General features: G+C 45.4%; 1 protein-coding gene across 2 annotated transcripts; it reads right to left on the minus strand.

The window, feature by feature from the left end:
- Positions 1-11,789: 11,789 nt before the first annotated feature.
- Positions 11,790-87,761, minus strand: Uxs1 (UDP-glucuronate decarboxylase 1). Of its 2 annotated transcripts, none has more exons than XM_028865818.1 (15): positions 87,543-87,761; positions 66,030-66,057; positions 64,294-64,357; positions 63,965-64,008; positions 55,715-55,775; positions 49,230-49,410; positions 41,821-41,925; positions 39,934-39,993; positions 37,064-37,185; positions 29,506-29,625; positions 23,286-23,329; positions 19,812-19,872; positions 18,340-18,397; positions 16,546-16,649; positions 11,790-12,622 (listed from the first exon to the last, which is right to left on the minus strand). In XM_028865818.1, the coding sequence occupies exons 1-15, from the start codon at positions 87,634-87,636 to the stop codon at positions 12,491-12,493; spliced, it is 1,278 nt and encodes a 425-aa protein (XP_028721651.1). In that variant the 5' UTR covers positions 87,637-87,761; the 3' UTR covers positions 11,790-12,490. The 2 variants fall into 2 exon arrangements, with proteins under 2 accessions (XP_028721651.1, XP_028721652.1); XM_028865819.2 differs by having other exon boundaries at positions 11,908-12,622; positions 64,294-64,342; positions 87,543-87,686.
- Between the last annotated feature and the right edge of the window lie 56,418 nt (positions 87,762-144,179).

The raw sequence follows: 144,179 nt of genomic DNA on the forward strand, positions 1-144,179 counted from the left end.
TTGATCCCCATCCCTCATTAGTGGAATCCCTCATTTGAAAGACCTCATGGTTTAATGTATCCTCACAACGGCATTTGGAGGTGGCAGGTGATTCACTCCTGTTCTTATGAGTGTGTTGAGGCCATCAGAAGAGTGGCACATTGTCCTCTTTGCTCTCATACTCTCCCCTGCTCCTCTGCCTTCTGCCACAGGATGCAGAAGCAAGAGGGCCCTTGAGAGAAGCCAGCTCCTTGAGCTTGGACCTCCCAAATTCCCCAGAACTGTAACAAGTAAATCTGTTCTTTCTAATTTCTCCATCTCTGGACTGAGACAAGGGACATCTGGTCTAATTCCTGGAATATATTTAGAGTGGGCACTTGCAGTCATTCTCAGGATAAAGATGCTGTGCGCTCTTGCTTGTCTCCAGCTCCTCCATTTTCTCCATTCCTTACTTTGTATTACAGCCATCTCAGCTGTTCAGTCTCTCAACATGCCATGCTAGCGCTCACTGTTGTCAACATGTCTCAGTGGTTCATCTTTCCAGCTTTCTCTCTTGCCTTGAGAAAGCCATGTGTCATTAATGTCACCGGTGTCTCTCACCATGCTATATGGAGACCTTCCTGACAGGGTTCACACCCATCTGCTCACTGCTAAGTCCTCAGATTCCAGCTCTCTTTAATATGTGCAGAATGGCTTGTGGCTACATACAGAGAGGAAGAATTGTTAGTCTCATTGTTACACATGAAATTTTTGGCTAGAGAGATTAAACAGCAGAAAGCTCCTGGGCTATCAAATGAGTTAGAAATAAAATAGCCGCTTCCCATACAATCTCATTCCCCCCATTCCATCAGGCCATGTGGGCCATGTCCATCCATCTATTCCTGATTGCTGAGTTCTAATCCTCCTCCTAAAGCATATTCATCCTCAGCTCTCAGCTTCCAGCTCCAGTCACCATTCCTACCTGTGGCCATGCTTTTCCCAGCATAATGGTGACGGACTCATATCCCTCTGGAACCATAAGGCCGAGGAAACCTTCTTTTTCTTGCCAATGGCATGGGAGGAGAACAGCATATTGCTGCCCTGTTCTGAAGCTTCTAGCAGTTACTGGAAAGAAGCAGACATGGCAGCTTTAAAGAACAGGTGGAAACTCCCCTGCTGCAAAGGACATGCCCCTCCAGGGTGACTTGGAGGCCTGATGCTGCTGCTGTTTCTGAACTGAGCTTGCCTGTCCTACCATTGTGATTTTCAGCTCCTTTCTTCTTGTTGAGAAACAAACTTTATAAAGTAGGAGACAGGATATTCTAAATACCACTTGTGGAAGGGGCCCCACTGCCTACTCAAGATGCTCCGGCAGGAGAGTGACCTGAGCCCATGGGGTTGAAGCCAGTCTGGACAAAGAGAAAAAAAAAAAAAAAGATTACAACGAAGAATGCCAAGATGCTGAGAGGAATCCTGCTGAACGCGGCTGCACTACACTGGCAACAGATGAATTTTAGCTCAGGCCATCTGATACAGAAGCTGGAAAAGAAATTGGATGAACTGTCAAATCATGAACTTCTGGTGGGCCAGCTGACTCGGGAGCAGATCTGCTCTGGGAAGTAATGAAGAGACACACCATCGCCATCATTTCTCTCCACTGGCATCTTGTGAAGCTTGGTGTCAGTCACCTTTCGTCATTTTTAGTTTGGGTCTTTGTACTGGATATTTTTACGCCAACGACACAAGCTAAAGACATCTGAGAGGAAGAAACGTCAGTTAAGAAAGTGCCTCCATAAGATTGGGCTGTACACAAGCTGACAGGGCATTTTCTTAATTAGTGATCAATGGAGGAGGGCCCAGCACATTGTTGGTGGTGCTATCCCTGGGCTGGTGGTCCTGGGTTCTATAAGAAAGCAGGCTGAGCAAGCCATGGGAAGCAAGCCAGTAAGCAGCACCCCTCCATGGCTGCTGCATAAGCTCCTCTCTCCACGTTTCTGCCCTCACTGCTTTTGATGATGAACTGTTCATATAGAACTGTGAGCAAAAAAAACCCTTCCCTCCCCAAATTGCTTTTGGTCATGGTGTTACATCACAGCAATAGTAACCTTCACTAAGACAGTCTTCAATGTCTTACATCATAACCTGGGGATGAGTTCGTTCTAGTGAGTGTTCTTATTCCTCCACTGTCAATGCCTACTAAAATTCCCCCTTTGTTTAAAAACTATATTTCAAATTTGAGTTTCATCACAAGGATGACATATCGCACACATCACAGGTAATACAACTGGAGTATTCAACATGATTGATTCTTCAGCATCCGAAAAGATCATGATGAGGCTTTTTTTTTCTTTAGCCTGTTAAGATTGGATGTTGCATTGTTAAAGGCTTTCAATACTGAATCAGTCCTACATCCCTAGAATAGACCCCACTCGGTGATATCATATAATTCTTTACTTTTATTTTGCACCTGCATCTGCGTTGATGAGTGTGTGCTCACACGATGGCCTGAGCGCAGAAGGCAAGGAGGGATAACTTGCAGGAATCAGTTCTCCCCTCCGATTTTGTGGGTTCTGTGGACCAGACTTGGTGGTTGCTTTTACCTGCTGAGCCATTTCATAGCCCATCATATAATTCCTTTTATATATTACTTTATTCCAGGGGTTCTCAACCTTCCTAATGCTGCCGCCCTTTAACACGGTTCCTCATGCTGTGGTGACCCCCCCCCACCACAAAATTATTTTTTATTGTTCTTTCATAACTGTCATTTTGCTGGTATGAATAATCTAATATCTGTGTTTTCAGATGGTCTTAGGTAACCCCCGTGAAAGGGTCCTTTGCCTCCCATGACCCATAGGTTGAGAACCACTGCCTCATTCAATTTGCTGTCTTAATCTCCTTTCCCACTGCCGTGATAAAATGTCCCGACCAAAGAACTTAAAGGAGAGTTTGTTTTGGCTCAGTTCAAGTTCATCATGGCGGAAAATCAATGACAGTGACCGGAAATGAAGCACCTGGTCACATGGCAACCGCTGTCCGAGAGAGAGGAATGGATACCTGTGCCAGGCTAGCTTTCTCTGCTTTTGGAAGTCCAGGATCCCTGCCCTGGGAACAGTTCTACCCACAGTTAAAATGGACTTTCCTCGCCGGGCAGTGGTGGCACACGCATTTAATCCCAGCACTCGGGAGGCAGAGCCAGGGAATCTCTGTGAGTTCGAAGCCAGCCTGGACTTCCAAGTGAGTTCCAGGAAAGGCACAAAGCTACACAGAGAAACCCTGTCTTGAAAACAAACAAACAAAAAACCAAAAAAAAAAAAAAAAAAACGATTTTCCCACATGAATGAAAAAAATCAAGGAAAATCTCTAAATGAGATTCTCAGCAGTTGACCTAGATCTAGATAATCCCTCATAGATGGGCCAGAGGCCTGTCTCCCAGGTGATTCTGGAGTCCTTCACATCGGTAATTAACATTACTTATCACACTAGTATTTCATTAAAACTTTGGCATCTAAATTATTATTGGCTTGCAGTTCTTTTGTTTGTTTGTTTGTTCCTATATAATCTTTGGCTTTAGGGTACTGCTGGGTTTATAAAATAAATCGGATGTGCATCCTCCTTTCCCACTTACTGGAAGAATTGTATAGGATTGGTATAAATTACTTTCATGTTGTGGGATATTTTGAATGTTACAGTTATCACACTGTAACACTTCAGACTGTCAATAAAGTTTACCTTGAATCGGACGTGGAGCCAACAACTAGCTGACTAGAATTAGTCATAGAGAAGGCAGCAATTTGGATAAAGAAGACACACAGGAAGGGAAGGGCAGAGAATAGAGTTTGAGGTTTCTTTTTGGTTCTGGGACAAGGGGAAGGATGTGTCTCTTGCGGTGTCTTGGGCCAAAACGCAAGGTCAGCTACTTGCATCTGGGCTTCTCTGATCTAGCGGGGTTTTCACCCCCACATCCGACTCCTGAGTGAGTTTTTGTTGGTAGATAGAATGATAGAAACTTAATTTAAACCTACATATTGAGGCATCAGGGACCGGAAGCCCCGCCATGCTGTGGCCACCATGGGCGCTGACTGTGGGGCTGTGGGGTCCTAGATGATAATGAAAGTATCATCAATAGGATCAATCGCAGCTTCTAAGCTGACAGAAAACCATCATTTTTGTATCTAGAGAATTCTTCAGTGACTCTTTCTGGGCCTGGAACTTTCTTTTCCACTGGGTTTTAAATCACAAACCCAGTTTCTAGTGACTATTCAAATTGTGAGTTCCATTTTGAGTGAATTGTATAGTTTGTACTTTTCCAAAGATCAGTGCAATTTGTCTAAGCTGTCAAGTTTATGTAAATAGAACTGTTGGGGGGAATCAACATTTTTGTGTTGGAGAAGTGACATCCCTTGGTTTGCTTTCTGTTGTCTGTCATCTGGGTCAGCCTCCACAGAAGTGTGTGAAACTGGCTGATGTTTGAGAACAGCTTGCTGGTCCTTGTTTTCTGTGTTGAGCTTTCCTCCACTTCCTGTTGGGCTCATATTTTGAGTTTCTGGTGCTGAGAGCTCGAGGTACTGATTTAATGCTGCTTGTTTTTTTCCCCCACTGACTTAAGCATTTCAGTTCTACTTCTTTTCCTTCTAACACATCTTTGACTATATCCCACATAGGTTGATACATTTTCACTTTCAAGGAGCTTGGTATCTTTTTAAATGTTTATTCTTTTTTTTTTTTAAACAACATATTTTTATTCATTATTTGGGAATTTCACACAATGCATCCTGATCACACTTGTTTACCATTCCTCCCAGGTCCACCTTCCCATCCTTACGTCCCCGACTCCGAAATACACCAAGTACAATTTGTGTTGCTCATATACTAATTAGAGCATGGTCAAATTCGCAGTGACCAGCCTCTTAAAGGTAACCATCCCCCATCTCCCAGCCAGAAGCCATCAACTGTGAACAGCTATACTTCAACATCTTTATTACAGCTTTTAAAGACTCTCTTCAATGCCTTCCTATCTAGACTGTTTCTTATTTTCTTTTTTGTGTGTGAGGGTGAGGGAGAGGTTGCCGCAGAAGCCTTGAATGCCTCTCATTCTCAATTATGAGTCTGGAGTCGTCAATACCACTGCAACCAAAGCACCCTTGTCCATAACAGCCATCAGCAGTTCAGATCATGGACTTCCACATGGTTTCCTGAGGCTGCATAGACCATGGACATCCACATGACCTCTGGCTGCACCATGGCAGATGGACCTCAACATGGGCCCCTTAGCAGCACAAACGTCCAGACATCAACACTGCCCCCAGCCACAGCATGGATCACAGACATCAACATAGTCTTCTGTGGCAGCCCTGATCATGGACATCAGCATGGTCTCTGGTTGGCAGCACAGACCACAGATATCCCCAGGGCCTCCAGTGGCAACACTACAGACATTAAATGATTATTCTTGAGGGCCCGTGGGGGAATAAACTGTGATATCTTCCTGTTATCATTCTGTTGAGGATTTCTAGCTTGTTCTCATTATAGTCCTATTTGTCACATTCCTGTTCTGAGTTTTGTTTTACAGCACAGTGTATGTCTGCAGTATTCTAACAAGAGGAGTGTGCTATAGGTACCAACTGAGGACTGCCAATAGATGGTGTTTAGAGTTCATCTTTACCTGACTCATTTTCTATCTAGGTGTGCTTTCATTGAGAAGGATGCTGCTTTTAACTACAGCTGTGGACCTATGCAGTTTTCTTCTCAGGTCTTTTGTTCTCACTTTGTATAGTTTGAAGCCGTGTTACTTGGTGCACACACATTCAGGAATGCTGTGTCTTCTTGGTGGTCTGACTCTTCTATGCTAATGCACTCTCTTTGACTGGCAACTGCTTTAACTCAGAAGTCTACCCAATTTGATGTGAATGCAGTCTATTTTTACAATCTTATTTTGCATAATTCTTCCATTCTTCTTCCCACCTTCATATATTGCCTTATCTAAGTGCATTTTTAAAGTTCCTTATAGCATATAACTAACCCCCAAAAAACCTGTATCCACCTGTTTCTTAGTTTCTGTCATTAGACATTTACATTTTTTCTGCTTATGTTAAACTTCAATCTGCTACTTTTTGTCATGCTCTTTCCTGTCTTCCTGTGGCTAGAAGCGTTTGATTGCAGTTTCTGAATTCTATATGTATCCATGAAACTGTTCACTCCTATGGTTCTCTTTCTCTCTCTGTCTAGCAAGTCTATTTCTTCACTGGCATTAGGGCCTACTTCGTTGAGATTCTGGCATTATATTGAAGACTAGCTGAGACATCTAGCCTTATACTGAACAACTACTGGATTAATTCTTGGACCTTCCATTGGTAGATAGCTATTGTTGGACTAGCTGGACCAAGCCTGCAATCAATTCTAATAAATTGTGTGTGTATATATATATATATATATATATATATATATATATATATATATATACAAAATTATATAATATATAAATTGTATATATATATATATACACACACACACCCCAATGGAATATATATGTGTGTGCGCACGCACGCGTGCGTGCGTGTGTGTGTATGGAGCACACATTTTTGTGCTTTAAGTTCTGTTCCTCTGCACAATCCTGACATACACAGGGTCTCATTTTGCCCTGGCTGGCCAGGGACTCTGTCAACTGGGCTGGCCCTAGACTCATAGAGATCCTGCAGGACATTTTCGAAGGCTACAGACAGAACTCTAGATTGATAGTTCTTTTCTGTTTCACATGAGAAACTACAGTCATTCTAATAGCTTTGCCTCTGGGGGTCATGTACCATTCCTCTAGGTTGTTTTAGGGATTATCTCCATCCTCTATTTGGTTCCAGGCCTAGCTTGACAGTAACGTGGTAGGTATGTATTTCTTGGTAGTGTTTTGCTTAACATTTTTATTCCATTGGCTGCTTTGCCTTTCTAAATGTGGAAACTTGCCAGAACTTTTGAGTTGTCTTCAGCTCTGTCTTCTTTCCGGGGCTCTGAAAACATGGCAGGTCTGTTCTGAGAGTTGCATGTTGAACCCACCAGCAGTTTTCGATTTGGTTACCTTTTCAATTAAAAAATTTCCTTTTTACAGATGTTTAAATTTTTTTAAAGTATGCTTTTTTTTTTAAAGTATGCTTGTGTATCAGTTATTTTTTGCCACTGTGATAAAAATACCATGGTCAAGGCAACTTATAGCATGACTTATTTTGACTTATGGTTCCAGAGGGCTGAGTCCATCATGGTTGGGAGGCATGGCAGTAGGCAGGCAGGGTGCAGGAGAGGAAACCTGAGAGCTCACATCTTCAAATGCAAGCATGATGCAGAGGGAGCAAGCAGGAAGCAGGGCAAAGCTGTGAACTCCCTCACAGCGGCATCTACCTACCCCCCCCCCCCAAATAGTACCACCGACTGGGGACCAAATGTTCAAATGCCCAAGGCTATAGGGAACACGGCTCATTCAACCCACCACAGCTTGTAACTCCGGTGGCTTTTAAACAGTCTGGCAATGGGGCCCCCTCAGTGCCACATCTGCTCTCCTGTCATTTAGTTTGGGATCTTCTTATGGCTTGGCAGTGACTTCTCATTGAAACCGATGTTGTAAGACCCCGGGTGTGGTCTGAACACTGGCTTCAGCAGCTTCCTCTGACAGGGCTCCAGGGTTGGGGTAGAAGTCCCAACTTTCCCAGGCCTCAGTGGTGACATTCATCTGGGAGGGGCAGATGCCTCTTCACTCTTCCCCTGGCTTCCATGGGTTGCCTGTTGTGATGACAGCCCAAGCACCTATAGGGCCACCTTGAGACACCGCTCTAATGGGAAGAGAAAGGCCCCCCCCCCCAATGAAAGTCTAGGGTCCCGTGAGCTCTCTGATAGCAGTTATTACCAGCCAGCAGACACAGGTCGGATCTCATGTCTAACTAACCTGGCTTCAAGGCCCGATACAACATGGTGGAGAGTTGGAGGGGCTGAAGACCACACCCCAGATAAGCAAGGGTCACCAGGACTTGCTTGGTCCCGCCCCAGTATGGGAGGGGTGAATAGCGTTTTAAGCACTATTTCATTCTAGCAGAACCACTGCAGTGAAAGCACTTTTCTCCCAGGCTGCATCCTTCTGGCACAGTGGCCACAGAGAACAGGTTTCTGTTGCCGCCTCCGCTCCTGCCCCCTTTTAAACTGCCTTGTTACAATCCTGGCTTGTGGGTTTCTCCAGTTTCAAGACTTGGATTCCTGAGACAAAAAAAGAAAACCCAGGGAGCTTTCCGCGAATGCTACCTTGTTTAGGGTGACTATAGTTGTAGGTGGCTTAAATAACAGTTAATTTTCTTGCAAATCTGGAGGATGGAAACTCAAGATAGGCATAGGCAGGTACCAGGCATAGTAACGGCTATAACCCGACATTCAAGAGGCTGAGGGAAGAGGGTCATGAGTATGAGGGAGATTCTGTCTTTAGAATAAAAAGAAAACTGCCAGCAGGCTATTTTCTTCACATTCCCTCCCCTTCTTCTCCCCTTGCCTGGGTTTATACATGGCGGTCTTGCTGTGTTTTCACAGGGCTGATGCATGGTGTTTAACCTTCCCTTCGCAAGGTCACCAGTCAGACTGGATTAGGGCCCACCCTGAAGACTTCATCACAACTTAATCAACTTTATAGAATCTATTTCTAAATTCTGGGTTCCTGAAGTAGACGGGAAAGTTTAGGTCACAACATGAACCTGGGACAATGCAATACAGCCTCTAACACCAGTATGTCTTTCGCCGAGTCCTGAGGTCCCTGGGCAGGCTACCACTTCTATTCACACAGTCTGATACTTGTGTCATAGTCGATGTCCAAAATGGTTTACTGTACTTAGTTAGAAGCCTATGAGGAATATACCTACCTTGATCTCTTGCAAATGTTTCTTCCTTGCTTTTTAAACATCTTAAATGGAGGAGAGTCAGGTATTTGGATTTTTATCCTGGGTCTTTATATCACACTAGCTTAACTTCAAACAAATGTACATAAAACAAAACACACAGAATCTAGCAAGGACCCAAACAAGACTGTTAAAAACACTGACGTTTGTATGAGTCTTTTGTTACTATACCAAAACAAAAACCTGAAGCAGGTATAAATTTTCTTTAGTGATGTTTTATGCTGTGAAAATACTACAGGCTTGGGTACCTTTGAAGGAAGAGGTTTATTTGGACCCATTCCAGCAGTCCTAAGTGGCTACAGCTGCTCAGAGCAGTGGTCGATGGCTTCAAATGGTGACAGGGAACATCTGCATCTTCTGCTGTCTCCTCTTGGTCACTGGAACTCAGGCATGGGGCGTGTTCTGATGACCAAACCCTAGTGAACCCTGGATGACACCACCCTGGGGCACCACCTTAGGCCTGCGCTTCTATCCCTCTCAGTACCTCACGAAAAGGAGCTGAAGTTTTATCACATGAACCAGTGAGCTCCATTCCAGCCCCACCCACAGCACAGCTCAAGTTTCCTGATAAAAATCTGTATCTTCCTTCTTGCCACACAGCTGTGAACGAAAATGCAAACAGGACACAATCAAGAAAACATGTGGGCTAACCTTGGATGTGAGAACAGCAAAGCCGTGTTGCCTCCGGATACTGTGGTATCCAATTCTCAGAACAACAGAATTCTCTAACACCCCCGCATCAAAGGTCCCGATTAACCACCAAGAAAGGGTGGGTCAACTAAACCAACTCTTTTGATAGATACATGGAAAAGTTAACTCACAAGTTCTGTTTCAGTAGAATCATCAGAGGACCTCCAAATCCCCCCCCAACAATCTGACTAGACAAAACAGACAACAACCATAGGAGTAATACTCTACTCACCCCAGCTTCTGTCGAGGTCACATGACCGAGGACCACCATCCAGGATCAGGGTCAAAATCAAAGACAATGCTCTGAGGTTCCCGCTGGCTGGGGGGCCGGGCTCAGTATTCAACTCCACAGCTGCAACCCAGTTCAGGCTACATCGACCTTGCTCAAGGCTGCAGGACTGTCACTAAAGGAACAAGAGAACTGCAGCAGTCTCTCCCCGATAAGCCACAGCAGGGACACCGCAACAGGGGACCACTTCCAAAACGCAGGTTCAGGTCGCTCTAACAGCATGCTATAGATTCGGTAGTTAATAAAGAGTAGGAAATCAGCGCGCAGAGTTCTGAGGGCTCCAAAGTCCAAGATCAAGGTGCTGAGAAACTTTGGTGTCTGGCGAGGGTCCCTTTCTAGTTCACAGACAAGTGCCTTCTCAGAGTCACAGTAAAAGGCAAGCAGAAGCCACTGGCACTCCTCCAGGAAAGGTCCCCATCTGACCTCATCACTCTACACAGACACCTCATCTCTAAACACTAGTGCACTGAAGAGTAGGTACCTAAACCTGTAGATCCAGAGGGGCTGAAACATGTGGACCTCAGCAGACATCACCTATCCATCCCTCAACTTCATTTCCCTCTCGGCTCAAGATACTCTCATGCTTAATTCAAAGCTCATGTTTTCCTGGATACATGACCCCCTTAGGGGAAATTGTACACATCTGTTTCTCTTCTACTACTTGGAAAATGTTCTATGGCTACCCAGAAGAGTGAGTCTTATGAAGGAATTTCAGATATTGGCTTATTAGTAATAAGCTAAGAGAATTCTGGGTCCTCAGGCTACTGGATACTCCCAGATTATACTGGCTAGCTTAGCAACACAAATAGCTCCGAGCTATTTCTGTCCACATTCTTCTTTGGTCCAGATGCACCATCATTAATTTCCAAGCAAGCTTCCACTTGCCCACCCCACCTCTCTAAATGATGTATCACTTAGTTCAGTCCAAAATAATGGGAACTAAAAATAAGAGGATGGGGGGTGTAGTCAGTGACCGATTAACCACATGTGGATGCGGGTATGCGTGCGTGCGTGCGTGTGTGTGTGTGTGTGTGTGTGTGTGTGTGTGTGTACGTTATTTCTGATATTACATCATGCTCAATCTTAGCCCCAGTTCCAGAGTCTTCTGGTAAATTTATCACGACAGAGTCACAGCACCTTTGGCTGGATTCCAGGGCCTTTCATTCAAAAAACATATCCTATTTTTAAAAAAGCCCAACGTGGTTTTGAAGGACAGACATAGCTCAGCTATCACAGGTGCTCCTGTTTGTGGATACTTCTACCACCGCGTGGGCATCTGTTCGGGTTTCTGCTGCTACCACGCAGGATCAGTCTGCTTGGAGATAGGCTGCTTTTGTGCACTGTGCTGTTCTTCCATTTATTTTAAAGGGCAAAATTCAATCCTAGCACAGACTTTGGGAGAGTTCTTAATGAAAATGTTAACTCCTGAAGTTTTCATTTCACTCAGCAAAACTTGCTTGAATTCTACACCAGAAAAATGAAGAAAGCTTTTGTTTCATCGGGTTTGTGATGCTACAGGATGCAAAACCTCTCCTAACCCAGGCTGAGCTTTGAGAACTTCACACCATAGTTAACAGAGCCTGAGTGCCTCTAAATTCCAAATCCCCAGTGCTGAAAGGGCACTCGGATTTCAGACTTCAGAACAATTCAGGTCTGGGATTTATGATACCCAAACTATACTCTATGAAACTATTCCCAAGTTAAACAAAACAAATTCTGAAATTTGGAACATTTGATCTCAAGCATTTCAGATAAAGACACATACAGTATGTACCATATACATAGATTCAGCCCAAGTAGCACACAGATGATTCTAATGCCCACACATGAAGTTTAAACCAGATGTTCTCAGAATTTCCTCAAACTAAGATCTCCAGTATTATTCTCAGCAACCCAACATCTGATGCAAAGTCGAAAGCCAACTTTGTAGCTCAAAGTCCATGACCAGCGAGTTTCAATATTTTATTAAAATAGCATATTTAACCATGGTTAACCAAGAATACGTTAACGTTGTTCCCCGACCTCCCCACCCCAATATGCAGCACAACACAGTAGTGATTTCAAATATCCTTGATCAAGAACCAACAGAGATGTTTCAAAGTCAAGTTTGCAACTAAGAACCAGACCTTCAGAAAATTCTAAATTAAAAAAGAAATAAAACTTTCCAACACTTTTCATTTATCCCCAAATAAACGGTGGTGCGCCGCCCCCCTGACAATACCACTAGGATTTTTACTCCTTATGCATAGTGTAACGTCTCATTTATAAGTACCCACTTTTATAAATAAAATTGGCATTTTCCACCCCATTTAATGTTTCTTTTCAGCTTCACAAAGAAACCAGTAAATAAAACTGTCAACGACAGTTACAGCATACACTCTAACAGCAAGATAAAAAACCTGAAAATAGCAGAGATGCATCTAGGCTGTTGTACATAAAAAGACAGATTTCAAAAGTGCAAGGCAAAGTCTGCAGGTTTTGAGGGAGCTTTTAGGCACATCCATGTCTTTAAAGCAAGCTTCAGAATGAAATTCCAGTTTGTTCTTCATGACACCTGTTTAAGTCTTTAAAAAAAAAAAAATCCCACAAAAGTTCATTTCATTAAATGTAAAACGGAGTCTCATGTCCTAAGGGTAACTCAGCTGTGGCGCGTCCGGCCCTTCTTCACTCTGGCGGGCTTAGGTTTGGGGATGTACTGGTTATTGGCCTGGTACTCTAGCTCCTTCCGGAAGTAGTGGATGGCTTTGTTCAACCCTTCCTCCAATGGGACCTGTTGGAGAGAGTGAGAGAAAGGGACAAGGTCCCATCAACAGAAAGGCAAACAGCGAAGTGCCCTGGAGATGTGAGTGTGCAGTCAGCTGCCCACTTCATGAGGACAGACAAACCTCACTCTGGCCACGAGTCAGTCTATCAAGGCCACTTCGGAGATGCCCGAAGTTCTTCAGAGCTACTTTTGGAAGACACGCTGCAAGTTAGCAAGTGACACTGACTATCAGTGACCTCGAGTTCCCAAGGCTCCCGAGTCCCCTCTTGCAGGCATGCCTACTAAAGCCAGTTGCAGAGACCATTTCTGAAATGTATGTGGGTCCACTCTTTTGCGGAAATCCTCCATGAACTGGAAGGAAGATGCTCCGAGGAGGCGGTCTCCACCTGCCTCACTGGGCCTCCCCCACAACACACTTGCACTCACACGGACGGTGACGACATTTAAAGCAATCTTAACCTGGGGCTGGAAGCAGGAACCAGAAGTGTGCTGAGTCACACAGGCTAAAGAGAAAGCTGTGGAGAGCGAGGCATTGCCAAGAACTACCGTCAATTTGCTGGTGTTATCTGTCCTAATGACGGTGATAGTGTTGTAGGTGTCAGAATACAACAAAATACACCCTATTACATGTTTTAAATATGGGCATTTCACTATATACGCATTACATGAGACGCTGAAAGCAGAGGGAACACAATTAGACAAATCGATTAAACTAAAAAGCTTCTCCCAGCAAAATAAAAAGCAGGCAGAGAGAACCTACAGAACGGAAGAAAATACTCGTCAACTATGTAGCTGATAAAGAGTTAATAGTAAAAACATAAGGACCACAATTTTAAAAAACAGATTTAAGTAGGCATCTTTTTCAAGGGAAGGCACAGAAACAGCCAATAGGTTTATGAAAATGCTCAGGATCACCAAATATTAGGGGAATGCACATAAAAACACCTCTTCACCACGTTAAGATGCTTTCTCTACTTAAGTTGCCCATACTCACATGCATACACAATTATGTTTGAGATGTCTAGGTGTCTTTGGATGAGACTTGCATTTCCTATCAATTAAGACTCCTATTACAAAGAATCCAATGGCAAATGTTCTGTATCTCCGTGTCTTTCCGATGATGTCTGATAAGCTACAAGTTCTAAGTACATATCCTGGCTGTACATGCACCTCTAAAACCAAGAGTATGTATTTAGTAAATACACATTGACTATTTTCCCAAAACATTTTGTTTGAAACACATGCTTTGGGGACAAAAGGACAAATGACAAATTCTTGCCCAAAGCCAGAGAACCTGGAGCTGCAGAGGCGGCTGAGCTGTTGAGATCATTTGTTGCTCTTGCAGAGGCCCTGAGTTCAGCTCCCAGCACCTACACTGTGGCTCACAGACATCTGTAACTCCAGTAGCAAAGGGGCTGATGCCCTCTGTGGGCCCTGTATGCACGTGCCACACATGCATACAAGCAGGTAAAGCACTTACAAATATAAAATAAATGAATTAAAACAACAAACTCAGAGACCCTGGACCTCTGCTTCCACAATTTGCTCTGTTCGGATGGGATTCCTAGATTTTAAGTCTGAGCATATTCATTTTTCTTTACTAATTTTCTGTCCTTCAGTGGATCTCTCAGACTCAAGGTTCTGTACAGCAGCACGGGAGTTGGACTAAAATCCTAACATTCCTTCAGAATTCTTCATCACTTTAGACTCTACCTCCTCACATTGACCATGCCATGCCTTTTCAACAGGCAAGCTGAGCATGGGGCAGCACTCTGCCTCCTGGTGGGTTCTCTACTGCTCTCACGGTGAGGCAGCCCCACCTGCCCTATGTTTACCTTCCACCTGATACGGTTTTGCTTCTGCAACAGCTGTTGGGATGGCTGCCATGCTATGAGGCCACATGCTCTACCCAGGGAAGGTCACTTCCAGAGGAGCGCAGCAAAGAGCCAACGGCCAGACACAGTAGATGCAAAGAGGCATCTCCCTCCTGCAGCCTGGTGGGCCAGGAGAATATTCTATAAGGAGGTGAGCCTGTAAAGCACAGACACTTGAGGGGCGACTGTGGTGATATTGTGTCCCCCAATATATTGTGCACCCTAATAAACTTATTTGGGGTCAGTGAAGAGAACAGCCACTAGACAGACATAGGGGCCAGAGAATGGTGGCACACACGCCTTTAATCCTATCACATGGGAGGCAGCGATCCATTCAGATCTCTGTGAGTTCAAGGCCACACTGGAAACCACCGGGCATGGTGACACATACTTTTAATCTCAGGAAGTGATGGCAGGAAGCAGAAAGGTATATAAGATGTGAAGACCAGGAACTAGGCCCCGTTAAGCTTTTAGCAGCAGTTCAGCTGAGCTCCATTTGGATGAGGACACAGAGGCTTCCAGTTTGAGGAAACAAGATCAGCTAAGGAACTGTCGAGGTGAGGCTGGCTTGCTCTGTTTCTCTGCTCTTTCAGCGTTCACCCCAATACCTGGCTCCAGGTTTGTTTTTATTAATGAGATCTTTTAAGATTTGTGCTACAGGCTACAGACAGCCCTGGGATATTGGTGTTCATGGATAGGGGAGGAGCTTTCCACCAAAAGGGACTAGGGGTTCAGAGTGTAAATTACAGCCTAGCAGTGAGGGAGAGGGAGCTGGATAGATTTCAGTGTTTAGTTCAGTGGTTCTCAACCTTCTTAATACCGCGATCCTTCAATAAAGTTCTTCATGCTATAATTGTGATGCAACTATCTGAGATGCAACCCCAAGGGGGTCATGACTCACTGGTTGAGAACCACTGGTCTAATAGGTCAGCCTGTGGAGAACCTGACAGTCTAGGAGCCCCAGGAAGGAAGTCCACCTTCCTCCACGTCTTTCTGTCTTCACACTCTCTAGCTGGGGTTAGATCAGCACAGGGACCACTAGATCACCTTCGCTCACATGAAACCTTGCCCAGTCCAGCCCAGGACACCAGGGCCCTGCAGAGATGCTGCTGTCATCCTCGGATGCTCTGAACTTGAAATGTCACTCAGCTCATGGCACTATTTCAAGGGCGGTGGAGCCCTTGGGAGGTGTGACCTTGCCAGCATGGTAAGTGCTATGGTGGCCCTTTGGAGGGTACAGCTACCTGTTCTTTACTTCCTGACCCTGCATGGCAAGAAACCACTGCCATGGACTCTGCAGCTCTGGCTGCCACACCTTCCCTGCCACGAACTGAAACCCCGACACTGGGAACCAAAATAAACCTTCCCTCCCTTCCAAGTTGCTTTTGTAAGGTTTTTTGTTGTTGTTGTTGCAGCAATGAGGAAAACAACTAACACCCCCTTAACACTCTAAAGAGACTGATGTATGCCAGAGTTAACAGTAACCTTCAACCTGACAGACTAGAACTACCTGGTAAAGCATCTCAATGCAGTCACTGTCTTTATCAGGCTGATCTATGGACATGTCGGTGAGATACTGCCTTGGTTGTCTTAACTGTTATAGGACAGTCCAGCCTACTGAGGATGACGCCGTTTCCTAGGTAGGTTATTATGGGATGTATAGGAAAGCTAGCTAAATATGAACCAGTGAGCGGCACTCTTCCATGGTACCTGATTCCAGGTTCCTGCCCTGACTTCCTTCACTGATAGACTATGACCTGGAAGTGTAAGCCAAATAACCCCCTTTTCCTCCTCAAGGTGCTTTCGGTCAGTGTTTTATCAGAGCAACAGAATGAAATGAGGACATGTTAATGTACTCTCTTGAAAACAGCTCACAGGAGGCCTGAGTCATTTTCACTAACAGAGGATGAGATACCACTGATTGGAGAAAACCTTGGACCTGCCTGGACACTCAGGCCCACCCGACTTCCCTCCCAACAAGGGCCAAAAGCTTGGGAGAAGGACATGGGCGGTGGATGCCTTTCCCCTGAGGCCGGGGACTTCCTTCATACTCACCACAGGTTCCCACCCCAGCATCAGCTTTGCTTTTTTGATGTCTGGTTTTCTTTTCTGTGGATCATCCTGGGCTTCAGAGAGAAACTGAATTTCACTTCCACTACCTGAGTTTTTGAAAAAGGAAAAAAAAAAAAAAAAGGTAAGGCCATGTGAATCCCTTATCACTAGGGGGCACTGTTTTCCTATCTATGGCAGGATAAAAATCATACCTATGCTAGAACAAGAGCAAGGACCCTACACAGGCAGCTCTGACGAAACCATAGGACAGTCCTCACAAACCTAGGCATGCGCCTGCACGGCCATTACTAAGCAGTTATGTGCAGGATGATTCTGGTCCCACCAGATCCTCCCAGGAGAACAAAAGGGCTTGTGTCAAGGACAAACCTACATGTCAGGTAACAAATGCAGATGTGCCTATGGGGCACAATCCCATAAACACAAATATACAAATGTGGGTGGAACCACCTTGAAGGCGGATGCTCCCAGTGGGCCAGCTTGGGTATCCGGAACCTAGGAATGCCCTCCCCTGGAGATCAGGTAGTCTACACCCTTCTTAAGCAACAGCATGCAATGGTAACTTAGAGCCTATGATGACCTGATGCTCTAGCCAGAGCAAGCCCAGAACCAACATGTAAGATGTCAGCTCTGCTGCTGGATGGATGAGGCATGTGGAGGACAGAAAAGCCTGGCCAAACATCCTGAGGTGGGGTGCGAGACTCAAGTGACCACAAAAGAAAGCTACTACAGCGACCACCATGCAGACCTGGGTAAGTGTGGCACACAGTCAAACAGTAGCAGGTGGGGATCCTAAGTCCTCCTCAGTTTGCACGTCTGGGTTTCCTAGACTGTAAAGTGCACATGGATCACTGGGGCACCCTTATCTGGAAGCCAGAGCTCACATCTCCAGTGCCATTATACCAAGGCCTCCGGCCCGCGGTTTCCATCTGCACAGCAAAGGTTTCAAAGGCAGGGTGACCGGAGGGGCATGGTGACTGCAGCAGACCCTGCCTCACCAGTGGGCATGCACGGCTGGGAAGCGAGTCTGAAGGGGACTGATGGAACCACACAGCACTGGGCTTAGGTGGCAGAAAGACTTCTGTCTCCACTGTCACACAGAACAGGATTCCAGCTGTACACAGCTGCTCACCACAACCCTGATCCAGGAATATCAATATGGAGGAGCCCACTCAAGCCAAGGGGGCAGCAGGGTCAAATCAGAGCAGCCTGCAGCACACATATATCGTGGTCCAGGCCAGATTGGCATGTCCTGAACTCAAGTTTCTGGACTGGAGACCAGACTTCCTAGAGCTCCAGCAAGCCTGGGAATGAAGCCGGGGCTACCTCCTTGGCACTTGTAACCCAAGGGCTGGGCCAGACCCAGGAACATCTGCTGCTTGATGGGAAGACCACTCCAATGTCACACAGGCAAATCCAGCCTGGACAGAACTAATGTCACTCTTTCCTTGCTCCTGGAATTTGGTCTCCATGGGAGTAGTGCTCGGAATCAGTAACGGTCACCCATGCAGGATGTGCTAACCTAACCTTGTCACACCTGGAGGGCAAATCTCGGCCCCACACTCCACCCAGACCTGCAACTAGCCCTGGGAGCCAAGCTCATCTCACTCCATCCCCTCTTTGATCCCCAACTCAGAGGAGCTGGAAATGTTCCTCATAAACAATGCTACTCTGATTCAGTCAGTCAGCTTGTACTAATTCCCTACTCCCTAGGGCAAGTACTACTACCAGACAGGGTAAATGCAGATGACTTCAGTCAGAGTGATCTAGCATACTTACCAACAAGGTTTTTAATTAACTGAGCGAATTCCAGGATTGTGTGTTCTTCTGGGTTCCCCTAAGGAAGAAATGGATTCTCCTATAAGCATCATGGCAATGGCAGAACTCCCCTACTGGGGCCACACATACGACTTCAGAGACATTGGCTGCACAGATCATCATCAGCCCCCAGACTAGCCTGCCTCCAAGGAACTTGACCCCAGCTTCTTGTGCCACTGGAGCATTCTGGGATGGTTTTTATCCTGGCCAGGTACAAACCTATACTGCCTTAGACCTTTGTCTGTTCCAAAGAATAGCCTTCAGGTAGGACAAGGTCATTGAAAGTGGGGTCACCCACACTGGGTGACCTTCCAGGACAAGTAACTTTTTAATCTACTACCTTTTCTGTCCCTTTAGTGTTACTCTGCATGTTTGGCCTCATATAACTGGCTCTCCTAGGACAACATACTTCCTCTGTGAGGACCGTGCCAACCTCTCACAGTGCAGGGCCAAAGATCCTAGAAGGAAGGCAGCAATGGATGCTGTCACAGACCAGTCAGTGTTCTGGGAAAGCCACAGGGACCGTCTCCCTGGGCTTGATGACGTCAGCTGACTGGGGTGGCGTTGCTAAGCAAACCCTGTCCTTCCATCACATTTTCTGACAGTCGCCGCCGCGTTCATTTTTGACGGCACTCAGGACCCTGCTCACGCTAGGAGGTCCCCCACCGCTGCTCTAACCTATTATTCTTACTCCACGAGTACCACAGCACAGACCACGGAAAAGCCTGGCAGCTGTGCATTCTAAATCCCTCCAGCTCCCTACTTCCGAGACTATCCTGGACCCAGAGAACAAAGTATCCGGAAGGCCGGGGCTTAACTGTAGGCACAAAGAAAGACCCCGAGTGGCAGAGCAGAGTGATGGAAGGAGGGTGGGAGAAGGGGGCTCTGGGAGGCTCTTTGCAGATGCTTTTCTGATTTGTGCGAAGACATATTTCTAAATAGATACAGTTCCTAAATGCTCTTATGCAAAAGCTTCCTAAAAAGAGTAAAGGAATAAAAGAACTTTTGGGCATAAACAACAGAACAGGGCCTTTTATCATAAGCCTTTATCCACTCAGAGCTTCCATCTGCCTTCTTTTTTTTTTCCCCCTGAGACAGGTTTTCCCTGTGTAGCTTTGCTCCTTTCCTGGAACTCACTCTGTAGCCCAGGCTGGCCTCGAACTCACAGAGATCCGCCTGGCTCTGCCTCCCGAGTGCTGGGATTACCACCCCTTCACCCACCTTCTAAGTGTGATTTTTACACAAAGCCCTACAGGCAGAGGGAGTTCACTACACTGCTCATGCATGCCTCGCAAGGGTCGTGGTTCAGTGTCTTCTTCTGCTTTGTTTCCCTTGAGTACTGAGCAGACCCCACAGAAGCCAGTCACGAGCAAGCAGAGCCCTCCACGAAAGACCCTCCAGCTGCTGCAGAGGAGAGGCGGAACGGTACTCACCAAGTTGACAGGGCTGCTGACATTGCTGTTCATGAGTGCTACCAGGCCATTCACCAGATCACTGGAAAAGAAGGAGAGCTAGGTCAGGCAACGTCCACCATAGAGCGGGGATGCTGAGGGCACGCACCAAACCTCCCCAGACAAAAAAACCAAAAACCCAAATGGAAAACTGAATGTGGAAATAAAACCCTATAAATCAAGATGGTGTTTGTAACGCTAGCATGTTCATGGATGAAATGAATCCTGTAACACTGGGATTTGCTTTTGGTGGGTGTGGTGGGTGGTGAACAGGGTGGAGAGAATGGGCTAAATCTACCCTTTCTGCGCATTTCTGAAAACAATTAAGGACCACAAGTTAAAGTAGGTAAACACCCCAAAGCCCCATGTTTAACGACACCCCAAAGCCCCATGTTTAACGTAACCCACGTGAGTCGGCCAAAATAAAAGTTACAACCGTTTATAAAATAAGCTCCACAGAAATGAATGGACTTCAGTATGCAAACTCCATACTGGCAAATCACAGGGAAAGCCAAACAAACTGAGCACTGCAATCAATGAGCGCTGCCGCCCCCGCCCCCAGCCTCCAGCCCACCCTCGGCACATCCTCTGACGCTGGCTGGCTGTCGGGGGCAGCTGGATGTTTCAGATGGAGTGTGATCGGCTGAGCCATGAAGGTGAAGAGAAGTAAGCAAACTTCCGCTTACCAAGGTTTGGTTCTTAGTTTCAGAAGCGTTAAAGTGTGGCTCTGTTAAAGAAAAGTTACTTCGTAAAAATGACACCTCACTGGGAATCTAAGCGCTTGCTCTACGCCCATGGTCAGCAGCTACAGTTCTGAATGAATCCACTTGGGAACCTCTCCCTCTGCCTCCAGCTTTCCCACAAAACACAGGCCACTATGAGCCATGACTGGCTTCCAAAAGAAAACCCAAGAAAGATTTGTTCTTCTTTTAATTGGAAAAAGAAAAATTTTTTTGGTGTGTCATTTAATAAGGTTATTTCTGCTCTTCCGGTTCCAACAATGGGAATTTTATATGATAACATTATATGCTTAATGTTCTGTTCTTAACAGATCAAGTGCAAATGCAAACCACTATTGACCTTGGATGATTTCTTTTCTAAGAGAAGCTGGCAAAAAAAGTCACTTCATCACCATGGCAGTAGTCACTACATCCACCACGCATTCTTACAGCCCCCATCTGTGTGTGTGAGGAGACATTAAAGGCTACCATCAGCAGCATCTACAATGGCTCTTAACCATGAAAGTAAGGGTGGGGTCATCTGGAGTTGGAAGATGGCTGGTTCTTAAGCAGTCATCCTCTTTGGGAGAGGAGGGAGGGAGGGAGGGCCATGCACCTTGTACAAAACAGGCTGGCAACTTTTAAAGTCAAAATTGTGTTAAGTCATACTCATTCAGCCTGAAGCTCTTTAAAAGTGTCATTTTGACAAAGTGACTTTTAAGAACTATATCACATGCCCGTGTTATGTGAATGAGGACACAACCCAACCATGAGAGTATCAGACACGTCATGCCAGATGTCAATGTGGATGACCATGTAGGCCTTGGGTCCCCGCAGCGCTGCGGAGGTAACTGTGGCTCTGGGGACAGGTAACCAAGGACTGGAACTGCAGATTCAAACACTGTACAAAGTAAGAGAATTTCCGTTTCTTAAAGGGGTGTGTGTGTATGTGTGGGTGGGGGGTGTTAAAAACGGCAAGCCTCTGGTCAGTTCTCTGCGGAGACTTGAATCACTAAATAGCACCCCTAAGCCCTGCTGATCTCAGCACCACAGTGGCAGCATTATAGAAAGAGGCCCCACCGAAAGGGCCCACTCTTGTGAACAGCGAAACTACTGACACCCTCTTTCCAAGGTGTCAGGTGGTCCGGGAGGTAACCATGTGCAGGTCACAACAACTAGACGTGTGAGCTGTGGCCATGACAGGCCTGGTGTTTTGTTCTAGTTGGGTTAGCACACAGCATAGGCACTGCTGAATTCTTCAAGTACTTTAATCAACTACCTACACCCTTTGCTCCCCACCAAATATATCTGAAGCTGACGCCACTGAGGCAGGGTGACAGAAAAGAGGCAGGCTTCTAACCAGTGCCCTTTGTATTACATCAAGTCTTATGATGGTGGACGATGAGAAAGTCTGGAGCCCTGATTAGGTAGTTCAAGGATGAATTTGTGTACTTGAAGACATTAAGACCTCCTTGGAAGTCTGTGACTAGGGCGGTGTGGGGGGTGAAGGGGGATGGAATGAGAACGCATTGTTGTTATTATGAAGAGATGGTTCAGTACATGGTGGTCTGTATAGTTAGTCCAATCCAGCTACAGATATCTGCCCCAACGCATTTCTCCAAGCACACAGACTGAGCTCCACACTCTAAAACAGAAACTGTCCTGGGAGGGGGACGCCACTTGTCCCATGGTGAAATTGTTTCTTGGAATAAGCTAACCTATTTGGACAACACATGGCCAGCTAAATCTCATTTCCAGGCTTTTGGCCCTGTTTGACGAGCTATACATGGGTAAGGAGAAACAAACACTGACTGTGGTATGTGTTTATTCACAGCTTCTTTTGGACCACATGCAAGAATGTATATACTTGCAGGGAAAAAATTATACTGGCTGTTTTATCTTTTGGGAAAAAAATTAAAGCAGCATTCCCATTTTTTTAAGTGACTTCCACTGAGCTTCTCAGCTACTGAGACATGGTTGCTCGGGCTGAGGCTAGGGGCAACTCAGACCTGCACCCCATAGCTAACATCTTACCCTACAGTACCCCTGGATGGCTCTAAGATGCCTGGGACAGCATTTCCTGGTCAAGAGTCATTCGAGGTATTTGCATTTAAGAGCAAAAGTACATGGTGTCAAAATATAGACGTGGGTTTTACAATGATCGAGGGTGTTTGAAACTTCTATGGAATCTTTAATCACTGTGAATATGTAGAAGACATTTCAGTGTAGTAATTGTTTAATATTACCAACTGCGTTGACCAACCAAATTCTAGGTGGGCTTCCAAAGACAACAATACAAGTCACCGAGTGAAACTATTCTCAAGGACATGAGCCTGCCTCAGCTTCAACACAAGGTCACCATTAAGAAACTCTTATCACATACTCTTAAAGACTCTCTCCATGCTAGAAAGCCAAGATTTGAAAAAACCGGTTGGACAACTGAGTCTGCAGGTTTGGTGGGTGATTAACAGCCCCGCAGCACTGATTATCCAAGCTACCCTCACAGTGCTAGATAACTTCATCTGTGCAACACTAGGTGGCAGTGGAAGATTAGCCAGGAGTCACAGAAACGGTGGATGAAAACCAACTTGAACAGAGAAAAGCAAGAGGTTCCTCGTCAAATACTAAAGTGAACTTACTCCACAGTTGAGCTGTGGAAATAACCAGCATGCACAATATATACTCAATGTTACTGTATTCCTCTACTCAGAACCAAAGTTGAGGACCAGAGCCTTACCTGACATATTGGAATGCCCTTGTCTGAGACCCGGATCCATATACCTAGAAGGAAACCAAGAGTTAGACCTGAGAAAAACTACCCTGACACTATTAGCGGGGCTACTTGGAATTCTATGGGTCTGACTTCAGAACCGATCCTTGAAGAGGCAGTGACATGGGTTTACAACATACTGAAGTTCATGAACCTGTTTGCCTGATCCATGTAACTGTCACCCACATCAAGGAAGTCTCTCTGAAGCAGACAGAGACCATCCTAGAAAACCACAACTGGTCAAAATACAGAGAACTGATCATGGGGTGCTCAGTTCAACCTACAATATAACTCCTGCACCGAGGTTCAGGGAACATTATGGAAAAGGGGGTGGAAAGACTTGGAGAGCCAAGGGAACAGGAAACCTGCTGGGAGATCAGATGGTGTCCCCTAGAAATGAAAGGAAGATACATCCACAATACTGCAACAATATGGATGCTAAACAGGGCTCAAACACTGATGACACTTATAAACACATTAACAAGGCCTCAGCCCTAGCAAAAGAACTACAGGCAACTAACAACTACTGAGAGAGGGAATATCAGTCTTCCCCAAGGATGGGCCCCTGAACTGGTTATACAACACTAAGTGGTGAGCCATGAAATCATATACACGTAAGCAACACTGAGTGGACTCAGCAGGTGTATTTATACATGTATGCTTCTGTGTTTGTGTGTGTAACAATAATAATCAAAGGAAAAGAGGTCATCAATTTGAAAGGGAGTAAAGAGGAAAATGGAAAATGTTGGCGGTAAAGGAACAGGAGGGTTGAGGGAAGGGAAGGGGAGGGGAGAAAATGAGATAGTTATATTTTAATTAAAATAAATTAAGGAAAACAAAAACATCTTGAGCCACATCTCATACTCTGTACTTCAGCACTGACACTTAAGATGAGCATGTATATACATATACATCAAGTTGTTCCTCGGAAGACAATGTCCAGTTACCGGCTTCTGTCCATGTCTTAGAGTGCGTCAGGAGCCACGTAAGACTCTGGGACTGCATCCTAAGGCCAGTCGTGTGGAAAGCACTAACGTGAAGACTATTCGGTCGGGGCTCTACACACACACACATACACACACACAAATGTGAATAATATTCAGTGGGGGCTCTACACATATATACACATACATAGACACTAATGTGAACAATATTCGGGGGGAGGGGGCTCTACACCCTGGATGCATTACAAATGATAGACTTTTGCCTACATAGGCAGTAAACTATGGGGCAGGCTTGTTCATAGCTGTCTAGCTGGCTCCTAGGGTATTCTAACATGTGGCTAAGGCCAAATTGAGACCCTCTAAAAGACTGAGAGGATTCAGAGATACAGGTTTGGAACACCCTTAGTCCTCTGAGCCAAGAACTAACTGAGTTAGAGGACCTGAGTGCTCATAAAAAGCCTACTGTGACAGAACTCAGCAGTTAAAATCAATTAACAGTGGAAACCAGGAGGTCCTGGCTGGTGGGATACACTATTTCACCTGAGGCTGCCAACCCTTCTTATCTGACTAGGTCTGCACAGTTGTATTCCCACTCCCCTAAAAGTAATGCCCAAGTGCCAGCCACAGCTGAAATTAGTTTCTGTGAAGGAGACCAAGCTTTATATATATTCCTCAAGCTCATGGAAGACTCTTGAGGTGCAGCTCAGGTCAGAAGTCCTTAGCACACATCCAGAGGGGTTTAGTCTTACTAAAACATGTTTCACTTCTGATCTGCAAGATCTTGGGGGTTGAGCCTGAGAATCCACCTTTCTGAGACTTCTGATGTGTGATGTTGATGTTTCTGGGTTCACGATCTGAGAACCTTTGCACTAAAGGACATGCATGCATGCTTACAAAAACTCCATAATGACAGGAATGTGGCTACACTACCAATGTTTGTCTTGATTTTTACATACACAAGCAAATACAAGCAAATGCTGTCCCAGGCATCTTAGGGCCATCAAGGGCACTGTAGGGTGAGGTGGTGGCTATAAGGATATAGGCTATACAGATCTGGGCAGCCCTCAGCCTACCTCAGTTGGAACAACTATGGAGCTTTATTCTGATTTAGGTAAGGGGCCTGGTAGAAGTCCCTCAGAAAAATGAAAATGTTATTTAAAAAATTCAAAAATTCTAACCACTATAGATTTTTCTGGAAAGTAGGGAAAAGCATAGTTGATGTGCCTAGACTGTCATGCTAACATTTACTACACATGTCGAGTTCAGGGATTGGGGCTTTCAGAGTCTGCTCAAGGATGGAGGGCCCCTGAGACAAAGGTGAACAATGCTGTATACGGAGTTGTCTGTGGACAGGACGCAAGAACTACAAGAGCAAATTTCGGCAGAGCAACGAGGACAGAGGCTTGAGAAGCCCCATTGTCTTGCTGGTTCAGAGTGAGCGTGTCCTCCCGGCTCCCTGCCACACCCGCCGGGGGACTGGAGGCTACTCCTTGTCCACAAGCCAGGCAGAGAGGGTACACAGCCACACTCGTGAGTCTGTACAGCCCCACACTCTGGCATCCACGTGAGCCCTCTGGCTTCACGTCACAGGACAAGAGAGACTCAAGGAGATTCTGGGGACTCCAAACTGCTCTCAGGGGACTAAGTGCTGTCTGTGTTCAGGTCACAGCAGTACGGTGACTCGGGAGTCACCAAGATGATTAGGGGGTGGCAAGAACAGCAAAGGCAGCCGTCACAGCACCGTCCTCTACCATGTGTACTAGGTACTTTAGCTCTGAGAACCTCCGCTGAGCTGAACAAGTTCCAGAGTCTCCAACCGTCTAGGCCGAGCTGGGCACTTCCCAGACTGTGTTAACAGAAGCCCTGCTTAGTGAACCCAGCCCTCATAACTCTGCCTGGGCTTCTCATCTCTCCTCAATCCCCCAAGCTGTGAGGCTGCCTGGCCTCCTTCAGCAAGAATCTGGGAGGTCAGAGTGGTCAGGACCCCCTTCCCCAAATGCTTCTTCCTCTTTCTTTTTCTTTCTCGCCACAGACTCACTCTGTTCCTTGGCTGTGGGTTCATAGCATCTCTCTCCCACTCTGCCCTGCTCACTTCTACACAGAACCACCTGACAAGGGGAAGAAATGGTATCCCAAGCCAAAGCATGGACAGTTAGTTCATCGGGCTCTTGATGGGCATAGAATTCTGTGTAACAACAACAAAAAAACCCCAAACACTCAAATGCCTCTTCAGGCCTTCTGCCTGGGTGGCAAGGGAAGAAGGAAGTGTGGCAGGCTCTGGATTAATGGTATTCGGTTGGCGCCAGTGATCTCTCCCCACATCTCTGGCACTGAGTCATGCGCGGCCTGAAGACAACTCATGAGATATGACCTCTGCCAACAATGTGTGCCTTCTTGAGGCTGCCAGAGGACTTGCTTTCCTCCTTAGCATGGGGCCCTTGAAGCCTCCAAGGAGGCAATAAACTGGAAAGCTGTTTCTCTGAAGGCTGCTAGCAGTTTCCTCCGCAAACAAAGCCACTCGGACCGTGTGTAAGCCACTGTATATGGTGGATGGAAAGGCATTGGGATGTCGTTGTCTTTCTCAATAGAGGTCATCTGAACCCCAAATATAACTGTCCCCCAGCTTCCATGGAGATTGATTCCAAAACACTCCAAAGATATCAAAATCCAGGATGGCCAAGTCCCTTTAGTGAAATGGTTTAGAATTTGAATATAAACTATGTACATTCTCCATACAGGAAAACAACATCTGTCCGTGTTATCACAGACACCATATTTTCTAACGCTTTGACTTGCAGCTAGCTGAATCTGCAGCTGGGAAACCTTTGGAGAAAAGCCAGATGCTACAAGGGGGGATATGGAAGACAGGTTCACCTAGCAGTTACAGCTGCAAACTGCTGCTTTCTGTGGCTAACCACTGAGCGGCTTTCCACTCACTGCAATATAAAGCAGCCATCACATACTTGATTATTAATTCAATCGACTTTTTTCTCATACTGCCTGTGTGCTAGGGCCAGGGACCCAGCTGTAAATGGAAGGAACAAAGGTCCTGGTTCCCAGAGCTAATGCTGTGCTAGGGGCCTGGAAATTTAGTGTTTCACACTTGGTAGCAGGTACAATGGAAACCAGACCATGATGACTGAAAGCCAAATGGTACATTCACGTAGAGTAGTCCAGTTGGCACTGTCCACAAAGAATGGGGGAGAATGCCGAGGAAACACTCCCAGAACAGGCAAGACAGGAGCTGAGGAAGCCAGTGTGAGGAGTGGGAAGTGGGGAGGTAGGAGCCATGGGAAAGGTCTGTGGCATACGCTGTTCCTGAGATGAGGGGTCTTTGGGTCTCTCCTCTTCAGGAGGCTGGCTCTAGGCCAGGCTGAGAGAACATGACTGGAGGAGAACGAGGATGGGACACTGTGCTGGCAGGGCAGATCCAGAGCCAGGCCACCAGGATGAGTGGCGGAGCCCATAAATGGTATGGAGAGAGAAGCCAGGTGTGACCACAGAACCTCCATCAAGGGGCAGCAAGGTGTCATTTAGGGAGAGGAGATGAGTGAGCTTGGGCCATTAGAGAGCTGGAGCTGATTTCTAGAATTACCTCTTTTCTGGAAGGTACTCATCAAAACTCACCAACATAGTGTGCCTGTCTTGAGGGGCTACCCACTATGGACAAGGAGGCTCTGTCCTACACTGGTAGCAGAACTAACACATATGAAGGGCACACAACAGACAACAGGGATTCGGAGGAGAGGCCCCAGATCCATGTTGTCACAGGCTACAGAAGCACAGGCACTTTGATCTCTGTACCCCAGTCTCCTCACATGGACAATCAAGGTCAGAGGCACCTGTAGTCCTGCTCTGAGTATTAAGTGAGTCAGCAGAAATAGAGACCACTCAACAGAGAACAGTGCTCTAACTCTGTTGATCAACCCATTGGTGGGGACACACATGGACACACAGTTCCTGAAATATCAACTTTACAGTGGGGTCACCTGTGTGAAACCCCTCGAAAGTCAAGGCCTAAGTAGACCCAGAATGGTCTGACACAGAATTTTGACTTTGCAATGGGTCTATCAGGAGGGAACCTGTGGAATGTGGATAAGTATGTGAATGGTCAAAAGAGCCTTTCCCCTGAGAGATAATCAGTAAGTAAAGCTAGAGAGACAGCTCACAGGACAGGGTGCTTACCACACAAATGTAAGGACCTGAATTCAGGTGCCCAGCGCTCACACTGAAATCCATGTGTGGCACTGTGCACTTGTAATTCTAGCCCTAAGGAGGCGGGGACAGGAGGGTTCTAGGGGATTCTAGAGGATTCTGGCAGCCAGTCTGGCCAACTGATTAGTTCCATGTTCAATGAGAGACAATGCCTCAGAAAATAAGGTGGAGAGCAATGGTCAACATCTGGACTCCATATATATGCATCTGCACACATGCATGCAAGTACACACACACACACACACACACACACACACAAAATCATTTTCAAAAGGAAAAGAATTTTAAAAATCTGTAAACTATTATTCAGAACTTCTGAGAAAAGGGATGTTTAACTTCAACACAACAGCAGAACCAAGATGTGGAGGCAGACCACCAAGGATAGAACTGGGAAGGCCAGAAGAAAGAGAAGAGCAGAGATGGGGAGAGCCTGGGGACTCATCAAACAAGGGGACCCAAGCCAAGTTGTATGCAGGCCAGGGGTGCAGCTTCCCCGGGCAGGTGAGGGCTGTGGATGGGTGTGGGGTGCTTAGTCCTGCTGTCTAGATGATACCCTGGACTGACGGGTTAGGAGCAGCATGTGTTCAGACTACTAAGCTTGGACCACGGGAGCTGCACTGGGCTCTTAGAAATGACCTGAGCAGTTTTCATCCCTCCTTGTAAAAGAGTAAAGACCTTTTAAAGACGTGGCTCAACTTCCTTTGCACACTGACATGCACCTTCCTAGATCCTCATCCATTCATACCCCTGGCCTTCACTAAGAGTTAGCCCTAAGAAAACAGTGGAGGCAGTTTAAGCAGGCCAGTGGGCACAGGCGGAGTCCAGGAGTCCAGGGTGAATGCAGCAGGCACCCCGGCTCACTGGAAGGCATTCCTGGTCTGTGTTCCACCCGCGTGTTTCTGTTCCTCTCATATGGGTAGCAGAGATACACAAGAACATGAAATCTCAACTCTGGAAACCTAAGTCCCGGAATCAAGTCACTCCGGCTTCACTCCATGCGTCCCCCGGGCCCAGAGGGCAGTACCCACCGTCAGCGGCTCCCCCTGGAGTGCTTGCAGGATGAAGTTGCTGACCACCCGCCCGTCATTCATGTGCATTCGTGGCCCGAAGGTGTTGAAGATCCTTGCCACCCGTACTTCCACACCTTCCTGGAACAGAGAGAAAGGCTGTGAGGCATGCCTCTCTGCAGTGGGTAGTCCTCTTCTGCATTTCTAGTGCCTCGCACTGATGGAGAACAGGCTGCTTTTTGCTCATCATAAAGCCACTGGGCTTTGCAGAGCTACATCAAAGCCCAAGCTGCCTCAGATTTTCACTGCGGAAAGGCCAGTAGTCTGGGCACTCTGGTGGGGAAGCTATGAGACAGTTGTGTGAGGGTAAACTGTTTATAAAACCATTCTCCAACAGGTGCTGATTTTCCCACGGGGTGGGGGTGGGGGGTCATGCCCTAAAATTTATTAAGGAATCTTCTGTCTGTAAAACCGATGACAGAAAACAGACGTATGTTTGTTATGCACTTCAAGTTACAGCCATGGTGCATGCCAAATGTCTGGTTAGGATGGAAATGGCATTAAATTACACAGCGCAGACTAATGTGTGGTTATGGGAATCCAGCACAGATCTTAGAGCCTATCCCCGGGGATGGCAGGGATAATGTACTAAAGAGGGGAGGAGCGGAAGAAGCAGGGATGCTGCTCTCATCACAGGATAACTCAAAAGTGTCCACTTGCATTTAACTGATGAGACTAGGAAAGAACCAGAAGGGGATGATCAGAACATGGCGTGATTCTCTGCAGAGACTGGAAAACCTCAGCGGTATTACAATACTCAAACAGGCATGCAGCGGAGGGGAGCTCAAATCAGATGCTCTTGCCCTCTATCTGCTCTCCCTTCTCAGGAACAAGCATCCAAAGCATGGCCTTATGAACTGACCTCTGCAAACAGTTACTGCCCAACACATAAACAGCAGACTTGCTGATTTTTCCATCCGGACCTGAAACCATCAGGCAAGCTAACTGGAATCAGCTGAAGATTCTTAAGAACTCACACGAAACACTGAAGGAGCTGTAGCCACTGTTGCTACTTCTGCCCACAGCAGCCTTGTGGCTTTCCAAATGGACACTCTTAAGCCTGGAGTTCCCAGCTACATTAGCTACACTGAAGGAGATAAACCTGAAGCTCCTTTCAGTTGAGACCTGTTCCCTTCCCGGACACCGGCATCTTCTGGCATTAGTATGCCCAGCTCTTTCTTCACAGTGTCAGCACACCTTTGCCTTGACACAAAGGTAACCCGTGCACAGTTCACCTGACACTCATCCTCTACCCTCTCAGTGGGATACTGACCTAGAGCCAAGAGGTGTCAGCAGGCTGAAAACTGGGGAAGGTTCACCAGGGCAGTATGTCATTGAAGGCAGAGTCAATCTCTGAGGGATCAATGGGCAAGCACATCCTTGTGTTCCAGAGCATATGACCTCCATCTGCATAGCCAAGCCCTGCCACCTACTAGACTTGTGAGTTCCCATCATGCCGTGGTGCAGGGACTCAGCCTGTACAAGGCCAACATTCACAGAACTAGCTAATGATTCATTCTTAGCCAGTGCTTCATGCCACTGTGTACTCTGTCCTTTATGGGGAGCCATGTGTCATGGACCCAAGACTCTGAACACTGAGGACAAGAACATCAGCAAGTTAAGACGAGACAGACTTGTGTAAAGCCCCAATGCAGAGCACCAGCCTGAAGACAAGGCCACCGAGCACAAGCACGTGGGCAGAGGGAACGCTCCAGGTTTGTCCTGGCATTCTCCAGCTATATTTAATTTTTTTAAGACTTACGGTCCTGGTGTTTGATGTGGAAACAACAATGTCCATTATGTTATGTCACAAGGATTACAAAACAGTGATGCTTCTTTAAAAACTGGCAATGTCACAGTTCTGAGCCCAAGACAGATGGATGTTTTTTGGTATCCAGTATCCCTCCCTCGGACAGAAAAATCTGATGATCTCAAAGTCCCGGACAGGATTTGCATAAAACCTTCACAATCGCACATGTCAGCTTTGGAAGACTTCAATACCTAGTGTGACGTGAGTGCCCTGCACAAAGCTGTATACTGTACCGCTCCAGGGAAGAGCGTATACAAATTCAGCACGTGTACCGTTTTCCCTATGCTTTCCCTTCATGACTGATACAGATCCACAATTATGAAGGAGAGATGCCTGTACTTGGACCTGCCCTTTGTCTCTGACTCCTGATCAGGCTAACTTACCTTGAACTGGTAACCACCATCCCCACTACAAAACCTGAGATCTACAGTGGTGACCTGCCAGCACAACATGTCGGTGCTATAGAGCCACAAACTGTGTGGGAACAACCAATACTGGATTTACAGCCCCACGCAAAGGTGAAACCCACACTGGATAATGCTTGGATGACCAAGAACCTGAGACTGGATAGGCTAGGGGTCTAGGGTCCAACTAAACACTATTACTGATCTGCTAAGGAACACAGCAATAAAATAACTCCTCATGACATACTGCTGTGGCCACAGATCAGTGCCTTGCTCAGCCCACATCAGTGAAGCTGCTTCTTGCAGTAGATGTCATTAACACAGAGACCCACAAGTGGACCATGTGCAGAGACGGAGAGACCTTGGAACACTCAGTCCTAAATGGGATGTCTTCATCAAGCCCCTTCCCTCAGGGATTAAGGAGCTATATGGAAGGGGAGGTGGGAAGATTGTAAGAACCAGAGGGGCTGGATGACACTAAGGAATCAGTGTCCTTCAGACACATCAGGACTGACATACTCGTGAGCCCACAGAGTGTGGCAGCATGCACAGAGTCTGCACAGGGTCAAGCCCAATGAGGCTCTGGCACTCAGAGGGCAAAGGGACCGAACTCCCACCCCTAACCAAGAGGTTATCTCCAAGCGACATCTGCTTGCAAAGGAAAAATTAGTTTTCTCCATTGGAGTCTCACTAGGTATATTAACCACACATAAGGATAGGTCCCATGCCCAGCAGCAAACAGCCAACACAAATGGACTTGGCTTTTTGTAGACTTTTGTCTCACGTTGCTTTACTTAGGTGTTTTTCTGTCTTACTGGCCTTCCGCTTGTGTGTTATAGTTTCCCGCTTTGTGTTTGTATGGTGTGTGTGTGTGTGTGTGTGTGTGTGTGTGTGTGTGTGTGTGTTTCTTGTGCTTTCACGCTGTTACTTTTCCTTTTCAAAAATCTGGTTTGCTTTTTTTGTTTGTGCTTCTAAAGAGAAAAAGAAGGTGAGTTGGGTGGGTGGGTAGGACCTGGGAAGAGTTGGGAGAGAGGGAACCATGATCAGAATATATTGTTTAAAAAATTACTTTCAGTGAAAAAGAAGTGATCATGTACAATGTTTCCCAGGTATCCCACCAGGATGACAGGACTACACTGTGGAATCCCACAGCACCCTGGGAGGATTAATCACAGGCTTGGGGAAGAGCAACTGGATGGGACTAGTGTGCCATCCCCCAAGGGTAGGCTGGCATCAGCCATGGCACTGTTCACTTACAGTGGTTAAGTCCTGAGGTATGGAGTCAATTGGCCCTCCCTCAAGTCTGCTCTTCAATGTCAGCCATGTCTTGAAGAGTGTTCTATCAAGCCATGGGCGCTGTAGTAGGATTGCTGTTCGACGATGGAAAGTCCTCAAAGGACAGAGGAGTACTGCACAGGCTGGGGAATGGGTCTACCCACAGGTGTCACCCTCCACTATACAAAGACCTGTCCTGCAGGAGAAGCCTGGGGTAGACTGACCTGAAAGCTGTAACAGTGCTCCCAGGAAGGGCATCCCTACTCTGCCATGTTTCCTCAGTCTTCCTCACACCCTGCACGTGTGTGAAGCGATGAGGGCAAGAGGCTGAATCATCTTCCTCTCAGCTGCCTCTCACATTTGTACCTAAGGACAAGGTCTAGGCCACTGTGGAATACAGCTAACCAGGCTGGGTGACTCTCACATTCACTCTAGAGGGTGGCAGAAGGCCACCTAGGCTGGGGGATGCCAGATGTGTGCCGTCAGCTGCCTGACAATCCTCTTCGATGGACTACTTTAGTGCACTAGATCCATTATCCTATGCCTAACTCATACATTAAATTGTATCATAGTTGTACAGGTCCAGAAACAGCTTAACATGTATACTCCTGAACTTCCAGCTTCAGATACCCGCTGGTATATCTCCTTCAAACATAACGTGACTACTACACTAACAAGTGGACCCTCTTCTGGTTGCTATGCATCACGTTATACTGAGACCACTGTAAAGCCAGGAGGGAGCGAATACCACGCTGCAGATGCCTATGTGGGACAGCAGGATGCGGTAGCAGGCAACCTGGGAACCAAGCCAGGGCCAACAAACACAGCAAGCCCTCTAGGGCGAGTTTTACCCATGGAACACTGGGCGTGTTGGGCTGCTTATTTTCTTTCAATTTAAGAGTAATATACATAGCAACTATGTTTTTTTTTTTTGTAAAGTATGCTAATGCCAAAATGTAAATGAAAGCCATGCCCTCAAGGTTATTGCCCCAGATGACTTCTGACTTCTGAGTTCTCTTTCTGCTCTGTTGGTCTGTGGTTTTATGAATGGTGGCCTGTTAGGCAGACTCAGCTCAGAGAGTGGGTGGGCCATGACTTCAGAAGCAGACTCACAGGGGGCTAGGAGTGTAAACGTGCCCTGAGCTCTGACCACAGCCTGAGGGGGAGCCCCCACATTATAAAATCTCCATCCCATAGGCACATAGAAGCAGCAACCTAGTTCCTCCCTGACAAGTTCAAACTATTCATGAAGGATGCTCTGCTCTGTCCTTTGATCTCCACAAAAGATGTGCAGAGAAATAAAACTTTACATTGAACAAATCAAGGTATTTCACTAATTATGAGAATCTTGGAAGAAACTCCTTAAGAAAAGGCAAAGTTTTATTTAATAAAAAAGGTTATTCAGACTTTGATTTATCTTGTTTACATTTTCATTCCTTACATTTGATTTATTTACACACCATGTAGAGCCCTGAAAAAAGACACTTATTAATGAAAAGGGATACATTCTTGTGTGTAAAAAACTATAGCTATTAAAATAACCAAATCTACAATATGCTAATATATATCCAACTTAGACTTTCTAAAAGCATAAATCCTAACAACTGAAATGCTTTTCTCTAAAACTACCAGAAAAGGATGCGTATTTAGAACTCAAAATTGATGGTGACATGTGTGCTAAGCTCCGGCTGGGAAGCAACTGGTACCCAGAGTATCACCACATGGGCTGCTGTCCCGGGTGTCACCAGTGACTGTGCTTATTGCCCTAGAGTTGATGCCCTTGGATTCGGAGCTGTGTCATCTTCTCACTCAGTGATACCTCCTTATCCACAGCAACCTGTCAAGACAGCAGACAGAGCATGCTGTACAGGTAGCCAGCCATAGGCTCAAGCTCCACTTAGGAGCCAGGGAGCAAGTGTGGAGGCCACTCTCTTATCTGAACAGCAGGTAACCCGTACTCACTTCCCGCTTGGTGGAAAGCGGGAAGATTAGACAGATCTGAACAAGGCCAAAGCATGTTACAGGCACTCTAGCCCCAGATCCTGATCCTTTGGGCACTCACTCTAGCTACACAGGGTAAACCCAGGTGCTGTGTCATCTCTAGATGGTGGCACGTCTGACAGGCAGGACACCATGGTACCCAGCAGGGCAGTGGGGTCGGTAATCAGGATCTATGGGTATATTCTCTAAAGTGAGAAGTGAAGACCAGCGAATCCTCAGTCGCAGACAGGAACTGCCTCCATACATACAGCCTGGGCCCTGAAGGAGTGCAGTACCTGTTCCTGAGGACATCTTACCCAGAGGGCAAACCCACACAGGCTCACAGGTACTTGACTCAAGTTGCTGCTTCCTAACATGAAAGCCAGAGCTACAAGATGCTCTCTGTGTCTTGGATGCTCAGTTGCTTTCACAGTGGTGGTGGTTGTCTCGTTTATTTTCCCTCTGGTATCTGTCTCTAGATGGCACTACAAGCAGCCATTTTTCTTCTGTTTATCCTTGCTTTCTGACACCTCTACAACCCACAGAACATCCCGCTATACCCAGAGCAGTCAGGATGAGAGGAAAGGCAGGGTTTTTCTCTTTCCTTAGCACCTACTCAGACCCAGAGGAACAGGTGCCGGGGTGCATCTCTGAGCTGGCTGGAGCCATGGTCCAGGCTCGTGGCTCTCCCTGTGTAGGAGCCCACTATTTACAACACAGGGAATAGGGACAGAAAGCTGGAAGCTCACCTCTTGATTTACATTACATCTATGAGAATCCAGGCCTACCCATGGCAGATAAACAAAGCAGAGCTCTAGAACCTGATACCTGCACAAGTTATCTTAGCATTAAAAAACGGAGGAAGCTGAGTGTTCCAGGCCCATCATAAAGAGGCAGCCTTGGCTTCATGCTGTACTGTCATCCATGTCACAGAATGACTGATAGTCTCCACAAAGTAGACGGGACCAAGGACTCCTCCAGTTTCTACATTCTGGTACCACGTACTCCCATATTGCCTTCCTCTCTTGCCCACTGGCTAGATGTGGTGAACAGCATATCTATACACAGCTGTCCTGAAACTACATTCCCATCGTGTCCTGCTTCTATAAAAAAAACAAGTTCCTGAGGACCAGAGAGCGTTGGCCCAAGCACAGCAGAAATTCAGTGAGAAAATGCATGGAACAGCACAGGACCTCGCCTGGCCATACAACATGCCTTCTGCTGCTCTGCCCAATGCTACAGGGCAAAGCCACAAGCTCATATTAGAGATCAGAGTGCCCAGCCATCTCCAACTCATGTTACGGTAGAGCCAGTGAGGGACCCTTGGCCTCTTGGTCTGTGAGTACGATGAAACACCATGATGGAAGCACCCAGTGGAACCATGAATAATCAAGCAGGTAGGAGAGACAGGGAAACAGAACCTCCGAGAGGTCCATATTAAAGCAACCAGCAATTCCATTCGACACTAAAAGATGACCAGAAGGATGATTTAAAGACTCTACCATGGCTAGGCAGGTGGCTCAGGGGGCGAATTGCATGCTGTACGAGGATGAAGGCCGGAGCCCCAGGGCCAACATAAAAACCAGTTTCCTCCCAACCCACTGCGGGAGGAAACAGGATTCCTGGTGCAAGCTGGCTAGCAAGACCAGGTGATCTGCAAGTTCCTGCTACCTCCACGAAAGTGCACATGCATGTACATGTACATGCACCCACACACAAGAACATAAATACACACACATAATCAATAACTATTAAAAATAAGCCATACCAACTTGGAAGCCTTGGAAAAAGAGGGGGATGTTAGCTGCTGATGGGCAAGGGACACTAGGGAAGCATGCTGTTCCCAGCCCTCTCACAGTACTAGAAACCAGCTCATCTCATTTTGAAAACAAGGAGATGTGTAGAAACGGTTGGTAATGCCATTCATTTGTAACAGTGGACACCAAGCCTTCCCAACACCCACTCGCAGATGTCATCAGCCTTGGGGTTTATCCCGTCCCCAGAGTGCTTCACATGTGTCCAAAGCAGCAGCACGAGTCTGGACCAATACCTGCTTCATGTAGGCATAGCACATGGTCTCTGCGACACGTTTGCCCTCGTCGTAGCAGGCCCGGGGTCCTATGGGATTCACATGGCCCCAGTAGTCCTCACTTTGAGGGTGGACCTCAGGATCTATGAGGAAGCATGAGAAAATGAGACTTCATTTTTGGTCCCTACCCAGATCCCAGTCCATTATAGGAACAATGTCTGCTTACGACGGGCCTAGGTAAACATTTGAAAACAGAGAAGTGCATGAGGTCGGCTCAGTGTGCTGTGCCTCTGTCTCCTCAGTTTCAGGGCGCCTGGTAGCCTCCCTGTCTCAGCGAGTCACGACAGCAATTCACAGGTTAAAGAGCAGAAGGCCAAAGCCCCTTAACTTTGTCTTCCCTCTATCCCTGAAATGATTCTTAATGTTCGCGGAAGACACATGGCTCGGTTTCATAAAGCATGTAGTTAGAATAAAGGAGACACTCATAGAAAGGGTCCAAAACAGCCTTTGTGTAGAGCACACTGGCCTTCTGTCCAACAATTTGAGGCCCACGATGAAGACAATCCTGGGGCCCTGTGCAGGGCAGGTGCTGGGCAACAGCACCCACAGGTAGACAGAACTCCCAATCCTTGCTTTGCTACTGCATATATAAATCAACACTTAAAGATGCATTCAAGGAATAAACTACTAAAAACAACCAAATGGCAAAGTCTTTATTTAACTCAAGTATATTTGTAAAACTGGAACCAATACCTATTTTATCTAGGGCACCAAGACCTTCCTACATATACATGTGCATCCAACTATGCTATAAAATGCTATTAAGTCTCTTCCAAGAAATCTGGACAAAACCATAAGCAACTCTGTGCTGTAAATCCACAGCTGACATATTTTGCACGTGGCTTGACCCCAGACTTGTCAGGAGTAAGAGAGAGGAGAATATATGGGTGGACCCCTGGCACGTGGCTCTGAGTCAGCCAAGCCTTCCTTCAGGAAGCAGCTATGACTCTGCAGTCCCGTACAGTGCAGCGAGGCTTGATTCTGTGAGTGGAAATCCCCCCAGCAAGAGGCAAGGTACACAAGAGAGAAGAGGGCGAAGGCAAAGACTCCCTGAAAAAAGAAAACTAATGACTTATGTTCACAAAGATATGACCGAGATCAGGCTTCTTCCTAGCGTCTGACAAGCCAGACCCCAGAGGAGGTGCTCACACATTTCTGGCACGGGAGGAAGCCAGGCATAGCCCTTCAGTCTTGGCACCATTCTGGGCTGGAATGTTCAGGGCGTCAAGCTTCTCAAAAAGCTCCTTCACAAAGTTACCTCAGGACACCATGGGGGCAGGGCAGGAGCGGCAGGGGTAAAGGGCTGGGGCTGGGACGGTGACTCACTGAAGTACTTTCTTTACAAGCACAAGGTCCCGAGTTCTAGTCCCAGAACCTACTAAAAAAGACAAAAAGGCTGGGCATAGTAGCACCGACTTTGTAATCTCAGCACGGAGGAGGCAGAGAGAGGCAGACTCCCGGGGTCTGTGGCCAGGCACCCCACCTACCGGGTGAGCTCTAGACGAGGTGAACAACACCGAGGAACCAGACTCCCAAGTGGTCGCTGCCCTTCACAAACGCATGTGACCTGCATGCACACGGAATACCTCCATGTGCTCAGGCTCCTATCAGGGAGCATGTGTACGTGAGCATGCACGTAAAGGGTTAGTAAAAACAATTCCCCAAAGCCACTGGGGTGTGGCAGTGAGTGCCGATCGTCTAGGCACAAGTGGAAGCCAGCCTAGGCTAGAGCAAACTGGAGCCCAGCCTGGGCTGCGTTCTGTTTCAAAAGACAAAACAAGGGAAAGCTTTCTGATCCTTGCCCTCCTCACCCCCATTTGTGAGGCTGCCAGGGTAGGCAGACGCTGCACTAGGAGCGCAGGAGGAGAAAGTGCCAGACCACAGGAATCACACCACCCTCATTACTTAAGACTCCCCAAGACAAATATGCAAATAAATGCTGCTGAGGAAGGCAGGGGGCCACTGTGCCTTTTAGACACAATGGGGTGGGGGCTGGGGCACCTATTTTGCCCTTCAATTGCCCAGGACTTCAAAAAAGAGGAGGACATGTTATACTCTCATGGCAGGTACAACCGATTTCTGTAGAATTTTCCTATTGTTATGTTGTTTCTCTACCTGGCAGACTTACTTCAAAGATGGTCTCTTCTCATTTCACACCTTAACACCCTCATTTCCCTTGTCCAGAAGGATAACGTAAAAAGAGAAAAAAAATAGACATATATGTACATAAAATGTCGGGGTCTGGTGTCACGCTGTACCAGGTGAAGGTTCTTCCACACCCTGCAGCCACCTGGCTTTGGACTGGGTAGGAACCAACATGAATTGAAAATGTGCCCCTTCCCCATTCCTGACCTAAGTTCCTGGGCGTGGATGGCTCAGGGGAGACCATGAAGGCGGTGGGTGGGTTAAATGTGACCTGGAGTTTACTGGCACTGTCTACTAAGGTTCTTCCAGAAATCTTTCTGTAATGGGTGAGGTGATGAGCATGTGTCCATCACCAGGCAGCTCTCAGGTCACCCTGCAGGCTCTTCATGGCCAGCCAGCCAGCATTCATTGCTCTCATGGAAGAGTAATGTGCCAGCAAAAGGTGAAAAGTGACTTCATGTTGGTAATCTCTGAGATGTTTTCAGAGCAGAATGGAAAACCTCCACCTCATCATCACTGGACAGCTCACCTGACCCAGGCCTCACAGAGTAGACACCAAAAGAGAGGCTGTGTCAACTGCTTGAGCTTTCTAAATGGAATCCTGGACTTTGATTCCATCTTACCCAGGACAGGATGCAAACAGCCCCATGGGTCAGTGGACATCTTTCAGGGGCCCCATCACTCACCTCCATATACCTCAGATGTGGAGGCCAGGAGCAGACGGGCACCCACGCGCTTTGCCAGTCCTGCAGAAAGTGTACATGTTATCAGAAGAACTGTCAGCTCACAAGGGCAGGCATGTGCGTGCGTGCGTGCATGCGTGAGTGAGTGAGTGAGTGCGTGTGTGCATGCGTGCGACCAATGTAAGCAATGTTTTAGTCCTGCAGGTGCCAGAGCGTCCACCAAATTATTTATCTACTCCTAGTACATCTGCCATGGAACCACAATGAAAAAAAAAATAGCAAGAAGAAAAATGCAAATGGACCCTTTAAAATAGCAGCACTTAAGTTAAAAGTGGGAGCTACAAGCTTGGCCAGATCCAGACTCTGATGAGTAAGTACAATGTGGGTCCAGGAGCTTCTGTGCTCCAAAAATGCTATCTCACACCATTGTTTTTGTTTTTTTAATTGAAAAACAATTTTTATTCATGGAAGATATTCTGATCATGGTTTCCCCTCCCCCAACCCCCCCCAGCTCCTCTCCACCTTTCCATCCACCCAACTCTTTTTCTCTCATATATAAAACAAATAGGCAAATGAAAAAGCAAACAAACCAAATTTTAAAAGGAAAAAGCATAAGAAACACACACAGAAATGATTCACTCAAAAACAAAACCTACACAAACACAAAATTGAAAACCATAATACACAGCCATACAAATACAAAATTGGAAACCATAATACATAAGCAAAAGATCTGTAAGACATAAAATGTCCAACAAGCTGGGCAGTGGTGGTGCACGCCTTTAATCCCAGCACTTGGGAGGCAGAGGCAGGCGGATCTCTGTGTGAGTTCGAGGCCAGCCTGGTCTCCAAAGCGAGTTCCAGGAAAGGTGCAAAGCTACACAGAGAAACCCTATCTCGAAAAACCAAAAAAAAAAAAAAAAAAAAAAAAAAAAAAGCCCAACAAAGCATTATGAGACAACAACAACAACAACAAAAATCTACAAAAAGACCACTGCGTTCATTTTGTGTTGACCATCACTGGGCTTGGGCCAACCCTTAAAGTGTGTTTACTATATCCAGTGAGACTCCATTGGAGAAAAGTAATTTTTCCTTTGCAAGCAGATGCCCACTGGAGATAGCTTCCTGGCTAGGGATGGGAGCTGTGTCTACTGTGTCCTGTCAGTGCTGGGAGCCTGTCTGGCTTGAACCTGTGCAGGTCCTGTGTGTGCTGCCACAGTCTCTGTGAGTTCACATGTCCATCAGTCCTGTAGTGTCTGCAAGACTGTTTCCTCTGCATCGTCTTTTGTGGCTACCCTGTATTATACTAAGTAACCACCCTGGCAGGTTACATAGCAAGATAAGATGCTTCTCATCCCACCTTCCCAAATGGCACATCTACCACCTCTTCTGCATACCCTACCTGGGCAACCACCTGTATTCTGATGCTGTCTTCCAGGCTCCACATACAGGTAGCCACCACAATCCTCAGTCCTGCCCCAAACTGCTTTCCTACACTCAGCACCCACACAAGAACAACTAGACCACCACTAAGTGTGGGGTCAAGCAAACAGGGAGAGTCCTCCACACTTGTCCCAGACTCCCAACATACGGTGGAAAAGTCCATCACCTTCTAACTCTGATGCTTTCCACCCCCATGCTGAGGGTGAAAAGACCTATGCTAAGAATAAATCTTCTATTGGAGTAGTTGTGAAGAAAAAAAGAAACGTGTACTAGCTTTTGCTGACTCAAAATGGAAAAGTTACTAAGTTGCAGGATTTGGTACAATCTAAGTTTGAGCAATCACAGGGGTCTTGGAATACACATTATAGATGGAAGTCTCGCCACTCTGCACGCTAAGGATTGCTTAAACTATTCCCAGAAAAGAAGAAAAAAAGGCAACTTACTGACCCAACATGTTTAGCGTTCCAATTGTATTGGTCTTCAGCGTCTTAATGGGGTTGTACATGTAGTTCGGAGGGGAGGCCGGAGATGCCAGATGGTAAATCTGGTCAACTAGAGGAGGCAAAAGAGAAGTGTATTATTTCTAAGAACAACAACATTGTTTCTAAATCATGAACTAGAGTGTAAAACAGTGCCAGTTTGTCTTATGCTGAAATTCCACTTACTAATATATGGTTCCATATAGATACCAATTACATTCTCAACAACTTCAAACAAAGCAAACGCTAATAATAAGTCACAAAGAAATAGACTTTAGAATAATTCTTTAGTATGTGTATAATTACGGCATTTATTGAAGATGAAAGCAAATCTACACTAAAGAGATGGACGCGGTTTTTATTTTACATAGAGAATCAGATCCCGCTTGAACACTGCTACTGCAGGGCAGAAGCACCTTTAATGCTTTTCGGAACTGATGGAGATTCTGACTTCAGAATCCTCAACGCTGAGAACATCACTTCCTGTAAGTGTGCAGTACCAACAGCAGAGTGGGCTTAGGATAGCTCAGGTTTGCAAACTCTGGCTGTTTCCAAGTCAGCCACCCACATAGTGTTTTTTAAAATCAAACACCATAATACAATACAACCTATACTATTCGATAATTCTATGCTGGGGATAGGAAAACTGTGATGCCTTTGGTAAAAGCAGCACAGTTCATAATGTACAATAGTCTCACACCGGAGCATTGGCTGGCATGCACGGCACTGCACTGCAGGAACTGCATTGTACATGCAGTGCCATGTGCATGCCGTGTGTTCAGATCAAGGCTACATTGAGGCTGCACAATGAACCATGGCCAAGCACTACCAGAAATACCTCGGATTCAGCACAAATTTGCGGTTTCTTTGTTTTTCTTTCTTTTCTGACAGCCTCATGTAGCCCGGGACCTTGAACTTCTCATCCCCTTGCCTCTAACTCCCAAGTGCCTGGATTCCCAGTGTGTACCTTAGCCACAGAAAAGTCCAAGTCAGCCTGGGCTATAGAGCCCTGTCCTAAGAGGGCGGAGCCCAGAGAACTAAGAGGGCGAGTGTATCTTGTGAGCCCACTGCGCTTCCCTGACATCGAACAGAAGCCACGGAGCTGTAAGCTGCCCTCCTTCCCATCACTCCAGCCCAGCCTTCTGGGCTCACCCTGATGCCGTTCTGTATGGGAAACGTCTTGCTGCTCTAGTCAGAAATCACCCCTCTGGGGCTGGCCACTCACGCTGCCAGCCAGTGACTTCAACTGTCAAGTGATCTGTCCAGCAACCAACAAGCTGCTTGGGCACTGTTTTCCCACCGCCACTCAGCAATGACCTCAAACCCCAAATGCAGAGTCCCAAGCCCACTACGGCCACCGGCACCTCTTGAGGGACCTGGACACAGTCGATGGAAAACAAAGAGCCCTCCCCAGGACTTCAGCCCAGGGCCCTGGGAACAGCCCAAGTTAAGAGAGTAGTGAGCTAAGACATAAACTTGTCTTTCCCACTCCCTCCACCGCCAGAGCTACTCTATCTGGTTTGTTTTTCTGCCATGTGACACGTCGGTCCGCCTGATTTTTACATCAGGACCTCTACTTAGGTCCAGGGGTCCAGTGAAGGAGAACCTGAACACTGCATGAAAATCCAGGCTCTACACAGCCCACTTCTCTACAAATGTGTTCCACTTGTAACACTGCCCACAATACCCCTGCTCCTGTCCTAAAAAGGACAACTGCACAGACTGTTGACTTAATTAATCTGCCGAGGATGTATGAAGAGGAAAGGGAAACTTCGGAGTAGGGGCAAACAAGTGCAAATGTGAGCTGCCTCAAGCAATATTAATAGCTGGCTCTGGAATGTAAATAAAGCTACAAGGTTAATAGCACTCAAGAGCCAGAGAAAAAGCCTGAGAACATGTCAGCTGTGAGTTCAAAGCACAGGAAAAATGAGCCTAACACTCAGGCTGGAAGTGGAGAGAGGCTGCCAATGCACCCACCGCATCTACTGCTCTGTGGTGTCTCTGGATGTGGGCTGCCAATGCTGCCGCCTGACCCGTTTGCATTTGCAAGGCTATGAGCTGTGGTCTTCGCTAGGAAAAAGCACCTGGAGGAAAATCCCTGAGAGCCTTCCATCCGATCATCAGGCATGCCTCCCAAAGTCAGGCACTCACCTGAATGCTGGAAGGGTGGGGCAGGAGGGCACTGAGGTTGCCAGGGGAGGGGAAAACTGGCACCAGAAAGGGGCTGCCTGCATGCCCTGCAGATGGAAGACTCCTGAGAGAACCCAGAGCCATTTTCAGAAGGCCCCAGAGAAATCCGGAGTTGTCTTCCTCTAGACACAGATCCTCATGCAGTCAATGTCTCAGGTGGCACTGAGGTTCCTCTGGGATGGGGCCCATGCTATAAACAGCACTGCTACACACCAGTTAAGGACTGCACCATGACACCAAAGACTGGCATCACTAGGTGTCTCTCTGTGAAAGTGTGCATTGAGAGACCTTCTGTAAGACTCTCTTTTCTACATTCCACGTCAAAGACTTGGCAGAAATGCAGTCAGCCCCATTTCCAAAGGATCTACATCCACCAATGAGACCAACTACAGATCACAACTCCCCCCAGGACTGCATCTCCACTGAGCACATGCAGCCTTTCCCTGTCATGATTCCACTCTAGCAACTGCTTCACAGCAACCACACATGATACACTAAGTGCCGGGTAGGTGTGCGGAGCTTCTGTGTGGGACCTGAGCATCTATGGATGCTGTGCCCATGGGGACCTGGGACCATCCTCCACTGTCTTACCTGGGTTTCTATAGCTGTGATAAAACACTATAACCTAAAGCAACTTGGGGTGTGTGTGTGTGGGGGGGTATTTCATCTTACACTTCCACATCATACTTCATCATCGAAGGAAGTCAGGGCAGGAATTCAAGACAGGAAGGAATTCCTCTTCTCAAACCTCTCTAACTGTCTCGAGCTGGCAATGAACCAACGAGCACAGGCACTTCGGGAGGACTGCCTGGATGCGCTCCTAACATGGGGCTCCTCAGAGTAGCCCCAGCCTCAGCCTTGACAGCAGCATTTACAGTGAGAAGCAGGATTCCAGGACATGTACAACTCTGCATTCTCCTCTCAGTTCAATGCAAGAGCGGGACTGGGCCTTGATTCCTCTCACACAGAACTTCATATGAAGGCCGTACATGCCAAAGGCCTGGCTCGGCCTGGGGCTGTGTGGTGATATTTTATCTGTGTGTACCCCAATAAAGCTCATCTGAGGATCAGAGGGAAAAGCCAGCCACTGTATTAAACATAGAGGTCAGGCAATGGTAGCACACACCTCTAATCCTAGCATTTGGGAGGCAGAGATCCATCTGGATCTCTGTGAGTTCAAGGCCACACTGGGAACAGAGCCAGGCATGGTGGCACAAGAGTTTTAATTCCAACACGAGTTAACCATAGAGGTCTGGAGGTCTGTACAGACAGACAAGAAGTGACAGAGCTGGGCAGAAAGAGGAAGTGATGTAGCTGGGAGGAAAGAGGAAGTGAGATGGCAGGGACAGAAAGGCATATAGGCGTGGGTATACAGGAAGTAGAACTCTTTGAAGGCCGAGGAGTCTGTAAGGTGAGATTGCCTGTGGCTTGTCCTATTCCTCTGATCTCTCAGTTTTCACCCCAATATCTGGCTCAAGTTTTTTTATTAATAAAACCATTTAGCAATTTGTCGTACAGGGCTGGGGTGTTTCAGGGCTCTCTTCCTGTGTGTCCACAATGCTTTGCATGAAGGCCTCTGTTGCAAATTAAACAGAAAGGACCTCTGAGATCAACCACTTCCTTCAGCATATATTTATACTTGGGTATAAAATCAAAGTTGAGACATTAATTCATAAATTACAGTAAACTAAAATATTCTCATGAGCACAACAGGCACCTAATGCTTACGTCACCAAGGACCCAAGCCCCTCTGCGAACGCACTTTCCCAAGCCTGCTTTTACCTGGGTGCCCGTGAGAGGCAGCTCAACATCTCTTACTTCCCTTCCCTGGCGTCCTTTCCCATGGCTCCTCCCCGCAATGAAGCGTTTGCTAAGGGGTTGCTATGGCTTGGTGTAATGAGGGTACCTCCCGCTGCCACACGAGCACAGGGAAAGCTGAGCTTGCCAAGCCGACAGCGTTGGTGTTAAGTGCTGCCGATCACTCTGGCCCCTTCTCCCCTGGGCTCCTTCATGGGTACCGCTGCTCTCTGAGCACTGCAGAAGAGCAGCTCTCCATCCACATCTGTGTTTACGCAGATGCTGGAAAACCAAAATGGAAGAACTCCCAGCAAGGGGCAGGCTCTTTGCCTCAGGAGACTGAACAAGAAAGAGTCCTAGGATGACCATTCCAGAGGTCATTCCATAGGATGGCTTTTGCAGCATGTTTCTAACAGCTTCAACACCAACAATCTATCGCCCAACAAAGGGAGTAAGACCACACTCTGTTTATACGTGGACTATCTCACATGGGTGTGTATTTTGCACAGTTGGTGCACGGCCTTTGAGGCAGCCACAGAAGCCTGCTAGTAGTGTCCTGCTGCACTCTGGTCTGAGTTCTAGGAGGCAACTTCAGAACCGCTGCTGCTAGCCCATAGCAAGCATTTCCTCAGCTGACCCAGAGTCACCCACAAGGACGTCCAGGGGAGGGGAGGTCACCTGATCCACTCTGTAAGAACTACAGCCTGTCCCCGGATGAGCCACCACAGGCCAGTTAAACAAGTTAAGCGCTTTAAAAGGACACTGGGTGGGGGTGGGGAGGAACCTGACAAAGAACACCATGGCTGTGTTTGAAACCACTGCAGACCACATAACCCTGTCATCTTGAGATGTCACATGCTGGCCTCCATGTTTCCTCAACCCATTACACAGTTCAAAGTCCATGCTAGCATTGCAGCATCCTGGCTCTTTTCCCTCCCCTCCCTTAAGCTCCTCCAGCACAAAGCTCTACACCACCCCAACTATGAATTCTCCTTAACCCTGCTATTTTAGCTGTGCCCTCTCTGTCTCCCTGCTCTCCCCTCTGCCTGTCTCCCCCTCTCACCCCTTCTCCGTCCCCTGCTTCTCTCATGACCAGGTCCTGTCTGCTGGCCATATTTAGCCTGCTACTTTTTCTGCTCTGGACTCCTTTAGGTGCCTCTGGCTATTCTCTCCCTCATATCTACAATAAAAACCTTCCCCTTCCCCATACCATGGAGCCGTCATGTTGTCAGTTTATACATGAAGGAGATGCAGTATCATTTGTATGACTCCTATTTAGACTGTTGTCCTGAGGGATGAAATTCCAGCAATGGCATTTCTGAAAAAGCACACAGGAGGGCCTTACATACGATTACATAAATGCTGTACAGCCTCAACACACTCCTTCACAGGCAGCAATGCGAAGGCAGAAGCTTGCACATGACCTTCAGTGGTGGTTGGAGTGGTGGCGGGAGCCGGTGTGGCTACAGAAGCCTTGGACTCCAACAACCCAAGCAGGACTCTACTGACTAAAGCAGGCTCCAGTTACCCTGGGGTTTCTGTATGGTTAAGGGAGGTGGAGTGTGACACCATTTAGCTCCTGTGCTACTGTTACATTAACAAGAGCACGATGCCAGGTCCCCAGATGGCAGTTCTCACCAGCACACCGTGGAGGACTTGGGAGGACACTTTCAATGTTATCTCAGGCCCCTGAACTCACTTCCTTTGATAGATGTGACCGATACAATACAACCAAGGGATAAAACACCAGATGTTTACTTCCCCATGGTTCTGGAAACCAGATGTCTGACACAGGTTCCGGCTGTCCATGTACAAAGGCTCCAAGGGCAAACTTCCTTTTCAGGGCTGGGGCTGTACAACGGCACTCAGCCTGGATCTTCACAGGCCCTTCTCCCCGAGTGTCTGTGTCCTTCCTGATTTCCACGTGGGTCTTCAGGGTCCTCTCTCGACCCCACCTTGTAGGCAAGACAGTTCCCGAAGCCTCAATGGGGGTTGGAACTTCCAGAGCAAAGCTGGAATGGCTACCCACTACAGACAGCTTCCACTAAAACTGAAAGCCAAACTGTGATTCTCAATCACCTATGCAAAGACCCCACTGTCCCTAGAAATGCTCACTGACAACTTCTGCAGGTCACAACGTTTGCAGAGCCACCATCCACCCACGATTGCCTCAACCACAATCTTATAAAGTGGCCAGGTTCCATGAAGGCTTTATACATTTAAAACCGAGATCTCATTATTCAAAAGCTGCAATAACAGCATTCTGGCCAGGCAGTGATGATGCATGCCTTTAATCCGGGAGGCAGAGGCAGAGGCAGATAAATCTCTGTGAGTTCTGAGTTTGAGGTCAGCCAAGTCTACAGAGTAAGTTTCTAGACAGTTGGGACTACACAGATACCCTGTTGCAAAACAAAACAAAACAAAACAAAACAAAACCCCCAAAACCCCCCAACAACAGCAGCAACAACAAAACCCACAGCATTTTATACCAAAGATAATTAACTTATAAGAGAAAGAGGTTATTTTTGGCTGACAATTCAAGAGGCTATAATCTAAAATCAGATAGCTTCATGATTTAAGGACCTTTGGAAGAAGCCACATCATGGCACAAGTGTATGATGGAACAACATTTTTATTATCAACCCTGAGGCAGAGAAAGAGAATGGGCTAAGACCCACAATCCTCTTTAAGAGTATACTCATGACAACCTAAGGTAGTCTATATGCCACCTCTCCCAAAGGTCCACAATACTTGCTAATAAAACCACCCAATAAAACCAAAGCTTTATAGATGGATCTTTGGTCCATTTTATAATAGCCAACTTCCTATAAAATACTAAAAGTAACAACGTGTAAGCATCAAGCATCAGCCTTCTCAGAGAGCAGGGATGTTGTCTTAGTTCACTCGGCTCACTATAATGAAATGCCATATGCTGCTGGCATGTAAACAGAAGAAATCCATTTCTACACTGGGGGCTGGGAAGTCAAAGACAGCGGTGTTTGAAGACATGGGGTCTGGGGAGGACTCACTTCTTGGTTTATAAATGGTATATTCTCATTGTGTCTCACTGTGTTAAGGGTGAGGGGGTGCTCTGAACATTTTTAAGGGCACTAATCCCTATAGGAGGGAACCATCCCCATGAGCTGACCATCCTCCAAAGGCCCCACTTCCCAGCACCATTACCCTAGGAATTAGAACCTCAACATGCAACACTTAGACCATAAATGTTGTGCACCCCATAGGCTACATCCACAGACCAAGCTGAAGACTTGGGAAGCCACAGGACAGTGGAGAGGCATTCACCTGGCGATAACCACCCTTCTTCTGGAAACTAGGACTGCACCTTACATAGGATAAAAACATCAAAAAATGCAATGTGATAACAATCACCTTCAATGTAGAGGGGCTCCACCACATCATGGTTAATCAGCTCGAAGTTCTCATGGCCAATCCAGTGTTCCACATTTCTCTTCCTGCCTGTGAAGAAGTTGTCCACCACGGTCACCTCATGGCCATCCATCATAAGTTTGTCAGTGAGATGGGAGCCCACAAAGCCCGCACCTCCAGTGATCTGTATTGGGACACCCCCAGAAAAGACAGTGATGACATGGAGACACAGCTTTGGCGTACAACTCAAAGTCTGGCAGCGAGTAAGGCGCAACCAGGAAAGGCTTCATGGCAGCATCTTGACATACTCCCTCCAGAGCAAAGAAGCCTTAGTACCTGAACATTGCTCAGCTATCTTCAACTATTAGACAATGTTCAAGGAAGAGCACAAAAAAACAGCTACCCAGCTACCCAGCTACTCGGTTCAAACCCCCTCCATCGGCAGAGGTGCACAATACAAAAACGTGTATTACAACAGATGAAATATTGACTACTCCAACAGACGACCTTTCCATATCTTCAGGGTCCACACCCATTGATTCAAGGGATCTGGACTGGAACTGTAGTGTGGTCTATGATGGCATCGTTCCCTGAATGATATGACATCACACATAATTGAGTGTAATTTACATTATATGAGGTACAGCCGTCTACAGATAATTTAAAGCGCAGAAGGGGAGGTGCATGTTCTATGCAAATACCAACCCAGGCTACATAAAAAGGCACCCTCAGGTGCCGGGCGGTGGTGGCGCACGCCTTTAATCCCAGCACTCGGGAGGCAGAGCCAGGCGGATCGCTGTGAGTTCGAGGCCAGCCTGGGCTACCAAGTGAGCTCCAGGAAAGGCGCAAAGCTACACAGAGAAACCCTGTCTCGAAAAGCCAAAAAAAAAAAAAAAAAAAAAGGCACCCTCAGATTCTGTTACCCACGAGGCCCTGGAAGCCATCCTTATGGGTACTGAAGGATGATGGTTCACAGTTCTAAAACCACTACTGTCAATGTTTAGAATCACTTTAGAAAAGTGTCAGCAAAGCGCAGAGGGCTTGGCTAACTACCAAAAAAGTATATATTTCAGTTATACTTAGAAAAGATGTCATGCAGAGTTGGGCGGTGCTGGCGCACGCCTTTAATCCCAGCACCCAGGGAGGCAGAGGCAGGCGGATCTCTGTGAGTTCGAGGCCAGCCTGGGCTACAAAGTGAGTTCCAGGAAAGGCGCAAAGCTACACAGAGAAACCCTGTCTCGAAAAACCAAAAAACAAAACAAAACAAAACAACAACAACAAAAAAGCTGTCATGCATAACTAGCATTGTCCCAATCAGTTCTAAGAACAAGTGAGAAGCATGGACGTTCCAGAGGAAAGCCATAAGTAATGCTCCACTGCCTGGTTACATCTGAGTGGAAACAGAAACACGAGGGCTGCAGCTCTCCAGAGCCAAGGAGGCAGCGAAGGGACCAGAGCATTGGAGGGCAAGAGGCAACATCTTTCCTAAATCCTAACTAATCACCACAGATGTGCCATGCTAATTATGTTTAAAAGTATTCTGAAAATGAAAAGAATTCGCTCAAATTGAATGTGACCATGGGGTGTGGGGTGAGGAAAAGATGGCTTCCTTCCAAGCAGAGAACGGAAGATGGGAATGCAACGCACCAGCTCAGGAGGCAGATAGGGATGGCAGCCACTATCTTGTCCTGTTCTTTCTCCACTTGGGACTAGGTTAACTGATGTTTCTAATGCCCCTACAATACTAGTACTGGGTAGGGTGAGGCAGAATTAAAAGTGCCCACCTTCAAGTGTTTTATTATAGCAGTATACTTATATTCTACCTATATGGAATACAATATCTATAATAAAATTATTTTCTGGGAAAATATCTGATCCAAATGTGACACTCTCTAGTTCTTGACTCAGGGGATGAGAGCTCATTTCATTTAATCTCTCCTTTCTGGGGGTTCTGGGGGTTGAATCCAGACCTCACAGATGCTAAACAAATGTTCTTTCCCAGAGCTGTGCACATCCAGATCCCTGGCCATCTTCTGTTTGCTGTTTTTCTTTTCACTTTTGAGACAGGGTTTTGCTAAGATGCCTGAACTCACTGTGTGTGTGTAGTCCAGAGAAGCCTTGATTTAGTGATTTCTTCCTTCTGAGTAGCTAGGGCTGCAGGCCAGAGGTACCACCAGTTCCAGCAAATTTTCATCGGCTTCACCCAGTTACACTTCTCAAGAGGTCCATGATTACAAATTAAAAACTTTCACTGTTTTGACTGACACTCCACCTATCCCTGCGCAAATGCTTCTGAGGTGAGTTCCTCCGTGGTGCCTCTAGTGTATCTGTAGCCAGAAGACCTGCAGACGTCCAAAAGAGCAGAAATGCAGCTGGCTAACTACACATGCCTGCTTCTAACATTCCCACACCTTCAGCAGGCAACTCCTGGAGGCATCTTGTGCAACAGGGACTAAGGTACACTAGATTCCTTTTGTTTCCTTTTTAAGCAATTCCTTTCTAGAGAAAATAATGGAGGGTTTTCATAACGTACCTAGGTAGTTATACTGTTCTAATTGTAAATTTTATCCCATCAGACAACTATTTCACATGGAAACAACCCCAGGAAGACCAACGGTGAACCCACACATGGCACAGCTCTGAACTTACCAGCTCATGTCAACACCCATGACATTTCTTGCTCTTCTGGATACTAATGGATAGCTCAAATAGTCTTGTTTAAGGTGAGCGTTTAATTTATGCTGCCCCTCAAATCGACAAAAATAAATTTCCAGACAAACCTCCGTGTCTAAGGCTTCGACCACTATGCAAAAGGCCTTAGGTTTTAGCCACAATATGCCAGACTCAGGTATCAAACGATGCTGAAATGTCCTTAACCTACGAGATGGCAGATGAACCAGAAATTCTAAGCGCATTTGTGGCAGTAAGGTATAAAGAGAAAGAAAACCTGCCAGAAAGCCTTGGCAAGACCATGATAGGTATCTACCTACCAGTGTGCCTATGCTTTGAGTCCATCCAAGTCCCCTTGTCAGAAAGTCACTTCCTGAGGCAACAGGGATGGGAGGTGGAGCCTAAGGTCATTAGGGTCTGCCCTCCTGGGCGCAGGAGCGCCATCACTGTGGGAGTGGGGTCCTTATAAAAGCAAAGGCTCCGCCTCTGTCTTCCCCTGCCCTCTACTCCTGTCGATGGGTGACATGTTAACAGAGTCAGATGCAGGACCCTAGTCTCCAGAACCACGGGCCACGACATTTCTCATCATCAGAAACTATTGACTCTGCACCGTGGAAATTACGGCAACACAAATACGAGTGCAGACCTTCAGCTCTGTGGTCAGTCGGACACACGGCAACACGGACTAGAACAGACTCTGCTACCGGCACCCTGAAGACAACCAGAACCGCAGAAAGACAGCCATGATCCTATCAAGAGTAATGCAGCCTAATGTGAAGACAGCAAGATGGTCCAAAGTGAGCTGCGGATTTAACAGTCTCTACCAGAACCTGGGGAAATCTGACAAGCTGATCCTAAAGTTTTTAAGGAATTTCAAAGGGACCCAGAATAGTCAAACTATCTTGGAGAAACACACACACACACACACACACACACACACACACACACACACACATATGCAAGCATGCACACGTGAACAAACAAACACACACACACACACACACACATACACAGATGGGGAGCAGTCACAAAGTATATGACATGCCGCTTAACTTCAAAACCTACTATAAAACCATAATAATCAACACTGATCTATAAGTCAGTGGACACAACAGTCCAGATATAAATAATCATATTCAGATGATTTTCCACTTCCAGCAAATATACCAGGACAGACTTTAAAGGACAAATGAGGCAAAAGAATGAAGATCCTTCCCCTAACACTATATTCAGAAATTAACTACAAATAAAATTGTCAGGTCCAAAAGAAACTCAGGACAAATGGCTAACTGTAGCTCCTAGCAGCACACCAAAGTGTTTGCTGGACTCCAGGCTCACTCGGTACCTGTGGCTCTTCTCAGCTCTTCTCACCCCACCCCTACCCTAAACTTCTCCAGCTCATGGGCCCTCGCTTCTCATTCCTACATAACCCTGCCATTCTGGCCATGTGCCCTCTTGATCCTTTTAGCCCCCCACTTTATTCTTCCTCTCTTGTTCTGCCCCCCATCTCTCCTCTCATGGCCTGGTTCAGTCTACTGGCCCTGTCCAGTCTACTACCTTCTCTCCCTGTTCTGGACTCTTCCAGATGCCCTCTGGCTGCTCTCTCCCTCATCCACAATAAAAACCTTCCCCTCAACCGTACCGTGGAACAGTCATGTTCTCACATTTGATAATAATACAGACCTAAATTTAAGTTCCAATCTAGAAAACTCTTAGAAAAGGACAAGTCTTTGTGACTTTAGACTGGACAATAACTTCTGAACTGTACCATTGAAACACAAACATCAAAAGTTAAAAAAAAATAAGCAAAAATAGACCACCAGAAGTAGAAGTGATAAGGATACACACACACACACACACACACACACACACACACACACACACACTGATAAGGATACACACACACACGCACACGCACACATACATACTTTTATGTGCATCTCATTATGATAGTTTAGCAGAAGTCTAAGTTTTATTGGTGTGCTGATTTCCACCTGCTGGCTAATGCCCCAACTCCTTTATCTGGGGAAGACAAACACTTGCCAGACACTGCCTGGAGGACAGATGCCCTCTCTCTTCCCTTGTGTCCAGCTATCTGAACAAAAGTCATATTGTGTGTCTGTTGGCTGAGAAAGGCACACTTTTATTGCTACCTGTCAAGTCTGTATGCCTTTACGCTGCTTGCAATTTTTTTTGTGTGTGTGTGCATTTATTGCTATCTTTAAAACATGGACCAGCAAAACATCTGTTCCTGCTATTTCTGCTCCTTTAAACAGGCTTAACTGTGAGAAAATTTCCTTTTGGTGGTCAGGGGACACAGGGACCACCGTTGGGTGACCACACTGTCACCTGACCTATTAAGGAGGGTGCTGGACTTCTCCAAAGCATTAGCTTGAGTCACAGCCCATGTAAAAAGAGGAGTTCTCCCATCTCTCCAAGTGCATGCTGATTTGATGGTTAGAATGTTCACAAAATGGGAAAACAACATGCAAACAAAAATGTGGTAATAACCTGCAAAAATATACAAAAATCTCTATTATGATCCAGTAATAAGAAGGAAAGTCACCTTTAAAAAAATATCCAAAGATACAAAAATGGTTAATAAGCTCATGAATAGTCCCAGTTCATCATGGATGAACCTTGGAAACATGCTAAGTAAAAGGAGCCATCACATACAAACAAATGTGGCATCACCCTATCTGTTATGATGAAGCTGAGTGGTAGACTTATATAGATTGAGAGGTAAGCAGTTGCCTAGGGTTACCATATGGTGGCTCTGAGGCATCATGACTATGGTAAACTGGATTTGGTGAGGGCTGTACTATTCTGGGATTACAAAGGAAAGTAACCCAACGAATTACACTTTAAACAGTGAATTGCATGTTATGTGTATGGTGCCTCAAAAAAGATGTAACTAAAAAAAGTACAACAGTAAAATCTTTTTGTGGTGTCCCACAAAATCATAAGATATGGTTTCTCTCCTGGAGAGCTCGCATTAATATTAAACAAGGAGACTCTTAGTCAGGGAAGCCCCCAGAGTAGCCACCACTGTGATCCAAAAACCAGAGGTTAAAAGCTCCATGTATGGAGCTTCAAGGATTTCCATATAGACTGTATCCTTCAACTCAGAACCCTTTGGTTAGTTTTAGTAATTCTTTTTTAAAGGATTCTTTGGGCTTTATAAATACAAACATGTCATCTCTGACTACAGACAGTTTAATTCTGGCTTTTTCAATGTAGATTTCCTTTATCTCTGAGTACAAAGAAAGAAGCCACACACCTACACAACATCACCTATGTTCACAGCAACATGATTCACAGCAGCTTCAGAGTAGAACCTGCTCATGTCCATCAACTGAGAAATGGACAAACAAGATATGGCACATATGTATAAAAGAGAACATTGTTCACTCATGAAAAGGAAGGTGGTGGGACAACACTGGAAACATTACTCTAAGTCAAAGAAGCCAGACACAAGAAGGCACAGTGCATCATTTCATCACATGAGGCACTCGAATTGGGCAAAGTCCTGGGGATATAGAGCAGCTTTAGTGGATGCTGGGAGCCAGAAAAGAAAAGTGGCTGCTAATGGTACAAGGTTCCTTGTCTGTATGTGATGCCATTAAAACAATGCAAACAAAATATAAAACATCAAATGGGATATAAATATACATATACATTATATATATATTTATACCCAAAATTTATATTTTTATATAAAAATATAAAAATGAGGAGGTAGAATTTAATAGTGCAGAAATCTCAACATACAGCAAATTTCTTAATAATATAAATGTGAATCTGGTGTGCAAACTTACCAAAATCCTTTTCCGGTCCTTTTCTGATAAAAACTTTACTGGTGGGTATTTCTGGGTGAAACTATAATACGAAGAGATTAAAAGGGAAAGTCAGTCCAATGTGGTTCCCAGTCACTCCTCAGGCTCTGCATAGATGGTATAGGGAGCACTCTCAGAACCCTGTGGACAAAGCCTGGCTTGGCAATCCATGCAGGAAACAGCAGCACTCCACCGAGGTGTGTGCCAGCCCTACAGGTTTTACGACAAACAGCTCTGAACCTTTTTCGGTACTGATAAAGGAATGCCTGGCTTAAAGTATATATACATGTATATCTTTTTGTTGAAGTAAACCATCTCAGGTGAGTATTTTTTTTTCCATCTGCTCTCAGAGCATGGCTGTCATCGATCCTTTCTCCTCCAGAGGAGAACAGAGGGGACATTGGCTAGTTCCGGTTTGAGACACTCCTTGATATCCCTGTTTGGCTCCAGCTGGAGACTCAGGCTGAGTTAAGGTTAAGGAAGCTGCTGGCAGCAGCAGCAGAGGAGAAGCACTTCCTGTACTCAGCCAGGTAAGATCGTGTACTAGACGTGGTAGTGCCTGCCACACACATTAATCCTCAGCCTGGGGGGCAGAGGCAGGAGGATCAACAGTTCCAGGCCAGTCTGAACAACACAGTGAGACTCTGCCTTCCCCCACAACTGTAGTAAAAAAGAGCTGAGGATGTAACAGTGATAAAACACGGAAGGACCTTGGCTTCAATCCTCAGTACACACACACACACACACACACACACACACACACACACACACACACACACACACTGGCAGTTCTGTGGGGGTACTGCATCAGATAAAGTACAAGAGCAATGTGAAGTCACAGGTCCATGGGGAAGACTGATTCTCAAGACAGCAAAGACACAGAATAAAAGCTCTAGAAGTTTCTGCCAGACTCCCTGGCAGCACTCTAGATAAATCCGTGTGCTGCAGCTTTGCAGTTCCTGTTGTAACAGGAGAGGAGTGAGGATGTCTGCAACCTCCCCATCCCCAGCACGCACAGAGCTGGTACACAGAGCATGTGTTAATGGTCACTGAACTGAACAGAACACCACACTCATGATACAGGGGCTGTTCCCTGAGAACAGGCAGTCAGGCTGAAGTGGAGCAGAGACCTTTCCTTTGCAGAATTTCCCTAGAAAGAGCTTTCCTGTTCTCAAAATGACAAGCTTCCTTGCACACTGTAAGCACAGGCAGACAGAAGCACAATTGAAGGCGTGTGTGCGCATTCGCGCGGCAACCCTGGGCTCTCAGCTCTGTGGCCTCCAAGCAAGCTGCCGGGCAGCAGTGTGCAGCTCAGCACTTCCTGCTTCCCCCAGGGCCCACGGTGGCCATCCCAGTCACAGACTGTCTTCGCTATATGCTGCTTAGAGCCAGCAAATGTGGAATGCTCCGTGCTGTGGACAGCAGACAGAGGTCTCTGGCTATGTTGGAAGACCTGGAAAAGCTGGAAAGATGCCCTACTTGCCAAATGATTTTCTACTATACCATCTCTTTCATTGAGGCATGTGAGGGATGGTGTGTAAAGTCAGCTGGTCCAGACATACCGCTCCAGCTTCTTAGTTGGGTCCCAGGTCACTTTCTTTTCCCATACTACAGGCTGAGAGGTAGTGATGAAAGAAGCCACCAGCTAGCAGCAACAGAGAGCAGAGACATGACCTCTACTAGGCCAGGAAAAATGTAGAAAGAACTGGACATGGTGGTGCTTCCTTCCCTCCCTGCGGCTTCCTCTTCAAGACTCTCTCTATTCTGTTGTTGTTTTCGAATAGAGCTGGGTATCAAACTGAGGACTGCTAAGATCTTAGTCAAGCTCTCTGTACTGCTAACTACAGTGCCGACCCGGGAGTTTAACTCTCTGTGTCTCAGGGGAGTGAGCTGGCAGGTACACACTGGAAAAAACAAAGGGGTAGAGGAGAGACATGGCTCAGAGAGGACCAATGTATGAGACTGCCAGGCGAATCCCAGGAGCGAGCGTATCCATCAGCCACAGAACAAACCAATCCAAGTTATTAGCTCTGGACGCAGTGTCACCCCTCAGCATTCTCGAGGGTTAGCTCTAAGACATCAGAGGATTCTAATAGGGGAGGATGCTCAAGTCTCTTATACAGAGCGCACGCGCGCGCATACACACACACACACACACACACACACACACACACACACACACACACACACCAGTATGCTTTTGAGACTAGGAATTAGAGCAATATCAGACAGGCAGATATGGAAGGGTCACAAATGGATAACAAAGATGTCAAACTTCCAGCTTCTTCCTGAAACTCATGACCTGAGACAAAGGCCTGAAGACCTGGTGGGATCCGCACCTCCCACAGCCCCCACCCCTCCCAGTAGGATCCCCCTGAAGTAGATCTCCCTGCTGCAACTGTGTGCTGCACTCAAGATTCCCCCTGCCTTTAAAGCCTTTCATCGGAAGAGTGAACAAACCTGGTCCGGACCTGACAGTAACGCATTGAATCCTCTCATGTGGCATCCAACACCAACCCAAGATTACATCAAGTCACTATGCTGTAGTTTGGGGAGTAACCAAAACTTCAGCTCATGCTCACTACAGAGGCAATGTCCTCCCAAATATTTTCTAACTATAGTTGGCTGAAAGTGATGTGGAAGGCCATCTGAGGATATGGAAGGCCAACTATAGCCTCTTAGCAAACTTGGTGTGTTATTTATCCCAGGAAGAAAATGGTAAGTAGTTTTCTCAGGGAGTATACTTTAGAACTAAAGCTGATGGTGTGAATCCCTGCTATCAAAGTGACACATAGCACCTCACCAGAAAACAACTAGGACCCAGTTATCACTTTATCAATTATTTAAAGTCATTCTAGACTTTAGCCTTGGGTTTTTAGGACACTCAGAAGACCAGGAAGCACCTCATTAGGACTCTACTAAGTCACCACTGGGTTAAGAATGCAGCATAGGAGCAGAGTGCTTACTGTGCATGCAGAGGCCCTGGGTTCTAAACCCCACACCACACTAAAGGAAAATCAAATCATCATCATTACTCAGTATAGTCAAAGAACATTGAGAGAAATGGAAATGAATCAAAGCAACACATGCAACAGGCTTTTTGAGTTCAACCAACTGTGGATGAGAAATGTTTTCAGTGTATGGAGTAAGTGGACACTTTCTCCTTGTCATTACTTCCTACTTGCAAAGCAAATCATTAGAGATGATGCGTAGGTTATGTCACCTTATGTAAGGAAGATCTGAGGATTTACTTTTCTGTGGAAGGTACCAGAACCACACCAAACACCAAGAATGACTGCAAAATCGGTATTAACAAATGGGAACCAATGTGCAGGCTCAGGACAACATGAGCTACAGTGAGACTGTCTGCAGAGAGGAGGGGAGAGAATGGGAGCTATGTGGGGAGAGAATGGGGGAGGGGAGGGGAGGGGAGGGGAGGGGAGGAGAGGGGGAGGGGAGGGGAAGGACTCATATAACTCCTGCTCAGGCTTGTACAGAACACTGTCCTCACGTATTTCCCTATACATAATTGTCAACCACCTCCTTTCTTGTAGACCACTTTGTACAAAGTAACAAACACATAAAAAAAACAAAACAAAAAGCACATTATTTCCAGAAGCATTCCTATCTTGTCAAGAGGAGGCTTCAGTTGAGAAAGTGAAAGCAGGGATCCAGTGAATTCCAGCACAAAGCCTCCTGAGTCACACCTGAGATGGTTTCAGGGAAGGACGCACTCCAGCTCTTCCCCCAGGCCTCACTCACCAAGGAAAGCCGGGCTGTTTTAGCAAGAAATCAATATGGAGACCCAGAGGCCAAGCCCTGCCTCTTTCTTAAGGCAGTTCTGTTTCAGATTGACAAAACTGCATTTGTGGAAATGCTCCCATGTCTCCTCTAGTTTAAAAGCACAAAGAACATCACAAAGATGTCAATGGGAGCCACACTACCGCTGCCTTCTGAGGGATTCTGTTTGCAAACCCTTGCCTCGGGGAAGCTGCCTGCCTCCCTGAGTTTTCTGTAAGTTAACCAGTGAGTCTGTTTAAAGAAATGAAACCCTGTAATGGGTTGTTTCTTCCCATGAACAATTTATTTGTTAAAAAACCTTAATTAAAATATTAAAATATCCTAAATTGCCAGGCGGTGGTGGTGCATGCCTTTAATCCCAGCACTCAGGAGGCAGAGCTAGGTGGATCTCTGTGAGTTCAAGGCCAGCCTGGGCTACAGAGTGAGATCTAGAAAAGGCACCAAAACTAAACAGAGAAACCCTGTCTCAACAACAACAACAAAAACAAACAAAAATTTCTAAATTATGCAGTCTTACTGGAAAAGGAGTTTCTGGCTTCTAGCCAATGAAAATATAAACAGCAACAGAATTTCTGCACAAATTGTGGTAAGGAGATTTTTAAACCACAAATAACGCTGTATTAATTGGCTGAGGACAGGGCCTTCCTCTGTACTTCCTCTGCCTCTGCTTCGTTCCGCTCTGTGTTCTTCAGGGAACTTGCTGACAATGACCTCTCCTTCACTGAGAGTTGGAGGTAAGAGTCTGCCTGACTGCTCAGCTCAAGATGAGAGGAAAATGAGTGAACATGCTTGCTGGCTCCTTCTCCATTCCTATGCCCATTAGTCATTCAGACATTTTAAAATCAAAGAGGAATGACTCTCCATTTCCTCCTCCTTGCTCTGGACTTGATAAGGGGTTTACAGAATGCTAACACTAATAACTAAAACATCCCAGGAAAGAAAAGCTTTGTATTAGTTTTTCTTTTTTAAATTTCTGAGGATTCAAACATTACTTTTTTATGATGTATTTTAGTTTTTACACAAAATTAGTACATGTGTATTAGTGTGTGGATATATGTATATTAGAGTGCGTTTCTCTATAAGAGCCAGAAGAGGGCATTGGATCTCTTGGAACTGGAGGTACAGGTGGTTGTGAGCAGCCCAACTGGGTGCTGGGAACTGAACCTGGGTCCTCTTCAAAAGTAGCACGTGACCTTAAGTGCTGAGCCATCGCTCTAGGCCCTCAACTGTTATTCTTGCCACAAAACTGTCACCTAACACAGAAGGAGTAAGTCCTAGTGCCTGAGATGTGACTGACTTAGAATTGCAAGTGATAAAGAGAAACTGCTTGTACGACAGACTTGTGCACTCAGGGGAGATACCCCCAAGTCAACGTGATAAGAACATTTGCTGGAGCCCGATCCACTTGGAAGCCTCCGCCGTTCAATTTTTCCCTCCCAGCCACTTGACCAGAACTAAGTTCTGACAATCTGAGCAACTTTGTGGCAAGGGCAGACGGATGACTGAGCAGACAGACCACAGGCTCCACACAGCACTTTATTTTATGCCCTCCGGATGACTCTCCTGTTCTGAACCTTTCCATGAGACCACCCTGCACAAGTGCAAGCAGGGAAGGATTAGCCTCAATCTATATGCACTAAGAATTTAGGAATTCACATAGCTTGGATAAGGGAAACCTCAATACACCTATAGTTTTCTTCCAGTGTTTTATGGAGATACTATACTTAAAGGAGAGAAACAAAAATGTTTATATGGACATGTATTTAGATTGTCAGTTTATAAAAATCAAGATGAATTTAGAAGGATTGTGTGTGTGTGTATGCACATACATGTGTGAGTAGGTGTAGAGGGCCAAAGCTGATGCTGTGTGTCTACAATGGCTTTCCATTTTGTTTGCTGAGACAGGGTCTCTCACTGATTCTGAGTACAGCCAGCCAGCTTGTCAGAAAGGATCCCATTTCCACCTCTCAAGTGCTGGTAATGGGGCTGGAGAGGTCCCAGCTACACAGGTTGGCAGTCAAGGCTCTAAGTACCAAGTGGCTATGCCCTGCTTTCCACACTTGCACAATAACATCAATGGATGAGCTAGATTGGAAATCCTCGTTTTGGCCTGCTTTGTTTTCATTTCCCAGGCTGACAAGCTCTTTCCTGATTGGTCCTTATTCTATACCTCCTTTGCATACACCCACTTGAACCTATATAAAGCTATGGCCCGTATAGACTTTTTAAACAGGCTGGCTTTTAGTCAGTTGCCCTGGGGTTTTTGGAATACAATTGAAGACTTCAGTGTTAAGAGTGCTCCTCTAAGACTAGCCCAGGTTTGAAGCCAGTGGAAGATGGAAAGACCTCCCATGCATACGGATTTGCAAGGTTAATGCTGTGAACACAGCTATTCTACCAAAAGCAATCTATAGATTCCATGCAATATCAAAATGTTGATATTCTTTACAGGGGGCTCTTAAAATTCACATGGAAGCAAAGACCCAGATAGCCAAAGGAGATATGTGACTAGAGAAAAGCTTTGAGAGTTAAGACACTCATACCATTTCTAATTCACTTTCTCTCTCTGCTTGAGGAACTGCTTGAGGTTTAAGATGTAAAGCTCTCAGCTTCTGCTCCTACCACCACTGTGCCTGCTACTTCCTGCCATCATGGATTCATCCCTCTGGAACCATGAGCCCAAATATACCCTTCCTTTTCTAAGTTGCTATGGTAATGGTGTTATATCATAGCTACCACTAATTAATACAGGTGCCCTGCATGGGTGGACAATCATGCTCCTAGAAGACATAGATTATTTAACTAAAATCTCAGTGTCTATGTGTTATCTATAGGGAAGGCCTCATAGCACCCAAAATAATACAAGCTGTCACCACTGCACCATAACCAGGTGCCAAGACTCTGTCACGGAAGATATAAGACACTTTGGTTACTGAGCACTGAGGAATAAGGCTAGAACTGGCCTGAGAACCTCTCCCTTGCTGGCTAGCCTTTACACAGCCAAATGGTACTGTGCCAGCCCCTGGGGAGGAAAGTCAACCGGAAGAGCCAGAATGCCACAGTACCAACCACCAGTAAGATGTACCCACTAGTGCTATAGTGGTATAAAGGTTACAGGATAGCCAACTGCTTCCGGAGTGGACTGAGGCACAGGAAGGAGCTCAAGCCTGGTACTGTAAACCTGGTTAAAAGGCTGTCGCTGGGGAGGTGCTAGGCCTCAGGCAGGTACACAACTGTTGATTTACTATATAGACATAACGTCAAACTACCTCATGGACACATTGATGTATATATATCCTTAGATTAGCGCTTATCTTAACCTTGGTCAGAGTCACCTGTGTTAACAGTTGGCAGTAGTTAATGCACAGACTCCTAACCTGTCGGAGTGCTGAACAAGTGACTGTTAGTGCTCAGTCTTAAGTGTCAGCCCACGTCCCTATCCCAAGGCTCATCCACACCGCAGAAGTGGTAGGAAGAAGCAAAGAGCCAAAGGATAGGAAGGAATGCCGTGAAATACTGTTTGGGGACATGACATGGCCACTGTCCCCATGAACCCACAGCAGGTGTGGTGACCTGCACAAGGTCGGTCAACATGGCAGCAGGCATCACTAACTGGACTCAGTGCATTACCAAAAAACAACAGCAAAAAAGTGAGAGGGGGTGGGGCGGGGACAGAAAGGGGTGGGGGAGGGGGAGGGGTAACCACACAGGTGGGGGGGTGGGGGGGGAGTAGACTAAAAATAAAGAACTGGGCAGGAGAATCAACAGTCCCACAGCACTGCAGGAGCCGCACATCTATGGGACTTCCATGTGGGATTTGGGGTTCCTAACTCCAGCCTTCAGTCTTACGGGGTAAGTGTTCATCCACTGTAGTATCTCCCTAGTCCTGATTTTAGAAGGATTTTTTTTTTCTAAGTTTAGTATCCCTTGTTAAGGCTTCAGTAAAACCACAGTAAAAATTAACTTCAAACAAATTGCAAACAAACAAACAAACGAAATCTCCCTTTTTGTTTTCTTAAAGGACCTCTATGGTTTTCATAGGAAATAGTCCTTCATGATAAAGGGTTTCAGAAGACCACATCCAGGACCTGGTGTGGTAGTATTGGCTTATAATTCCAGCATTCATTCAGAGGACAAGGCGGGAGGGCTGTGAGCTCGAGGCCAGTAAGGATACAGTGGGCTCCAGGAGTCTGCACATCACAGACAGACTGTCTCTAAACAAGCATGGCTGCATTCTGACTTTAAACACCCAGCTTCTGGGGGAGGGAGGAGTCCTCTCTTGAGAATGCCTTATTTTTTTTTATATTCTCTAAGTTCATATGTATTTTCTTACATAATGAACTCAACTGAGATGAACATTCTAAACACTGATATTTCCTGTCACCCATCTAAGACATGTTCTTAAAACCGAAACAAAAAAAGGGTGCATACCTTTTTTCCAAATCTCTGATTTTCTCTCTTAGTGGTTCAACAATCTGGAACAAGAACAAAAATCGGGTTTAGAGCAAACAGGCCTTCCATTCTTTTGTCCTAGCTTAGCACGGGAGGGTCACACATACAGCAAAACAGATTTTAATAGGGCAAATGGTCTTCAGACTGACCAGCAGAAAGCCCCCGTATGGAAGGGGATCACGCTTCAGCTGCAGAAGCACTGAATAGCATCAAGCTGCCATGAAGACCCCGCCCCCCTCCCCCAGGAAGGGGAGATTGATAAGATAAGCGAATGAAACAGGAACAAAGCAGAAGGAAGACAGACTAACCTCTTCGATCTTGCTTTCCAACTTTAGTTCACCGTTTTCCTGGATAGACCTGTTGAGCAGAAAGCTGCAGAACTGAGATCAGTTGAAAGACTTCGTGTCTTCAAGATTTGGTTCTGAACCAATCACCCCAAAGCAAATCCTACTTACGGACCCTCTGCCCAGCTTGCTCAAGTACTGAGCGCCACTTCCAGCTCTCCCCAGCAGGGGGCACAGAAGAGAAAAAATAGGACAGTGTGAGGGAATCTCCTCAGGTCTATGAACAAGTGGCGTTTCCCACCCCCCCAACAGATTGTTTCAATTAAACTAAATAATCTTACTTCCATGTCACACCCAACAAGAAATTTTAAGACGCAGGGTGTAGCGTGTCTATAGGGGTCTGTGTTTGTCTATTGGGCTTTCTCAGGGATTTAACACAAAATGGAGTTATTCCAAGTAAAAACAGAGTACCTTTAAAGGAGACCAGAGCACCCCACCTATCCACACACAGCCGCCTTTGTTAGGGGACACACACTGGCAGTGGGATCAGATCAACACAGCCCCACCAGCCTCACACAACCAATTCCACAAGGGGAGGCTGCTGAGGGTGGGGAGGCCAGCTTGTTTCTTGTGCTCAGCTTTAAGCTCCCAATGCCAACTTCCCCATCAGAACAGCAGCGCTAGTCTTCCGTGTCCTGATACCAGGAGATAACAGAATGGAGCAAAAGTCTCTTTATACAGACAACTGCACTACTGTAGCAAATCCGCTTGCAAAATGAATGCTTGTTACTCTGCAGCTGATTTCTTAAGTTTTGTTTTTAAACTTGGTACAATATTTAGAAAGCCAGTTTGGTAATGAATGGCTATTAATTCTAGCACTTGGGAGGCTGAGGCAGGAGGATTCAAAGGTAGCCTGTGCTACATGGTAGTACTCTGTCCCAAACAAAACAAAACATGCACGCTCAAACTATAAGGTCCCACAAGCCTTAACCCCAGACAGGAAGGAGGTCTAGACAACCACATCTAATACTGACCAAACAACCTTAACCTGAAAATCCAAACATCTAAAACCCCAAATACCCTGAAATCTGAAACAAGGTGGGCACCAACAAGAAAATTCCACAGCTGACCTCAAGGGACAGGTCAGGGTTAAAACACAGGCTCACCAAGAGTATCTATAAAGTCACCTTCGGGCTATGTATAGTGTAAGAAATACAAGTGAATTCCGTGTTTAAACATAGGTCCTACCCCACACAATTTCATTCTACATGCAAAAATATTCCAAAAATATAAAAGAAAACAAACAAACACTCTCTAAAATCTAAATGCTTCTGGTCCCGAGCATTTTGGAGATCAGGAAGGCTCAAGCTGTAGTTGGCTCCCTGAGGCAAGAAGGCAACCCTGACTTCTAAGACATCTTCCTTGTGGGAGAGCTGTGTACAAGGCCCTCTGTTCCCACTCTAGCCACCCAGAATGCACTTCACACGTGAGTGGTAAAGGCGAGTGTCAACAGTGTGCATCTACTGGAGGAGGGGAGGGAGTCAGGTAACACACTGGCCATCGTCTCCATCTGAACGTCACCGGGATGAACTCTAAAATCAGTTGCCTCCCTTGAGAACACCCATAGGAGAAATGAAACACCCAGATGTGTGAACAGCACAGCAGCTCATCAAAAATATTCAATTAACTCATGAGCCAACTGAGTTACAACTGACTCTATAAAACCCAGCCATAATGCCCAAGTAATGAAAAACAATTACCTCATGTTAACAAAGTTGCCCCAAACAGCTGCAAGAGAAAGAAAAAGAAAGACAAAATTAGTATTTAAATCTATAATATTCAGGGATTCCAAATGATCAAATTTTAATTTTTATACACTTTTTAAAGTTCACTGAAAAAAAAATTCACAAAGACAGTAAAACATATACTCTGTTTTCAGGAAAATCAAGACTATCTAAAAAGTGGAAAATAAGATTCCTATGTACTCCTGCTGTTCTGGCATTTGGAAACACAAGGATGTGCTTTGAAAAACATTTTGTCCTCAATATTCTGTTTAAGAAAGATTCATTCCTAGAAAAAAAAAAAAGCCAAAGAATCGCACACCTTAAAGAAGCTGGGGTTCAGTCCAAGTTCTCCCTATGCATGGTGATAGTCAGAGCCCAGAGGGGCTCACCGGGGCCGAGGTGGCGGCCCGCCATTCACTGCAGCACTTACCCGCCTCCTTCCACAGCGGGTACTTGCCAGTCCTCTCCCCATCTGGCTACAGGCACCTGACCAGCGGGTTATCTACCAGGTGTCTGAGCACAGTGACCTCTAGTTAACTCCGCAGAAGTTGTCCCAACCCAACAGTGACATCTTATCATAGATATCTAAACACATAAAAATGTTGAGAATCCCTAAATCCGGTATCTGAAATGTGCCCAAATCTGATTCTGAGCCTTGGCTCAGAGCTACTACAATCAGGAAATTCCATGCTGTGAAATTCAGTTTCATGCTCAAAATTTCTTAGAATATTGTATAAAATTATCTTTAGGCTGCAAGTATAAGAAACAAATGGACTTTGTGTTTAGAGTCTGTTCCCTTCTCAAGACAACTCAAGGGCATGCAAATACTCTTTTTAAAAAAAAATCTCTGGAGGGGCTGGAGAGATGGCTCATCAGTTGAGAGCACTGGCTGCTCTTCCAGAGGACCCAGGTTCAATTCCCAGCAGCTACATGGTAGCTCACAACTGTTTGTAACGTCAGTTCCTGGGGATTTGACACCCTCACCCCAATGCACATAAAATAAAATCAAATAAATTATTTTTTAAAAACAAAATAATAAAAAAACTCTGAAAATCTGAAACATGTCTAGCCCCTGTTTTTTTTTGTTTTTTTTTTTTGATAAGGGATAGGGAACTTACTAGACTATGCAAAACCACTTTAAATTACCGTGCAGAGGACTATATCATAGACACTTATGCTATCAATGCTCGGTCCTGACATTCTGCCCACATTCCTCTCTGTCTTCTTTCCTGTTAGGTATAGGAAATTCACACACGATGTGGACAAATGTCTTTGCTGACAGGGCTGGGCACTGTGTGAGCTTGGGAAGACCTTGAAGTTAGTATGCATGGGCCCAAGCATCTTCTTGTTGCCATTAGATCTGACTAGGATCAGCATCCAAAGCATCCCACACAAGAAATCTCATTGTCAAGAAGGGGAATGTAGCTGACACAGAAAAGACATCTGTCTCAGAAAAAGCATCTCTCTCAAGGAGAGGAGGAAAGTACTGGGGGGTGGGAGGGCCCTGAACTAGCTCACCAGTGAGAAGCAAGAAATGGGAGAAATTAAAAGAGAGACAAACTAAGTAGAGTATTTCTAAAATTTCTGTTATTGCCTGTTTTCTCATTCAGCCTCATTATGCAGACCTGACTGGCCTTACTAAGTAGACCAGGCTGGCCCGGTACTCACGGATCCACCTGTCTCTGCCTCCCAAGTACTGGGATGAAAGGTGTGCACCACCACACTCTGATCTGCTTGACTGGTTTTTTAAAACGGGGTCTTACTCTGTAGCCCAGGCCGATGAGAACCTGTGGCAATCCTCCTAGTTCAAACTCTTTCGAGTGTTGAGATTACTGGTGCAAGCTGCCAGCATCTAGACTGCATCCATCTAAAAACTCTCTCAGAGAAGCATGGCACTGTGCTCATTTCCAAAACTGTCCTCTAAGCTGATCCCCAACCCTGATGCCATGCAGCAAATGTTCCCCAGTGATACCGCCCTCAGAGAAGTGCTTGGTGGACAGTAACCTGCTCCCCTATGAAGGACTCGCAGCAGTCCAGGAAAATGACCAGCTATTGTCACCACTTTAATTAAATTTAAAGCCCAGAACACTTTACTTTAGGAAATATTCAAAACAGAAATTGTACAAACAGAAGGCACCCTGAGCACGTTTCAAGTATAATTGGCAAAGAAAGTTCCAGAACAATGTTACTGCACCCATTCTGCTAGTAGACGGGTGAGTGCTTGCCCCAACTCTTCAGAGTGTGTTTAGTGAATCAAAATGCTTGCTCTGACCTACAGCTCTATCAGCTAAGTGCTCCTGGCAAAGCTCTATGGTGTCACTGTGTTCTTACACAAAGGGACTGTCTTAGTCAAGGCTCTATCACTGTGACAAAGCACAAGACCAATGCAACTGTCTTAGTCACTGGTCTGCTGCTGTGACTAGACACCATGACCAAGATAACTCTTATAAAGAAAGCATTTAACTGGAGGGTGCTTAGTTTCAGTGGTTTAATCTATTATCATGGTGGGGAGCATGGCACCAAGCATGGCGCTGGGCAGTAGATGAGTTACATCCTGATCCACAAGCAGAGAGAATGGGCAAGATGGTAGGGGCATGGGCTTTTGAAACCTCAAAGCTCACCCTCAGTGACACACCTCCTCCAACAAGGCCACACCCCCTAATCCTCCCCAAACAGGTCCACCAACTGAGGACTAAGTATTCAAACATATGGTCCTGTGGGGGCCACTCTCATTCAAACCACCACAGGGACTCCAAGATTACACCTGTAATACTTGTCGCAAGGGTGGGTGGCTCCGTGTCCCTCTCTGAACTCCACGGGCTTTGTGCTGCTTTGATCACAAGGAGATCAGAGGTGACTTCTGAAGGTGGGCACAGTCAGCCTGGTGGCCCTGCGTCACCGTGGAAGAAGGCTGGATGGGGAGTACTGTGGACACACCGACAGCCAGTGCTGAGTGTACTGCTCCTGGGCTAGCCAAGAAGCCGTGTGCTGGTGGGTCTTCCCAGTGGCTGTCTGATTTAACTCCAACCAAAGTCCCAGACATCAGAGAACATAAAAGACTCATCTCCCCTTGTGAATTCCCAACCACAAAGGCCACGATACAATGTAATGGTAGTTAAGTGGTCAAACAGCCTGAGTCAGAGCAGAGCTCGGTTCATCATTCCCTTTAACTCACAGATGTTGACATCAATTCCAGCCCTCAAACAGAAGCAGGTATGAGGTGCGCTCCAACCAGCCCACCTGTAGCATTTCCCTCAGCAGAAGCAGGTATGAGGTGCGTTCCAACCAGCCTACCTATTGCGTTTCCCTCAGCAGAAGCAACCAATTCACAGGAACAGACTGTCTTTAGACACAGCGGTGTATAGGGTACAGTTCTGAGGAGATCCTCACCACCCAGTGACTGAGGCCCCCAAAGAAATATCAGCTGCTCCTGGGGAAGATGGGCCTTACAAACCTTCAAAATCCCAACAAGGCAAAAACTATGGATGGGGTAAACATGTGACTAACCCTGGATGGGCTTTAGGGTGACCTAGTTAAAATCCTCTCCCCCAGCACGTGAGAACATCCATCATCCTTGTGATAAGAGCAACAGTGAACTTCTGGTCTAACTGGCCAAAAAGTTCAAATGAGAAGATGCTGGTTTTTCATCCTTTCAATTCAAAAGGGAAGCTTCAGTTTCCCACTTCCCACTGCAGACAGAGCTGGGGTGCTACAGGTCAGGCAACAGGAACCTCACTGAAGGGGCTGCCCACACTCTAACTGCAGCTTCTCCATCCTCACAGGCCAGGTCTTGTGTGTATGTGCTAAGAGATCACCCAGGATGGAAACCAGTCCCCACGACAATGGTGACTGAACACCGTGAGCCTCAGGCACAGAAAGACTTATTAGACCTCCCTGTGGCCCTAGCCTTGCCCTGTGGCCCCCAACCCCTAACCAGCCCCTGCTGATAGGTCCTGAACCTCAGTTACAAAACCCTTATCAGAGGCTCACACCGCCCAGGCTTACGTCATAAAGTCCTGCTGCTCTACTGCTACGGTTTGACTGTCCCTCCAACATTCGTGCTGTAATTGAACTTCCATTGCAGCAAGCAGCCTCCCTGACCTGGACGGAGCACCTTCTGATCTCTCCCATCACACCTGCGCATCCCGTCCTCAAACAATCCGGGTCTCAACACAAATCGGTCTCTCTGACGGAAAGCAGGAAGGTGCTGAGGCAGCTCGCTCTGACCATCCCCAAGTGCTGCTGTGCAGGATTCCAGGGCAGCCGTTTGGTGTAGTTCCGCGCCCTACACTCAGCACAGCAAAGTCCGGCATGATGACCGCACCATGACCAAGGCAACTTATAGAACAAGGGTTCATTTGGGATTACAGTTCCAGAAGGGTAAGAGCTCCATCATGGTAGGGAAGAGGTAAGCATGTTATCATGCATGCTATGCCAAGAGCTCATGTCCTTTACTGTAAGCACCAAGCAGAGAAAGCGAAGTACAAGTGGCGCACGACTTTCCAGTGACATACTTCTTCTAACAGGTTACACCCCCTAAGTTCCCCAAACACAATTCCAACTGGAGACCAAGTGTTCAAATGCCCCAGACTATGAGGGGCATTCTTACCACAGAGGTGAACCCCAGAATGCCCCTGTCTCATACTCCTGAGCAGGCTGCTGGAAGAACCCTCTATAATGAGACTCTGCCACCACTTCTCTGGCCTCATCTCTAGGGATCACACAACACCGAATACTCTCTTCACATCAATCCTTTCTTCTCCTGTCTCCAGCCTTCCCAGATTCTGACAACTAGCCCCTCAGATGTTCCTTTGGGTCCTTCCTCTGCTCCACTGCAGAGCCCTCACCTGCTCAGGGAGGACATGTCCCTGTCCTAACTACCTGCACATACACAATGTAGATTCCATTAGCAAAGAATGAACTTGCTGTAATGGCTGCTTTTAAATGACAACTTCCCACAAGTTTGAATCACCTGAGCAGAGTGTCACCTGAGGAATTGTCTTGATTACCCTTGACTGATGGTGCAGGAAGGCCCACCCCAAACTTGGGTAGCACCTTCAGGAGACCATGGAAAAGAGAAAAATCATTTGCCTTTTGCTCAGTTGGCCTTGCCTCTTGCTACCAAATAAATTTACTTTGTTGCTGCTGCTGATTCTTTCTCAGATATTAGAACCCACATTTCCTGCCTTCACTGGGCTGAGGACCAGTGGCTCTCCAGGAATCCTCCAGGTTTTTGGCATCAGACATGGACTGGTGAGGCACCAGCCTTGCAAACTAAGCAAACACTAGACTCTTGGTCTTCTCTGGTGTGACGCAACCTGTTACTATTTCCTGAGTATTGTTTAAGCTGATCCAATACATTCTAATAGATGTGTGTGCATACATATGTGTGCGTGTTGTATGTACGCATTCTATGAATTCTTCTGTGTATGTATGTATGTGTGCATGCGCATGTACCTTCCTTTAGCAAACCCTAGCTAGTACAGATGACAGGAAGAACTTTAAAACAACTGACCTTGGAACCCTGAGGCAGGCATTAAGCTACAGTTCTATTACTAGTCCTGGATGCTGTAAGAACCAATTTGTAGGAGCAGAACACTCATGCTGAAGGTCCTCATGCAAAGGCTTTTCAGCTAAATGAGGATACAGTAGGATGTCTATGCACATCATCTGTGCAACCATCAGATGAATGAGAAGTGCCCTGCACAGAAAACTTTCTTCCAAAGAAATGATGGTACATCAGAGAAAAACTGATGGTCTAAAGCCACCAGCACATTAAAAATGTCTAAGTGTTGTTGAGAGATACAGGATGCAAAGAAAGCTATTTAGATGACCCATATACATACACCTATGGGGAGGGCAACTGGATTACCTAGAAGGGAAAGAAGCTCTCTGAGTGTCCTGGGTTATTTGAATGTTGACTTGTGAACTAAAACTAAACCTCAGAAGGATATGTAAATTTTCCGTAAGCCCAGAACCTTTCTATCCAACTGTAAATTGCCCTTAACCCTAGGAACCTGGCGCTCCGCAGTAACAAGACTGCAGAGAAAAAGTTTGCTGGGAACGGGCATTAATAACAGTGGTGTGGCTAATTCTTAGAGCTGGAACTGGGCATTCTGTCTGCAAATCTCTGCCACAGAGCCACACCATTCCTGCCATCTGCAGCAGGACATGTGTGGGTCTTGTGTCACGCTCAAAGTCCTAGTCTTTGGAATCTCCTCTTAACACAAACATATCCCAATCTTTACAAGTCTGGAGAGCAACATCGAATTTGGTAAAGACATCAGGAAGAAACAGAAAGAAATACACCTAACAACTTTTCATCTTCAAATAGGAAAACTTCTTTGAAGAGCCAGGCATGGTGGACCATGCATATAATCAGAGCACCTAAAAAGGCTGGAGCATGAGGACCATGAGTGTGTAGACAGCCAGGCTGCACAGCAAATGTCTAGGCTCCAGGGTGAGACTCATTCTAAAACAAACAGCAGTGACTTTGCAACCATCGAGAGACAGAGTTAAGTGATAAGGAGTGTGAACTCACCTTTACTCTCTCCAAGGAACCTCAGACACCAACAGAGACCCGGGTGGTTCAGGAAACACAACCACACCGTGTTTCTCACTGTGCTTGTTAAACAGATAGAGGATGATCCTAAGGACAGTGTGGCAATACTTTTTTTCTCAAGGAATGGAAATATACCTCCCCTGATGCTACTAAAGGAGTGCTATCTCTTTAGCCTTTCTTATGAAAATGGAATTGTTAAAAAGAGAACAACAAAGGGAGAAAATTCTCCCCAGTACCCCGGCATCAGACAAGGTCTGTGGGGAAACGTTGTTAAGGCATCACTCTCCCCACTGCTCTGGTACCCACAAAGCTCAAGTGCCATCAGGCCTCGTCATTCAAGGGTGCAAACTAAAGAGGCAGAAGCAGAAGGCAGTACCTGGGGGCCCAGCACATACAGAGCAAGCCGCTCCAGCCTGTCTGTCGGGCTGCTGATGTAGAAAACAGACAGACAGCAGTGTGCCGCAAACACTGTTCTCCACCTGCATCTCCATCCCACCACAGACAGGGCTGGAGAACAACCTCAAACAGGCCATCTAGGACCATAGTCTTAGAGTCACAGATACAAAGAAAGTAGGGATGGGGGAGGAACAGTAGTCAGGAGGAAAAGGAAATCCAGCTGTCCCTTCCTGATCTAAAGGGTGCTGCCACCCAATCAGACCCGGAACACTCAGAACAACATGGACACGGGTATTTAAGAATAACATGGGGTAGTCGGGCGTGATGGCACACGCCTATAATCCCAGCACTAGGGAGGCAGAGGCAGGTGGATGTCTGTGAGTTCGAAGCCAGCCTGGTCTACTACAGATCTGATTAAGTTCCAGGACAGCCAGGGCTGTTACACAGAGAAACCCTGTCTCGAAAAACAAAAAAAAAAAAAAAATAAAAATAAACAACAAAAGAATAACACAGGGGAACATACATATACTGAGGATGAACACAGAAAGAAAGGTGAACTTTTTTTTTAATGAATTAAGCCTTGGGGTAATGCTCCTGCTCACTGTGTACATCAGAACTGCTGCTGGAACTTTGGGGGGAATGCGAAGAGACTCACTGGAAATAAACTACTCTTAAAAAAATTATAAATAAAGCAGACATCTATGTGAAAGAAATTACAAAAACTTTCCAGAGAGCCAAGACAGAGAGCTGCCTAGATGTAGAACTGTGCCAATTTCTAGACGGGAAGACATTCTCTACGCATCACTTATGAGCACCGTGACCTTCGTCCTATCTGTCCTTCCCACCCCATCTTTCCCACACGGGGCACTTATTTTTCTATTTGCAGATTCTTCTGAAAACTTAGAACACAGCCTTAAAGTTCTGAATGGTTAAGTCGGTCTTTTCATTTTGAGTTCATGGGAGCAAAGGGCCAGAATGTGGGGAAGGGGGTCTAGAATGATAACCTCTCAGCCAAATGCCCAGGGGCACAATTTGCATCTGTTCCTCCGTCCACAAATATGGCCCTCAGTGGGCTGTATACCCTAACTGAGGAAGCACGCTGGGCTCATTTTCCACGGGGGTAGCCATCAAAGTGGGCGGACCCTATGTGAACAGTTGTTCCTGGAGATCAAGCTAACAATGTGCCCTGGGGTGGAGTATGGCAGGCGGAGTCAAGTATGTGTGGAAATGGGCGTCTTGCAAGAGAAGGGGTGAGCCCAAGAGTAAGGAGCAGAGGAGAGAGGAAGGGAGGGGTGTGAGTAGTGGGAGAGGTGGGCTGCAGGTGGGGGACTCTGAGAGCGGAGGGGGACAACAATTGTGGGGCGGGGCAAAGGAGCCAGTCATGGTAAAATGCAGCAGGTGCATGTGTACAGCAGGCATATACAGTACATTTAATACCATCTCTTTACAAAGCAGATTCATTGCCACCATGCTTAGAATAACTGAGGGCCCCGCAGACACGGTGCACAGAAAGAGACCATCGTTGTTTGGTTAGAAGAATGTGCTATCCCATTACCTAAGCTCAGGGAACCGAATCTATGGAGGACTTGGTCTAGACAGACTGACAACAGACCACCTAGGACCATAGAGTGCAGCCCTCTCCTCTTTAGCCACATCAAATGTCCAGTGGAAGAAGACAGGAGGCTGCTGACCACTCACCAATAAAAAACAGCAGGTGGAAAGGAAAATACCCCCAATTCAATCCAACCAAACCAAGTTCTCGCTGGTATCCATGCTGCCAACACTCCAGGACTCCTCTCAGGAATGAAAAATTCACAAATGCTCACCTCCTCCTCACCTTGTACTTGTATATAACCCATCACATACTTTATATCATTTCTAGGTTACTTACTACAATATAAATACTGTATAAATATGCTTATGCTTTTGGTTAGGGACTAATCAGAAGAAAAAACTGGGCAAGTTCAGTACCATTTTTTAGTATCTTCAGTCCATGGTTAGTTTGCTCTCTAATAGGAACACACAAATACATACAGCTGATTATACCTCCTGCTCCCTCCATCTTATCTGCATCCCAACAGAACTGCCTCAAAGAAACATTTCCTTCAGGACTTATCTCATGAAAAGCTTATACCCACCTCAGGACCATTAGAATGGCTGCAAAAACAAAAGTATGAGTTGGGTCTCTAGCTTAGTGCGAGAGGAACACAATACGGCTGCTGTGGAATAAATTGACAGTTCCCTAAAAAAATTAAAACACAATTACCATATGATCTACCTACTCAGTTCTGAGTATAGAGACCAAAGAAGAGAGGCCAGAGAGATGCTCAGGAGGTAAAAAGGGCTTGCCATGAAAGCCCCCGGAACCCACTTGAAAAAGCCAGGTGAGGTAGCACACAGCTATAATCCCTGCATTTATACTGAAAACTCGACCAGAAAGCTCAAGGGCCAGCTAGCCAGAAGTAGACGGAGCAGCAGCAGAAACTGTAAGAGAGGCCTTTAAAACAAGGTAGAATGAGGACTGACTCCCCAAAATTATCCTCTAACCTCCACACTCATACCACGTCATGTACACGACTACCAAAATAAGTAAATTTATATTAAAAAATTAGGGAGAGGAGTGGGAGGGGAATATGACCAAATACATGGTGTATGTTTGAAATTCTCAAAGATTTAATAAAAAAGAATTGAAAGCAAAGCCTCAAGCTATTATTATACCTATGCAGCATCATTTTCCACAGTATAAAGGTGGAAGCAACCCGAGTACCTATGATCAGATGAATGATAAACAGAATGTGACAAACACAGTGGGATATCACTTAGACTTAAGAAGGAAATTCAAATACATGCTACAATGTGGATGCGCCTAAGTAAAAAGGCACTCACACACAGACACATGCACACACATGCTCAGACATACACTTATGCACAAGCACACACACACACACACACAAAATGTATGAATACATGAAAAGGAAGTTTTCACTGTGGTCAAATTCATATGATAGAAAACACAATGATTTCCTGGAGCTGGAAGGAGGGCTGGTAGAGCTATTTAAAAGGTCCACAGCATCAGTGGGGGAAGATGAAAATGTCCTGGGGCCTGACTATAAAATAATGTGAATATACTTAGCATTACTGAACCATATACTTAGAAATGGTTAAAACACAGGCTGAGCCAGAAATAGTGATACAACACATATTGGCATACTCAGACACACACACACACATACACACACACACACACACACACACACACACACACACACACAGAGGGAGGGAGGGAGGGAGGGAGGGAGAGAGGGAGAGAGAGAGAGAGAGAGAGAGAGAGAGAGAGAGAGAGAGAGAGAGAGAGAGAGAACACCAAAGTGGTAAATTTTATCTTTTATGTGTACTTATCATAATTTTGAAACAAAGCATTAACCTACCTAAAAGCTAACAAATGGTCATAGGAATGTTTTTGATCCTTATACGATACAACACAGCTCACTGCCAGACTAAACCAGGGCAAAATATCTAACTGTTGTGTACTTCAGTTTTCCCATCTATAAAACAGAGCACATCCCCAGTTCAACTCACCAGTAGGACAGCCAGGTGACGGACCCAGCGGGCCACCACTCCGGTTCCAGCACCCACGGCTGCAGCTGTACTAGTGGGTGGGGACAGGGGTAGAGAACACAAGCAAGTGGGGGCCTGAAGAGGGCACAGGCTGCCTCACTGTGTGTGTGGTGGTGGGGGGGTTTCCTGCACCACATTAAGAACCTGGGAGAGCCGCCGTGGTCTTTTCAATCACTAAGGTGCACTGGAGTAAAGGGAGCAGGGAATTATTAAGTAAGCTACACAATCGCAAAGGAAACTAAGAGGAAAAAAGATCCTAACTTGGCAGTCTCCTTTAGAGAACCCCTTAGAGTTCATGGCCATCCCACAAGACCTGCCCACCACTAGCTCCCACCCACCGGCACCCCAGGTATCGGATTCTTTTTCTTGATTAGAGCCGAGCCGCCCCCACACCTCCACTCTGCCCACTCTGCTGCTGCTGACATAACCCAGCTGCCTGATCCCTTCTTTAAAACAAAAACAAATGAAATCCAGGCACCTCCAGTATTTATGTCAACGAGAATTGGTGTGTTCTGTTTGCAATTTCTGAAGAGGCCATAAAAAGGCTCCAGGATACTAAGAATAGCACTGCAGGATCTCAGCACCCTGACAACACTGTTTTTCTTCTCCAGCACGTTCAGACTCCCTCTGAAAAGAAGGCTGCTTGAAGGAGGCCAAGTGTTTTCTGCTGTTGCTCCACTTCACTTATCTGTTTTGGTTAAAGAAACTCAAAATAGCTGACCAGCAAGGAAAGAAAACAAAACTGGTCAATAAACCTGAGAGTCACTCTGGGCAGAGCCTCCGCTGACATTCTGGCCCACAGGTCCCTTCAGGGGAAGCACCCACGCCACAAGTTTGTTTCCATGGTTTTTACACAAACGGGCCTTTCCTCACAGTAGGTTTTAGTATTTATTTATCCCTGAAAAGCATAGTGCATAGATGTTGCATTTTCTAAGGGAAATAGCAAGGCTTGTCCCAAGTTACAATTTCCTGAAGAAGGACAGAGGACATCACTCTTTCCAAAAAGAGAGACAGCCCTAAGTGACTGTTCCTTGCCTTGACACTCATCCGCTCTCTTGGGTGTTCTTAAAACTGTCACATTTGCAGACTATAAAGACTCTTTTAATGTGGGTCGGTGCACACAGAGAATCTGGTGACTAGTCTCCTCAGCTAGATGCTTGTCCATGAGAGCCACGAGACTCCACAGCCAACATTCCTGGGGTTGTGTGAGTCAACTCAGACAGCTGTGACCAAGTTCCAGACTCCATGACTTATAAGCAGCCTAACTGTGCTTCACCCAGTTCTGAAGCTAAGAGCTGTGAGAATAAACAGGCTCTTGTCTTATGAGAGTTCACAGGTTTGTGGACGACACGATGACATGTTCCTAACAAGTGGTTACATGGCAGGCGAACAAACCAGCCCTCCAGGGCATTAATATTCATGAGACCTCCAACACCGGGACCCAATCACTTCCCAGGGCTCCACTTCCTCAACATTTGAATTCCAGGCCGTGGTCAGTCCACAGCGCTGGCATGGAGAGCATATGCCAGGACTAAAACCCACCAGCAGGTCTAACACCAACATGCAACACCCACAAGATGCACAGAGGCAGCGTCCAGGGCAGAGAGTCTAAAGAGAGGTTCGGCTCCAAGCCCACTCTCTTCCATGTTCTGCTTTGCTGGCTTCAGAACTCAGGCTCCCGTGCCCTGCCTCCTGCCGGTTTGGCTCAGGTTCCCCTTTGCCTTCAACTCCAACATCCAAATGTTGTCTATCAGCTGAACGCTGCCCTTGCACTGAGAGCGCCCTGATCCTTCCGATTCTGATGGCACTTGGCACTCTATCTTGACCAGGTTCTAAAGAACGGCATGAGAATCAGGGAACCGTTGACAATGGAGACCACGGATCCTAAGCCCTGCTTCTGACACCCAATGTGTGGACTTTCCCCACATCAGGAGCGCACTCGCCCACTCTCTAAATGCCAATCGGAGCTCCCAACAAACGCATTCATTCTGCCACCAAGACCTCACAGGAAAAGTTAAGCCCTGGAGCCGTTCCCACCTGAGAGACCATCTGTGGCTCCATCTGACCAGCTGCACAGCAGAGTCCCTGTCGTGTGTCCCCTCCCCCCCCAACCCCGAGTGCTAGAGTAGCTACAGAACTCGAGGGCACTCTGCTTATAATTACTAGTTTGCCTGTTTGTTTATAGAAAGGATGTAACCGGAAACAGTCAAATGAAGCAGCAGCATACCCCAAGGTCAGTACTGGGGTAGTAGCCACGCCCTCTCCAATGCACTTCAGATAGCTTCACTGACCCAATGAGGAAACTCAAATTAACTGTACCAAGGTCTGTGGCCAGTGCCCCCAGGTCCAGTGAGTGGGGCTGACGCTTCAAGCTCAATGGCAGGCTCCCTTGTGACCAGCTGGCATAAACTGGAGTATTTTAAGAAGGGGCAGAAGACATTCCCATAACTCAGTAGATTCCAAGGGTTTAGGACAACTGTGCCAAGAATCCAGAGCAAAAACAAATATATCCTTGTATTTTATCACACCAGGCTTGAGATACTGTCATTTACAACATGAAGAGTGGCTAGCACCCCAATACTGACTCCCAATAAAAGAGAGGAGAGTAGACTAAAAACTCACTAGAAAAAGGCATACCAATAGCTTTCAAACACCTGAAAGATGTTCAGCCATTCAAAAAGAGCGGTGGAGAAGGACAAATTAAAACTACAGGCATAGTGTTAGGTGGTGACTTAAGTACTGATCTACTGCTATGAAGAGATACCATGACCAAGGCAACTTACAAAAGGAGTCATTTAATGGGAAGCTTACGGTTTCAAAGGGTGAATCCATGAGCATCCTGTTGGGGAGCACCACGGCAGACAGGCAGGCCCGGCACTGAAGCAGTAGCTGCTAAGAGCTTATACCTGATCCCCAAGTTGGAGAGAGAGAGAGAGCAAGAGACTGGGAATGGCTGGGGCTTTGGAAACCTCAAAGCCTACCCTCAGTGCAACACCCCCTGCAACATGGCCACACCTCCTAATCCTTCTCAGAACAGTTCCACCATCTAGAGATCGAGCATTCAAATACATGAGCGTATGGGGGCCACTCTCATTTAAACCCCCAAAGGTAGACCAGCATTGGCATAGCATTCCTGAAGGCCAACAGCAGCCAACACAGTCAACAGAAAGAAGTATGAACCCTATCTCTGACGCTTTGTAGAGACATGGCCTTCCAAACTGCCCCAAAATTATCCATCACAAAGACACTGCTGCTTTCTTTCTCAAGAGTTCATTCAAATGTGCCCGTCAATCACCTGACATGCCTTCCTTCATGAAAGCTGACAACAATAACTAACCCTTTGATGAGATATATGTACACCTACATCCCAGATGTCCCTCCATGTAGAAGCTCACCCAGCCTCACTGCTGTGCCCTCCAATCCAGCTTGTCGGAGTTCTACATAAAGTGCAACTTGTCTTCCTGTCTCTGATTTTTTAGATGCTGGCCCAAACCCTAAGACTGCCAACCCAGACACTCTGGGCATTCTCACCGTCTCTGAAGAACCCGCCCCTGCCCCCTCACTCTCCCAAGCTGCTTCACTACTTCCTGCCGTCTAACTCATACACTCTAACCTTCTTTCTCTCCACAGCCCTCTGCTGCTGAGCCGACCTCTCTACCTCTTCCCAGCAGCCCTGGGGATGTACAGCTTGCCTGCCCTGCTGTTTTCCTGTCTCTGATAAGATGGTTCTCGAGTTTCTTTGCAGTCTGTTTTTAAGTACTCATCAATGAATCTAAGAACCCACAAAAGGGAACCCCAACTTCCCTTTTCACACATGTGTAAAAAAGAAACATTTGCAAATATATTCTTGGGGGGGGGGCACTTCTCATGAAGCTTGTGGAAGCCTGTACAGAAGTCTATCCATTGCACGAGTATTGGGAAATCATGTCCCCTCTCCATGGGATACTGGTCCAGAACAATAAAGCACTGCTCAGAGGATTACTACACATCAATAAAAAGGGGTGGCATCCATAAATCCTCACTCTTCTTAACAAGATGACAAGCATGCAGACACACAAGTGTGCCTATATTATCAAAATCCAACAGAGGATGGATAACCAAGCTAATGATGGGAACTACACGGTGGGGCAGCAGAAAAAGACCGTTCTGATGGTCTTGTTCTGTACCGTGTACATGGCTTACACACTGTAAACACTCTTCACAAACTGAAAACGTCTGTGCATGCTGGCTGAGCAGCACAGCACCTTATCTACCATGAGCAGCTTCCCCTCAGGATCCAGATTGTGGGCGCTACAGGGCTCTGCTTTTCTTAGCCACTGCCCAACAACCCTCAAGGGCTGTACTGCATATTGCTAGCCTGGAAGACCCAAATTCGAAAATCTGAACTCTGGTTTCTACTAAATTTGAACGTTTTTAGCAACACCATAAAGCTGAAAATTTATCTGAAGTATTTTACCTGTAGACAGAACAAATAAGCAAACACATTGGAAATGGCACTGTGAAATAGGGGAGGGAGGGAGGGAGGGAGGGAGGGAGGGAGGGAGGGAGGGAGGGAAGAAGCCAGCCACACTGAAATTTATACTGGAAGTATTACCAAAAACTCACAGGAAAAATAGCTGCATTTCCCAGCTATTCACAGTGATGGACTGAGGGCAATGATACCCATCAGTGATGCACAGCGTTAGGGCTCCGCTGTGAGGAGCAGGGATGGGTCATCCCGGGTTCAGGGTACAGGAAGAACAAGATGAGGCTGGAGCATGGAGAAGCTACAAATGTTCAAAGACAATGCATGAGTACACAGTGCCGTTTTTTTTTTTTTAAGACCATATTAAAGACTACTGAAAGAAAGAGCGAACAAAATGTATCTGGGTCTGATTGCGAGAACTTGAATAAACTTATTACAGATGTGAATAAGCATCTCAAGACAAAACAATCCTTCGGGATTATCTAGGTGTGTCCTAGAACCAGTGACAAATGCCCTCTGAAAAAGCACCATGAGGATTCTACAGCGGGAAGATGAGGAAGCCATGTGACCACAGAGGCAGAGAGAGGAGCTATACAGACACAAGCCGCCAGGGAGGGGCACCTGGAGCCCTGAGAGCCTGAGGAGGAAGCCCAGGCTTGACAACTCTGACATCAGAATACATTTCTCTTGTCGTAAAACCAACTAACTTGGGCAACAGCAGTCACCCACCGGAAACTAATACAGAGAATGAGAGAAAAGGGAAGGATGGAAAGTTCTTTTCAGAAAGATTAGTCTGTGCAGATGGATTAACTACATTAGAAAAATCACCACCTGTAACCCTCCTCCCCATATAAATACTGCACCAGGCAGGAGAACCAGACACACACACAGCCTCAAGAATCACTCTAAAGCGATGCTTTGGGCATGCACTTGTAAGTGAAGCAATGCAAGAGCTAGCCCTTCCAGTCCATCAGGTTTGGCATCACCAGCAGAAGAACCAACTCAACACGACGTGTCTCCTAATGCGATATCACTTAGCAAGCACTAATTAGGAAAATTGCTTTTGGTGCTCAACAACCACAATGCCACGGAACTGTATCCCAAGTCTGTACTAAAATGTACACCCAAGTTTAATAACAACGAAGCAATCAGATAAATCCCAAAATGAGAGTGTTGTGTGAGACCACTGACGCGGGCTTGAAATTTCAAAAAGGTAAATATCATGAGAAACGTGTGTGTGTGTGTGTGTGTGTGTGTGTGTGTGTGTGTGTGTGTAAGGCTACTCATTTAGGAAATTTATGAGACATGGCAACCAAATGAAATGCAACACGTGTATCTTTACTGGATTCTCTATTTAGAAAATAAGAAGACTGAGGCCATGGCTCAATGGGTACAGTGCTTTGCCACACAAGCATGGGCGCCTGAGTTTGGACCCCTAGCACCCATGTCAAAGAGCTTGCACAGCAGTGCAGATCTGTAAAATCCCAACACCAGGGAGAGAGAGACCGGAGTATCTGTGGGCTGGCTGAGCCATATCGGTGAGCTCCAGGTTCAGTGAGAGACCAGTCTCAAAATCAAGATGGAGAGGAAGTGAATTGCTCCATCGCCTTAACCATGGCTAATTGCCAAGCCAGAGGAAGAGAAATGAAATGCAACAACTTAGCTTGTTTTCACATCAGAACTCTAGCCCAAAGGTGAGGATCAGCACGCCTGTTCTGTCCTGGGGAGGCTGTGAACACCATTATTCAAGGCCACCAAGCAAAGAGAAAGTGCTACCAGAGAAGGGACAGTAGCCTGGAAACAGTGGCTACCAGGGGCACAGTGCAGAACCTGACATTTGTCCATAATGTTCCAGAAACATTAGAAATGGCTTCATGCTTCTCAAACAATACTAGAAGTTGGGAAAGAATGGAAGATGCTTCCAAATCCTGAAAAGATGCTTTTCTGAAATTCTATCTTCATTCAGTCCCTAAATATGAACACAGAAAGGGCACCGTGCATAGTGTCAAAGTGCCCAACCATAGACAGAGCCAGGCAGATGGGAGTACTGAGGCTGGCAGCCTATCCCCAGCCACATCTCTGGAAGGCGCCAACATAAGGATGCTCTAATACACAAGCAGCCTAGACAAAGACAACTGGCAAAAAAAGAGAAAGAAAAATCGCATTGGATCAGTCACAATACAGAGAAAACACGTTTAAAAGGGGGTAGGGGAGACAGCCAAGAACAAAACACGGGGCATGCATGGCTGCCATCCAGCAGCATTTAGTCATGCATGTAAACACCAAATGATCTCAAATATAATACCGTGTGGATGTGGGGATGGGGTCAGCAAGAGCATGGCGGAGGGGGGGAAAGAAAGCAAACACCTGATCACTTTCCAAAGAATGAAGTCACAAGTTACAGCTCCATCTGAAAAATCAAGAAACCTAAGTCTCAGACCCAAACCATCAAAACCATGAGCCCGAAGTGGGGTGCCTGGTGCTAAGTGCTGGGGGAATGAGGGCAGAGGAGACTGCTGACCGCAGGCCTTGCGAAGACTCATCGGAACTTCTTCAGTTCTACCCAAGTTGAAAACCAAAAGCGCTACTGGTGAGCATTTTGAACCTCTGCCAGCTACATGGAAGGTTGTGGTGAATTTAGACTCATTCCCTTGGGCTCTCTCAATGGGCACTGCCTTAAGTACCACGTGGGCCGATGCAAAGGCTAGGGAACTTCATGCAGACAGAAACATCCATCTGCATGAAAAAGAACTCCAGTGCAACACTGAGTTAGCCTCGGGTAATACGTGCCTGCTGTCCTGACACAGAAGGTACGTGACAGCAGGAACAGCAGGTCGGCCCCAGCAGGCGCCAAGGCTGGGAGAAGACAAGGGCTCAGAGCTCAGAGAACTCGTGCTCTTCTGGCAGAACAGAAAGAACACTTCTAGAGAGCGGTCTGAAGGGGAAAGTGCCATAACTAGGGGTATTTGTGTACTGTCAAACAGAGGTGTTCTATTGTAACAAGAAGGCGGGATTATTAATAAGAGAAACAGAGATTAGCAATCACGGGCATTACGAGAACTAGATGATAAATCTTCACCGCTGAAGACAACACACTGTGGCTGCGGGACGCAGAGACATCAAGCTGGAATCAGTATGAAAACATCCTCCCTGCTGCCTAGCATGCATTGTGGCAAAAAGTGTTACACGGGTGTGTGTGTGGGGGGGGGGGAATCACTGATGGTATCCTTGCAGGCAACTCTCAGGCTATAACAGCAACCTTCCAGGCAAGATGAGCCCAGTGCTGCAATGACGTCACAAAAGTGATAGAGGGCAACCAGTCACTTGTGGGTCGGAAGCCTGACCCACAAGAGTGAATTCAGACCTAGTGCTATAAAGCTGGTTAAAAGCCCACCACCCGGCTCAGAAGGTCGCGGGCTCCAGGGCCTGCTAAAGGACATGTTGTCCAACTGCTTCTAAATATGTATGCTCAGGCCCACAGGTCAGTGATGCCCTCAGCCTTGGCCGGAGAAGCTTCTCTCTGCAAGTTAATAAATAGATCCGGTCAAAGCGCTGACATTAGTGTCTACTGAATCCTCAGTCCTAAACGCTGGCATCTCCATCGCCCCTCCCTCAACACTCAGGGAGCATCTTAGAAAACAGGAGGGAGGAACAAACCACCGAAGGGCTGGAGGATGGGAAGGAGTGCTGCGAAATGCTGTCTTTAGGATGACACAGCCACCGCACCCATGGACTCCCTGCAGCTATGGTTACCTGTGCAAGATCAAGTCACCAGGATGGGTCACTACCATTCCAACAGGCAGCACTGACTGGACGTGGTGAGTTACTAACAACAAAAAGGAAGACATGATGGGGTTGGAGGTATCTAGGAAAGGGGGGGTGGACATGATCAGGATACATTGCTTCCATGTGTGAAATTGCCAAACAAACAAACAGTATTCTAGTTAAAAAGACATCACAGGTGCTGCCATAGACTACACTTTCAGCATCCTCTGATATGACCAATCAGAAGCCCTGTAATAATGTTTTCATGGCAAAGCAACTCAGACTTACCATTACTTCTCATTATTAATACTCTCTCCAACCTAGCCTTTAAATCCTCATAGCTACACTCAGTACCCATTCTCTGAGCTGAGCCAAGACCTCCTGGCCTGCCAATTCCAGTCCTTGCCTGCCTGCCTGCCTGGGTAGCTTCATCATTGTGCTGCGATTCCACACTCCCAGAACACTGCTCTCCCTTGCATTACTAGACTACTGTTTGCTCTTCGGTGCCACAGGACCTCTTCAAGTGCTGCTTTTTCTGGAGAGCATCCCCTCCTGTTAACTCCTCCATATCCTTCATTCCCAGCTCACATCCTGGTTTCTTACGGAAACCAACATCCTTGACTGCTCTCACTTGGGAGTCCCTGCCTGTAAACACTGAACCCCCCACCACCTCAGTTTGTGAGCTTAAACTTATTTGCAGGAGTACTGGATCCGTGCCCTTCTCTTTCCTGGCAAATGGTTTTCAAAGCAGGATCTTCCTCAGAAGGACTTCTGCATTACTGAGAATCTAAGGCCACCCTGGACTACAAGGATGAAACAAACCAAGAAAAAAAAAAAAAAAAAAGATTCTCTAAACCACAACAAAAGCATCTTAGGAGAAGCTATATTAGAAACGGAAAGTTTTCAGGCCACATCCCAGAGCTGCTGAATATAAAACAAAGTGTTTTTAAAAAGCCACTGGGTGACTCTGATACACTCAAATGTGAGAAGCCTGTGCCGAACTACTGGGTCTAGGGTCTGTACCACCAAAGCAAAAGCCTGGTGTTTCTGTACTCATGCTGTGCCTGGCTGCCACATTCAACAACTGACAACGTTGAAAACCGAGTGAAATGCGCTGGTGGAATGAACGACTGGTAACAACGCTTGCCATGGCTCCAAAAATTCCCCACTTCCTAATTCTAAACACCGATGCCTCACCTTAGAAGCCCTTGGTAAGTAAATCAACACTGAAACTGCTGTCCAGGGACCTGAGTTCTAGCCCCAGCTCACGCCCTCTCTGAGGCCAGAATGAATCTGGGCTCAGGATAATAAAGGTGCTAATCTCTCGTGCTCTTAATTTTCTCACCCATAAAATGGTAATAATAATCATATTACCCACATCTTCAGGTATGTGAAGTAATCAAATGCAGCTGTACAGGAATCCTACCTACACATACAGTTAAGCACTCAGCTAACTTAGGCATTACTATTATTATCACAGCAATAATTACACAGTTGTAAGGGGTCTTGTTTCTTGAATGTGGGCTCTTCTTAACACAGATCACACTTGAGGCTAGTTCTTCCTTTCCTGCAGAAACCAATCAGATCTACCAAGCAACCCAGACCTAAAACTTCTCCTAGCAACCAGAAGCCTTTCCAGAGCGTCCTGGCTCCTCCTCCTGGATCAGCTGAGCTGTAGCAGGCAGGCTGCATCTTACCAGCGCCTACAACCCATCAGCTAAACTCACTTTCCGAAGTACCTACTCACCTGGGAATCACAGCCTTGGAAACTCAATCACTTAGCAGGTTTCATCTGAGTATGTCTGCCAGGGTGGCCAGGATTTAGAAGCAGCTCACTCTGAGAGCTATTTTTAGCCCAATTTTGGTACTTGGTAAAGTATTAATAGCAGCTATTATATCCCCACGGCAAAGCTCAAAGACAACAACAAAATAAAATAGGACTTTGCCTCCTCTGAGAAGCTGAGGGTCCCTCACCTGCCTGCGCAGTGGCTTTACCCTCTCTCCAGTAGCCAGGTTGTAAGGACCCAAATGACATCCTCCCTGCCCGGTCCCCTATGTTGTGCCTCCTTCCTGGGCTTGGCCCTAGTCCCGCCACGCCTGAGGAGTACCGGGCGCGGCATGGGGGGCGGGGAGCCTCGATACTGGAGCATCGCAACACAGGACATCCACGGGGGATGGCAACACTCAGCTCCCCCCAGAGTTAAATGCTGAGTAATTTTCCTGCGGAGCAAACAGTCAGAGCGGGGTCCCTGCCAATGGCTACAGTATTTATATCCTACTTAACCAGCACCGTCTGAAGGGTGTCCCCAAGCGGCACTCTCCAGGATCGCTAACCCGGACCGAGCGGGCTCCCCGGACGCCATGGACACCGTAGCCGCTCAGGCCAGTACGAGCTGCCGGGGACAACGAGGTCGGTCGAGTCCGCAGTGCCTACGGTTCGGGCGGGGAACGTGACCACCGCGTCCGGGGCAAAGGCCCCTCCACCGGTCACCGGGTCGGACGCCGGGCCTACGCGGGGGCGGGCTGCAAGCCAAGCAGCCACCGGCTCCACTGCACAAGTGCAGCCTCGTGGAAGCGGGCACCCGGCTCCCGGCCCTGCACAGCCCGCCGCTCGGCCGGCCGCAGCGCCCGCTCCCCGCCGCGCGGGAATGAATGGGCTCCCGCCCACCGCGCGCGCACTCACAGGCGGCGTAGGCGAGCAGCGCGATGCCCAGCAGCAGCTTCATCCTCCTGCGGTTGACTGAAGAGATCAGGCGCAGCAGCCCCTTGCTCACCATGCCCGGGAACCACACGGGTCCAGGGCCTGCCGCGCCGGCCAGCCGCTGCACAATGCGCGGCGGCCCGAGCCCCGCCCCCGCGCGCCCGCCCCGCCCCCGCGCGCTCCGCTTCCTGCCCGCTGAGCCACTGCGCTCGCGCGGCTTCTTCCCGGCCTCCTGCTCCGCCCACAACCGCGCCCCGCCCTCCGCCTCCTCCTTTCCCGCAGGCGCAGTGTGGCGCCTGAGTTTTCTGAGACAGTGTCACTCAAGAAGGGGAGGGCGGGCGTAGTGGGCAGCGCGGAGCGCGCATGCCCAGACGGGTGTGTTTGCAAGCTCTGGCGGGGCGCTGCAGCGTTAGACCGTTGGCACTGGTCGCGGGAGGTGCGACCGCAGCCCTCTGGGCGCTTGCGCGTCCCTATCCCTGTGTCGCGGGCGACGCTGAAGTTGGTGGGTCTGTCAATGAACAGTTGCATTTCTGTGAATGCGGCGCTCAGGAAGTTGCCCGGCCTTCCAAGCTGTTGGTTTTTGCTTCAGTTGCAACAGGGCAGGAAAGTGATAAATCCCAAACACTGCCAGCGAATCGGCAACTGTTTCTTAGCACCGACAGCAGTTTCTTCCTTTTAAAGATAAAGCGCATATTATCTATCATAAAGATGTTGCTAATTATAGGAGTTTAGGGTAAACCATGGTCAAAGGTGACATGGAGGCAAAAGAGGGACCATTGGTTTGGAGGGAGTAGATAGCGGATGACTATGATCGAAGTATACCGTATGCATGTATGAACATGCCATAATGAAAGCTACTCTGATTATTATGTGCCAATAAAATTTCCTAGATAAAGGAAGAAAGGGGTAAATAAAACTGAGCGATTTGCCAGAGGAAAAAAACAAAAGATCTTTGTTGTGTGGACTGTGATGTTGTGCAGACTGCCTGTGAAATAACTGAATTCTTGTCTTTGCACTATTTATGTGAGGTGGCGTCTCGTTGTAATCCAGTATTGAGAATCCTGCTTCAGACTCCGATGTGCTAGGATGATAGGTGTGCATCTCAGTCCTCTAGCCTGGATTAATTTCTTAGATAAATATGTATTGAATGTCTCCCGCAAACAAATGGGTCATAGAGTCCAGGAGGATCGAGCTGGCCACGGGATCCAAAGAGAAGTTTGACTGTGTTATTTATGCTCACCTTCCTTCCAAAGGGATTGGGAGCTGATGATCTTCAGCCCTCCCCAAGTCTCAGGCTGGAGGGAGCAGAGCCTCTGACCTCTTACAACCCCAGTTCTACTAAACTCAGTCATTGAGAACTGTACTTTGGCTTTATTAAAACCCCCCCAATACAACCCTTGGGCATCCAGAAGCATGCCTTTAACCCCAGTACTCAGGAAGCGGAGGCAAGCAGACCTTTGTGAGTTCCAGGTCAGCCTGGTCTACAAAGCAAGTTCCAGAACAGCCAGGGCTGTTACACAGAGAAACTCAATTTCAAAAAGAAAAAGAAAAAAGAAAATCCCCACGACAAATGTCCCAACAGGCAATAAAGCAAATGATAGTATATTCCATCATTTAAACTAATTAACTCAAATATCTTTCCCTCATGGTCCCTCCCCGTAACTCATTCCCAATCTTTAAGAGGCCCAGGGATCAGTGCCCCCAAAGAACAGTCATCTGTTGTTATCCTTATCTGCTTCTTGCAAGCCTAACAACCTGCCCCTGAGGTAACCAAGGATTATGCCTGATGACAAAATGCCTGGCATGGGAGCCTACTCCTGGGTTCCCAGGGAGGCCATTCCCCAGAGCAGACATGTATGCAGCAATCACTTGTTTTCCAGCACTACTTTCCTCATTGACATTTAGAGTTTGGATTAAATCTGTGGATTAAATATATGTGTATGTGTGTGTGTGTGTGTGTGTTTTAATAGATAGCAAAACTGTACCCAGCCTCACAGTGTTATTATAAAATGAAATGTGATAACAGATAAGGTCTTAGTATCCTTAGGACACTGTTAAACTTTAATAAAAAAAAATTTTTTTAAAGCCCCTCAGGCTTTTTTCCCCTTAGGAAAGGAGCCATATTATGATTCATTTTTTGAAAATTAGTCTAAGTGCCAAGAACACTGTCTTATGACTACTAATTGCTTGAAAATATTGTGGACCCATCTGTTAGAAGAATAAAGGGGTTGATTGAAAGGGCAAGGTGGGGCTGGGACAGGAGCCCCGACCTTTGGGGAAGTGAAGGTAGGGAGTGGAGAAGGAGCTGCCAGGGTCAAGGCTTTGCAGAAAAGCTCCAGGACCTCTTTGTATCTTCCTGTCCTCAGGTCTTCTTACCTCCACTGGGCACACACTGAGTGTCGCCAGGGTCTTGGAACACCAACACCTTCTGGTTGGCAGTGAGGACGACAGTATCAACTTTAGTGATGGTGATGTTAACAGTATTTCCATGCACTTTGTCCAAGCTGCTGGTGGTTGGCAATAGTGCCTGGCAGTAAGAAAAATACTCAATGAGAAGGGATAGACTTAGGGAGGTCCATATAAAAGTTTCTGGTCCATTCAGATTGATACATATCTACCAAGTAAACCCCAATCACAACTGAATAAATTTGAAGTCTTCCTAGGGCACATATCAACAAACTCCTTTTCTCCTTTGTCTGCTCACCTCTAATCTATAAACACAGGACCCTAATAGAGTGGGAGGGTATTTAACCCCCACTGCTTTCTGAAAAAAATATATATATAGATTTGGGGCTGGAGAGATGCTTAGTGGTAAAATGAGCTTGCCACTCTTGCAGACGACTGGAGTTTGGTTTCCACACCTGATGCCCTCTTCCATTTTCTGCTGGCGCATGCATCTGTTACCTTAGGCAAAGGCTTAAAGAGTCTTCTGCTCTCCTAGGAATCCACAAGGATGACCCCACCTTAGTCTACTGGCAATAGTCAAGGGGGTGCCTGAACTGGCCTACTCCAGTGATCAGATGGCTGAATACCCTAAATGTTATCACAGAGCCCTCATCCAGTGACTGATGGAAGCAGATGCAGAGATCCACAGCTAATCACCAGGCCAAGCTCCAGGAATCCAATCGATGAGAGAGAGGAGGGATTCTATGAACAAGGGACATTGAGATTATGATGGGGAAATGTACAGAGATGGCCAGTCAAACTAGAGGAAATGCATGAACTGTGGACCACTAACTGAAGAGCCCCCGTGGTACTGGACTAGGCCCTCTGGATAAGCGAGACAGTTTTTTAGCTTGAACTATTTAGGGGGCCCCCAGGCAATGGGATCAGGATCCATGCTTGGTGCATGAGCTGGCTTTTTGGAGTCCAGTGCCTATGGTGGGACACTTTGCACAGCCTTGGTGCAGGGATGAGGGGCTTGGACCTGCTTCAACTGAATGTACCAGGCTCTGCTGACTCCCCATGGGAGACCTTGCCTTGGAGGAGGGGTGGGAATGGGGGGTGGGTTGAGAGGAAAGGCTGGGGGGCGGGAGAAGGGAGGAGAGGGGAATCTGTGGTTGGTATGTAAAATGAATAGAAAAATCTAATAATAATAATAATAATAATAATAATAATAATAATAATAATAAAGTTGTCTGCTCCTAGAAAGCAACTGCAAACAAAAGTTGCCTCTAATGTGATTCAAGGGGGCCAGAGTCCATCCCAAGCTGAGAGCCAAACTTGGCAATATTATCCACCGATTTGGCAGGTCATCCATGGGGTGCTGGTTTCAGAGGCATGCATAATGCAAAAGTAAAGAGGTCATGGATTCTTTATCCACCATTTGAGAGCCACCGAGGCCACGCACTGTGTGTGGTAGGGTAGTTGCTGCATGCAGTCTCGGAGAAGTCATTGCATTAAGCTGTGGAAACAAAGCCTAGGTTGTGGTTGAGATCCCAAGAGGCTGGAGATGCCAGAGCTGTGGGATATTTGCCAAGGAGAGCTGCATACAGCAGTGCTGGAGGGGTGAAGCCAATAAGCCCCTTGATATCTGACATTGAGCTACAGGATTTGGACCTTGTCCTGCTGGGTTTCCATCTTACTTTGGTCTGTGATTTCTTTAGTATGTCCTCATTCTTCCCTTTTCGAATGGTAACGTTTATGCTATGCTTTTATATGTTGGAAGTCTGTCATTTAATTTTTGATTTTATGTGGGGTTACAATTAAGATATTACCTTGAGTCTCAGAAGAGACTTTGGACTTCTAAACAGGGTCATGACTGAGAAAGACTGTGGCGATTTTTGAAGTTGTACTAAGAGCATTTTGAGTTATGATATGGTTGATGAAACTGTGGGGACCAAGGAGTGGAATGTAGTAGTCTGAATGAGAAATGTCCACCATGTTCTTAGGCAATTGAACACTTGGTCCCCAGTTGGTGGCATGGCACTGTTTGGGAAGTTTAGGAGGTGTGGCCTTGCTGGAGGAAATACATCACTGAGGACAGACTTGGGAGATTAAAAACCCACACCTACTTCCAGCTTTCTCTCTCTGCTCCATGCTTGTGGGAGAGAGTGAGAGCTCTCAGCTTCTTGCTCTGGCTGTGATCCCCGCCTGCTGCCAAGCCTACCCACTGTGATGAACCCTTGTCCTCTTGGAACCATAAATCAAAATAAACTTCTTGTGTAAGTACCTTGGTCATGGTGTTTGATTGCAACAACAGGAAAGTAATGAATACAGAAAGAATGGCAAAAAGAGAGTGCCGGGGATGGACAGGCTTGTAGATGACATACCTGAGAATCTTTCTTACAGAGATGAAGGAAAGGTCAGGATACAGTTGGATAGGAAATCAGTCAATCAAGTTGGGGGAAAAAAGATCCCCAAAAGGTCCATGGGTCAATACAAACCAGGCACGCATCATGCCTTAGCAAGGCCAGCTTTCTGCCATCCAGGCTTCCATTTCACTTCTGAATCCTGCTCTGAACTCTGACTGGACTGGGCACATGCACCCCTGACCTTTTGGCTTTCTCTGAGGTTCTGCCAAGGAGACACTTGGGTTGCAAGTCAGTGGGTAGAAGAGAGGTGCTTCTGTCTCTGGCCTTTGGCAAGTTGCTGCTAAGCTTAGGTGACGGCTGCCATTTACTCCAGCAGCACTTGGAGTGGGGGGATTCTGGTCAGCAGCAACCACTAGGGAAACTTCATTCTCAAACCTGTCATCTTGGCCGGGCAGTGGTGGTATATACCTTTAATCCCAGCATTCGGGAGGCAGAGTCAAGAGGATCTCTGTGAGTTCGAGGCCAGCCTGGTCTACAGAGCGAGATCCAGGACAGGCACCAAAACTACACAGAAAAACCCTGTCTTGAAAAAAAAAACGAGGAAAAAAAGAAAGAAAATCTGTCATCTTGGCTGGTCAGAACTGACCACCCACAAGCCTTCATGTCTTCTGGTCTCAGGATCAATTCTTCTTGTTTGCTCCTACACAATACCTCGTCTTCCTTTTCTTCATCCTATCAACACCTTTAGATCTAAACCACGTGTGTTACTTTTCCAGGTCACATGGGAGAAAACATCTATTCACCCTAGATAGGGTACCAGTAACATATCCAAAAATGATCCTACGTAAATCCACAACAGACCAAAAAAGTAATCCCACTTAGGTCTAGCCTAGTGAACCAATGAGTTGACCGGAGTTATTTAAAGGAGATTAAGTGAGGGGTTTCTTATAAGAATATGAGGACTTATCAGTTACAATAAAGCACACCCAAGCATAGATAATGACGCAGAAAAGCTGTGTCCTTTACCTTTACCAGAACCTCTTCTCCCCAGCAATTGCTGCTTTTGTATGTAACCTTGGGGAGAAACCTTGTGGATCTTATACCTTTCCGGGACTCCAGAGTTTCATAAGTCTTCCTGAGCCTTTTAATAAAGTTTCATGGAATGCTTGAATTTTAAAAGTCTCCCTCCTCCTTTCTCCCTCCGCCCTCCTCTGTCCTCTCTCCTCCCTCTTCCCTCCTCCCTCCAGGAAAGATTTTTTTAGCACAAAGGAAATTGCTGCCCAAACACCCTTACATTAAATCCTTCCTATTTGGAATATTTACAGTCTTTCCCTTGACAAGGTCTCTCTGGTGCATTGCCCTCTAGGAAATTTGAGATCAAGACTTGGTCCAGGCCTTTCTTGAGTTATATCACTGAAAAGAGCCATGACACCGTGCAAGCTCTGCCCTGACCATGGCTATTTCCTGCTGGTAGATGAGCACAGTGTCTGTATGACAGTCCTTTCTGGAGAATGGTACTCACTTTCCATGATTCTCAACCGAGGGGTAGATGGAGAAGTGGGACCCTCTGCCCTGTACCTTTCCTACCTGACCATCATCCCAGAATAAGTATTGATGTCTTATCTTCCTGGAGGTTTGGATCACTCTGAGCACTGTACCCAACAGAAACAATTAAGGGTCTAAAGGACTCATTTTGGCTTAATCATGGTTTTAGTTCATTGTGGGAGGAAAGGGATGGTGTGATGAAGCCTCTCAGTGCCTGGTGGCGGGAGCATGTGGCAGAGGCTGTTCCCATCACAGAACAAGAAGCAAGTGAGGAACCAGGGGCTGGACACAACACTCAAAGGTCTACCCTAGTGTTGGACTTCTTCCACATAGGCCCCACCACCATAGGTTCCATAGACCTCCAAAATAATACAACTATATGAAGCACAAGCATTCAAAACATGAGGATGTACAAGAGATTTCAGGATCAAACTTTTATAAAGACCCTTTAAAATTGAGATTGTGTGTTACACGTGTTCTCGAGTGTTTCTGTGTGTCCACTTGTATGTGTGTGAAGGACAGAGGGCAGCGCTGGTTCAGCAATCCTTGCTGCCATGATTTGCCCGCCATGATGAACCGTACCCTGAAACTGTGAACCAAAACCGACCTTGCCTTCCTCAAGTTGCTTTTCTCATGTAAAGTAAGACTTGTGGAGAGCACTGTGCTGACTGGGCCAACCCCATAGCCCCCAAATCCTCCTGTTAAAGGATGGTTTTACAGAAAACTTTTGAAGAGAGAAGAAGATGTCTTTATACCTTGCATTAGTTACTTTTCTGTCATTGTGATAAAGCACCATGACCAAGGCATCTTAAAACAGAAATGGATCATGATGGCATGATGGCAATAGAGCAGTGGATGGCTGGAGCAGCAGCTGAGAGCTCCCATTTCCACCCACACGCAGGAGGCAGAGAACACACGGGACAGAAGGAGGCTCTGGCAGCCTCAAAGCCCACTCCCAGTGACACACCTCCTCCAACCACGTCACACCTCCTAATCCTTCCCAAACAGTTCCACCAACTGGGGCCAAGTATTCAAACATATGAGCTTATGTGGACCATATTCATTTAAACTGCCATACAACCCATGCCCATTTCCCTATACCTTGCATTCATATGAGATTTTGTTAGTTCATATCAAGGCTTCAGGTTATCCCCATACTTTACCAGATAGTGTTAATCAGATTTCTCCACTGTGAGGACACTCTGCTGTGGGAGCCTGTTTTCAGGTCCTTTGTGGTGGTATTCTAATTGTACTGAAATGTGATTTTTATTGTATGTTAATAAATAAAGTTGCCCCAGGGGTCAGAGCTATTAGAGCCATAGACAGAGTGTGGCGGTGGTGGCACACACCTTTAATCCCATAGATCTCTGTGTGTTCAGGGATACAGCCAGCATTGGAGACATATACCTTTAAGACCTGGGGAGCTGTACATACAGACAGTGACAAGGCAGTCACATGTTTGGGTTTACAACCAATGAGAAGGCAGAACAAAATACTATGAAAAGACGGACAGACAGGAAATAGGTCTCTTTCAGGAAGCTAGGAACACGCAGGAGGAAGGGTGAGATTTTAGCTCTGAGCTCTGACCTCTCGGCTTTCTCTTTTACATTGGTTCTGTGTTTCTTATTTAATAAGACGGTTGGTTACATCTACAGGTCCTCATGGTTTTACCCAGCAGGTCTGCATAGAGAGGATGATTAGGACCACGGGCCTGAGTGCAGGTGTCTGAGATGGCCTGCACTTGGCTGTGCTGGGGGAGGAGGTCTTTTGCTCCACCCCTTGGCATCTCTATAAATACCCTGAGGCAGAGACAGACAGGGCTCGTTGGAATAGGTTCCAGGCCCTCTTTAGGCTATTCTTTATTTTCTATCTGTTTATCTCCACAATCTAAATCCTTCTATCTAGTATTTCCTGCTGCTTGCACTCAAGAAAACTGGGGAACTGTGGGGTTGGTGGGTAAATGCCCCACACTCTGCCCATAGGCTGCACTTTTTGGAAGAAGCCACTCGTGAAGACTGTGGGGGAGGAGACACTTTCTCCTTGAGGCCTGGGAATCTACATAAATTATTTGGAAGTCACTGGAATTATCTCTTTTCTCCCTTTTTAAATTTATTCTATCATTCATTTATGCTAGTATTGACTCATATGTTTATTTTATACTCTGACTTAAAGTATTCTGCCTTGTTTATTGTATTGCTCAGATTGTTCTAGATTATGTTACAGGGAACACCATCCGTTGGCTCCTGTGCCCTTTTAATTACCTCCTATCATTATGGACTCCCCCTGCTGCCAGAAGCCTTTCTTTCAATTCCCTGCCTTGGTCATAGACATGTTTGAAGGATGTGGAAATAATTTCAGAAGTGGCCCAGTAGAAGCTCGGTTGACTGGAGAGATCAAGGGGAGGTCAAGTTAATCAGTAACTTCTCCAAGGATGCCTCATTCCTTCTGTTGAGAAATGGTACTGGAAACCATGAACTGCAGCTATGTGTGCTGCTAGCAATGGAGTGATTGCTTCTAGGCTCCTCTTAATTAACTGTGTGAAGACATGTGCATGTGTGTCTATACCTGCACATGCATTTGCGTGTGCGTGCGTGCGTGCGTGCGTGCGTGCGTGCATGCGCGTGTGTGTGTGTGTGTGTGTGTGTGTGTGTGTGTGTGCATGTATGTCTGTTCTATCCTGCATGGATACATACGTCACTAAATATCTCTACAGATAACTTGTGGTCCTCTAAATGAGATTTTCTGCTGGTGGTCTCAAATGCTAATCTCTTGCCACAGGGATCATTCTGTCCCGCTCTGGCTTGTCTGTAGTTTCTCCTTCCCAAAGTAAGCAACCCACTCCTGCCGTCTGTGTTCCATGTGTCAAATGTTTCGGTTCCAATTCACATGGATAGCTGTGTTGCTCGAGGTGCTTTGGCTGGCTCACGACAGTCCCATCACTCATCCTGTCTCTCTCCTGTCCCCTCTCCACTGTAGACCCCCTACCCCCACCCTAGTTTCATCACTCCTCCTGCTTTCCTCCCATTACCCCTCCCCCACCTCACTTAGTCCCCTCACACCAATGCTGGAATTCTTGACTCCTTGTTTGCTACAATCCCAATGGCAGTTCCTTTTACTATTCTTGCTAGCAAAACCATCTTTCTATGTAAATCATGTTCCCTCCCTTGTTTCTCATCCTTAAAAATCAAAGCGTAAGTTTGAACGGGATAAGAGTCTGCTCTCTCTTCTACAGACAATGGTATATGACTGTCAGTCACTTGCTGGCTTCTCCTTGTCCAGGAAGACTGTGTTGGGATTAAAGGCGGGTGCCACCCTCCTGCAGTAGGGAAGGCAAGACTGATCAGGAATCGTGGTACAAAGTATATGGGAATAATTTTAGAACAATAGACACTTTGCTTGATCATAGTTGTCAAAAGGGAGACAGATTGCTCAAATGGGACTCTTGTGTCATAGTCTGGGCATGGCTTCTCCTGGGGCATAGCTCAATGAGACCGAAGGTGCTTTTCCTCTCGGTTGCTTGAATATAAATGAGGTTTAGTGGTGGCAGAGAGACTCACATGATGACAGCCCTGATAGAAGATAGAAACATGAGGACGGTTTGGGGATCATGGACAAAGGGTTGCTATCCGCCAGATGGTGGGAGTGTACTGTGATGTTGGGATGTCTGCTTGAGGAGTGTGATGGCTTGAAAGAAAATGGCCCCCAAAGGAAGTGGCACTATTAGGAGGTGTGGCCTTGTTGGAGGAAATGTGTCACTGTGGGGGTGGGCTTTGAGGTCTCATTTGCTCAAGCTTCACTCAGTCTGACCCTCAGTCTACTTCCTCTTGCCTCTGTATCAACATGTAGCAGCTCCCTCTCCACTATGTCTGCCTGCATGCTGCCATGCTCCCCGCCATGATGGTAATGGACTAAGCCTCTGAAACTGCAAGCAAGTCCCTATTAAATGGTTTCCTTTATAAGAGCTGCTATGGTCCTGGTGTCTTTTCACGGCAATAGAAACCCTAACTAAGACAAGGAAGGAGGGACATGGACAGGAGACTGTGACTCTTTCTGGGTTTTCAAGTCTCCACCTGTAAGTCCTCTCCAGTTCAGGAATAAAAAGATAATTTTGAGCAAAAGTTCCACGTCCTGTCACATAGGAAAACTCTTTCTTGTCTGGTCTACAGCCAGTCAAAAGTAACTATGGAATGATGTAGAGCCCAGAGGTCTTTAAAACTGACCCATGGCTTTGCTCTAAGCAGTAGTGATAGTAAATGGGAGTTCATTGTTGAGTTAGTACTGCATTGTACCTGTCAGACCGTATATCTAAAAAGAATACATACAAAGGGGTTCAGAAGCCCAGGTCCTGCTAGACCTTGGGGTATTAGATAAGAATCAGAGAAGGCCCCCTCTGCCTTCCTTAAGACACCTTACACGCATCTGCCAGGGAACTGTCATAATAAATATAGACTTTACTGTATGTGACACTGTGCAGACATACAAGCGTACATCATAAGTGTGTCCAGGAAAGGAAGTGGAATTGAGTGATGCCATGTAAAGGTAAAAGAGGAAAAAAAAGGAAGAAACTGCATTCCCTGTGCACGGGTAGAGGCCAAGGGGCTGTGTAGCTGTGTAACTGTGTCTGCTCTAATAGGGTTTCCTGGAGCACTGCCAGGTAATGATTACTAAGGCAACTCCAAGGCAGCAAGCTGCTGCATCACGAAAAGCATCCATAAAATAGTCTGTCTCCTCGTGTCCTCCAGCTCCACTCCACTGAACAGAGATGCACAGTCAAGGGCAGAGACAGAGCAAGGGGATGGATGGGACTGAACTGAGTCAAAGGAAAGGGAGGGGGTCACCATGGAACTATACAGCTCATAACACAGACAGGAAGACAGTCCCTTTAAGAAGGTGATGATTTTGCAGGCCAACATTCATATGGACACATGCAAAAGTCAGGCACTATCAGACTTCCTGTGCTTGTCCGTGACCAGCATAAGGCAAAGGCAGAGACCATGATGTGGTGGCAAAATCTCCATCAGAAGGTAGTGTGCAGACCTCAGCTGGGATGGGAGAGGGGGCTTTTAATGTCAGTGGGAAAGAACTTCTTAGCAGAATGAAACAGACTGGGGAGGGAGAGAAAAGCAGAAGGCTCCTTGTATGGATACCCATTTGCTCATGTCCAAGCCCAGTGGGCCCAGTTTAAGATGCAGGATTCGGGGGAAGCAGAGTGTGTTGGGGGGGAGGCAGCATCTCCAGAACATACAAGGTCTTGCTCCCTTCGCATCCTAAAAGAAGCTATTCCTGAATCAAAGTTGGCCTGAGTGAAATTTGCAGTAAAAATGGGGAACTTCGAATGATGTACTCTCAGGAGCATTTATAAATAATACTGAGATGAAGGAGCATCACCCACATGATCCTCAAGCATGGAAAAGAAATGGAATGTAAGTTTAGAATGGAGGGGTTGGAGAGATAGCTCAGTCAGTGAAAGTGTGTCTGCTGTACGATCCTGAGGACCTGAGTTCCATCCTAGACCTCATGGTAGGGACAAAAAGCTAGGCATTGTGGCCATGGAGCAGTCACTACAGAGACTTCCAAACGGTCCAAGTCCAGAGAATAGGTGACCGCCGAATGCTCGGCCATAAGCGAGGCAACTGTATCATCCCCTCCAAAGCTGGAGGACATCTGGTGGAAGACAGGGCAGAAAGAGGACTCTCTACCTTCCAACTCACTCAGGGAACTGTACCAGCCATTTATGCCAAAATCTATGCATTACAGACATACAAGAAGTAGAAGAATCTCATTCTAAAGGCATGGAAGCCATTTTCAAAAGAAATCAGAACAGAAGTTTTCTCCTGGAATTAGTAAAAGGGATGCCAATCCAGACACAGAAGGCGCGATTTAGGACACCAAACGGAGAAGACCAGAAGAGAACCCCTGCATCCTATTGGACACTAAATATGCAGAATAGAACACTGTACTGAAAGCAGCAAGACAGAAATACCAAGTCACATATAAAAGAGAATCCATTGGAAGAACAGCAGATTATTCAACCAAACTTTAAAAGCCCGAAGGGCTTGGAATGATGTATTTCAAGTTCTGAAACATAACAACTGTCAAACCAGACTACTGTATCCAGCAAAATTGTCACCACTGAAGGAAAAATAGAAGCTTTCCATGATTAAAAACAGACTAAAGGAATTTATAACCATTCTAAAGAAGGTACTTGAAGGAATCTTCCAGAATGAAGAAAAAAAAGCAAACCCATCCATGAGGCCACATAAAGAAGGTGATGGTCATGCCTTTAATTCCAACACCCAGGAGTCAGAGACAGGAGGATTTCTATGAGTTTAAGACCAGCCTGGTCTTCATAGCAAGTTCCAGGCCAGCCAGGGCAGCATAGTGAGACCCTGTCTTAAGCAAGCAAACAAACAAACTGAAAACTGTGCTAGAGTTAAAGTTAAGCAAGAAAGGAAGGAAAAATAAAGCCACTACAAAATAGCAGGAGTCAGTACACATGTTTGGATTAAAATTCTGAATATTAATGATCTTAATTTCTCAAACACACAGACTAGTATATGGGATCAAAAAACAAGAGTTGTCTATGTGTTGTCTCTGAGAAATGCACCTCACCATGAAAGACAGATTTTACCTCAGAGTAAAAGAATGGAAAAAAGCATCCCAATCAGATGGGCTAGGGGACGAAGCTGCTGTTGCTGTTCTAACATCTGCCAAAATGGACTCAAACCAACAGTAATGAAACAAGGTAGCAAAAGCCACTTCATCCTAGTTAAGAAAGCAACCCAGCTGGACCACGTTAAATATATACATCTTAAAGGCAGGTGCAACCATTTTTATAAAGCAAACACTTCTAGATGTAAAGTCACAGATTAACCCCCACACAACAGTAGTGTATGGCTTCAATACCTCACAATCCTCAACTGAAAGATCATCCCAGCCAAAATTTACATTAACTGATGTCATAGATCCAACGGATTTAACACACATCTACAGAATATTACTTTCTAATACCGTAGAATGTAGGCTTTTATCAGCAGTCCATGGGACATTCTCTAAATTGGAGCTTCTATTAGGAAACAGAACAAGACTTAACAGAGGGACACTGAAATTATCCCTTGTGCCGGGTGGTGGTGGTGCATGCCTTTAATCCCAGCACTTGGGAGGCAGAGGCAGGCAGATCTTTGTGAGTTAGAGGCCAGCTTGGTCTACGGAGTGAGATCCAGGAAAGGTGCAAAGCTACCCAAAGAGACCCTGTCTCGAAACCCCCCCCCCCAAAAAAAAGGAGAAGAAGAAATTATCCCTTATATTTTTTCTTTTCACAATGGAATAAGGCTACCTGTGAACAGTAAGAGTAACTACACAAACTCATGACAATTAAAACAACACACTAACAAAAGACGAATGAGTCTTCGAAGAAACCAAGAAGAAAATTTAAATACTCCTGGAATCAAGTGAAAATGAAAAGAACACAACAGTACAAAATCTATAGACCATAATGGAAGTAGCCATAAGAGTTTGTATCTCTAAGTGTCTACATTAGGAAAAAATAGATATGTCAAAGAAATAACTTAATGATGCACCAGGAAGTGCTACAAAAAGAATTCACCAAACCCCAAATAAGTATATGGAAAGAAATCTCCAAGATCAGGTCAGGAATGGATTAAATGTAAACAAGAACAAAAACCATAACAAAATACAAATATTCAGTGAAAATGAGTCATTACTGCAAAAATATAAAGAAAATAGACAAGTGTGGGAGACCAGCTCCCACATTTTACAATAGGGTGCTCTTGAAGAAAGAGGGATAAGAGATATTAGATAGAAACACAGAGGGTAGAGAAGCAGAAATATAGGATAGCCTCGAGAGGGCCTGGATCCTTATCCACTAGCCCCTGCTGTCTCTTCTAAAGGGCTATTTTATAGGAATGCCAAGGGGTGGATCAAAAGACCTTCCCCTATCTCAGTCAAGTGTAGACCCTTCCAATCACCTAGTAATCGCGCACATGGTCAAGCAATCCTCTAATGCAGCTCTGCTGGGTAAAGCAAGCTCAGATTTCACTAGGAAACCTTTGTAGACCTCCACAGACAAGCCCTTAGTCAAATAAACCAAAAGAAAAGAAAAAGAAAGAAAGAAAGAAAGAAAGAGAGAGAGAAAGAAAGAAAGAGAGAGAAAGTGAGAAAGAGAAAGAGAGAAAGAAAGAAAGAAGGAAAGAAGGAAAGAAAGAAAGAGAAAGAGAAAGAAAGAAAGAAAGAGAGAGAGAGAAAGGAAGGAAGAAAGAAAAGGTCACAAGTATGAGAGAGGAAATAGGAGGATGTTGACATGGGGAAAGGGTGTGTGTGAAAACAATATTAAATACAGAATTCACATATGAAATTATCAGAAACTTTAAATATAAAAATAGAGGGGGAAAGATGCAAAGTATGTAAACTAGAGGGAAGGGGAGCCACTATAATAGACATTAATGAAATTCGGAAAATCATTAGGTCTTACCTTAAAAATCATATGTTCACACAAATTGGAAAACTCTAAAATAAAATGCATGAATTTCTGGATGTATATGACCCACCAAAATTGAACCATGAAGAGATATAAAATTGAAACAACTTTATGGAAGCAAAAAGCAGTAGCTGGGTGGTGGTGGTGCACACCTTTAATCCCAGCACTCAGGAGGTAGAGGCAGGTGGATCATTGTGAGTTCAAGGCCAGCCTATTCTACAGAGGGAGTTCCAGGACAGGCTCCAAAGTTACACAGAGAAACCCTGGGTCAAAACAAACAAACAAACAAAAATATTGAAGCAGTAATCAAATATCTCCCAATTAAAAGAAGTGAGCAGACCTCTGAAGAAGAAATAATACCCATGTTTTTCAAACTATTCCATGAAAGGAATGACATATTGCCAAACTCTATATGAAACTAAATATGAAAGCTGATACTAAAATCAGATGAAAACAAAATAGAAAATTACTGACTTATCTCTAAGATGAATATATATATATGCAAAAATTCTTAACAAAATGCAAACTCAATTCAATAACACAACAATTGGATCATTCGCCATGATCAAGTTGGGTTTATTCTAGAGATGGTTCAATATATCAATCAATATTTTTTTTATAAATCTCATAAATGGATTCTAGACTAGAAATCAAATAGCATCTTGATAGACATAGAAAACTTTTGAAAAGACCAATATCACATCATGTCAAACATCTCAAAGAAATTCATAATGTAAGGAACGTATCTCATCATAATAATATATATGGTAAATCTATAGCCAACATTACATTACATTAAGAGAAGAAAAAAATGGGTTTTTACTTTCCCTATTCTTATTCAAGATGGTACTGAAAATCTTAGGAGAAACAATTTAAAGAAGTAAATAAAAAGGATATAATGAGGAAAGAAAGAAGTCAAAATATCTCTATTTTCAGATAATATGATTCTATACATCAGAGACTCTAAAGAAAACCTATAGAATTGATCAATACTTTCAATAAAATGGCAGGATATAATAAAAGTCGGTAGTAGTAGCCTTTTTATATATCTATGAAAAGTATACTGAGAAAGAAATCAGGAAAACAACTCCATTCATAATCACTTAAAAAAAAATCTAAAGGCCAGACAGTGGTGGCACAAATCTTTAATCCCAGCACCCAGGGCGCAGAGGCAGGTGGATCTCTGTGAGTTCAAGGCCAGCCTGGTCGACAGAGTGAGATCCAGGAAGCCAAGGCTACACAGAAAAACCTTGTCTTGAAAAAAAAAATCTAAGCAAAAAATTCCTTGGAATAAACTTAACCAAGGAAGTGAAAAAAAAAACCTCTATAATGAAAACTTTAAGATGCTGAGGAAAGAAATTAAGGTAGACACTAGAAAATGGGAAGACTTGTCATGCTCATGGAATGGCCATCCTACCAAAATCAATGTACAGATTCAATGCAAATCCAAGAAAAATTAAGGAGGTTGGGGAATATCGTCAAAATACATTACCTATATGTATGGAAACACCACAAGGAAACCCATTATCATGTATAGTATAATATGTAATGTATAATATATGTTAGTAAAACATTTTTTAAAACTTAACTATAGACCCAAGCTGGTTTTAGAAACCACACACACACACACACACACACACACACACACACACACACACACACGCAATACAAACATCACAACTCAAAAATAAACCAACAAACAACAATAACAATAACAAAATCCAGCAGCCAGGTATACAGTGTTCCGCCTATCATTTAAGCTCTGGAGAGGTGGAGACAGACTGATCCCTGGGGCTCACTTCCAAGAGAGTCTAGCCTAAGTTATTAACCTCAAGGTCAGTGAAAGATCCAGCTTCAAAAACAAGGTGGATAGTACCTGAGGAACAATACCCACGGTCAACATTTGGTCAACAGATGCACACAGACATACACGAACACACACTATATACAAATGGAACATGATCCAGACTAAAGGCAATGGCACGTGCCGGAGCGTAGACGCCTCAAGGATATTACACACAAAGAAGTAAACCTGTTGCCAGAGACAAGTACTATATAAATGTATTTGCACAGGAGCCTGGAGATACCAAGCTGGTACCAATGGAAAGTAGTCTGTTGGTTGCCAAGAGCCAGGAGAGGGAGAAGTGGGAAGTTAGTGTTTACTGGATTTAGAATTTCAAGTCTGGACTGATGAAAGAATTCTGGCGGTGGATGGGAATTAGTCTCGAAATACCGTGGATGTATTTAATGTCACTCAGCTGTCAACTTAGAAAGATAAAAAATGATATCTTTTGTGTTATCTATATTTTAAAGTAATAGTAAATAAAAGGCTCTCCCTCACCATAAAGTGACAAGGATCTGGGCCTTGTATAGCTGGAACTCAGTAACAGCAATGTTAACCTACTTTGGTCAATTTCTTAACTATTTCACTCCATTTATACGTGTATATTTCAAAATTAAAGTAACGTTAAAATGTCTATCAAGGTCTTTTCTAAGGTGCCTGTTGAAATCTGGCAGGAAACTCCTCTGGCTGACTTTGTTAATGGTGGGTGTTGGCTTTGTTGTGCTGGGAAGAGGTCAGAATCATAGTAAAACCTTAGTGCTCTCTGCAGCAATAACTGCCAACCGGTGCGGACTGTTCCTTAGATCTCCAGCTCAGTTGGCTTAATTCCTTTTATGGCGCTCCTTTTTGGAGTTTCACAGAATGAAAATTCATGACAATCTGATTGAGCTGATTAGTCACACGCACTTTCACCAGAAGTCCAGCATTAGATGTTTCCTTTGCCCTCACATGTCTTTTTGATAAGGACATATCACTGAGACTGAAGCCCCCTGACTGCACTGGTGGTGGTCTGCAACATTTGGGGATTTTTCTCTTCACTAAATAAATATCTGTGTCATCGTTGGCTGTGGAGAGATGTTTACATTCATGCAGGCATAAGAAAATATGCTCAGTGCTTCTTTTGATATTTAGATTAAAGTTTCATATAGCAAAATCAGTGTATTACCCAGAAAACAACAAGCTACCTCAAGGCAGAATATGCAGTAAACAGCACAATACTTAAGCATTCAACATTGAATGACTTAGATTCCAGCTCTGAGCCCCAGACCAACGGAGTGCTAGACATATGACAGCCTCCTGGAATCATCATCTGTGAAATGGACTAAATAGCACATACCTTTCAGGATAACTGTAAATTTGGGGGGTAAAATACATAAAATTGTGCAGGCCCTGTCACCTAATAAATATGCGAAATAAACATCAGTTACTGCTTCTGTCGTTGGTGTTAATGTTGTTAGTCTATGCGGAACAGCTGCCAACAATAAGCGGATACTGGTAAACAGCTTTTTCACATCATTGGAGCTGTTAGGAGATCGAGAATAAGGCAATTCTAGCAATTAGCATTTTGGGTTGATTTCAATGACATCCTTCCCACGTGGTCTTGTTAACACTGAACTTTGCTAATATTCTACGCCCCCTTATCTGTTTTCAGAAACAAAAATATATAAAATGCACTATTAAGACAAGCTGACAGCTGCTTTTCTTTTTATAAATTATTTATTTTTAGTATGTGTGTGCCTGTGTGTGGGGGTGGGTGCCCTCTGACACTAGAGGTATCTGGTTCCCTGGAGCTGGAGTTACAGGCACTTGGTGAGTTTCCCAATGTGGGTGCTGGGAGCCAGGCTCTGGTCCTCTGCAAGAGCAGTGTGTGCTCTTAACCACTGAGCCATCTCTTCAGCCTCACAACTGCTTTTCTTAGTGAAGAAAGAAATATCCGTTTTAAAATTGTGTCGTATTACCTGGTAAGGACTGTCACAAACAACAGATCCTGGTTTTAAAAAAAAAATACAGGGTATGATTTAGCAGCTCTGTTCCAGAAGTCATTCACAGTGCAAGAGGTGTCCCCCTAAGTCCTCTCAGCCTTTTGCCGGATTTTCATCAGATGTAATAATGGAGCCCTTGGGTGTGATGTTCTCAAAGATTTGACACAAGCATCGCCCCACGCTTGCTCTCGGGTTTTGGTCGTATAGAGAATTATTTACAAGGTTTCCAGAACAAATGCATGTTACCCCAAACTATTGCATATTCTTCAAGCCCCATGACTTCCCTTAAAAGTTTTTACCATTTCTTCTAATTTGCTCTCTACTGCTGTAATAAACATCACGATAAAAAACAACTTGGGGCTTTATTTATCTCATCTCGCAGCTTACAATCTATCATGAAGGGAAGTCAGGGCTGGAACCCTGTCAAGCAGGAACCTAGAAGCAGGAACTGAAGCAGAGACCACGGAGGAAGGCTGCTTACTGCCTTGTCCCCCATGGTTGCTCAGCCTTTTTTTTTTTTTTTTTTTTCCATGCAGCCAAGGACTCTCTGCCCAGAGGTGGCATTGCCCACAATTTGTTGGGCTTTTCCAAATCAATGACCAATCAAGAAAATGCCCGAGATTTGTCCACAGGCCAGTTTGATGTAGGCCTTCTCTCTCTCCGCCTCGCCTCGCCTCGCCTCGCCTCGCCTCGCCTCGCCTCGCCTCGCCTCGCCTCGCCTCGCCTCGCCTCGCCTCGCCTCGCCTCGCCTCGCCTCGCCTCGCCTCGCCTCGCCTCGCCTCGCCTCGCCTCGCCTCGCCTCGCCTCGCCTCGCCTCGCCTCGCCTCGCCTCGCCTCGCCTCGCCTCGCCTCGCCTCGCCTCGCCTCGCCTCGCCTCGCCTCGCCTCGCCTCGCCTCGCCTCGCCTCGCCTCGCTCGCCTCGCCTCGCCTCGCCTCGCCTCGCCTCGCCTCGCCTCGCCTCGCCTCGCCTCGCCTCGCTCGCCTCGCCTCGCCTCGCCTCGCCTCGCCTCGCCTCGCCTCGCCTCGCCTCGCCTCGCCTCGCCTCGCCTCGCCTCGCCTCGCTCGCCTCGCCTCGCCTCGCCTCGCCTCGCCTCGCCTCGCCTCGCTCGCCTCGCCTCGCCTCGCCTCGCCTCGCCTCGCCTCGCCTCGCCTCGCCTCGCCTCGCCTCGCCTCGCCTCGCCTCGCCTCGCCTCGCCTCGCCTCGCCTCGCCTCGCCTCGCCTCGCCTCGCCTCGCCTCGCCTCGCCTCGCCTCGCCTCGCCTCGCCCCCTCGCCTCGCCTCGCCTCGCCTCGCCTCGCCTCGCCTCGCCTCGCCTCGCCTCGCCTCGCCTCGCCTCGCCTCGCCTCGCCTCGCCTCGCCTCGCCTCGCTCGCCTCGCCTCGCCTCGCCTCGCCTCGCCTCGCCTCGCCTCGCCTCGCTCGCCTCGCCTCGCCCCTCGCCTCGCCTCGCCTCGCCTCGCCTCGCCTCGCCTCGCCTCGCCTCGCCTCGCCTCGCCTCGCCTCGCCTCGCCCCCCCCCCGCCTCGCCTCGCCCTCGCCTCGCCTCGCCTCGCCTCGCCTCGCCGCTCGCCTCGCCTCGCCTCGCCTCGCCTCGCCTCGCCTCGCCTCGCCTCGCCTCGCCTCGCCTCGCCTCGCCTCGCCTCGCCTCGCCTCGCCTCGCCTCGCAGCTTTGTACCTTTCCTGGAACCCACTTGGTAGCCCAGGCTGGCCTCAAACTCACAGAGATCCGCCTGGCTCTGCCTCCCGAGTGCTGGGATTAAAGGCGTGCGCCACCACCGCCCGACCATGGAGGCCTTTTCTCAATTGAGGGTTCTGCTTCTAAGATGAACCTAGCTTATATCAAGCTGACAAATAAAACAAAAGCAACAGCAAAACCAACAAACAACAAAAACCAACCGGCACACTGCTTTCCTGACATTTCCTGTATTTCACTTCCCCGGGAGAGAATGGAGCACAAATGCTTCTGAATCATGTTGGGCTATTCACACTAATGCATTTACACACTTTTCTCCCATTTAATTTATCTTCGTCATTTTATTCCAGCAAACCTCCAGAGGGCAGAGGGGAAATTCCATTCACCCCTATCACATTCTACCCTTCTCTGCTGCACACCAGATCCATGGCTTACCAATGGCAAAATTTTACTGCAGGTTTTTTGTTTTGTTTTAGCTCAGGGGTACAGTGTGTCTGAACAAAAGAACTGCACCAAGTCCATTATTAAACACTGAATAGCTCTGGGAATTACCTTTTTCACAGGCTTAATGATGTTTCTTAATGAATCTATCCTAAAATTACAGGGTAAAACAATACTTGCATTCAAAACTCAACCGGTTGGGAAGCCAGTCAATAACAACTAATGTTTCATTCACAGTTTGCCAAGCTGCTTATGCACCCCCTCATGCTGCCATGTTTAAAAGAAGAAACAATGTCTCTATTTCCATGAAAGTCACAGTGCATACATTTTTTTCATTTTTGAACTGAAGTTCTAGTGTTCGCTGTATGCATGAGACTTCAAGGCAAGGAAAAAAGAGACTCACACGTTTCAAACTCTTTTTAATAATGCAGCTAAGAAGCTTTAGCTTATAAATGGCTAAGCTGAAATTTGATATGCAAAGTAACATGTTCCAAGAAAAGGATCTGATAAGCTTCGGTGGGTGGCTCCTGAGCAACGGGTGATCTCAGTGAAGTCATGTGCTCATGGATTTATGTCAGCATTTTGCGGTACTTGTCTGCATAAAAATGTTTTAGTGATAAAGTGTGTGTCATTATCAGATAAGCATTTGCAACTGAGTCTGTTTGGCTGTAAAGTAAGCCAAAGAGCTCTATTATTCTCCTTAAGAAGCCTGTTGTGATAAGCAGTGTTTATCCAGGGACAGCAAGATGGTTCAGCAGGTAAAGCCACTTGCCACCGAGTCTGATGACCTGAGTTCAACTCTTGGGACACATATGGTGGAAAGAGAGGACTAAGTCCCTCAAGCTGTCTTCTGGTCTCCACATGCACCTCTGAGGCTTACACACACCCTCACACATGTATGCACACATAAATAAATGTGATTAAAATGCAGTGTAGAGCTATAGTTATATGAAATGGGTCACAAAACACATAAAAAGAGGAAAACCCAACATATGGATAAAGAGGTGCAGAAGAAGAGAATCACAAGAGGTGAGTAAGAGCTACATTTGAAGAAGCCATGGCTTAATATTTCAGAGTGAAAACAAATTGTGAGTCATGTATATAAACAAAACTAAAATTTAAAAAAGTCAGATGGGTAGTGGTGATGAATGCCTTTAATCCCAGCACTTGGGAGGCAGAGGCAGGCAGATCTCTGTGAGTTTGAGGCCAGCCTGGTCTACAGAGCAAGTTCCCAGACAGCCAGAGCTACACAGAGAAACCCTGCCTCAAAAAACCAAAGTAAATAACTAAGTCTAGAATGAGCTGCTTTTATCATAGAAGTCACAAAACATCAAATTCAAAGAGAAACTTCCAGAATAGGGGGGAAAAGATAAACATTGTGCTCCAAATAAGTATATCCATTACAAAATATGGAAAGCAGAAGCTAATGGGACCCCTAAAGGGAAAATAACAACCAACCTAAATTCATTCACTGGTGGGCAATCTTTGTTTCTGTCTTTCCCCTTTTTACCCGCTGTATCCCCATTCTTTTTTTTTTTCTGTTCACCATATTTTTAGGAGTGTTTTCATTTTACCTTGCTCTGCAAGGTTTTGTTCAGTTTCATTTTATTATTATTATTTTTAAAAACCCACATTTCAGGACTGGAGAAATGGCTAAGCAGTTAAGGGCAGTTGCTGATCTTCTAGGGCCCCTGCATTCTGTTCCCAGCACCCAAGTTGGGAAGCTCAACCGTTTGTCCTTGTGATGATCAACAGTGAACTACATCCTGTGTCCCCCACCAGAAGACAGTCTCTTTCCCCTCTCCTGAAGTTTCCTCATTAGGAAGAATCATTTCATGTCAAGTTGGTGGTGGTTGTTTTTTTACTCTTTGCTCTTTTGTGGGGCCCACCATCCAGCTTCCAAATAAATCACACACAGAGGCTTATTCTTAGTTATGAATGCCTTAACTTGAACTGTTTCTTGCCAGCTTTTCTTAACTTTAAATTATCCCATCTACCTTTTCCTGTCAGCTAGTTGCTGATTCAGCCTCCTGACTGTAGGTTAACTCTATTTAATCAAACAAATAAAACAAAAGCAGTAGGAAAAGAATGTAACATGCCTTAAAATAATATTCTATAACATTAAGTCACCACAAAGATTCAGAGCATAGAATGTGATCCCAATTAATTTGGTTTAGACAACATTTAACTCCACAAAGGCCTTCATTAATGTCAGTTTAGGGTGATAATTGAGGCCACCCAAGAAAACATTAATAAAGAAAACAAATAAGGAAATCCAATTGTGAAAGGTTAATGATCAGTATAAGTGTCTCACATTGGAACTGTTGAAAGTCACTGTACACAGACTTTAAATATCAATTGAGAAAGGGGTGTTGTTCAAATTCTGAAGATTCTGACAAGATGAACAAAAAAAATTATCTTTCTTTGTCAGTCATGAGGTGGAAGCTTGTGATTTGAGTTCATTCTCCAGTCAACAGAAGCTTGTGGTTTGAACTTCTTTCCCGGTGGGCATATCTCATGGAGACAGAGTGTCACACCCTCTGTGAGCCCAAACCAGAAGTCATGCACCTTGGAAGGCTTATAAAAGGCTCAGCATTGACTATAGGCATTGTAAAAATACCTGTAGCCAAGAGTTGCATGAAGAGTTAAATCAAACTGGAAATAAAAGTAGAAAATTTAATATTTTGAATGAATATAGTATTTCATTGCTTTGTGATGCAGTGTAGCTAAATCAGTAAATATATTTATTAATATTATTGAGTTAAGCATTAGAAAATCAAATCACTTTAAAATATTTATTTGCTCATGTGGGTGGATGTGTTTACTTGCACACACGTGTGTGGACCAGAGTGAACATGTAGAAATAAGAAGACTGTTATGCCCACATCATGAGTCCCCCAGAGATCACCAGGAGTCTGAGTTCGTATGCAAAAGCAAAGAACTTTTATTGCAAGATTGAGCTTGGGCTTCCTGTCTGGTATGATACAGCAGTTGGACCAGGGAGAGCATTATTGCGGCTGCTCCTATAGTCCTCTTAGATTTGGGGTGGGGGTAGACAGGGCTAATTCCATCTGAGTCTCTTCATGGTATTTTATGTTGGGGAAGAGCTCGACCATCACACAGTATCCCTTTTTTGTATTTAGGACTGTGTGACTATGAATGCATGGGGTCAACTCAATGTTGACCAGCCAGCCGGGCTCAGAATTTATCCCTGGGCATTCTGGCTATTAGAACTACACCCTGTATAAAAATTATTTTGCACTGTTCTGTTTTATTAAAAAGCTGCCTCTGAAATTAGGCAATGGCTCACCCTTTTTCAGACTCAGACTTGCTTTAAAGTCTCTATGTCTGAGGTTAAAAACTGGCAGACAAAAAGAACAAGAGCAGAGCAACCAAGAAATTATTGGTTTATAAATTTATTGGTCATAGTTAAAATCTATAATATTTGTAACAAAAAGGTTAACTCAAAACTTTAACACAGGGTTAATAATCAGAAGGCTACATAGGTAGCCTTAAAACAAAGATCTAGTTCATCAATGCCTATAGTTCTGGGAAAATATGCAAATGTGCTAGCCTTGCTTTTAACCCCTTTAGTTCTGCTTCTGGCTAACTGTTTTTGTCAACTGAAATATATCAACCCCAAAACATGGTTTTTATGTTTAAAGGCTTTCCTGATTCAACTGCTGTGTCGGAATGAATAGAAAGTCCAAGCTCAATCTTTCAATAAAGACTCTTTGCTTTTGCATATGAACTCAGACTCCTGGTGATCTCTGGGGAGTTCATGATGGGGGAACCACAAGGACAACATGTAGAAATTAGTTTTCTCCTTCCACAATACATATTCTGGGGCTAGAACTCAGATCATCAACCCACTGAACCATCACACTGGCCCTAAAAAAATTGTTTAAATCTGTACTTATATCCCTCAATATTTCTTTACTCAAGTTGCCTAGAAAACAAAACAAAGATACTGAGTATCTTGGTTCAATTTTTGTAATTATCTCAACATGTCAGAGACTGGATACATTTTAAAGAAAATAAGTTTGTTTGACTCATAGCTGTGGAGGCTGGGAAATTCAAGAACACAGCAACAGTGTTTGATGAGGGCCTACTTGCTACATCATGACATGATGAGGGCATGATATGGGGAGGCAGAGCAAATATGCTGGCTAAGGTTTCTCTACTTGTCCTTTTAAATCCACTTGTGCCATCATATGAATTCTACTTATGACCACATCTAAACTCAGTTACTGGGCAGGTATGGAACACCCTGAGCAAAAGCTGATTCTCAGCACACAGCAATAGATGTTTTCTTGCTTTGATTAAAAGAATTCTTGGCTTCATCAGCCCGCACATAACCTGGCCTTGAAAAGCAGGAGAACTGGATCCCAGCTTCTTTCCTGTGTCCTCCCCTGAAAAGGACTATTGTGCCTGTGATTAATGGTTACTTATTGTGTACAGAATGGGAGGTAGAGCTCAGGGTTTTGGTCATGTTAGACGCTGTTTAATGTACCTCCTGCAGGTGGCCCTCCCAGTAGATGTCTTCAGGAAGAAGTTAAAAAACAGAGAGCACCGAAAGTCACTATCTCTGGGTTTTCTCTTCTTTTTTTCTCTGGACAACTTTTGTCAGAGAAGGGACCAGATCAAAGACAAGAAGGGGAGGGGGTGTCTTGGTGAACACTGTTTGAATCTGTTATACCTCCCCCACACTGACCCTGTCTAACCATACATGGGCCAGACTAATGGATTAATGAGTCGTCCCCTAGATTCTGATCATAACCTTGACAGCTTCCATAGGAGTAGTTAACAGTCAACACACAGGCCAGGCCTCTGTATTCATGGGAATTTTGTTATAGGCCCCTTCATCACTATCACATCTGGGGATGTCCAAGCCTCCTATATAAAACTGTAGTATGAGCATAGAATCCAGCCACATCTTCCTTAGACCATAAATCAATTTAGATGTCTTACAACATCCAATACAATGTTGATACTATGCAAACACATTGGGCTATTAGGAAATCATGACAAGAAAATAGATCTCTGCGTGTTCAGTACAGAAATAACATCTTCTTAAACAGTCTCTCCTTCCTTCTCCTCTGTCCTTCTGTTTTCCCTCATCTCTCTCCCTCTACATCCTCTTTTCGTTTTCTTTTTTTCTTTCTTTTTATTCCATGAGGACGGGTATATGAAGATGGGAATCTCACATATATCCCAGCTAGTCTTGAATTGAAGATCCTCCTGCCTCTACCTCCTGAGGGATGAAATTATGTGTGTACACCATGCCCAGGTTTTTCAAGCTGAATCCTTGGATGTGAAACCTTGAGCTACAGGCTGACTGTCAAAACTTTGGGAAATTCCTGAAGCAGGGACAATATTGAGGGATCGACTTGGAGAGTTCAGCTATACCTCGACTCCGGTTGGCTCCCGGAAGTCCAGTACTATGGGGATATGGAGTAAACCTAGGCATTGATTTTAAAGCAGTCTGTTCCACTTGAGGCAATAAGAGGCACCGAATGACTAAAGGACCAAGTGGGACTAGAGCATAATGCACAGCAGAGGCCCTCTCAAGCCAGATGAAAACTCCAGGGGCTGATCTGACAGGGTCGATGATTCTTGGACAAAACCATTGTGTTAGGAGGTGTAAGAAGGGATTCCAGGGTGCTTACTTCTAGCATCTGATAGTGTTTATTTTATATAAAAACACAGGCACATATTGGATAGGGTAGAGACAAGGATCTTCAATACTCACATGGCAGTCTTTCTAGACCATTCTCCCTGTCTAAATCCCGGCCATCCAACAAAGCATCAGAACACAGAATTTGCTGCTGATACATTAAATCAGTTCCAGAAAGAACACTATTGTGCGATGAGTGGGTTTTTGAAATGATTAATTCCAAACGTCTTCATTTGGAATACTTGCAGGAAGAACACAGAGTAACCTGAGTACCTTTGGCTGTGTTAGTGATGGACAGGGAAAGAAAAGTCCTTCAGGTTTTCCTCAAAGCTTTCCCTCCTGTGGTCTTCTACATCCTGCACAGCGTGAACTGTGATTAGTCTCTGAGGTCTTGCACTGTCTCTCATTGGTAGGATGTTGTCTGATGAGTAGATGATGAATTCTGGTCTTTAATGTGCATGCCCTGTTGTGACTGCTCGGTATTACTTATTGGCCACCTGACTCCCAGGAAGCACATTATACAGGGAAACCAACTTTTCAGCGGCTTATTTCATGAAGTTTGCACTAGCAAACATTAAATTAAAGAGTGTGATGTCTCTGGAGTGTGCACAGCAATTAATTTTGCATCAGCCCATTAGGAGGGCAGCCTCCGCATGCACATGTTTACTGTTCACAGTCTGCTTTTGAAAACTGGTGTCAAGGGCATGCACATTGTTCCTTCTCGTCATTTCGACCTGCTGTGAATCTGTTCGTTACCAGAATCCAACTCATTTTAAGCACATTAACTAAATCATGGACACAGTGATACTGGACAATTGTATTAAGAGTGAAAACTCAAAACCCTTGCCAAAAAAAAAAAAAAAGTGCTAATAGACCATCTTGGGAATTCTTGTCACCTTCCCTAGGAAGGAAGGTGAAATTTATTTGAGCTAGCAAAGACTCCATGGCTGTTTGGAGAAGATGGTGTTTTACCTGGAGGCGTTAATTAGCACCTAAGCTACAGATCAGAATATTCTCCTTCATGTGAGAGAACCGTCGTGTATAATTCATGTGGTTGAGTGAATTCACACATCCAGTTTTTTAGCTAGTGTACTCATCACATCAGGAATGGGCTACTGAAATTGTGCTCTGAAGAATCGCTCACCTGGAAAGGATTTTTCTTTTTCTTTTTCCCTTTCTCTCTCTCTTTCTTTTTTTTTTTTGTTTTGTTTTTCTAGACAGGGTTGTGTAGTTTTGGTGCCTCTCCTGGATCTCATGCTATAGACCAGGCTGGCTTTGGACTCACAAAGATCTGCCTGGCTCTGCCTCCCAATTGCTGGGATTAAAGGCATGCACCACCAACACCCGGCAACAATTTTTCTTTTAAAATTAAAGAGAGTGAAAACTTTTTTAAGTTTAATTTTTACTTTAGTGTATTTTATTTGTGTATTATATATAACTATTAAATGAAAACATAAAATTATTTTTTAAACTTTATTATAAAAATTTTCAAATAGAATAAGCATCACAGGTGATGCTTAAAGGAAATTGTTTAAAGGAAATTTCCTGGACACAGTGTAGCACCTTTCTTAGGATTAGTCTTTCATCATTATCTCATAATGTTACAACAGTTCCATGGAAGCCACCGGAAGTTGCCCTCAGCACTGTCTTCCAGGAGTGTCCTACTTAAGGTGTCCTGGACACAAGGTGAACTCAGAGAAGAGACTTCTCCAGGATTACTGTGCCTTCTTAGACAAGTTCATCAGGAAAAGGCATACGCTTTAACAAGGAGCAAATGAAATAGCGAAGATGAGGCATTCGTCAACCCGAGGGTGCTCAACGGGAGCCGTCTTGGATAAGGAGTACTGTAGGAGTAAAATAGACATAGGGATCCCGAAGGAAAGAAGAGATAATGGATTTTCACACATGTTCCCCTCCAACAATCTCTTCCACCATACCCACAATCTGTGAATGCCCCTGGACCTATGTGTAGAATGATGTTATGACATTTGACTGACATGCCGGCTGCTGATCTATGTCTTACATGTGAAAATCCCCTTCAGTCGTGAGGAAAAAATTGACTTAAAAATGCATCCTCATGAGGAACAAAAATGACCAGGCCCCACACCAGTCCAGCAGTCAGCAACAGGCCTGTTCTCCACTGGCCGCCACATGGCCCCTTCCTCCTTCCAGGTGAACTGCTGCCCAACACTTCACACTCTGCACCTCAGATCCAGTTTTATAATTCCACGGGGTGGATGCTCACGAATCTGGGATATCAGTGTAATCAAATGCCTAAGTCTTTTCTCGGGAGATGCAATTTAAAGGATGTAACTGAAAGAATAATGGAGAAGGCAAGGCTATGTAAGCACATGCCACACACAAGTCCAGAAGGGCAGTGGGGGGGGGGAGGTTCTTTTAATTTCTCTAGAATCTTGATTAAAACATTGACTCTACATTTGAAAGGATAAGGACAAAAAAGAGAGAGAGAGAGAGAGATGTGTGGACATTTGATCAAACTGTTTACTTAAGAAAGTATTTCTAGTGTGGAAGTCATCCCTGCCCAGAAATGTTTGGTCTACATACTCTCCACTCTCTACCATCCTGCACAGTGGCTAACAATCACACACATGTTTTAAAGCTATTGCAGTTTCTTCCTACCCTTTTGTTTTTGGGGACTTAGTAGGGAACTTTGTTCCCACCTCTCTTATAAATGTTTTCTATGAGTGCATTTCGAGAATGGATTCATTTTGTGTGAATGCTATGGTTTGAGTACTTTCTTTCTTTCTTTTTTCAGAAACACAAAGCAGTAGCATTAGGAGGTGGGGCTTAGTCAAAGGTATTTGGTCAAAGGGAAGAAGAGTACTCAGTTCTGAGGATTTCCTTGAATTAACCAAATAACTAACAAATGACAAATCACCTATCTCGGAAGCTTTATATACCAATCACAGGAAGCGGCATCGACTTCAGTTTACTAGGGCCGGAAGTGTAGTGCCGGCTAAGTTCAGTTTAAGAGGGTGTGTTCAGTTTGGAGTTAGACTGTTTAGTGTGGTGGGCAGTTATTTACTCCAGGGTGAGGAAATTCATTCTGAGGGAAGACTGATCGGTCTGGAGTTAGGGTTCAGTCTGGGATGGGGATGCTAAGGAGCGGGTGAGGGTGTTGAGGGTGTGGTAAAGATGTTTAGTCTTGAGTGAGGGTTCTAACCTTGTTGTGAGACCTCATCACTCCAGGATGAGGGTGTAAATTCTGAGAGGAGACTGGTCTGGGATTGGGGTTTTCCATTCAGAATATGGATGTTAAGAAGGAGATGAGGGCTGGGTGATGGTGGTGCATGCTTTTAATCCCAGCACTCAGGAGGCAGAGGCAGGCGGATCTCGGTGAGTTTGAGGCTAGGCTGGTCTACAGAGTGAGTTCCAGGAAAGGCACAAAGCTACACAGAGAAACCCTGTCTCGAAAAACCAAAAAAGAAGAAGAAGAAGAAGAAGAAGAAGAAGAAGAAGAAGAAGAAGAAGAAGAAGAAGAAGAAGAAGGAGATGCTCAGCACGTGGCAAATGTTTTTAGTCTGGGGTAAGGGTGTTTAGTTTAATATGAAGATATAGAGTTTGGTGCTAGAATGTTTACTTGAGGTGAGAGTGTTTGCCCTGGGCTAAGAGTTTTCATTTTGAACTGGGGGTATTCAGTTATGTGGTAAGCATATTCATTTGGAGATAAGAGTGTTCAGTCTGATGTGAGGCTGTCACTCCAAGGTGAGGGTGTTCATTCTGGAGCAAAGGTGTTAAGTCCAAGGACAGGATATACATTCTGAGATGAATGTATTTTGTCCATGGTGGGGATGTTCATTTGGAGGTGACAGAGCTGAGTTTAGGATTAGGGTTTCATGCTGAGGAGAGTGTGATCAGTCCCACAAGGAGGTGATTAGTCTGGGGTTTTCAGTCCAAAGATAGAGTATTCAATGTGGGGTTAAGATGTTTTTAATGAGCATGTCCCCATAGGATCATATATTGGAATACTTGGTTCCCAGTTGGTGGAACTGTTAGGGAAGAATTAGGAGGTGTGGCCTTGTTGAAGGAGGTATGTCACTGCGGGTGAACTTCGAGGTCTGCAAAAGTAAATATCATTCCCAGTTAGCACTTCTCTCTCTCTCTCTCTCTCTCTCTCTCTCTCTCTCTCTCTCTCTCTCTCTCTCTCTCTCTCTCTCCCTCTCCCTCTCCCTCTCCCTCTCCCTCTCCCTCTCTCCTCTCCCTCTCCCTCTCCCTCTCCCTCTCTCCTCTCCCTCTCCCTCCCCTCCCCCTCCCTCTCCCTCTCCCTCTCCCTCTCCCTCTTTCTTGTATTTGTGGATCAAGATATAAGTTCTCAGCTACTGCTCCTGTGCCATGCCTGCCTGCCTGCCTGCAGCCATACTCTCTGACATGATGGTCATGGACTCTATCTAACCCTCTGGAACTGTGACCCCAAATGCTTTCTTTTATTGATACCTAAGAGTAGAGTATTGCTGTGACAGGCCTGACCGTGTGTTTTTGTTTTTTGTTGTTGTTGTTTTTTTTTGCTTTGTTTTTCTTTTAAAGGAATGTGGAAGACCAGCATTTTATACTATAAAAGTGGTGGGACACTGTAAGTGGGGCCTTAGTGGACAATTCTAGAAGGAGCTTGGGAGGCAGAGCTGAGAACTTTGCAGACTGTGAATGCCCAGCTCAAGAGGTTTCAGAGGGAAGCAATATTAACATTTGGGCTAGAGACCATTCTTGTGAGATTTTGCCAAAGAATCTCTGGTTGATTTTTGCCCTTGTCCTAAGAATTTGCCAAAGGCTAAGTTGAAATGCAATGGACTAATTTCATTGGCAGAAGACATTTTTAAGACAGCCTAATGTTGACTCTGTTATGTGGTTATTAGTAATCACTCTTACACAGATCTACAATGAGAAAGAACAGGGGCAGGGCTTGGGTGGAATACAAAATGTATAGTTTGAGTAGGTCAGTTCCGGCTGTCTCTCGACCATTGCCAGCAGTCTATTGTGGGGGTATCTTTGTGGATTTCTGTGGGCCTCTCTAGCACTTTGTTTCTTCCTTTTCTCATGTGGTCTTCATTTACCATGGTCTCCTATTCCTTGTTCTCCTTCTCTGTTCTTGATCCAGCTGGGATCTCCTGCTCCAACAGGCTCTCTTTCCCTCGCCCCTCGCCCTTCATTACTCCCACTCATGTCCAGGTTGTTCATGTAGATCTCAGCCATTTCTCCATCATTGGGTGATCCTCGTATCTTTCTTGGTGTCCTGTTTTCCAGGTAGCCTCCCTGGTGATGTGAGTAGCAGTCCAGTCATCCTTGTTCCACATCTAGTATCCTCCTATGAGTGAGTATATACCATATTTGTCTTTCTGAGTCTGGGTTACCTCACTCAGGATGATTTTTTCTAGATCCATCCATTTGCCTGCAAACCTCATGATGTCATTGTTTTTCTCTGCTGAGTAGTATTCCATTGTGTATATGTGCCACAATTTATTTATCCATTCTTCAGTTGAAGGGCATCTAGGTTGTTTCCAGGTTTTGGCTATTACAAACAATGCTGATATGAACATAGCTGATCAAGTGCTCTTGTGGTGATTGGGATGGCCAAATACCCTAATAGTCGTGCCAGAAACCCCATCCAACGACTGAGGAATCTGGATGCAGAGATCCACAGCTAGGCCCTGGGTGGAGCTCCAGGAGTCTAATTAGCGAGAAAGAGGAGGGTTTATATGAGTGAGAATTGTTGAAACCAAGGTTGGATAAAGCACAGGGACAAATAGCCAAATGAAAGGAAACACATGAACTATGAACCAAAGGCTGAGGGGCCTCCAATTGGAATAGGCCCTCTGAATAGGTGAGACAGTTGATTGGCTTGATCTGTTTGGGAGGCATCTAGGCAGTGGTACTGGGTCCTGTGCTCATTGCATGAGTTGGCTGTTTGAAACCTGGGGCTTATGCAGGGACGCTTGGCTCAGTATGGGAGCAGGGGGACTGGACCTGCCTGGACTGAGTCTACCAGGTTGATCTCAGTCCTCGGGGGAGGCTTTGCCTTGGAGGAGGTGGAAATGGGGGATGAGCTGGGGGGGAAAGGGGAGGGAGGCAGGAGGGGGGAGAACAAGGGAATCTGTGGCTGATATGTAGAACTGAATGGTATTGTAAAATAAAATTAAAAAATGTATAGTTTGAGGAGAAAAAGAACACCAGGAAATTTAATGTTGGAGTCAAGGCTTGTACTCAAAGAGATAAGAGGCCAGATGCAAAATGGACTAAAGAGAGTGGCCCCTCAGGGCGAAAGCCCCACTCAGTTAAGCTTCCAACTTGTAGGAAAAAAAAGCCTATGTAACTAAGGAAAAAGTAACAAATAAAGCTTATGCTAATATAGTTCAAGGAGAGGCTAGGTTCTCTCTGGAGCATGCAGCCTCATTCAGCAAGTGGTTCTGGCTTCAGAGTCACAATGAATCCAGGAGTAAAAGGTTTGGGGAGTTTTCCTCCGTAGTTAAAGAAAGCTGCTGAGGCCAGGTGTGTGGCAGGGGTGTCCCTGCATGGAGGACCAGAGAGGCCACTGCATGGAGCTATGAAAGTTAAGCATGGATTGTGTTGGAAATTCCAAGATGTTGAGGATTCCAGAGACATGGGATATCTCCCAAGGACCACTTTAGATAAGCAGTGGAACCAGCCCCAAAGAGAGAAGGGTATTGCAGTCAGGAAAGATGGAGGAATGGAGCCATCTAAGCCTGTTGACATCTAAGGAAGAGCTGTAGGATTTGAGTTTTCCTGGCTGGATTTTGGCCTTGCTTTGGTTCAGTATTTCTTTACTATGCTTCCATTCCTCCATTGTGAGTAATAATATATATCCTGTACCATTTCATGTTGGAACCATATTGGAATTTGATTTCTTATTTTACAGGGGGTTATGATTAAGAGATTTCTGGGAGTCTCAGAAGATACTTTGGACTTTTAAACAATCTTGAGACTGAAAGACTATGCGGACTTTTGAAGTTATACAGAATACAGTTTGCATTATGGTATGGCTATGAGCCTGTGGGGGCCAGGGAGTGGAATGTGGTGGTATGAACGAGAATGGGCCCCTTAGATTCACATATTTTTGTGCTTGGTCCCCAGTTGGTGGACCTGTTGAGAAGGATTACGAGGTGTGGCCTTTTGGGAGGAGGTGTTTCACCGGGGATAGCCATTTCCAGTTAGGTCTCTGTCTCAAGCTTGTGAATCAAAAAGTGTGTTCTTAACTACTGTTCCAGTGCCATACCTGCCCTATCTAGTGCCATGCTTCCACCACAGTAGTCATGGACTGTAATCCTCTGGGACTGTGAACCTCAAATTACATTCTTTCTTTTATAAGGTTGTCTGGGTCACAATGTTTTGTCACAGCAACTGAAAAGTAACCAGGACAGTGGGGGAGTTCAAAGAGGGATAAGTGTATGAGTGTGTTTACTTACGACAGGTGAGTGTGCTCAGTGCAAGATGAGGGTGTTCATTGCCAGTTGGGGGTATTTTTCGTGGGAGTAAAGATATGTAGTACAATGTGACGTTGTTCAATCTTGCAAGAAGAGTTCAGTGCCTAGTGAGTGTATCCATTAGCAGGTGAGTGTGATCAGTGTAGTATGAAGGTGTTTGCTCCACTGTGCCATTGCTCAGTCTCAGATGAGTGAGGGTGTCTATTCTGGGGTGAAGGTACTCATTGCACAATGAAGGTTTTCAGTGTAGGACACGGTGTTCAGTCACTTGTGAGTTGCCTTAATCTTAGATAAGGCTCTTGAGTGCCAGGTGAGAGTTTTCATTGCCAGACAGAGGTAATCGTTGTGGAGTAAAAGTTATGAGGTTGCTATCTGTGGTGTTTAGTTTCTTTGTCAACTTGGTGCAAACTAGGGTCGTCTGGGAAGAGGGAGCCTTAGTGATAGAACACCTACATCATATTCACCTGAATTCGAGTCTATGAGGCTTGTGTTGATTAATGATTGACGTGGAGGGGCCCACCCCACCACTGGAAGCAGTATCACCTCTGGGAAGAAAGAAATGTGAGCCTGAAGCACATGTCAGAAAACATCGTTCTTTCATGTCCTCTGCCTTAGCTCCTGCCTTGGCTTTCCTTCATGATGGACTCTAAGCTGTAAGGTAAAAGAAACTCTTTCTTTCTCAAGTTGCTTTTGATTGTGTTGTTTATCACAGCCAATGAAAGCAAACGAGGACATTCTCTTTTAGGTGAGAGTGCTTTCATTGCCCAATGTGATTGTCTGTTGCCAGCCAAGGGTTTCCTGCCCTTTGTGAAGTTTCTCAATCTCAGATGATGGTGTTTGGTGCCAAGTGAGACTGTTCTTTGTGAGTTGAGGGTGTTCATTGTGGAGTAAATGTGTTTGGTCCATTGTGAGTTTTCTCAGTCTTGCCTGTGCTTGTTCATTATGGTGTGATGGCATCCAGTTTTGGGGTGATAGTTTTCAGTGATAGGAGTGGCAGTTTATTCTGGGGCAACAGTGTTTATTTCTGGATGAGAGTATTCAGTATCTGATGAAGGTGTGTATTGTGAAGTTGCTCAGTCTTGGCTACACATCTTCACTATGGTATGAGGGTGCACACAGAGGGATCAATGTGTTTAGTACATTGTGGCATCGCTCTGTCTTATTTGAGAGTGTTCAGTGAGGGGAGAAAGCTTCCAAGCCAGGATGACAGGGTTCATTGCCATGGGAGGATGCAGAGTGTAGGGTGAAGGTGAGGTTTGTCAGTCTCGGTTAACCGTGTTCACTATAGTGTGAGGGTGTTTGAGTGCTGAGTAAGGTGTCCAGTGAGGGACATGAGCATCTAGTCTTGGATGCAGTGTCCAGTGCTGGGTGAGGATGTTCAGTAAGGGGAACATGTACAATCCATCATGAAATTGTTCAGTGTCAGGTGAGAGGACTCAGTGTTGAGGGAGAGTATGTTGAGTCAACTGTATGTTGCTCAGTCTTCAGTAAGGATAATCAGTTCTGTGTGAATACATTCAGTGCTGCTTCTGGGTTTTCACTGCCAAGTGATGGCTTTCAGTGTGGAGTGAGCTGAATCAGGGTGTCTTATGTGAGGTGAATATGTCCAGTCCATAGTGAGATTGCTCAAAGTTTGTTCAGTGTGAGGTGAGGATGTTCACTGGCAAGTGTGTGTGTGTGTGTGTGTGTGTGTGTGTGTGTGTGTGTGTGTGTGTGTGTTCATGTGTATGTGTTCAGAGTAGGGTAAAGGTATTCAGTTGATTATAAGGTGACATGCTGTTCGGTGTCTTAGTTACTTTTCTATTGCTGTGAAGAGACACCGTGATCAAGACAACCTGTAAAAGAAAACATTTAATTGGGGGGCTTGTTTACAGTTTTCAGAGGGTGATTCCATGACTATCAAGGAAGAGCATGGAAGAAGGCAGACAAGCATGACACTGAGCAGTAGCTAAGAGCTTATGTTTTATCTATGTGCAGCAGACAGGAGGTGCTAGAGTTTTTGAAACCTCAAAGCCCAACCTTGGTGACACACCTCCTCCAGCAAGACCATACCTCCTAGTTCTTTCCAAAACAATTCTACCCACTAGGGGCCAAGCATCGGATATATTAGTCTATGAGATCCAGTCTCATTCCAACCACCACTTTCTACTCTCTGGGTCCCATAGGCTCATAGTCATATTATTACACAAAATAGTTTAATCCAACTTCAAAAGTACACATAGTCATACATAGTCTCTACAGTGTTTCAAAGCCCAAAGTCTCTTCTGAGACACAAGGCCATCTAGTAGTTATAAACCCCTGTAAAATCAACAAGCAAGTTCCAACATAAAATGGCACAGAATACATCTTACCATTCACAATGGATGTTGGACAGGGTGAGAAGTGCTGGGCGGAGCGGGTACTGAGTGAGCCTTGTCCTGGGTTTGAGAGCTAACATGCCAGCCTTTTGTTGACGATAAGGTATGAAGTAATCTCTTCTATAACTACTTTCCGCTGAAACGGGGGCATCATTGTTGGGGCCCAGGAAGGCTTAAATGATGGCCAAAGGAAGGGAAGAGAAAGAGGAATGAGTGTTGGGAGACTTCTGTTTCACTTGCTGCCTGAGTTCTGTGGAACCATGTGGGGCTAGGGATCTATAGAATTCTGTCTGACTATTCTGCCCTGAATCCCTTGGACTCTCAGAGTAAAACAGAACTTAGCTGGACTGTATTCTATTCTTGTATCTATTTTTGTTTGTTTGTTTGCTTATGTATCTCCCCAGTCTGCAGGTATTGCCTTAAATTAAGCTGCCTTTCTATTGTATTAGCTATAACATTCTATATCACGCAACCCCAGCTTGAAGCGTTTTCAGGAAAAAGCCTCCTTGTAGATGTGCATGTACACAAACTTCTCTTCTACAATTTTGTTTCTTTCTATAGCCAAGAGTCCTTCCCTCTCCTTATACTGAGGAGAAAAGTGGTGAGCGCCACCACTAAAGACCTGGGTCCAAATCCCAGTGTTGGAGTGTGAGTGGCCTGAGGTGAGTAACTGCATATTTCTGAGTTTTGCTATCAGGCTCTCTGAGGACTTTTGGCAATATGAAGGGGCATGTGTCTGTGAGATGCCAAGTGTCTGTGCATTTACACCTAGGATGTGGAAAGGTAGTGGGAGGACTCTACTCCATGTTCTGACGCAGTTTCAGTACAGTTGACACTTGGAGTAGTAGACTTGCAGCCTTTAGGCTGCCCAGCCCAGTGCCTGACGCTCATAGAAGAGACTGGAGAGTAAATCGCTGAAGGGATGTAGCTGTAATGTCAACTGTGGGAGCAAATGATCATCTCATGGTGCTGCCAGTTTTGGAGAACAGATCACCATGACTTGTTCTCTGGATGCCATAGTCCAAATCACTAGAGGGTCCTGACTCTCATTTCCAGTGCTGGCGAATCATTTAATAATTTTATTATTTTGAGATAGGGTATCACTGTGTAGTTCAGGCTGGCCCCAAGCTTGCAACCCTCCTGCCTCAGGCTCTTGATTGCTCTTATTACAGCTATACAGCATCACACCTGGCTACACTCACAGATTTTGCTCTGGAAGCTTCAAGGTTTCTGGACAAATGGGAAATGGGCTGAGGGAGGTTTAATAGATGAGTTCTTGTTAGGATGTATTTTAATATTCAAGTGGCTCCATGTCTCAGCTCAAAGACAGTGAGTGGTAGGAAATTGTGAGGTGAAAGATGGCTAGGGCAGGCATGAAAAGTGACAGCCTGACAGAGTGAGCAGTGGTGAGCTGACAGTCAGTTCCACCATTAGCCATCCTCATGGTAGAGCTGTTTTAAGCAGGGGCCAAGAACCCCAGAGTTCCTGGTCACTTCCAAGATGTCCTTGTACTCATAGCTTCATTAAGTAATTAATGTTTATGATGACCTTGGGCCATCAGAGGAGTAAATTATACTCTGATCTAAGGCAGGCACTTACATAATACATTTAATTAACATTCAAAATAACTAACACTTATTGAGCTCTGTGTGCCAGGATTTGTGCTCCGTGCTTTACAGGGATTATCTCATTGCAGAAATATTCCCATATAAAATGGCTTTAACTAAAAATATTTTGGTACTTAAGCTTTAGTTGGCTGAAAATTGTACATATATGGAAAACATTCACTAAGGAGGCTTTGATTGAATGATAGCTTCCATGTTCTCCTTTTGGACTCTATGCATGTACATAAACATAGAAAGTTTGGTAAATATGTTCAGTATGTATTTTTTGTACTCTGGTGTGTCCTTCAGTGGTACTAGTAGTCCCCTACCCATGGGAAAAGCATGATAAGACTTCAGTTGAATAGCATCAAACCCTCCAGTGGACTGGCATCAAACCTTATGCATACTATTTTTCTGTGCATTAATGTTGATAATAAAGTTCAACCTGTAAATTAGACTTGGTAACCTGTTAATAACAGTATTTAACTATGTACAACAGTAAGAGTCACACAAACAGACTGCTTCTCCCTTCCAATATTACATACACTGTTCTTCCTGTGACGAGGAGAGACGGCACTCTCGCTCCGTAGCGAGTTACATGTAGGTAGATCACACAAACACTGTGACAGCAATGGGCTTCTATGGAAGGGTTATCTGAACGTAGACCTGCAAACTATGACGGTAGACCTGAGACGGAGAGAGTGATGGAGTAAGACGTCGGTGGGTAACATATACAGGCTGGATACAACAAAGGAATGATTTGCATATTAGGTGAGACCAAGGAAGACAGCACAGGATTGTGCCGAGGGCTTTCCTGTCCCTAAGCTAGTCATGCTTCAGATCTCAGACGGCCTTCCGGGGCCTCCCATACTGCTTGGGCTACCTTTCACCTCTACCTTGGCCCCACTTCTTCCTTCTCTGGGCTCCTGCAGCCCCCACGTTCTGTCCATTGTGTGCCAACTAGCTCTGCTACTCATTTCTCATGCTGAGAGCCCTTTCTTCTCTGGACCACAAACAGGTGGTACCCTGGCTCCTCTGTAGGCCTCTCTGATGATGGTAGGACGTTCCTCCGCCCTTCTTCTGAGAGCTTCACTTTTCTCATGTAGACAATAGGGATTATGCTACTCACATCATGACGGCTAGTCTGTGCATTAATCTAAATGACATGTGAAGAGATCACTACGCAAATGTTACTTATCTGTTGTGGTGCATTTTGTATAAAAACCAATGTACTAAGATATGGTATTCATATAACTTTTCCTTTTACGGTTTTTGACAAAATTACTAATTTTTGTTGTGTGTTTAGTATATGATGAATGTGTGGGAACATACGTGTTATGGCACACGTGTGAAGGTCCAAACAACTTTTTTGAGTTGTTTATCTCTTTCCACCTTTGCGGGGGTTTGGGGATTTGAACTGAGGTCCTTAGGTTTATGCAGCAAGTGCCTTTGCTCTCTGAGCCATGTTGTCAGCCCTCACATAGCCTAAAAGGATACTTTTTAGGAATACACATGTAACAATCTGCCCAGCCTGTGCCTAGAGCAGGGCCTTGTTGCTTCTATACTGGCAGCATTAGCTCCTGAGCCAGGCTTCTTCAAGGACAGAGACACTCAGATTTCTTTCTCAACTTTGAGACTGACCCACTGAAATACTAGATATTCTGTGTTGCAGATCGAATGCTTATGTCCTCCTGAAACACGTGTACCAAAACTGGAGCTGCAGGGTCAAAATGTGGCTATGAGGTGTGGCCTTTGGGAGATTGTCAAGTCACAAGTGCTGAGCCCTCATGGAGCCCCCATGAGTGTGATTCTATCCTCAGAAAAGAGACCCAGAGGGCTCTGTTATCCTTTGTGCTGTAGGGACACGGCAAGAATACTGCAGTGAGCCCAGGAGTGGCCATCTGTGGACCGCAGCAGACACCTAACCTGGCATCCTGACTTTGGACTTCCTGAGTTTCCGGTGTTTCTGAACCACCCGATCTATGTGACTGTGTTACAGTGACAGACACTTGCTTTTGAGTTCCTGAAGTGGAAATACATGTTTTCCGTGCACCATCTGTGATCAGCTTGCAATGACTTGTAGATGGCGGCTTTGTGAGAGCAAAGCCTGCTTTGAATAGACAGCAAAGACCAGCGCCCATATGGTCCTGTAGAGGTGTAGCGTCCTTTCTCCTCGCTTTCTTGTTCCTTGTTCTACTCCTTCTGGTAGCCGTCCTGCTACATTGGAAGGCTCTGTTTTTCTGTAACTCTTTCTGTAACTCCATTTCTGTTACTATTATTTTCCATCAGCTATTTTTCTTTAAATCAAAAGAGCATCCGTGTCTTTTATCTTCGATGTTCTAATCAAGCCGTATATTCTGAATTCAAAAAGAAAAATAAATATGAGACAGTTGCATGAGACAAATGCCTTTTTATTACAAGGAACCCCTGCCCCACAAGGAACTAAAAGAACAGGTCACATTATGTGTTCCCCAGAATTACTTTCATGAGTCTGAAGTGTTAAAGAAATACATTTTGCTTTCCAAAATATATCCTGTGTTTTACAAGCCCTAGTTACTGGTCCTTGTAAAACAGAGCAGAGCTAGCTTGTTCCAAGAAGTGGGTGGGGTCAGGCATAAGCCTCTTTGCTTTTCCACCTTCAAATCCCCCATCTTCATTTAGCCTTCATGTTTTTGGATTTCCTGTAAACTTTGGCACTGTTTACAATTAATTTTTATCATTAAATTATAAGAGCTACTCTCAATTGAGAGGAGTCCCTTCCCCTCCTCTCCCTTCTGCTCCCCTCCTCTCTTCTCCCCTTCCTTCCCTCCCCTGTCTTCTCCTTCTTTTTCCTGCTCTTTTTTTTTTCTTTTGGAGACAGGGTCTCAATATGGAGCTTAGGCTGGCTGCAAACTCTCTCCACTCCTCTGCTTAAGCTTCCCAAGCTCTAGCTATGTAGACATGCCATACCACATGCATGCGTGACAACCTTTTTATTCAAACAGACGCTCTTTTCTGTAGTAGCGACGGCTTCTCCCTTATGCACAGGCCAAGCTTCACTTTCCAATTGCTGTTAATATTTACATTTTCTTTCTTTCTTTCTCTATTTTACAATTTCCTTCTTTTACCAGGACCTCTCTTAGGAGAGACAGAATAAATCGCGATGCTCCCAGGCTCAGAATGACAGAGATAGAAATTCCAAGTGTCTGCTGTGGCATCCAAGGCCCTTCAAGCCCTCTGGAAGGGCCCCTTCTGCTTTCTGCCCATGTTTTCCATTCACACGGGGCTGTCTCGGCAGCCTGCTGCGTACCCACCAGGACCCTGCAGGCCACTATTGCCCTACACTCACTTGCTCTTTCTTCTCCATCCCTGCTCTCTCTTCTCCAGGCCCCTTGATGTTCGGTCAAGTCTCCCATTCTCTCCCTTGCATTCAGTTATCGCCCATCCACTGCACTCCCAGCTGAGTTCCGAGCACGCCTTTCCTTGATCTGTGGGTCTCAAATTCCAGCTGCTCTGTCCTCTGCCCTCCTCAGAGGACTGCCACATTTTCCTAAATGGCCCTGCCTCATGCTTCTGTTCCCTCTCGTTGGTTTGTGAGTCATGGGTGTTTACAATGTTTTGCTAGATCAGGGAAGTTGCCAAGTGTTATGGTTGAGGCCCTGACTCCGGTCACAAAGGTTTGGAAGCCAATTGCCATGTCTGAGATGGTTCAAGTGTCCCCCAAGGTTTCATGTAAGGGAATTTTGCTCCCTAATTATGACAAGTAGTGGGGCTTTGGAAGGTGCTGGAGTTATGGAGATATGTCATTGGGTAGGATTGTTGTAGATCTTGTGAGACTTCTGTTAGTTCTAACAATAACAGGTTGTTTGTTGTTACTCGAGGCTAGCCCATGCTCTTGGCTTCTTCTACATGCAATTATGTTTCCTTTCCAGCTGCTTTGCCATGCCCTGCACAGTTAGGATACTCCTCATCAGAGGCCAAACAGCTAGTAGTCTATGACCCTGAATGTTTAGGCTCATGAACTATGAGTATGAGTAAACATCTTTACCTTATAAAAAACCTAGCCTTAGGTATTTTGTTATAACAACAGGAAATGGACTAAGATATCAACTCTATTCTGTACTCAGTATGTGTTTTAAGCCCATACATGTAATAATAATAATAATAATAATAATAATAATAATAATAATAATCAGTACCAATGTCCTAGGTTGTTGTGAGGATGAAATGAGATATTAGAAGGTATAGTGTGGACCTGGTACATATGCAGGAGTCCATGGTAGCTTTATTGTCACTTAATATAGATCCTTTGAACTTTATTGAAAACCAAGTCCCAGAGTATTTATCCCAGGAGAAATCTGGATATAAGGAAAGGTTATTTCATTCTTTTTCCATGCTGAGGTTTCTGGAGTTTACAGTTTGGTATAGAAATGTTGTCCTTCAGGTTTTATTTTCTCAGGATCTATCTATCTATGTTATTTACTTCTGTCTTGTGATCTCCTCCTTGTGTGAAAGCCCGGCCATTATCACACAGGTCCTTAAACATGCATGTACACAAGGTATCTAGGAAGGCTTGCTAGAACTCCCCACTCAAGGTCTGCTTCTATAGTCTGGGGACCGTCTGGTTAATTTGCATTTCCCCCTTTCCTTTCCCTGTTTTAGTCATTTGCAACAGGGGATGCTGATGCCACTGGTCTGGGACCCTTTTTGAGAACCAGTGTCCACTCCGAGTCCCAGGGCTTGTTGTGTATCTTTCAGGACAGTAATGCTTTCAGTTTCACGGAGAGGAAGGACCCACAGAAACAGAGAAACATCTCCAGACTTGACTAAGGATTATGTCAATAACTCATAGGTGACTAAATTGATAGTCTCTCAATACTTTTAAATTATTCAAGTTGACCTCTTAGGCAGAAACATTTTAACGTGACACTAGACACATGCTGACTTGGGAATTGTTTGGTTACTCCATCTCTTAAGCTTGATGCCATACTGGTAGGCTTGGTGTCCTGGTTAGCATAAGCAAGCTGTGAATCTTCCTGATGCAGGTGTAGACAGACTCTCCTGGGGGTGGCCCTGACATGGTCATTGGTGTCAGTTTTTGCCCAAGGACTAGCTCTCGCTCTTGTCAGTGATAGCGGTATGTTGAGAGGGGAGACAGAACCCATGGGATAGCCAGCAGATACTGGATGTTGTTCTCTGCCATCTGTAAAGGAGCCACTCCTTCCGGGATGGACATGTCTATGCAGAACAGCAGCTCGCTGATCATAGCCCTGATGGGAGTGCTTGCCTCAACCTTAGTTCTGTAGATGAGGAAACTGATGCTTGTGGAGCGTGTTCAGTATCATCGCAATGGTCTCAGGTGCTGAGTGGCAAAGCTGGGCTTGGAGCCTGTGTTCAGCTCTGAGTAACTAGCAACAGAGCTGGAGCCATCACCGCCTCTTCTTTTATTGTCAAACCTCCAAGCCAGACATCTTGTGGGTTCATCCACTTATTTATACATTGATTAGCGCCCTCTGTATGCTGCCTTTGCATAAAGCCTTATACAAATGAGAAGTTAAACTTATCACAATTGGTTGCCTTAAGAAACCAGCCTGGTCTTATTTTTTTCCCTAACAGAAAGATTCACATATATATGATTGAACTAGCCTATTAGTGGAGAATTATACAAACATGAGAAAATCCAGTGTTTTCCAAATAAAATTTGTCCATCTATTACAATAGGAATCACTTTGCCAGTTTAATATGGTAAGAGCCTGGTGCTTAATACCACATATATAGCTTTCATTTAAATCCGTTGAGAATGGACTCAAGCTAGTGATGGATCATAACAGAGTGGAAGTCTTGGCTATACCCATGACTTGACAAGCACTACCTTATTTATAATGCATAAGTGTCATCACCTTACTTACAAGAGGAACAAAGGACAGACGTGAAGATATTGGGGTGACAGCAGATCAAGGCTGATGCAGAATAGTTCTTGTACCATCATTTCATTTGGTTACTGAGGACACCCAGGATCATAGGTGTCCTGTGAGGAGCTCTGTTATCAGGTGAGCTGATGCTATGTGAAAATAATACCAATTCAATGGACGTAAAAGACAATGCACATCAAAATCTCTAGGAGTCCCAAAAAAGGGCAAGGCTCAGCAACAGTTCCCTGATCTCTCTGACTTTATTAAGGATCAGATGTGTCTGTCCTCGCACTGTGCTGGGCTCTGGATGGACTTTGTCTAGGGCTATCCAAGCTTGACAAATTTGACTGTAGATGAGCTGTTCTCCCTTATGGACACCCCCCCTTTTTTTTTTCTAGACAGAGTTTCTCTGTGTAGCTTTGCAGCCTGTCCTGGAACGCACTCTGTTAATCAGGCTGGCCTCGAACTCACAGACATCTGTCTGCCTCTGCCTCCTGAGTGCTAGGATTAAAGGCATGTACCACCACCCAGCTTTCCCTTGTGGAGATTTTAGGGCACCCAAGTGAAGAAAACCTTTCTTAAAGGCTTCAGAGCAGATATCCATTCTGTCTAGACTCATTTGGCCAAGCTTAGTCCAGATTTTGATAAGGGATTGTCAAGTTCAGTGAGGACCAATCAATTTCATGAGGACCTAAGTCTCAGAGCACACCTGGAGTTTTGTCAACAGGCAAGTGGCTATTTAGATAATAAATACACCTGGATCAGGGTCACGACATTTAGACTGTCCCAAAGAGGTGTGTTGCCAAAATAACACATAAGGCAAGTGGCCCTGAAGGCAACCCCCAGTGCGTTGCTTATTTTGAATAAAAACAGCAATGCCCTCTTCTTGCCTGTGTATCACTGTGTCAGGCACTCACATCCTCTCTCTGCATGCAGCAGACTGCAGCTTTTAGTGATTCATTTGAATAGATTCCTACCAACTTCCTGGAATCCATTTCTGTTTCAAAAGAAAAAAAAAAGATAAAAATCAATGGCAAATGACAGGAACCGTGGTTGTATTTTTAGTAACTGTGCTAGAAGCATTTTATAGCAGGTGGATTTTTAATGTGGAAGATTGAATGAACTCTGGTGGCTAAGCAGGGAACGAGACGACTTGGTGGAGGATGCAATGTTCTCACATTTAAACCAACTCAAGGTTTATCCCGCAAAAACGTCCAGGCTATGCCTGGCTTGCTTGTGGTGGAGTAGGAACCTCCCATTTTCCTGCCTAGGTAGACTTGACTTATAAGAAACCTCATGAAGTTTGGAAAGGCAGGAAGGCGTGGCTCAGATGTGGCAGGTACGTGGGTCTTCCCACACTGCTGGCTGTGCGTGTACAGAAGTTCTGAAGTTTCCCCAGGAAGCCTCACTGTGTGGACATGGCAGAATTCTAGTACTCCCTAGTGTTAGCCCCTCTGACCTTTTAGGTAACTGTCTGGGCATCCATGCTCCCAGCTTGTGTGAAAGTCACAGAGCTTCTGATTTTATCTTGAATGCTTAAAACTCTGAATGGGTAGAATGACTTCTGTATTCCTCATCAAATCCCTTTGCTTCTATATCCAAAGCCACTCGACAACAACACACAGACACACAGACATACACAAACGCACAGACACACAGACACACACACACACACACACACACACACACACACACACACAAGCACGCACGCGCACACACATACTCACACATCTTCCTGAGTCTGTGAGACTGGTGTCCAAGATCTGTCCGTCTCCCTCACTCTCCACAGTGCTGAGATTGCAGACACATCACCACCTTGCCTAGTTTAGTTTTTAAGTGGGTTCTCGGGATTTGAACTCGGGTCCTCATGCTTGCACAGAAAGCATTTTATCCACCGAGCCACCTCCTCTGCCCGTCTCATTTGTTAACCTGAGACAAAGCCTGGCAACTTAAAACCAAAGCCTTGTGGGCCATTTTCTCCCACCAGCAGGCTCAACAAATTCAAGACAGGATCAGGACATGTTTACACCACAGTTATGGCCCAGTCAACCATCTTACCTTTTCTCAAACTGACCAACCCTAAATTAGGGAAGGAAAGCTCTTCAGGGGCTTAAAAAAATCCCAGCCAGAAGAGCCTGGGTTTTTTTGGTGGCGGTGTTTCGAGACAGGGTTTCTCTGTGTAGTTTTGCACCTTTTTCCTGGAATTCACTCTGTAGCTCAGGCTGGTCTCGAACTCACAGAGATCCGCCTGCCTCTGCCTCCCTGAGTACTGGGATTAAAGGCGTGTGCCACCACCACCCAGCTAGAGACTGGATTTTTTTTTTTTTTTTTTTTTTGCTTTCTTAGTTGTTGCCATCATCCCTGCCCCTGCCTTGCAGAGGGTCTTTTTCTCTGTGTGTCTGCGGCATACTTGTGTTTCCTCAACCCCAACAAACGCCTTTCCTCAACTGCTAGTTCTGTCTGCTGTTGTATGAGGTGTTTGAGATTTCTCCACTGTCACCCGTGGCGCTTGACATTTTTTCCCTGCCTTTTGACTCTTTACCTGGCAGAGAAAAGGGACCCGATAAGACCCTTAAATAGCAACATAGGGGTGTGGCTTACTGGCTTGCTCACCATGGCTGGCTCACTCAGCCTGCTTTCTTACAGCACCCAGGACCACCAGCTCAGGAGCTGCCCTGCCCACAATGGGCTGGGCCCTACCTCCATCAATCACTGATGAATAAAATGCCTAACAGGCGTGTGTACAGCCCGATCTTACGGAGACATTTTCTTAATTGTGGTTTCCTCCTCTGAGATGACTCTAGCTTGTGTCAGGTTGACATAAAACTAGCCAGCACATAAATGTTGACCAAAAAAGTTCTGTAGAATAAATTGAGAATGAAACTCTGACTTCTTAACTTCCAATCTTAAGTACTAAATTTATCACATCTAATTCAGAATACTTGGCTCTTAGCCTGGGACTCTTCCAAGAAGGGATTTATAAATATTTTTCAGTAGCTCGGGATTAGATTGAGCCTCATAAAATTAATGTTTTGGAGTGTTAAAGGTGGCTTAATATGTATAATGTATGGTTCGTGCTGATACCAAAGTACAAGCAACGTGGTCTACACTGAATAGGCATTGTACACACAAGGCTCCATGTAGGATTAGAGATGATGCTGGGATATTATGAAGACATCATCAAGCATAAGGAATCCATGGTAAGGAGAGGGAGAGCTGCTTGGGTCTCCTGCTGGGAGCTGAACTGCTTCCTTCCTCACAGACCCACAGCACCAAGGCCAGTGTCAGTCTGTCTCTCCTTTGGCCTCCCTGAAAAGATGTATTATATGTAGTGGCCACTTAACTTATAAAAATGTTTTTTGTTTCCCTCGACCCTTGCCCTTCATTACCCCCACTCACATCCAGGTTGTTCATGTAGATCTCATCCATTTCTCTGTCATTGGGTGATCCCTGTTTCTTTCTTGGGGTCCTGTTTTCTAGGTAGCCTCCCTGGAGTTGTGAGTAGCAGTCTAGTCATCTTTGTTTTACATCTAGTATCCTTCAATGAGTGAGTACATACCATGTTTGTCTTTCTGAGTCTGGGTTAAAAAAATCATAAAACACTATTAGTTTACTAAATTTCATTGTTTATGATCATCTTATATCATTATATGTATGGTTCTGAAAAATGTGTAATGATCAAGGTATCTGCAAGAGAGTAGGAAGATAAATTGCTATGCATTAAGGATAAAAACAATCTATTTATTTAATAAAATTTTTAAAAGAGAAAAAATGTTTTTTGTAGTTTATATTCCAGTAGAATATAGATGACACAAAAATTTTAAAATAATGTGTACATGATAGGAAAAGCCTTGCGCAGAAAGACACTAGAAACTAGTCCTGGGGTGGCCTGCTCTCACCCCTTAGATGCTGAAAGCACACAGTAAATTCCTTGGGTTAAATGAAGGCATTTTAAAATAACACAGCTCAGAATAGGACAGAGACAGCAAATGGTTAAATGGAAATAATGCAAGGGTAGTAACTCTCACAATGTTCTTACCTATCCATGAACTTGACCAAATTGTCATTGTTTAAAGAACAATTATCAATGGGAAGGAAAAGAAAGCAACTGCTGTCTTGGAACAGAGCAGAGGCACAGCTGTTGAAGGACCATGACTAAGGCTATCGAGGGAATTCCAACAGCTGTCTTTTCAGAAGATGACAGTGGAATAAATGGATAACCACACACAAGAGCACCCATCAGATGCCCATCTGACCGGTCACCAATACAAGTGCCGTTCCATTCCTGGAGCTCTGGAGTGGTGTGAGTCCTCTGATCTTCTGTCTCGTTCACAAAACGGTTTTTGGCTATGTTAATTTCTTTAGGCCAAGACTTTAGAATCAGCTTGTCTATATTGATAAACTAGCCTGGGAATTTGGTTGGGATTGTGTTGAATCTGTAGAAAATCATGGGAAGTGGTAACTCTAATCATAGTGATTTTTGTCAGTCTACATATGCAATATATCTCTCATTAGAAAGCTTTGGTTTTTGCTGTAGCACCTATTAATAAAGGGCCAGTGAAGGTCACAGCCTTCTCCTTTTTAACTCCACTGTCCTGTTTATGACACAATGCCGGCAACATTCAGGGTGTGAGGCATGATTGATTATGTTGGCATGAACATGCACTAATCTTGTCTTTGAGTCTATCCTTGAGTCTCTTTATCCTACGATGTAAGTGTATTGGATATTACTAGTTTAAGATGAAGATAATTCAAAGGTTTATGGAGCTTTTCAGGTTAGACATTTGGTTAGAATGGTTCAACTACTCCATAGCTAGACCTCTTTGATGTGTGCGTGCATGATCATAGCACAACCTGGCTTCCCTACCCGCCTCAAATCCTACCTCCACCAGGACACACAAGTGACTTCAGGTTGTAGATCTGCACAGCTGAATTGTTGTATTCACAGGTGTCTCTCATTGAAGGTGTCCTGCTGATGGGGTTCACTTACTACTGCCTGAGAAACCTATCACTGCTTGTTGGAGGCCACCCTGTGTTAGCTAGCTTAAAGTCAGGATCAAGCGCTGTGGGAAGCTAAAGCAGATACAATCCTGAGATAAAGAAAGTTCCTTTGGGGGCTGGAGAGGAGGCTCAGTGGTAAAGAGCACTGGCTGTTCTTCCAGAGGACCCGGGTTCAATTCCCAGCACCCACATAGCAGCTCACAACTGTCTGTACCTCCAGTCCCAGGAGATCTGACACCCTCACACCAATGCACATGAAATAAAATTGAATAAAAATTAAAAAAATAAAGTTCCTTTGTTGGTTGATCTGCTCCAAGACTCCCCAGGATTTACTGATGGTATCCTCAAATTGTATGGAGGCATCTACACATCCCTCCCTCCTTCCTGCCCTTCTTCCTTCCCCTTCTTTGATGGTTAGTGTTACTTGTATACTGGGAAGATTCTAGAATCATTTGGAAGATGAGTTTATAGGCATGCATGTGGGGAGTAATCCTGATTATGTTCATTGATGTGGGGAGGATGATTCCCTGGGCAGAGCATCCTGGACTGTATAAGATGGAAAAGGCAGACTGAGTACCAGTGTGCATGAATGCCTCACTCTCAGTTTCTTGAACTCTAGATGCAAAGTGACCAACTGATTTGAGCTCCCACCACCTCGGCTTCCCTTACAACAGGCTGTACTCTTAAACTGTGACCTGAAATAAACCCCTTCTCCATAAGTTGTTTCTGTTGGGGTTATTTTATCACAGCAATGGGAAACAAAACTCAGATACTTCCTCAATAAGTGAGACAAACTTGCTCTGGGTCTACAACTTTCCAATTCCCTGTCCATTTCTTTTTGGTATGCTATTTTCTCTAACAAAATCCTTGCCCATTAAATCCATCTACACACTTACTATTCTCACTAACACAATGCTACAGACAGAACTATTTTGGGGAGTAGGGTGGTTGTCATGCGTGCACTTTACCAGAAGCATAGTACATTCATTTATTTCCACCATGTCAGACTGTATTGATATTGTGAATCTGTGGCAACAAGTTCACAAGGTAGAGTGGCAGTGATTTACCAAATAATCCATTCTACCTCTGGCCCAGACTAATGCAGGTTCTTTCATTAAAATCTTAATTACTAATATTGTCTCATATCACACAGCAAATACATACATACACACACATACATACATACATGTGTATACACACACACACACATACACACAGAGTTTATAGAATGAAAACAGGAGGCAGAATTAGGAGATTTCAGAAGTGGGCTGATAGAACTGTTAATGGAGTCTGTATTGCTAAGATAAGGAACCCAAGCCAGCTGCAGAAAAGAAGTGGTTGCTGTAAAGATCAGGCCACAGGAGAGTCGGAGTTGAGAGTGAAGACGTAGCTAGCTACAGAGTCAAAGGGGCCAAGACTTGGTATGGAGCAGAAGCAGCAGGCTCAGGTACAGCTGGGTGGTCAGGTAGACAGGCAGACAGCAGTTGAGTGGTCCTCATGGACAGCAGGGTAACTCATCAAGCTGAAGCCCTAAGGATGATTGGAAATTGCGTGCCTGTTGGCTCTTTATGTACACATCAGATATCAGATGACAGGGGGGGCCACACCATCACTGGGCTATATATATACTTACCACTTTATGGGGGCCAGATGAAAGGGTTACACTCTTCTCTCAATCTGGTGTGTCTGATAAGTTCTTGGGGCTGGTTTTCCTGATATCCACCCGTGTACCCCTATGATCTTAGTTCAACCTAACAAATTTATAGGGTAGTAACACTCACAGGAGTGAGTTATTTAACAATTTGCATTCCATGAAAGGTGCAAGAGACAGATGGTTGGGTTTGCCAGTCCACCCAATTATACAGTCATCCTCCACTCTCAAAATGGAGTAAAAAACAAGACAGCATGAAAAGCCACTGTTTTACACAATGTGGAGTAATTTAGAATAGGGCATAGCCTGATTTCAACAGTCATCTTGGCGGGACAATTTCATAGGGGAAAGCTGGAAAAGATTTTCCTAGATGCCTTACTAGTGGGTCATGCTTAAAATGATATCTTTGATCTGGCAAAATGGTCAGAGGACATGTGTGAGCCCAACATGGGCTCAGCTTTCCCCCAGCTTCCATGTCAACTTCAGATCATGCTTCCACAGAAGCAACGTCGTAGATCCATTTCAAAAAGCACGGCAAGGTTTGAGAGATTCCCAGTCACTGCTTTCCATCGTAGCAGAGGCTTCAGGTACTTGGAGGACATTCACAGCCTTGGATGGTCACAAGGGTCACTTGCCTCTTCACTTGATCATTTCTGTCCTGCCTGCCTGATAGTCTTCAGACCTCACCAGCATACTCCCCTCTCTTCTCACCTCCTACGGGTGCAGGGGATGGAAGGGGCAGGGCTTGGGGAGAGTAGAAAGCGTGGCAACTTCCCTAGTCTCCTTGTTTATCCAGGTGAAGCTGTTCTTCTGTGTTGTCCTGGAGCAGAGTAGGCAGCCTATTCACAGGTGCAACTTTTGTTACAGCGCCCCCTTCAGCCTTGGGGAGGCATCCTACTTAGGGAAGGCACAACTCCCTACTTGGGGATGCTCGTATGTGTTCTAGGACCATTTTATCAAATCAAGGTTATAATTTTAAGGATAATTCCAAGCAAAAGACATATATAGAAATCTCTCCAGCTTGCCCTTGTGAAATTGTCCAGCCAAGATGGTGGAGGAGATCAGACTCTGCTCTGAGTTACTGCGTAAAGCAGCTTCCTACTATCCTTGGCCTGTGGTTTCTTCCTCACTCCCTTCCTGTCACTGGCTCCCACCTCTGTAGATGGCTCCTTTGGCTGCAGCTTCTCTTTCCAGTTGGAATAAGAAGTTACCTTGTTAAGGAGATTAAGTAGGAGGATCACAAAGTGAGGGGGACAGTGGCCCCTAGCTGGATACCATAGTGATTTACTCTGCTCCTAAGGGACATTTCAGGCTGTTTTATACACTGCGTGTGAGGATACTCCATGTAATTTGTCAAAACCCTGAAACCTTCACATCCCAACCACTCCTAGTGACAAAGCAGGAAGCATGGAATGCACAGCATCAAATGTAAATCATTGCAGTTGTAGCAAGAAACTTAGAAGGTCTTATTAATAAAAACAAACCCAATGCCAGTTATTGGGGTGAACGCTAGAAGATCAGAGAAGCAGAACAAGCCACAGCCACTTCACCTCACCAGGTCCTCAGCTGATCCTGTTTCCTCAGACTGGAAGCCTCTGTGTCTTCATTCATATGGATCTCAGCTGAACTGCTGCTAGAAGCCTAAAAGCTTAACCAGCTCTAGTTCCTGGTCCTTATGCCTTAAATACCTTTCTGCTTTCTGCCCTCACTTCCTGGGATTAAAGGCGTGTGTCACCATGCCTGGCTGTTTCCAGTGTGGCTTTGAACTCAGAGATCCAGGCAGATCTCTGCCTTTGGAATGCTAGAATTAAAGGTGTATATGCCACCATTTTCTGGCCTCTATACCTAGTGGCTGTTCTGTTCTCTGACCCCAGATAAGGTTATTAGTATTCACAATATATTGGGAAACACAATATCACCACATGCAGTTTTATGGGAATCATCATGGGGTGCCCCCTACCCTATAACTTTACTATAGCTCTACCACCCCTGGCTCTATTATATACCTGGAGAGATATTTGCCCATCCATGTTTATTGCTACAATATTCACAATAGCCAGGAAGTAGAACCAACCTACATGCTCAACAGATGAATGGATAAAGAAACTATGGTTCATATACCTAATGGAATTTTATTCAGCCATAAAAAGACTGAAATTGTAACAGATCTTTGCAGGAAAATGGAGATCATGTTAAGTGAAATAAGTCAGACTCAGAAATATAAGTATTGCATATTTTCTCTTACATGCAGAATCTACATTTCAACAGAAAGACATGGAAGCAGAAGGACCTGTGTGCAAAGCAGGGCAAGAGAGGGTCATAGGTGGATAATTATTACCAGTGCACATTGTCCATGTGAATGAAAATACTATGAAACATACAATGCTATAAGATTAATATATATTAGTAAAGTGGCTGTTTTCTACAGGCCTTGTCATTTTCATCCTATCATATTACTATAGTTAATATAAATTAGAATACTACTTAAATTGCACTGTCACAAAGTGGGAATAAAGGCTTGGGTTCTTTATTTCTCCCTAGCCAGAGCCTGTGGCTGATAACCACCTTCTCCAAGCTTCCTTCGAAGGCTCTTTGCTTGCCCTCACAGCTTCCTGCCATTTTTTCTTTTATCCTAGAGAAATGTCTCCAGCAGCCCCATTTCTTCTTGCAGGATTATGTTTGATCTACTGTGCATAGTTATTTATTCTTGCTAATGCAACTCCAAAACGTTTGCAGCAGCGCTGTCCTCCCAGGTGACTTTTCTTGCCTTTGTTGTTTTTGCAACAAATGACAGGCTTTATGCACTTAGTCACACAATTCAGCGGTGCTGAGAGTTTCCCACAGCTGAGTATTTCACAGGAAGGAAATGATGAATGGATGCTTCTGACTGCAGAGCCGATGCTATCAGTACAGCTTGTACACCGAAGGAGCCATCCCTCGAGAAGGGTCTAGATGATGGATGACTCATTTTTTAAAACTAATTTTTAAAACACTGACATTTGAAATAACTTAAAGTGCAGAGACACGTAGGTCCACTCTTTAACCAGAAATCTTTAGTTTAGTTATCAACTGGGAATCCTTAGTACTGGCAATTTGATTATAACATGTGCCAATCTCTTTCATTACTATATAAACCACTCTATAGTCTGAATGGAATGAGTTACTAGTATAATGTCTCATGAGGTATTTTTCTTTTCTTTATTTACATTTTAAATGGAAGTAGGGGTGGGGAGTGTGCATGCTATGGTGCACATGGGGATGTCAAAGGATAAATGGGTTCTCTTCTTCCACCTTTATGTGGGATCCAGGGATTGAACTCTGATCATCAGGCTTGTGTGACAGAAACTGCTTCTACCTGCTGGGCATCTCACAGACCCAGTTTTTCTGAATTACCACCATCTCTTACAGATTAAAGCTTTATGTGAAGCTTGAAAGGTAGTCTGGGCCTTTCCCTGGAAAAAACGAGTTCAAGGTGGGTTCTGTGAATGTGCGTGTAGATGAAGCTTTTGGATATGGGGGGCCTCAAAAGTTATGGGGTCTCTAAAAAAATCCTTTCAGTATGTAATGATGGTGTTCTTGGTACCATTTAGTAACAACCAATTTTGGAGGAAATTTTGCATTTTAAGCCCTTTCAGAGGCACAGATCCAGGGCAGTGCTTTCCAGTCATGGAGAATGTCACCCTGCAGGGGATGTGTGGCAGTATCTAGAGGATTTTTTTTTTTTTTTTACTTTTTCTCATGTGTATGTGTGATGTGCACACATGTGTGTTGGAGACTCAAGATTGATGTTAAGAGTCTTCCTCTCTTACCTTATTTGTTGAGGCAGAGTCTTTCAGTTAAATCCAGAGCTCTCAGGTATGCCTTGTCTATATAACCAGCTTGCCCCAGCATACCATGCCTGCCTTTTCAGCATTAGAAATATAGGCATGCTGACACACCTACCTGATGTTTATATGAATTCTGGGGATCTGAACACTGGTCCTTACGCTTTGTGTGACAAGAGCTTTAACCATTGATCTATTTCTCCATCCCCAAGAGACATTGTTGACTGCATGACACAGGAGAGGATGTTGCTGGTTCCAGTGGCTGGAGCCCTAGAAGTGGGTTATGCTTTGCTCTGCCACCCCTGGTGGAATAAAGAATGCCTTGGTTCACAATGTCCATAGTGCTGCTGCTGCTGCTTCGAGACTGGTTCAGGACACAGAATGATGGAGGACTCTTGTTTTCCTGAGAGATTGCAAGGACCATTTGGGTCAGATTTGACTCATCCTCTTGAGGGAACATAAAAACCAGGATGTAACTGAGCAACAACTATGAGGCATGGTCTTTCTGATTCTCTCTCTCTCTCTAATGCAAGCCTCAGCAGAATGTTTGAGTTTCAGTAAGACTTAACTGTTTTAGACTTGTTCTAAAGGTGTGTGTGTGTGTGTGTGTGTGTGTGTGTGTGTGTGTGTGTGTGTGTGAAACCTACTAAAGCTAAAGGAAATACTTCCTTTAGGCTAGCTACAAAACTTCCTTAATTTTTCTTTTCAAAGATTTCTCATGGAGTTTGACATTTGTATCTAGAGATGAGGAAAGAAAGTAGACTGAAGGGCAGAGACTTTCCAAGCAGAGAATATTTAATCAGAAGAACTCATCTAAGGAAGCAGCAGCCATTTAAAAATTTGGGTCATAAATGAGCAGAGTTACATGAGAAACTCTCCATTGTGCAGAATTTCAGATCATTATTCACTAAGGCTGTTTTTGTCCAGGAGGAAAGAAGCCAGGAAGAGCAAGATCACAGATAACAAGGAGGAACTGAACTTAAGCAAGGAGAAGTGAATGAGTCTCCTTAGATCTTGAATCATCTTGGTTACTCCATTTGCATCTTGTGCCTTTGAAACACACAGCAAAGACATCAAAACCCCTACGAATATTCACAAAGCACTTCGGGTTCCTTGGAGGAAGGGCCTTCGCAACAGAGGCTGTGACATTATCCACACTGGACTCAGCAGAGTCGTGAAATAGATAGGAATGTGTTGAGCAGAGTTTTTGAGATGACTTCATCTTCTCCCCAACTGATAGCTATCAGTAGCCCACAGAGGACCATATGGGGAAATTGTCACATGGCTTGTATTATATTTCTAGCTTGGTATATTTGTCACAATTCCTCTATTTTAAGCTGAAACAGAAAAGACAGGCAGGCATATGATTTTTTTTAAAAGCATAAGATGAACCCCAGATATAAAAGCCTAGCAAATTATTATCTATGAAAAACAATTCACCTTTTTGTTTATCCTTTTTCTTCCTTCCTTCCTTCCTTCCTTTCTTTCTCTCTCTTTTTTCTTTTTTCCTTTCCTTTTTTCTTTTTCTTTTTTTTCGAGACAGAGTTTCTTTGGTAGCCCTAGCTGTCCTGGATCTTGTTCTGTAGATCAGGCAGTCCTCGAACTCACAGAGATCCACCTGCCTCTACTTCACAAGTGCTAGGATTAAAGGTGTATATCACCACTGCTCAGGCAATTCACCCATTTTAAAAAGGCCTTTTTTTGTGTAACATGTTGATGCAGACATCAACATCATACAAAACTGAGAGCATACAAGTAGGCACAAGCTTGGAATGACACTCACCATGGAAATCTTTAACTTCTCACCTTCTTTACTAGTTCTTGAGTATGATTAAACAATAAATAATTGTTGGTTGAAACTTAGATTCAATACAGCAAAGGTGAGAAAAGTACCCAATATTCAGAGATAAGAATAAATGAAGAAAAACGTTAAATCGAGGATATTGAAGACAGGTGATACATCCACATGGAACACAGCAACTGCATAGGTGAGATTCTTCGTATTTAATTTTTATTTGTGTATTAGTCTCTCTGTGTGTGGACCACATGCATGCAGTTGTCCTTGGAGGCATTGGATAACCTGGAGCTAGTTACAGAGGCTATGAGCCTCTTGGGCTGAGTACCGACTGATTGCTGAACTCAGGTCCTCTGGAAGAGTAGTAAACAATCTCAGCCACTAAACCATCTAGCTCAAGGATTCTCATTTGAATGAAAACTTTTGATGTGGACTGAGAGAAATTGTGTAGACTGTGTTCCTAGTCAAGGTCAGGGTCCCATTTCTTTTGAGTAAGATAAGATGGTTAGATACTGGAGACAGGCACCATTGTTTAATATAATTCCTCCTCCTCCTCCTCCTCCTCCTCCTCCTCCTCCTCTTCCTCCTCATCTTTCCCTTCTCCTCCTCCCCT

This window comes from Peromyscus leucopus, chromosome 16_21 (assembly GCF_004664715.2).
Source record: "Peromyscus leucopus breed LL Stock chromosome 16_21, UCI_PerLeu_2.1, whole genome shotgun sequence".
NCBI classification, from domain to species: Eukaryota; Metazoa; Chordata; class Mammalia; order Rodentia; family Cricetidae; genus Peromyscus; species Peromyscus leucopus.

Bases quoted from the DNA above. Each gene is read 5' to 3' on its own strand.
- Uxs1 (XM_028865818.1), bottom strand. From the start codon at position 87,636: ATGGTGAGCAAGGGGCTGCTGCGCCTGATCTCTTCAGTCAACCGCAGG. The intron at 64,358-66,029 runs GTAATTGTTTTT...TCAGTTCTGCAG, and splicing joins GGCAACTTTGTTAACATGAG to CTTTCTGCTCAACAGGTCTA. The intron at 12,623-16,545 runs GTGAGTATGAAG...TCTCTCCAACAG, and splicing joins TGCTGGGGTGGGAACCTGTG to GTCCCATTGGAGGAAGGGTT.